General features: G+C 46.6%; 3 protein-coding genes across 3 annotated transcripts; 1 reads left to right on the top strand and 2 right to left on the bottom strand.

The window, feature by feature from the left end:
• The first annotated feature begins 4,389 nt into the window (after positions 1–4,389).
• GIPC3 (GIPC PDZ domain containing family member 3) lies at positions 4,390–18,693 on the top strand. The gene is made up of 6 exons (XM_054981382.1): positions 4,390–4,632; positions 6,963–7,148; positions 11,096–11,276; positions 13,387–13,499; positions 14,454–14,535; positions 18,542–18,693. The coding sequence occupies exons 1-6, from the start codon at positions 4,390–4,392 to the stop codon at positions 18,691–18,693; spliced, it is 957 nt and encodes a 318-aa protein (XP_054837357.1).
• A 1,788-nt stretch (positions 18,694–20,481) lies between these two features.
• On the bottom strand, positions 20,482–54,353 carry TBXA2R (thromboxane A2 receptor). The gene is made up of 3 exons (XM_054981192.1): positions 54,276–54,353; positions 28,799–29,774; positions 20,482–20,962 (listed from the first exon to the last, which is right to left on the bottom strand). The coding sequence occupies exons 2-3, from the start codon at positions 29,630–29,632 to the stop codon at positions 20,702–20,704; spliced, it is 1,095 nt and encodes a 364-aa protein (XP_054837167.1). The 5' UTR covers positions 29,633–29,774; positions 54,276–54,353; the 3' UTR covers positions 20,482–20,701.
• A 16,209-nt stretch (positions 54,354–70,562) lies between these two features.
• CACTIN (cactin, spliceosome C complex subunit) lies at positions 70,563–92,959 on the bottom strand. The gene is made up of 10 exons (XM_054981613.1): positions 92,816–92,959; positions 89,840–90,323; positions 89,011–89,106; positions 87,969–88,114; positions 86,671–86,833; positions 83,755–83,869; positions 75,963–76,155; positions 74,089–74,223; positions 73,147–73,418; positions 70,563–71,622 (listed from the first exon to the last, which is right to left on the bottom strand). Exons 1-10 carry the CDS (start codon positions 92,929–92,931, stop codon positions 71,132–71,134), a joined length of 2,211 nt encoding a protein of 736 aa, XP_054837588.1. The 5' UTR covers positions 92,932–92,959; the 3' UTR covers positions 70,563–71,131.
• Positions 92,960–141,929: the final 48,970 nt, after the last annotated feature.

Genomic DNA, 141,929 nt, shown 5'->3' with positions numbered 1-141,929 from the left:
TATTCCATCTGCACAACAACCCCGTGAGGTAGGCTCAACGGTGAGAGAAATCTTTATGGCTGAGTGGAGATTTGAAACTGGTTCCTGCATCCTGAAGCAACCACTACACCGCACTGGCTCTCATGCCAGGGTTACCAACTTTGAGTTGGGAAATTCATGGAAATTTGAGAGGTGGGACCTGGGGAGGGTGGAGTTGGAGGAGGGGAGGGATACCATTGAGACGACCCTCCAAAGCAGCCATTTTCTCCAGGGAATCTGACCTCTGTTGTCTGGAAATCAGTTGACATTCCAGGAGCTATACTAGCCCCACCTGGAGGTTGGCAACTCTTTTTAGCATAATTTATTCTGAGTTTTGATACTTATGGGAAAGGGCAGAAAGTTCTAGCCCTACTCCATGAGAGCCAGTTTGGTGTAGTGATTACAAGCAGCGGGATTCTAATCTGGAAAATGGGGTTTGATTCCCCACTCCTCCACTTGTAGCCAGCTGGGTGACCTTGGGTCAGTCACAGCTCTTTCAGAGCTCTCTCAGCCCCACCCACCTCACAGGGGGATTGTTGTTGTGGGGATAATGTGGAACCAGCATAAAAGGAATCATAAGCAGCCTGTGTGTAAAGTGCCCCCCCCCTTCCTTCCAGCTTCTTTCATGGCTACAATAGAAAGTTTTCTATTTTGCCACATAGTGGAGCAGTTAAAAACATTCCAAGGTTGACTTTCTCTCCAGAAGTGATAAGTGATGAACAAGCACCCTCTTCTCTCTTGAAAGATACGTGTTTGGCACTGTGTAGATCATGGTGTTGGAAAAGGGGTTGGTGTTAAACCAAATAAGGCAAAAGATGCAATTTAGCAATATGATAGGCTACACAATGCTTACAGAAATCTCACAAGAATAATTGTGTGAAGTGAACAAAACCAATCAATGGGTATACAGGTGGTCAAGTGTATGTGAAAACCAATAATTAACCACTGTAAAGTGATGCTCTTAGTCAGGGCTCATTTCGAGGGGGAACATGCAGGAACGCAATTCCGGCAGTTCCCCAAGGAGGTCACATATCAGGTGGCCCCACCCACCAGATCAGAGGCTGGATCAGGCCTCTGACGGGTGGTGGATCACTCTCCCACTCAGCAGCGGCCCGATCCTGATCATTTTGGGCCCCTTTTCGGCCATTTTCAGCCCCTTTTTTGCCATTTTGGGCCCAATTTGGCCCTGAATGGCCAAGACTGGGTCCAAAACAGCCAGAATAGGTGATACCAGGGGGTGTAGCATATGCAAATCAGTTTCGCCAATGACCCACTTCCAGTGATGGCAAGGGGCGTGGCATATGCTAATGAGTTATGCTGAGCTCCTCTAGCTCTTTTTCTATGAAATGACCACTGCTCTTAGTGATGTAAGCAAAAGGTATAAAAGATCAGGTATTTCTTTGTCATACTAGAACACATGGAGGCCTGCTTTGAGGTCGTATTTTCTATATTGCAATATATAAATCAACATTTCCAGCCCTTGTTTGTCTCATTCCTTTGTTTCAAATTGGGTTGGGGCAAAGGTGCACAGTTCTGTGTAATAGATGACAATAATACTTTGTAAACCACTCTGAGTGGGCATTAAGTTGTCCTGAAGGGCGGTATATAAATTGAAGATGATGATGATGATGATGATGGTGATGATGATGATGATGATGATGATGATGATGATGATGATGATGATACATCTTTTCCCTCTGGCTTCTAAGATTTCATCTTGTACTGACCATGGACCTTGGAGCAAAAACACTCTCTCTCTCTCTCTTACTCTGAGATTTTGGGGGAGTTGCATTTGATCGGTGTCGAGGGATGACTGGGGAGAGAGAGCAAAGGGTGGTGGAGGGAGCAGAACATATGGATCCCATTTGAAATGTATCCACAGATCAAAGGCCTACTTTTTTAAAAAAGGCATACTCATAAACACGAAGGTAGGGAAAGGAAATGGTTGCTACTTGAAGAACCACTTATAAGATGCCGAAGGAAGGAGAGGCTGAAGAGGAACATTATTTCCAGAGGAATTAATTGATATTAATTATTTCCAACAATGTTAACATCACATATTACCAAACGGAAGCCAGTTCTCTCCCCAAACGATCAAAGCTCTCTACAGCCCATCTTCCTGTCCGTAACAAAGCAAATGCTTCTCTGCAGCCATTCTTGTCCATTTCCGTCCCACAAATGTTTTTCATTGCATTTCGGCAATTGCTTTCCCATGCCAGCCCATATCAAGCAGTCCATTAGGCTTCCATTTTATCACCAGTTTTTCCTGTTACTATTTTCAATCAGAGCCTTTGGAAGAAACTCTCACAAGGTTTTTTTAAAAAAAATTCTCTTTGCACAACCATTTGGAGAGATGCTTAAGGGACGCTTTGGGAGATGCACTCCCCCCCCCCCCGTGCACAGCTGCAAAGGCACATTGCTAAATATAACATCATGAGGTATAAGGGAGTTGATTTGGAACTGAGAAGATTTGGTCATAGACCTGGGCTGCATCCACAATTTTTGGACTAGTGTGTACCACTGCAATTATTTGTAGTCACTTGCAACTGGATTGTCTTGTCCACACTGGAAAATCCAGTTGCAATATCCAATGGAGCATGGATGTAGCCCTACAGTAGAAAAGGAGCTAAGCACCTCGTTCAATGCCTTTCACAACAGCTCTGCAAGGTACGCCAATAACATATCCATCACTGCAGATGGAGAACTTGCTATTGAATGAGTCTGGCTTTAGCTAAGTTACTTAGGATGCAAGCCTAGGTCACTTTCCCGGGAGTAAGTCCCATAACATGGGCATAACATGGTCTAAGACTGGCTTGCAGGATTGTTACCTCAGACCCAGCCCTCTTTCTGCCAATATGGAGATAATATTGGCCTACTTTGGAGGGCTGTTGTTGTAGTAAGATAATGTATGTGGAGTGTTTTGAACACTGAAAGCAGACTAGAACTCCTGGGAGCCTGACAGGCAGGCGGTGAATGGCTTAAATAAATCAATATATGCTAGATCAAGACGGGCAGCCGTGCTAGTCTGTCTGCAGCAGTAGAAAAGAGCAAGAGTCCAGTGGCACCTGTAAGACTGACAATATTTGTGATAGGCTGTGAGCTTTCGTGAGTCACAGCTAAGTATTGTTGTTATTAAATCTCAGCCCAGCCTTGAAATTGACTGATTCAAAATGCTTTTACTTAAGTTTAAAAAATAGATGGGTTCAGTGATCTTGGACCATTCACTGTCTATGAATCTTGTCTACCTTGCAGGGTTCTTATGCAGTTAACATGAGAATAGTGAGACAACCACCCACCCACCTCTATATGTATTTGAGAACACAGGTTGTGTGTGGGTCTCTCTTTGTGCCCATATTAACTTCAAAGCAACACTGTAAGGTAGATTGGGCTGCCAACTCTGGGTTGGGAAATTCCTGGAGAGTTAAGGGTGGAGCCTGAGGAGGGACCTCAGTGGAGTATAATGCCAAAGCAGCCAGGAGCAAAACAGTAAAGAGTCCAGTAGCACCTTTAGGACTAACCAGCTTTATTGCCGCATAAGCTTTCGAGAGCCACAGCTCTCTTCGTCAGATTCATCTGCATCTGATGAAGAGAGCTGTGGCTCTCAAAAGCTTATGTGACAATAAAGCTGGTTAGTCCTAAAGGTGCTACTGGACTCTTTACTGTTTTGCTACTACAGACTAACATGGCTAACTCCTCTGGATCTATTTTCTCCAGGGGAACTGATCTCTGTAGCCTGAAGATGTGCTGTAATTCCAGGAGGTCTCCAGGCCCAGTCCTCACCAGGAGGTTGGCAACTCTTTCTCCCTCTCCCCCCCCCCACTCTCAGAATACACACACATTTTAATATATATAAAATGGGATAACATCTTGAGCTCCTCGAGGAAGGTTGGATTAAAATATAATTGGTCAGCTACACTTGAACGTCTACAAATCTCTACATAAATAAACTGGGTTTCACTTCCCCCAGGTGTACCAGCAAAACATCTGCCTTCCCAGGAGACATGCTGACAGCATCTGGAAAAAACCCTGAGGCAGAATTCCTCGGCAAATGCACAGAGTTGTGGGTGCGCTAGCCCTGGTGGCCCTTTCTTTGCATCTCCCTGTAACTGCGACCCCTGCAGCCAGTTGGGAAGAGGGGTCCAGCTCACGTCTCTGAATTCTCCAGCGGAAGGTGGGGGAGATTGGATTTCTGGGCAGCCTGCCAGCCCTGGGCTCCCATTACAGTCCTGCCGTTCCACCTGGAGGCCACCAGCATCAATAATTTACCTAAGGCCGTCTCCCATTGTTTGAAAGCAAGGTGGCACGATGCTGCGCAGGTCTGGCCGGAGGGGCAGGAGCGGAGACGCAGCTGCACAGAAGGAGGGGACGCCCATGGAGAACGGTGTGCCCCAGGAGACTGGGGGCTCCCAGGCCTCTTTGGAAGGGGGCAGAATCCCACCGGCACAAGGCAGTGCTGTCACCACAAATGCCCCCCACCCACCCCGAGTGCGGCCTAGGCTCGTCTTCCATACCCAGCTGGCCCACGGCAGCCCCACAGCCAAGATCGAAGGCTTCACCAATGTCAAGGAGCTCTACGCCAAAATCGCAGAGGTCTTCAACATCTCCCCAACAGAGGTGAGGAAGACAGACCCTCTCTCAAACAGGGTTGCCACCCTCCAGGTGGGATCCGGAGACTTCCCAGCATTCCAAATGATCTCCAGACAACAGAGATCAGTTCCCCTGGAGGAAATGGCTTGTTTGGAGGGTAGACTCTGTAGCATTATACCCCACTGAGATCCCGCTCCTCTTCAAACCCCGCCATCCCCCAGGCTCCACCCCCAAATCTCCAGGAATTTCATAACCCAAGCTTGGCAACCGTACTCCTAAAACCCTTTGGAGGATGGCAGTCTCTCAGGCCCTCCATCCTGTTTTGGCAGCACTGGGACAAGAGGGTGTGGTGGTAGGTTCTGATATTCTCTTGACACCCTGCCAATAATATCCAAAAGACTAAGATTGGGTGGGTGTGTCTTGGTGAGTGCCACATCTTGTCTGGCCTCCCTACGGTTGGGAGGGACTCCAGTAGTGCCACGACCTGCCCAAGGAGCTGCTGACCAACTTTATTTATTTGAAACAATTCTATGCTGCCTTTCCACCGAATTTAGGGTCCTCAAGGCAGCAAACTTGGCAAGGTCAGAGGTCTGAAACTTTCAGAGTTTTGTTCATTGATTCATTCCCCCTTTTTGCCTGCCCTTTTCTCCAATGAGAAGGTGAGCATACACTGTACCTCTTCCTCAGACATTTTAGCCTCAGAACAACCTGCCAAGTTAGATAGGCTGAAAGGTGGCCTCGAAGTCACCTACCCTCTGAATACAGAATTGGGTCCCAAATCTCCCAACTTCTAGCCACGGGACCAGCTGAGATTTCCTGTGGGATCCAAGCCTACCTACAAGCGCAGTAACCATTTGTGACATTTGCATCGTACTGTCATACAATTTCTGGGAGAAAATTGTGTTACGAGTATTTTAAATGAATCTTGCAAAACGAATTTACGAAGTGAGCCCCAGACATGGAAACCGCTATCACAATTGGGGCTTGAATGGGTATTATCAAACTTCCAGAGGAATTAAAAAAATTCGCTCTGGAACTTTCCTTTAGTTGAAGAATGACAGCGGCAGAGATTCCTGTGAGGCTGAGGGCCCAGCTACCAGTGAGGAATGACACTTGAACGGCAAGTGAACAGAGTCGCGTGTATTCCTCCCTGTTCACTTGCGCTCCACTTGCACTCCACTCGATCACTATGTGATCGAGTGGAGTGCAAGTGGAGCGCAAGTGAACAGGGAGGAATACACGCGAGTCTGTTCACTTGCCGTTCAAGTGTCATTCCTCACTTGTAGCTGGGCCCTCAAACACTCCCTGATAAAGGGAGTTTTGACTCCTGAAAGCTCCTACCCTGGTCTTTAAGGTGCTACTGGACTCGAATCTTGCTTTTTTATTGCAGACCAACAGGGCCACCCACCTGAAACTCCCTCCTCGATTTCTGAATATTGCCATTTTGTTAGATGTCATATTGGTGTCCATTTACTCTTTTGACTAGAGAAGAAAAAAAGCTGGGCATTGTGAAGAGATTATGGCATAGATCAGGGTGGAAGGATGAACAGATAAAAAGATGAACAGACATGAGAGCCAGCTTGGTGTAGTGGTTAAGAGCGCAGGACTCTAATCTGGAGAACTGGGTTTGATTCCCCACTCCTCCACTTGAAGCCAGTCACAGCTTCTAGCTCTCTCAGCCCCACCCACCTCACAGGGTGTTTTGTTGTGGGGATACACACTTTGTAAACCACTCTGAGTGGGTGTTAAGTCATCCTGAAATCGAATGTTGTTGGTGGTGTTATAAAATGGGAGCCCTTACTGAATGAAGAGATACGGGGACAGGATTGGTATCTGATTGCAGGATCTACTCTCCAAGCGAATGTCTCTTTTAAGTTTGTTGTTGGTTGTTGTTTTAGATTAGAAAGGTAGCAGTAGACAAAGGAAGGTCTACCGCCCGATAAGAAGAGATTAATGTTATGTTCTTTACAGAAGTGGGCTAAGTTGGCAGCAACTGGGATTTGAACGCACTCCCTCCCAGAAAGCCTGGAGTCTTAATCCCGTGCCTTTTCCCAGTCAACCACCCTATCACATTCCTTATGGATTATCTTGGGGTGTGTTGTGAGGTCATTATGGTGAAGTAAAGCTGTTCTCAGAGGCTGTCTTTTGAGAAAGATTTCACCCAGAGCATGGAAAATGAGTTGTGGGGCTGATGAGTAAGCACTGGCTCAGATTAATCTCTCTCCCCACATCGATGCTTCTGGAAGACTGTGGGCTAGACTTCCCACAGTTGACCTTTGACTCTGCATGCTGGATGAGACAGACTTCCCCCCTAACTTTGTGCCCTGTATTAATGACATGGTCGCTCTCCCTCCCAGATCCTTTTCTGCACCCTCAACACTCACAAGGTGGACATGCTGAAATTACTAGGTGGCCAGATTGGTTTGGAGGACTTCATTTTTGCTCACGTCCGTGGGGAAACCAAGGAGGTGGAGGTGACTAAGACAGAAGACGCTTTGGGGTTGACCATCACTGACAATGGGGCTGGATATGCTTTCATCAAGGTGAGGAGGGGGGCACAGGCTGTGTCTGTGAAGGGAAGGGCTGCAGTATGTCCTTGCCCAAGCACACAATGAGCTTGTGGAACTCACTGCCACAAGAGGCCGTGATGGCTGTTAGACTGACTTGTAGTAGGTCCAGGAAGTACTTCATTTCCCAAATGTGCAATAAGCTTGTGGCACTCACTGCCACGAGATGCAGTGGCAGCTTGACTATATTCAGGAAGAAAACGTCAGTCAAGAGATAATAGTTAAGATGGGAACTTCCAAGTTCAGAAGCTGAATATCAGATGTTGGGGACAAAAGACTCACAGACTCACAGTGTTGGAAGGGGCCATACAGACCTTCTAGTCCAACCCCCTGGCCAATGCAGGATGAACCTAAAGCATCCCTGACAAATATTCATCCAGCCCCGTCTTGGAAACTGCCAGTGAAGGGGAGCTCACCACCTCCCTAGGCAGCTGAGTCCACCTTTGAATTACCTTGACCGTGAAAAGGTTTTTCCTAATATCCAGCCAGTACCTTTCTCAAGTAATTTAAGCCCGTCGCTTCGAGTCCTATGCTCTGCTGCCAACTGGAACAGCTCCTTGCCCTCCTCTAAATGACAGCCTTTCAAATATTTAAAGAGAGCAATCATGTCCCCCTTCAATTTCCCCTTCTCCAAACTAAACATTCCCAAGGCCCTCAGCCTTTCCTCATAGGGCTCAGTCTCCAGACCCCTGATCATTCCTGTCACTCCCTTTTGCACCCTCTCAATTTTGTCTACATCCTTTTTGTATTGAGGCCTCCTGAACTGCACACTGTACTCCAGGTGCGGCCTGTCCAAGGCAGTATAGGGAGGGACTATGACCTCCTGCGATTTCGATGCAATGGCCCTTTTGATACAACCCAATACCGAGTTTGCCTTTTTTGCCACCACATCACACTGACTGCTCATATTTAGTTTACAGTCCACTCTTACTCCAAGATCTCTTTCACATACACTACTACCCAGAATTGTATCCCCCATCCTGTATTTTTGCTTCACATTTTTGTGGCCAAATATAATACTGTGCACATCTATGTTGAATTGCATTCTGTTCACAACCGCCTACTTCTCCAGAGTATTTAGGTCTTGTTGAATTTTAACTCTTTATCTTCTTGGGTGTTTGCCACTCCTCCCAATTTGGTATCATCAGCAAATTTAATGAGTAACCCGTTTACTCCCTTCATTCAGATCATTGATAAAAATATTGAAAAGTACCAGGCCCAAAACTGAGCCCTGTGGCACCCGACTGGACACCTCCCTCCAATCTGATGGAACGCCATTGACCACCACTCTTTTGGTGCGGTCCTCTAACCAGTTCCCTATCCACCCAACTGTCCTACAGTCCAGTCCGCAGTCTTCCAGTTTCCCCATTAGACTGTCATGTTGAACCTTATCAAAAGCTTTACTGAAATCCAGGTAAATCACGTCGACAGAGTTCCCACGATCCAGTAAGCTCATCACTTGATCAAAGGAAACCAGGTTGATCTGACAAGATCTGTTGGGGACAAAACCATGTTGACTTCCCCGGATCACTAAGCGGTCCTGCAGATGCTTACAGATCAATCCCTTTAAAATCTGCTCTAATATCTTCCCAGCAACAGAAGTCAGAATTACTGGGCTGTAGTTTCCCGGGTCATCCTTCTTCTCTTTCTTAAAGATTCGGATAACATTAGCTCTTCTCCAATCTTGTGGCACATCCCCAGTCCTCCAGGAGGCCTTGAAGATGATGGACAGAGGTTCTGCAAGTTCTCTAGAAAGTTCTTTGAGCACTCTTGAGTGCACCCCATCCGGCCCAGGTGATTTGTATTCATCCAGTGCAGCCAGGTGCTTCTCTACAATCTCTCTGTCAATGTCAACTAGCCCCCCAGGTGTCCTATCATGTCTACTACCATCTCTAGATGGGCTCGAGTTCTTCAGGGAGAAAACAGAGGCAAAAAAGGCATTAAGTCTGTCTGCTTTTTCTCTGTCCTCCATCAGAGTTTCTCCTTCCACACCTAACAGCGGTCCAATTGCCTCTTTTACCTTGTGTTTGCTTCTCACATATATGTAGAAGTTTTTCTTATTGTAGCGAGCCCCCTGGCCAGACCCAGCTCATATTGAGCTTTGGCCTCTCTGATGGCTGATCTGCAGTGCCTAGTAACCCTCATATACTCCTCTTTAGAGGTCTGTCCTTCTCTTCATTTTCTGAACATTTCCTTTTTCTCCCTTAGCTTATTCTGGAGCTCTCTGTACATCCACATTGGTTTCTTGGAGCCCTTACCATGTTTCCGTCTTGCTGGAATAGTGAGGGCTTGAGCTTGCAAAAGCTCGTGTTTGAGAAGAGCCCACCCTTCACTCGCTCCTTTCCCCTCCAGCACACTTTCCCATGGAATGACTCTCATCAAGCCTCTGAGTTCACTTAAGTTGGCCCTACGAAAATCTAACCTACGAGTCTGGCTACGAACTTCCTTGGCCTCCCACAGCAACTGGAATTCAAGGAGGACATGGTCACTTCCCCCTAAGGTCCCCACCACCTTCACCCCATCTATCAATTCTTCCCTGTTGGTTAATATTAAGTCTACTATGGCCAAGCCCCTTGTAGCTTCCTCCACCATTTGAAAAAGAAAGTTATCGGCCAGGCAGGTCAGGAAGTTGTGTGAGTCTTGTTGCTTTGCTGAGCTTGTCTCTCAGCACACATCGGGGAAGTTGAAGTCACCTATAATTACAAGGTTCTGATGTCTGGATACTCTACCAATCAGTTTAAGGAGGGCAGCATCCATTTCTTCTCGCTGGTTAGGTGGTCTGTAGCAGACTCCAACAATAATACCCTTCCTCCCCTTATTTCTACCCATATACTTTCCACTGGGCTGTCAACCACATTCCCCAGAACTTGCTGACAATCAAGCCCTCTCTCCTCACATACAATGCCACTCCACCTCCTCTTCTACCCTTCTGGTTTTTCCTGAACAACTCGTACCCATCCACTAGCACATTCCAGTCATGAGAATCATCCCACCAAGTCTCAGTAATTCCTACTATATTGTAGCCCTCTGTTTGCAAGAGAAGCTCAAGCTCTTCCTTCTTATTACCCATACTTCGGGCATTGGTATATAGGCACTTGTAGCCTTGTGCCTTTGTTTGACCTGTCCTACCCAGGTGGGCCCCTGCTGTTATCACTTCGTCATTGAAATCCCCATGTTGATTGTCCCCTTCCCCTTGCGGCATCAGTTTAAAGCTCTCCTGATGAAGCTCTACAGGTTCTTTCCAAATATTTTCTTCCCTGACCTTGAGAGGTGAAGCCCATCAGGTGCTAGAAGGCCTTCTCTAAGGAAACTTATCCTGTGGTCCCAGAACCTAAAGCACTCTTGCTGGACCCACCACCAAGACTAATGGATGTCTGTCACCTCCATACTCCAGAGATATCTGGCTGGCTGTCCTTAGAAGCAGGATACTGGGCTAGGTGGCTCTTTCATCTCATCTAGTAGATTAATAATAATACTTAGTATTTGCATAGATGAGCACTTCACAGATATGATCTTGTTGCAGTCCATACAACAGCCCTTTAAGGCAGGCCAATGCAAGTATCCTCTCATTGCTTATAGGGGGGCAGGGTTTGGATTTAAGAGAGAATGTCATGCCAAAGGTGAGATATTCCTGACCTTTGAGTTTCTGCCACCTGAGTAAAGATGGCTGACGTGACCCCTTGACCCCGTGGTCAACACCTGTCCACCATTACTACATTTGAACTCGGAACAGAACAATTAGGGGGTTCAGAAAGGGGACAGAAACTGACGCCATAAGATTTCTTGGCACTTCCCACAGCACTTGGGGGGGGGGGGCTCAATTTCACAGGGAACAGAAGGCTTACAGGACATGTCATGACCGAAGGACAGTTTCCCCTTCTGTGTTCCTGACTCCCCCACCCTGACATATTCCATCCTTGCAGCGTATCAAGGAAGGCAGCATCATCAACCGGATCCCGACCGTCTGCGTTGGGGACAGTATAGAGGCCATCAACGACCAAACCATCGTGGGATGCCGCCATTATGAAGTTGCCAAGATGCTCCGTGAGATGCCCAAGGCCCAGCCTTTCACTATGCGCCTCGTGCAGCCCAAACGCGCCTTTGGTGAGTGGCGAGGGAGGGGAAGGAAGGGGGACTTCCTTAGGCATCCATCCCAAAGGACTGTCCATATCTGAGGGCTGACAGATATCTGGAGATGGTGGACTACAAGCCTGTGCCCTTTAGAGAGAGATGCAGGCTGTCCGGGGTGGAAGGGAGCTCTCCATTTGTGACTGTGCTGCTCTCACCCACAGCCACGCATCTCCTTCTTCTGATTTCCAGCTCAAAGGAATTATGCTTTGACCCAATATTGCTAGTCAATCCGGGGAAAAGGAGTGGAAATGTAACATAGATAAGTGCCAGGTTCTCTACCTGAGCCACAAAAATGCAAAGCATGCATACTGAATGAGGGATTCATTTCTGGGCAGCAGAGTGTGTGAACAAGATCTTGGGATATGTGTGGATGGGAAGCTAAATATGAGCAGCCAGTATGATGCAGCAGCAAAAAAGGCAGACACAATCTTGGGGTGGATCAACAAAGGCACAACATCCAAATCACAGGATGTCATTGTCCCACTATATACCACGTTGGTCAGGCCCCACCTGGATTATTGTGAGCAATTCTGGAGGCCTCACTTCAAAAAGGAGGTGGACAAATTGGAACGGGTGCAGAGGAGAGCAACCAGGATGATCAGGGGCCTGGAGACCCAAGCCCTACGAGGAAACGCTTAGGGACCTGGGAATGTTCAGTTTGGAGAAGAGGAGGTTGAGGGGAAACGTGATTCCTCTCTCTAAGTATTTAAAAGGCTGTCACTTAGAGGAGGGAAGGGAGTTCTTTCTCTTGGCAACAGAGGATAGGACTCAATACAATGGGTTTAAACTACAGGAGGGAAGGCACTGGCTGGACATTAGGGAAAACTTCTTCACGTTAAGAGTAGTTCAGCAGTGGAACTGGCTGCCTAGGGATGCGGTGGGTTCCCCCTCATTGGCAGTCTTCGAGGAACAGCTGGATGAATACTTGTAAGGAATTTCTTAGGCTGTTCCTACATGAGGCAGGGGGTTGGACTGGATGGTTGGACCCCTTCCAACTCTATGATTCTATGACATCCCCATAAATCCAGTTTGAATCATTACATCCAAGTTCAGACCCATTGTACTTTTTGTTTACAACTAACATAGCTAAGGATTTCAAACCAGAGCATCAGACTGGGGTCCCCCTGCCCCCTGGCCTTTCACAGATTAACAAGCCAGCTTCTTTGGAAATACTGAGTCCTGTCAGTTCCCTTGAGGTCTTCAGGCAGTGTCTCACAGATGTAGCAATGGTACATTTGGCAGTAATCAAATAAACAGCAGGATTCATGGATCAGTCACTCCAAAAAACATCATTCTGTAATTCCCGAAGTGTGTACATAGACAAGCTAGCACATGCCACAAGAACACTACCGGGAAAGAGACATTCATTAAATAAAGATTCCGGCAAAGGGTGGTGCCTGCTGCATCTCTGCATGAGTCGCTGCTGGCCTAAGTCTTCCAATCAGCCTCTCTAGGAGACTAGATAATTCTGCCGTGTCTCTGCATTGAATCTGAGTAGAACTTTCGGCCATTTTTTGCAGTAAGCACATGATGGAATTACTCATTCCCGGGGAAGCCTGATGCATCTCTGCACGAGTCCCTGGCATAGCTCATCTCTTTTCAATCAGTCTCTACTGGGGAATGGGGAGTTCTGACCAATCAGGATGGAATTGTTAACTATTCTTACAGATATGCAGAGGAATTGGCCATTTTCTAAGAACGCTGCCCAGTGCATCCCTGTGTGACTTACTGCCAGGGCTTTTTTTCTGGGAAAAGAGGTGGTGGAACTCAGTGGGTTGCCCTCAGAGAAAATGGTCACATGGCTGGTGGCCCCGCCCCCTGATCTCCAGACAGAGGGGAGTTTTGAGTGCCCTCCGCGCTGCTCGGCCATTTTCAAGTGGTTCCGGAACCCCGTTCCACGGCATTCCTGCTGAAAATAAGCCCTGCTTACTGCCATGGGCTTGCCTCCTTACAAATAGGAGGCACACTCAGAACTGGTGTCCTAATTCATTCAACAAGAAAATCCTGATAATATTGCCTGTGTCCTTGGTGTACTCCAAACCTGATGCCCCTCTATTGTGTGCCTGCCCCCCGCCCCCCGCAGACATGATCAGCCAGCGGACGCGGAGCAGCAAGAACCCCAGTGAGGGAAAAGTGGCAAGCGGTCGGGAGACACTACGGCTAAGGGCAAAGGGTACTGCCACCGTGGAAGAAGCGGTGAGTCTGGCTTGGATGAGGTGGGGAGAAGGCAGTATCACACTCATAGGATTTATACAACACTTTTGGCGTTCAAAAGCACTTGGCGTACATGATTGCAGTAATTCTTACAAACAGCCTTGTAAGGTAGGCCAGGATGTTGAGCAAACTTGGACTGCAGGGCGGGGGGGGGGGGCGGTTAGAGGCAGCAAAAAATGCCTCGCCTTATGTAAGGATACTACTGAATTACATTGCCCCCCTGTTTCAACTCAGTTTTCAGTTCTGCTTCTCCACAATTTGAACCCACCATTTCTTTTGTTCCATTTTTCTGTTTCCTTGCAACAACCTTTTCCCCATTGAATGGGAGTGACTTTTATGGTTGTGGCTTATAAAGGCCATATCAAAATGGCACCAAACAAATGAACTGTGAACGGAATGAATAAAATGAAAACTGGTTCAGTGAAAATGAAATGGAAAAGGGGCAGAGTTGTGCTTCCCACAGGGGTCACCTAGTGAAACAGTAGGGCTGCCAACCTCCAGGTGGTGCTTGGACAGCTCCTGGAATTATAACTGATCAACAAATGACAGGGACCAGTTCCCCTGGAGAAAATGCCTGCTTTGGAGGGTGGACTCTATGGCATTATACCCCATAGAGCTCCCTCCCGTCACCAAATCTGACCCTCCCCAGGCTCCACCCGAGATCTCCAGGAATTTGCCAGCCTGGAGTTGGCAACCCTCCGAACCAGGCTCCTTAGAGGTGGGGAACTGACCCAAAATCACTCAGTGAGCTTCATAGCCAACCTGTGATTTGAACACAGATCTCTCCAGTCTGACACACTCTCATCTATACTACCTTGCTGTGGCTCCATCCAGGACTGTATTTATTTTTTAAATGATGCGTTGGCAGCTCTGTAAAGAGACGTGGGGAATCACAGTGTTGAAACCATGGCTGATCTCTTCCCCTCCCTTTTGCAGCCAAGTGAGTTTGAGGAGGAAGCAGCTCGAAAAGTGGACGACCTGCTGGAAAGCTACATGGGGATTCGGGATGTGGAGCTGGGTGAGTAAAGAACTGACGACTGACCCCTCTCCCTGCCCTCAATTGCCCCTTCGTGTCAGGAGTGGCTGAAGATCCCACTGGTCCAAATACTACAGAGCCAGCTCTAGTCCGTCGGATTGTTGCACCAACTAGGTGATCATGAAAGAATAGATCCTATGAGCATTTGGATGTCTATAATATTGTTATGAGCCTGTGAAGAAGTGGTGGACGAAACGGGGTTTTATAAGCTGGCAAAGCCCGTAGGCTCAGTTCTGTAGTATTTGGACCAGTGGGACCTTCTTGGAAGGCCCGTGGATTAATTATTTTTGTATGTATTACTGTATTTATTGTTGTATTTATTGGAAGAATTATTTATTAATAACACTTGGAGCACTTTGCACTTTCATAATATATAATTATAAAAATTAATAATTTAATAATATTGTTTAAATAATTTTAGATTGTTTGTGCTTGTTAATAGATCAGTTGATTCCCTCCAGAAAGGTTTATTCCCTTGTTGCTCTGTAACCTCCAGGTGTTGCCTGAATTTCTAACCAATCTCCAGACCATGTCGATCAGTTCCCCTGGAAACAAAGGCTGCTTTGGAGGGTGAACTCTATGGCATTATACGCCACGAGGTTCCTCCCCACTAGTGTTGCCAATCTCCAGGTGGGGCCTGGAGATCTCCTGGAATTACAACTGACCTGAAGACAGAGATCAATTGCCCAGGAGAAATGGCTGCTTTGTAGGGGGGACTGTATGGCAGTACAGCCTGACGAATTCCCTCTCCTCCCTAAAACCTGCCCTCTGCAGGCTCCACCCCCAAAACTCCAGGAATTGTTAGCAACCCTACCTGCAGCAGAAGGGGAGGAGACACAGAAGTTTTATTCTGCTGACAGAAGAGCCCTAGCAGAAAACTTGGGCCGTTTCCACACGGCTCCCCGCTGCTCGTAACAACCCGGAACATCGCAAAAAAACCATGGAAGATCGCGTTTTCTCGCACGAGATTTGCGCCACGTCATGTGACATCGTGCAAATCTTGTGCTAGAAAACGCGATCTTCCACGTTTTTTCCACGATATTCCGGGTTGTTACGAGCAGCGGGGAGCCGTGTGGAAACGGCCTTGGTCTGGATCCTACTTTGTGTTTCTGACTGGAATTTAAAGCCACCTCAGAAGAGCATTTCTGATCAGGGAAATGATGAAGGCTGGAAAAGATCACCCTGACCATATTGAGAGCCATGTGGTGTGGTTAGAGTGCTGGACTAAGATCTGGGGAACCCAGGTTCAAATCTCCACTCTGCCATGAAAGCTTTTTGGGTGCCCCTGGGCCCGTTACACACTCTCAGACTAACCTATATCACAGAGTTGTGGGATTAAAATGGAGACAAGGAGAATGATGTAAGCCACCTTGGGTTCCCATTGGGAGAAAGGGGGGGTAGAAACAGACAACCAAATAAAATTGCTCCCCCTCCCACTTTTAAGAGTCAGACCTGGGTTCTCAGCACGGATGTTCAGAGGCACATATATAGACACACAAATATATTTGGATCGTCATACCTAAAGCAGCATACAACATGGTTCGTTCCACCTGCATTTTATCCTCACAACAACAACCCTGCGAGGTCAAGTGAGAGCAACAAGTCCAAAGTCAGCCACTGATCTTCATGGCCAGTGGGGATTCTCCCAGATCTTACTCCAGTCTTCCAACCACTATACCATGCTGAAACATGAAGCTTACAACAAGATGGAATATACTAGAGCAGGCCCATGTGTGTGAGTCCCCAGGTGTGTGGCCTCTTCCCGGAAGTCCTTGGCCACATGAATCTGCTGAATATGTAGCTTGGTTCTACCTTTTATTGCCCTGTGTGCAAATTTAACACTTGCAACTCGGACAGGATGAAGACAGATTTGTAGAGGAAAACCTGTGGAAAAACAGAGGTCCATCAGTAGCTAATAGCTATAGGCAGGGCTTTTTTTCAGGGGGAACGTGGGGGAACGGAGTTCCGGAACCTCTTGAAAATGGTCACATGGCTGGTGGCCCCGCCCCCTGATCTCCAGACAGAGGGGAGTTGAGATTGCCCTCCGCGCCGCTTGGCGGTGCGGAGGGCAATCTCAACTCCCCTCTATCTGGAGATCAGGGGGCGGGGCCACCAGCCATGTGACCATTTTCTCCCAAGGGCAACCCACTGAGTTCCACCACCTCTTTCCCCAGAAAAAAAGCCCTGGCTATAGGGAACCTCCATGTACTGAGGTAGTATACCTCTAGTTACCGTTTTTTGGGGTCACAAACAACAGTTTAACTCTGCTAGCCTTGTTCTGCAAGCTTCCTGGAGCCAGCTAGCCAGCCACTCTCAGAAACAGGGTACTGAGTATGATCCCACAGTGCAATTCTTTCACTTCTACAAACTAAATTAAGCAGAAACTTTTTAGAAGTTCCTTTAGAGTGTCGACTGTATAGTCTTAAGAGTGCCAAGAGGGCCAGAATCTCTCTCCTTCTGCTGATGCATCCGGAGCAAAAGAGTTAACACTTTTATTTATTTTTTAAGAAATAAACCTTCTGCAGCAGACCTTTCTTAATGCTTTTTTTGGTTGACTCTTTGGGAGTATTTTCATCATCACTCAACACACACACACACACACACAGAAATTGAGCATTCAAAATTGTTTGCATATAGTATTTTGAATTGTGACCGCTACTCTATAGGGCAACCAGTACTTGGTTGGGGGCCTTGGCTAGGCCCCATTAGGCAGTTTACAGCAAAGCAAAGATCTGTCTTTGAGTGCCTAGTTTCCTGGGGGTAAAGTGTAGATGACTGGGGAAGACAATGGCAAACTACCCCATAAAAAGTCTGCCAAGAAAACATCGTGATGTGACATCCCCCCATGAGTCAGTAATGACTTGGTGCTTGCACAGGAGACTACCTTTACCTTTTCCTACACTAGAACAGAGATAAATATTGTTCAAATTTTGTGTGTCCTTTAAAGAAAATTTTTATAAGCCTTACATATATTCAATAGGATTATGCAATTAAATGTTCATTTTGTCCAATATTTTAAAAAGCACAATCCGTTTTAGAAATGTTGAAAATTGTTTTGGGGAAGTGGGTTAGTGACGTCATTGGTATCCAGCCAATTGGCCCTATGCACAGCCAGCTTTTGCTGCAGTAATATAGATCCTTGAGTTCAGCTGGGGAGGGAAGATCATTCATTGCTGAATGAACAATCCAAGAGAAGGAATTTGGAGGATGGAAAGCTGCTATAGCGCAGTGGTTAAGTGGTTCGGCTGCAAATCAGCACTTTATTGGTTCAAATCCCACTACTGCCGTGAGCTCAGTAGGTGGCCTTGGGTAAGCCTCTCAGCCTCAGCTCCTCAGCTGTATTGTGGAGATAGTATTAACACTAACTTGTTCACTGCTCTGGATGGGGCACTAATCTGTCTAGAAGAGTGCTATATAAGTGCAGTTATTATTATTACTATTAAACAGGAGGGAGAGGAGCCTATTGCATACTGTTGGGAATTAGCAAGTGTTTACGTTCAGTCATGAAAGAGTTAAACTGTTGTTTGTGTTACTTATAAAACTTATTTGCGTGTACTCACTTAGCTGTCCAGTAAGATTTCCCACCGTGGGAATGGGAGTCTCTGTGCTTAATGAACTAGGATTAGGATTCTCTATTGGGCAACCAGTTTATTGTGTGCGTGGGGGGGGGGGGATGCAATTAAGTAGAAAAATATACAGAAGTCGATTGCTCTTTGTTCAGTCTAATTTCTCTAAGATGTAACAGTCTGTCTTCAGTCTAAGTTAGTCCCTCTAGCTAGCAAGATGTAGTCAGTCAGCCATTTCTTGTTTTATTCCGAATGTAACTTTTTAAAATCCTTTTATGTAATGTAGTAAAGTATTTTATAGAGCTAAACATTGGGAGTGAGTTCTCATTATGTCCAATGTGCAAATCTGCTACTCTGCTACAAACTGAATACATCTTAAACATACATATGCTATATGCTAATAGTGGTCCCTCTTTCCACAGCATCGACCATGGTAGAGATGGCCAAGGAGCGCCAGAGCCCTGAAGACTTTGCCCGGGGTCTTGATTCACTGCTGGGTGAATTTGCATTTCCAGATGAATTTGTGGCAGAGGTCTGGACAGCTATCTGCGAAGCCAGGGGGTGCTCCAAGTAGCGGGTGTGAGGTGGGATTGTGGAGGGTAGGCCTTCTTCATCACCCCATCCATCTTCCTCCTTTCCTCTGCTTGGCCCTGGCATGCCCCAGGTCTCTCACCCAATCCCTGTTTTCCTGGTCTCCAAGTTCTGTTTCAAGGTTGCATTCAGAAGTTCAAACTAGAATTTTAGGATTTGGCTAGATTTCAAAACATGGGTGAAATTTCATTACACCTGTAGCCATCCTGTCATTTCCAACCATCCTGGCATCAGATGCTGGGGTCCTGTGAACAAAGCCTTGAGGAGTCTGGCCTTGAGTGTGAACAGATCAGGACCTGGGACAGCTCCCAGGGAAGGCAGATGTTGCCCCCACCATGACTTGGGCTCAGTTGAACACTGACACAGCCAAGCAACCAAGTGTATGCCCAGCCTCTGCCTTTTGGCATAGACCTAGCAGGAAGTTGACAAGGCGGAGCTTACAGCTGCATAATCCAACACACTAGGGGGGGGGAGTGCTAACATATGTGCAAATTAGGAGTGACTGCAATTTTGTCTCCTGCAGCTCAAGCCTGGCTTCTTATGTTCCTCCCCTACCCCTTTTCAGCATATTTGATGGATCTACCGGCCAGCAAATCAAACGGTGATCCAGTGGTTTATCCTGCCCCACCCTGCATACTGTAGGCAGGCTCTAACCTTTTTTTTTTCTTTTTAAAGCGCTGCATGTATTCAGTATATTTATTAGATTAAATTTACATTCGACTACTTTTTTAAAGGCGGAATCCATTTGAGAAATATTGAAGAAGTGCTTTGGGGATTGGGTGGGTTTGTGATGGCCTTGGTATCCGGTTAGCCAATGCTGAGAGCATAGAACTGTGGGAACAAAGTGAGGCATGCACAGTTCTGTAATACCTTCATTGCTGAAGTGGTGCACACCTGAATGCACCATGAGCGGCTACAGAAGATGCTTTGTTTGCTACAGGCAGACCTGAGTGGATAGCAGAGAAATGAGGCCGGTTCTGGTTCGACCAATAGAGATTCTGAATCTCCTGCATCAGTACAGGGTCAGGCATTGATGTCTTGTTTTTGGATAACCTGCAGAATACACCACCTTCCCTCTGGCATGTGAGATCCCTGAAGCACCATTACCTATCAGTGTCCACAGAGATGTCCCTCGGTTTGCCAGAGATGTCCAGGATCGGGGATGTGGTGGGCTAGCTTAATTTCCCCATTGTATACCCCTTCTTCTACCCTACCTCCACCCCCAAAAAGACAGCAATTGCAGGCACAAAATACCATAGGATTTATTACTGCAGTGTTCATGCATGCTGCCGCCATACATCTCAACATGCTCCAACCATCTTGTAGTTTCTCTTCTCGTTCATAGTCCGGGCAACCCCTTCCCCACCAGTCAATCAACTTTGGTTACTAGCTTAAAGCGTCAGTCCAGTTGCAGGATACAGTCTCCAAACTAGCTGGTTTACCTTGATGTCTACTCAAGAGCCGAGAGAATTTCTGCTTCTTCCACACACACCTTGTTGTCATTGGTAGAAGGCAGGAACAGCAGTACATTCTGGGATGGGTCCTTTAGGCTAGGTTTGGTAAGATGCCCATTCTAAAAGCCTACATCAAGGGCTACTGGTGCAGCCATAGATCCAGAGGAGTTAGCCGTGTTAGTCTGTAGTAGCAAAATCAAAAAGAGTCCAGTAGCACCTTTAAGACTAACCAATTTTATTGTAGCATAAGCTTATGCTACAATAAAATTGGTTAGTCTTAAAGGTGCTACTGGACTCTTTTTGATTTTGGTGCAGCCAACGAGGCTTAATTTCAGGCCTAGGGGAGACAAGACTGGGGGTTGGCATGGCGGGGGAGGAGGGCTGGGGACATGCTCCCAGCGTAATTCAAGAACATTCACCCTGTAGCAATGGCCCAATTAAAGCAATAGGACGAGGACTGGAGGAAGGGAGTTCCTATAGCCAGTGGATCTTGCCTTCATTTTGGAGGGAACTGAAGAATTTGGACGCCCTCCCTTCTTACTGGAGTACAGATTCCTGGGTAAATTTCCGCCGCAAGGAGGAGCTGATGACGGGGTACAGAGACACGATGGAGGGGCGGGTCTTGATGCTGGGGTAGATGCGCTGCAGCACTGCCCGGCGGAAGAGGATGTAGACCCAGGGATCAAGGATCTGGTTCCAGGTGGCCACCCGCAAGTAGATGAGCAGCAGCTTTTCCGTCGCTTCGGGGATCTGATTGGCCGATGAGAAGTCCTGAAGGGCTGTCTGTACAATGAAGATCTGTAGGGGTGGGGGGAGGGAGGCATATAGAAGGCATTGATTCAAATATTTTGGAACAATGCTATAGTGGTTTCAAAACTTCTGATAACGAACTAATTTTCCCCCTGAATTAAAAATTGGAAACGTGCTGCATTCTTACAACAACAAAAGGTTAAACCCTCTGTCAAAGCAGACCTCTCATTCTCTGCTGGACATGTCTCTTAATTACGGCAGTGACTCACACAGAGATGCCTCCTGACGGCAGGCAAGGGTGGTGCATCAGAAGTAATGGAATAAGCTAATCAGCTCAGTGCTGACATGGGGCAGTATTAATTGCACGGCCAATTGAAAGGAGGCAATGTAAGAACAGTAAAACATGCAGATATGCAGCAAGCAACCACTTCTGTAAGTCGATACTTAAAAAAAATCTTTACATATCATGGCAGAGCAGCCCTTCTCTCAGGGCATAGTTTGCAAATGGTTACACTGACAGTCATTTTGTAACATATCTTGCCAGTTAAACTAGATAAGTGACAGGTTCTCCAACTGGGTAACAAAAGCATGCATACGAAATGAGGGATACACTTCTGGATAGCAGGGTGTGTAAACAAGATCTTGGGATACGTGTGGATGGGAAGCTAAATATGAGCAGTCAGTGTGATGCAGCAGCAAAAAAGGCAAATGCAATCAACAAAGGCACAACGTCCAAATCCCAGGATGTCATTGTCCCACTATAAACCACATTCGTCAGGCTCCTCCTGGAGTATTGTGTGCAGTTCTGGAGGTCTCACTTCAAAAAGGATATGGACAAATTGGAATGGGTGCAGAGGAGAGTATGAGCTGGGTCTGGCCAGGGGGGCTCGCTACAAAAAGAAACACTTTTACAGATATGTGAGAAGCAAACACAAAGTAAAAGACCACTGTTGGGTGTGGAAGGAGAAACAGGACAGAGAAAAAACAGACAGGCTTAATGACTTTTTTGCCTCTGTTTTCTCCCTAAAGAACTCGAGCCCATCTAGAGATGGTAGTAGACACGACAGGACACCTGAGAGGCTAGTTGACATTGAGAGAGAGGATGCGGAGAGGCACCTGGCTGCATTAGATGAATACAAATCCCCTGGACCAGAGGGTGTGCACTCAAGTGTGCTCAAAGAACTTTCTAGAGAACTTGCAGAGCCTCTGTCCATCATCTTCAAGGCCTCCTGGAAGACTGGGGATGTGCCACAAGATTGGAGAAGAGCAAATGTTATCCCAATCTTTAAGAAAGGGAGGAACGATGACCAGGAAAACTACAGGCCAGTCAGTCTGACTTCTGTTGCTGGGAAGATATTAGAACAGATTTTAAAGGGATCAATCAGTAAGCATCTGAAGGACCGCTCAGTGATCCGGGGAAGTCAGCATGGTTTTGTCTCTAACATCTTGCGAGACCAACCTGGTTTCCTTCTATGATCAACTGGCGAGCTTACTGGATCATGGGAACTCTGTCGACGTGATTTACCTGGTTTTCAGTAAAGCTTCTGATAAGGTTCCCCATGACATTCTAATGGGGAAACTGGAAGACAGCGGACTGGACTATAGGACAGTTCGGGGGATAGGGAACTGGTTAGAGGACCACATCCAAAGAGTGGTGGTCAATGGCATTTCATCAGATTGGAGGGAGGTGTCCAGTGGGGTGCCACGGGGCTCAGTTTTGAGCCCGGTACTTTTCAATATATTTATCAATGATCTGGATGAAGGGGGTAAACATGCTACTCATTAAATTTGCTGATGATACCAAATTGGGAGGAGTGGCAAACACCCAAGAAGATGGAGTTAAAATTCACCAAGACTTGAATACTCTGGAGAAGTGGGCAGTTGTGAACAGGATGCAATCTGGGCCACAAAAATGTGAAGCACAAATCCAGGATGGGGGATACACTTCTGGGTAATAGTGTATGCGAAAGAGATCTTGGGGTAAGAGTGGACTGTAAACTAAAAATGAGCAGTCAGTGTGATGTGGTGGCAAAAAAGGCAAACTCAGTCTTGGGTTGTATCAAAAGGGCCATTGCATCGAAATCGTAGGCTGCACCTGGAGTATTGTGTGCAGTTCTGGAGGCCCCACTTCAAAAAGGATGTGGACAAAATCGAGAGGGTGCAGAAGAGAGCGACGAGGATGATCAGGGGTCTGGAGACTGAGCCCTACGAGGAAAGGCTGAGGGCCTTGGGAATGTTTAGTTTGGAGAAGAGGAGATTGAGGGCGGACACGACTGCTCTCTTTAAATATTTGAAAGGCTGTCATTTAGAGGAGGGCAATGAGCTGTTCCAGTTGGCAGCAGAGGGTAGGACCAGAAGCAACGGGCTTAAATTACAAGCACAAAGGTACCGGCTGGATATTAGGAAAAACTTTTTCACAGTCAGAGTAGTTCAAAAGTGGAATCAGCTGCCTAGGGACGTGGTGAGCTCCCCCTCACTGGCAGTTTTCAAGGAGAGGCTGGATGAATATATGTTAGGGTTGCTTTAGGCTCATCCTGCATTGGGCAGGGGGTTAGACTTGAAGGTTTGTACGGCCCCTTCCAGCTCTGTGAGTCTGTGAGAGCAACCAGGATAATCAGGGGCCTGGAGACTGAGCCCTACGAGGAAAGACTGATGGACCTGGGAATGTTCAGTTTGGAGAAGAGGAGGTTGAGGGGAGACATGATTGCTCTCTTTAAGTATTTAAAAGGCGGTTACTTAGGAGAAGGAAGGGAGCTGTTCCCCCTGGCAACAGAGGATCGGACTCAAAACAATAGGTCTAAACTATAGGATGGAAGGTACTGGCTGGACATTAGGAAAAAATTCTTCATATTAAGAGTGATTCAGTAGTGAAATCAACTGCCTGGGGATGTGGTGGGTTCCCCCTCATTGCCAATCTTCAAGGAGCGGCTGGACAAATACTTGTCAGGGATGCTTTAGGCTGTTCCTGCATTGGGCAGGGGGTGGGACTAGATGGTCTCTAAGGCCTCTTGCAACCCTATGATTCTCTGAGCTACTGCAGAGGATTCACTGCCAGCTCATCAACTGATGATTGAACTTAGACCATTTCTCCACACCAAAGACTTCGATCTCAAGGAGAATCTCAACTGAAGTTCATGCAAGGTAACTTTCTACAGGTGGGGATTTAATTTAGCTACGAAAAGCTCCCAATAAGGGGGCAGGGTGGTGGTGGGACAACTTAGAAAAGGATCCTGGTATGGAGAAGTGGAGGGGGTACTATTTGGCCCCCTTAGGCTGCCTCAAGCCTCAGAGGTAGCGGTAAAAGTAGGGGTAAAAGACACACAGTCTCCTGGGCCTCTCCCAGCACCACACTCATAACAACAACAACATACAATTTATATACCACCCTTCAGGACAACTTAATGTCCACTCAGAGCGGTTTACAAAGAGTGTTATTATTATCCCCACAACAAAACACCCTGTGAGGTGGGTAGGGCTGAGAGAGCTCTGAGAGAGCTGTGACTGACCCAAGGTCACCCAGCTGGCTTCAAGTGGAGGAGTGGGGGATCAAACCCGGATCTCCAGACTAGAGTCCCACACTCTTAACCATTACACCAAGCTGGCTCTCCAGACTTCCAATCTACTCCTTCCTTCCAAGTACTGTTTACAGCTAAATGACACATTGGGGAGGGGGGAGGGACATTGTGCATCATCTGGTCATAATAAAAGGGACACCTTTTGTAAGAAGCAAACACAGTCTGTAAGACTGATCCGCCCTCCCCCAGTTAACCAGCTGAAATGTCATTAATTTGCCGGCTGAGACGATTCATGCTTGCAGACATAATACTGCTGTGAGGAGTTGCTTTTTCTCAGATCAATGCGACTCTGAATAGGTACTGAACCACCTTCCCAAGATTTTGAACTTGCTAAATACTGGAAGGTTTCAAAATTCCAGCCCTAACAGTGACTGCATTTTAAAAAACAAAGAGCTTTTTGTTTTCTGTGGAGAATTGCATAAGTTTGCAAATGGCCAGACGTTTATATAATCCAGGATATGGAGAGAACAAAAAGGATCAACATGACGGGCTCCTTTTAATGCAAACAGGAGACAGGGTTGCCAGCTCTGGGTTGGGATATTCCTGGAGATTTGAGGGTGGAACCTGGGGCTTTGGGGAGTGGAGAGACCTCAGCGGGGGATAACGCCAACCTCCAAAGCAGCCATTTTCTCCAGAGGAGCTGATCCCTGTAGTCTAGAGATCAGTTGTAATTCTGGGTGATCTCCAGGCCACACATAGAGGTTGGTAGCCCTAGCAGAGCAATCTCACAAATGTCTGTTTGCAGGACGTTGCCTTCTCTTTCTCTGACTACATGGTGGCTGTTTGCTATTTCTGTTTGACCGGTTGCTGGATATTGTTGGAAACAAACAAAGTAAATTGTATTTTTAAAGAGAAAAAAGAAGCATAGGAGATAGAAGGAAAAGGGGTAAGAAAGAGAAGAAATTAGTTATAGTTTTGTCCTTTCTTAGTTAGCTATCTAAGCTGGCGGCCAATGCTGCCTCCTGTGGCAGGGAGTTCCAAAAGTCAGCCTGATGTTTTGGGCACAAAAGAGGATTTCCTTGTGTCAGTCTTAACAGATCAGCTGCCAGCTTGCTTCTTTTAATCACCATGTATTAGGGATAATTTCCAGTTTCTCATCTTCCACTTTTTCTACCTCCAAATATCTATCTTGATTCTGTTTCTTCCTTGTACAAATAGAACCTGGAGCGCTTGATTTTTGCACCATTTTCTGTTTCCTTGCATCAGATTTTTCATGTTGAATGAATTCATTTGTAGATCATTTACACATATAATATATGTGCATTCATTATGCATAAGCATCTCAAAAATGTGTATTTGCAATGCAAAATAATCTACAAAACTAACCACAAAAAGCAGGGGACTAAAATAGTTGACAAAAATATAAACAAAGAAACAAAGTCAGGACCGTTCAGCTGTATGAGGCCCAAAGTCCACTGAATCTGGCTGTCCTGGGCATTGAAAGAGATGACCCACCCCTGTCCACAGCTACGTACTCCTGAGACAGATTGCCTCTGACAAATGGAGTGCTGCTTCTCAGCTATGCCAGCCGCCAGCCGCCGAGTGAGTCACCTATGAATTTATTTAATTATTTAATTAAATTATTTAATTCTGGATTTAAAACCCCACTCTAAGCTTCCAACCATTGTTACCTTTTGTGGCCGTGAGTTCCGCAAGTCAACCAAGTGTTTTGTGCAGGAAGGACAACCACCTTTGGCCAGTCCCGAATCAGTTTTGTGGGGAAAGCCCTCTAGAGTTACAAGAGCGGGTGACAAATTTCTCTCCTTCTGCGCTGGTGGTCATAGCTTTATAAACCTCTAACAGGCCCCTGCCTAATCTTAAAATAAAAATTCAGGAGCCAGGTGAAGAGGAGACCTATGCCTGCCCTTTCTCTGCAACCGTTCCAACCCTGGGCTGGGATTTCAACAAGGGCAATTTATCTGCTGGCCTGCCAACCCCTCACTGGCATTTCCAATAGGTTCCTCTTGTTTTTTATGAATGTTTCCGCAAATTGACGATCCATCCATTTGTTGTTCCCTTAATGAAAGCCAGACAGTGAAGGGGAACATCCTGCCTGGGGAACATCCAGATTATTTCCTCATAATGCTCCCAAGCACCACAAACCCAGATGAGAGCTGAACAAAACCACACGGCAAGAACCACAATCCACCATGCTCCAGGAGGACTGTGGTAGTTTGTGTTGGAAGAGGAGGATTCAGCACTGTCCCTTTCCTCAGGTTTCAGAGGGGGACAAACCAAAGAGTTAGAGAGAGAGAGAGGTCAGGGCACTCTGTTTACTGTGTACTGCTCTGATTGTCCTTTGATATGTAGATTGCTGTTCTCAGGATTTCCTCCTCCTGACTTCCTCCCTCTCACTTCTTCGCTTCCTGGCATTGATCCAGGCAACACCTCTCTCCTTCTCCTCCCTCCATCTTGGCAGCATGGATGCAGGCCTTGTCCTGGCATCCATGTCCATCCTTAGACTAGATAGGTAGTTAGGATCTGTCTCTCCTCCTTTCCTATCAGAGTATGGAGTTCCTACAATAAAGAACTCTCATTTCTTTTCTAAATACAAAGCAAGTGTATGCTTTTATTTTCTCTCCTGCACACACAACCAGCCAGCAGCTCACAACCACCTAAAATCATGCTTCCTATGCCAAACGATAGACTCTGCTAACAGCCCAAAAATGGAATCCTTTAATTAGGTTTCTGGGGCCTACATAATGATTTATTTATCAGTTTGTAGAGGTCATTGGTTGTTTGAGCTATACAGATGGGGTTTGAGGCATGGAAGTTCCCTGCACACAGAAGCTAGCTTATCAAGGAGAAGGTGAGGCTAAACCCTTTCTCCCTGACATATCCATTTTCTGCATATATCATGACCGGGGGGGGGGCATAATTTGGTCACATGAGGAACAGTTCAAAGCAGTCCAACTTAGATACTACCTCTGTGGCAGCCAGGCCCTTGAAATGGCAGAGCTGTGGATGTATATCAGGTGACTGAATGCCAACAACAGGGCACCACAGCCTGCTGCTAGACAAAATTTAACTGAGCCGCCTGGAAAGAAAATAGGAACAAGAAATTTACATGTGGCAGGTGGGAACAAAGGGATTCTTCCAGTGCCCCACCATTTTCTAATATGGAAAATTGAGGGGGGGGGCGTGTTTTCAGAAATATTTTCTCTTTCTGGATGATCAGCCTGGGATATGAGGCATTTTCACAATGCTTTCTGAGACTCCTTGATAGAGGAGACTTTCAGCGGTCCCAGAAACAAGCTGGGTGACACCGCAATAAGGAAGACGGGAGCAGCGGCCATCTGGGTGCAGCGAAGATGTCCCTAAGCCCGTCCCCTGCCCCAGATACTGCAGTCACAGGGGTGGGGTGGGGGAAATAGGTTTAGCTCTCCCTTCGCTGCCAGAGCCATCCCTTCAACCCCATTTTTTGGGCTGTTTCCTATAGAAGCGAATAGTTACAATTCACTTCTATGGGAAAAAAGCAGCCCCACCCTTGAGAGTAACAGAGCAGCCAGGGCAAATCCTGTGCTCTGTTCATCATGCTGGGGGGGGGGGGCAGATAAAATTATCCAATAACAGGGATGCTGCCATGGGACAGTATACTGTTTTTATTTAACCATGTCACTTAATCCCCGCATTTCTCCCTCAAAGTGGTTTACATCGTTCTCCTCTCCTCCATTTTATCCTCATGACAACCCTGTGAGGTAGGTTAGGCTCAGTTGATGTGACTGGCCCCAGATCACCCAGCAAGCTTCCATGGCCAGGTGGGGATTTGAACCTGGGATCCCAGTCTGACACTCTAACCACTACACCACAATGGTTCCCAAGTATGTACTGTAAGCCTTTCTTCCCTGAAACACTCCCATCATATCAGTAGGAGTTTTAATAATACCATCTTTGACATTATGTTGGACCCTCATCAACAGGCCAGTCCATGACTGCTGTATATGGATAATGTTTGCTTGTTTCTTTGTTCCCTGTTTTTCTCCCCAAAATGGCTTAACATTGTTCTCCTCTCCTCCATTTTATCCTTACAACAACCCTGTGAGGTAGGTTAGGCTGAGCGTATGTGACTGGCCCACGATCACCCAGTAAGCTTCTGTGACGGAGCAAGGAATTGAACCTGGGTCTTCCAGATCCAAGCCTGACCCAAGCTGTAAAATTACAAGAAGATAATCTGTGGCGAGCTTTAAATATTTGCAAGTCTGCTCTCAGTGCTAAATAATATTGACAACAGCGTTTCCGACTACCTCTGTGGAAAGAAAGGAAGGAAATGGGGTCAAGAAAGAAAAGGGAATGGGGGATACATCCTTACCAGCAGGGGGAGCCAGCAGGCACTGGCGATGACCATGATGCCCAGCAACTGGATCATCATTTCCACCTCACTGTCCCTCCGACGCTGCACCGACTCGGAGTCATGGTAGACTCGGCAAAGGGTCACCACGCTGAACGTGTTGAGGAAGAAAGAGAGACCCACACAGAAGATGCCCAGCAGGGCGAAGATGAGGCTGAAGGCCACGTTCTTGGCATCGTGGAGCAAAGTGAGGAAGCACCAGGAGTTGGGGTATTGTAGACTGTAGTCCCCCAGGCCCAAGATGGGCAGCAGGCCTAGGAAAAACCCCAAGGCCCAGACTAAGCTTACCAAGATCCAGGCCCGGCGTTTCGACATATTGATGGAGCGGGAGAAGGGCCGGTAGATCCCAAGAAAGCGTTCCCCGGCCATGGTGGCGCCCAGCAGCAGCGGGCATTGCCCAAAGAAGACCATGGCGAGGCCCATGAAATTGCAGAGGTGGCACCCGGGGTCCACAACCCTCCAGTCAAACTGGATGAAGTGGTACGGGACCACGATGCAGACGGTCACTAGCAGGCCCATGAAGTCCGTCACCACCAGGCCGCAGAGGAAGACCAGGAAGGAGGACCGAGAACGGCTGTGCATCTTCCGCGAGGAGTTGACCAGCACGCAGAAGGCAAAGAGGTTGGAGCAGAGGCCGATGAGGCCGAAGATGGTGGAGAACCACGGCGAGGTGATGTGACCCCGGATCTCATTGCTGATGTTGTTTCTGCGGAAGCAGGAGCCGAGCTGGCTGGCGCCGCTGAAGTTCCCAAGCTCCATCTTGGGGAACCACAGAGTGCTACCCCCCTCACACATACTGCCACGCTCCAAGCAGCAATGTGGTGCAGGGGTGGGTGGGGCCTCCTGAGGGCACAATGCAGCCCCACTGGAGCCTCACACCATTCATCTTGTTACGGAACGGGATCCGGTCCAGGCTGCTGTACAAACTCTTCAGAGACTGGGAGAGAAAGAGAGAGATTGACAGAAGATAATTAGGTCACAGGAGATAATTAGCTCACTGTTGTACGATTACAGACACACACACACACCCCTATCAAAATTGTGTGCTGTCGAAAGCAGAAATTCTGCAACACGAACAGCTGGATTCTGACGGAGCCTCTCAGCACATTATGTTTTCCTTGTATCCTCCCCAAGTCCTGGAGATCAGACGCATGCCAGGAGTTCTTCTGTGCTCAGAACTCAATTCCCAAGCTAGGGTTGCCAGCTCTGGGTTGGGAAACTGCTGGAGATTTGGGGGGTGGAGCCTGGGGAGGGCAGGATTTGGGGAGGGGAGGGACCTCAGCAGAGCATAATGCCATAGAGTCCACCCTCCAAAGCAGCCATTTTCTCAAGGGGAACTGATCGCTGTTGTCTGGAGGTCAATTGTACCTGCCAACCACCTGGAGGTTGGCAACCATATTTGGATCAGAACCATAGGTCACAGGGAGAGGGCACTCAAGACTTCCTCCCATGCCATTTCCTAACCTGAAGCTATTTGCCCTGCTAGGAGACCTTAATGTACCCCATCGGTATACAAAATTTCCACACTGGAACAAAGAGCACCCCCGCAGGCTCTTTCAGGTCAAGAAAATGGCGCAGAGAGGAAAGGCTTAAGTTCCTTCTTCCTGTGCACTATGGTCCTGGTAGGGTTGCCAGCTCCAAGTTGGGAAATTCCTGGAGATCTGGGGAGTGAAACCTGGAGAAAGTGGGTTTTGGGGAGGGAAAGGACCTTGGCATGGTATAATTCCATAGAGTCCACCCCCCAAAGTAGCCATTTTCGGGTGAACTGTTCTCTGTGGCCTGGAGACCAGTTGTAATTCAGGGAGATCTCCAGCCACTACCTGGAGACTGGCAACCCTATGTCCTGGCCAGGGCTTTTTTTCTGTGAAAAGAGGTGGTGGAACTCAGTGGGTTGCCTTCGGAGAAAATGGTCACATGGCTGGTGGCCCCGCCCCCTGACCTCCAGACAGAGGGGAGTTGAGATTGCCCTCCGCAGCACGGAGGGCAATCTCAACTCCCCTCTGTCTGGAGATCAGGGGGCGGGGCCACCAGCCATGTGACCATTTTCAAGAGGTTCCAGAACTCCGTTCCACCACGTTCCAGCTGAAAAAAATCCCTGGTCCTGGTATGAATCGAGCCCCCGGTACTGGGGAATAGAGTCCCAAGCACATCTGTTAGTGAGTTGAGGAGCATGTAAGAAAAACAGTGTGCAGTTTAAAAAGTGTAAAAATTATGGACATATTTATTGAGACCACACCTCAGTTGCTTCTCCTTCTGCTCAAAGCAGTTTATGAAGAAGTTATTCACAAACAATTAGAAATAATTATATTGATTAAAAATTGGCAGATGGATTTTAAAATTGGGAGGGCTAATACAGGGGTGAATACCTCTTATTTATGCGTGCTGTGTTCACTACCACTGCACACCCCTATTCAATATTGGCTACTACATTTTACAATGAGGGGGCACATGGGGGGAGGCATGCGTGTTAAGAAAGATCACCCCAACGAGCAACCAATCCTTTTGTGCGGCAATTGCTGCCAACACAAATCCCTGAGAAACAGCAGCACTCAACCAGCGGCTTAGGGTTGCCAGCCTCCAGGTGAGCACTGGAGACTCCTCAGAATTACAACTGATCTCTAAGACTACAGAATTCAGATTACCTTGGAGAAAATGGCTGCGTTGGAGGGTGGGTTCTACGGCATTATACCCCAACTAGCAACAAAGCTCATTGTGGCAAAAAATACAATGGGCTATAGAAAGGGCAGGGGGGCCAGGATTCCCATTGCTGCCTCCCTGCGCTCCAATCCCGGCCGAGGCAGAGCCACCAGGCCAGGCATTACTCTTTCCCTGGTGCTCCGATTGGGGCAGGGGGAGGGCAGGGTGGACAGGCCGGGCATTGCCCCATCCTCAGCACCCTGATCTAGTCAGGGGGAGGGCAGGGCAGCCAGGCTGGGCATTGCCCCCTCCACGGTGTGAACTGATTGCAGCGGGGAAGGACTGGGAGGCACACTCGCCCGTCCTGCCACCTGGACTCCTCAATCTAGGTGCAGATGCTTGGCAGGCAGGCAGGCCCTTCCCTCTGCTGGCCTATTGCAGCAGCAAATGGCCGGGAAGTGAGCCCTCCTTCCTGCAGGAGCGCAGACTGCGCCTGCGGCACACAAAAGGTGAATCATCACCAAAACGGCTCACCTTTTATGTTTAAGGATGAGGTCCTTCCCCAACCCCTGCCTTTTCCAGGCTCCATCCCCAAATCTTCAGGAATTTCCCAACCCAAAGTTGGCAACTCTACAGAGTGGCTCAGTTACATCTGCTCCGCTATGGAGACCGTCATCTCATGAGCAACTGTTGGCTGGGGGCCCTACCAGGCAACACAGTAGGGTTGTCAAATTCCACGTGTGGCCTGGATTTCCTACGGAATTACAATGCATCTCCAGACTACAGAATGCTCAGATTTCCCTGAAGCAGGGCTTTTTTTCAGGGGGAACGCGGGGGAACGGAGTTCCGGAATCTCTTGAAAATGGTCACATGGCTGGTGGCCCCGCCCCCTGATCTCCAGACAGAGGGGAGTTGAGATTGCCCTCCTTGCCATGCGGCGCGGAGGGCAATCTCAACTCCCCTCTGTCTGGAGATCAGGGGGCGGGGCCACCAGCCATGTGACCATTTTCTCTGAGGGCAACCCACTGAGTTCCACCACCTCTTTCCCCAGAAAAAAAGCCCTGCCCTGAAGAAAAAGGTTGCTTTGTAGGGGGACTATATGGCATTATGTTCTGGTGGGGTCTCTCCCCTCCCCAAATACCACCCTTCCCAGACTCCACCCCCAAACCTCCAGTAATTTCCCAACCTCAGCTGGCCGCCCTATGACTCAGAGATTCACAACTCCTTCCCCAGCTTTCCAGCTGAGTGGTGGGGGCAGCGGGGGGGGGGGGTGTTCCTTAGAATTCAACAGATTCACAACAGTGTAAGTTCATAGTGCAAACAAGGCCTCAGTTGCTCTGGGGGGAACGGGCAAGGATTGTGGAGCTGAGCAAATGCTGAGATCACAGTCTTTGCTTCTGGCATCAGTTCAGCAGCCAGGGCAAAGCCATTTGAGGGAAGTTATGCCTGAACGAAACTCATCTCTTCTCTGCAGATTGTTTAAATAAATTTGTTTTTGGCTTCTCGGCTATCAAGTGGGCCTTAACTCATCCCAGACGAGATCTTATTTCTGTTATTTGTGCTGTCCCTTCTCTGGGCCATCATTAGTGCACGAGAGCCCAAAGCCCTTGTTTTTCTGGCTCAGGCAAAACTCAAGAACCTTTCCCAGGAAAACAGAACGGCCATTGTTGCCTGAGGGCTGAATGCAGACCCCCCCCCTCCTTCCTGACACGCTGTGGTCTGCAACACGGGGTGTGTGGAATTCTGAATCAGATAAATAGAAATCAGTTTCCTTTATTCGGCAACTCTACACTTAGGTTACTGTGACCTTTCAAATGTCTTTCCCTTCATGCGATGTGTGAGTGTCCATCCAGCTGTAATCACAACCCAGCTCTGATTTTTCAGCAGCGAAGAGGTAAACGTGCTCTGCCTAGATGTTCAGAGACTCGTGTCTGTCTGAAAAGTCCTAGAGAATGTTCAAAGATCCAGAGGAGTTAGCCGTGTTAGTCTGTGAGCAGAACCACAAGTGACAAAAGGCACAGATTGGACACTTGTCAGCTTCCCTCAAGTTTTGATGGGAAATGTAGGCAGCTTGGCGGAATGTTGGACAAGTGACAGTTGAAAAGGCCATTGGACAGCAGTCAGAGAGCGAAGCTGCGAGACCAGGATGCCTACATTTCCCATCAAAACTTGAGGGAAGCAGACAAGTGTCCAATCTGTGCCTTTTGTCACTTGTGGTTCTGCTCTAAAGTAGCAAAATCAAAAAGAGTCCAGTAGCACCTTTAAGACTAACCAATTTTATTGCAGCATAAGCTTTCGAGAATCAAGTTCTCTTCATCAGGTGCTACTGGACTCTTTTTGATTTTGCTAGAGAATGTTGATACGGCTCCTGATCTGGTAATCTGGGGGAGGGGCAAAGGGGACACAGTGCTAAGTGAAATTTCACATCTGGAGTTCCAGACACAGAACTTCCATGCTGAGTTTTGATCATAGTGGGAGAGACCAGAATCCTAACAAAATACAATCTTGGCAAATCACACAAACCATTGATTTCAAAAGGCATTCCCCAAATCCTCCACCTCCCTGGAACTTCAGTAGAAACATGGGATTCCAGGAAGCAAGTCCATCTTTGATTAACAAAGTCAGTGAAGTGTGTGGCGTCTGAGCAGGGAAGGATGTAGTTCAAACCTTCAAATCTGGGGGAAATTCATTCTCATTGTCACAAACATCCCTCTGGTCTGATCACTTTCTGCTGCTGACCTCCTCAAGTCGCACTCACAAAATCTGAGCATCCTGCCATGCACCAATTCCCAAGGCCCTTTTTCTGAAGGCCTGCCTTTTTCTCTCTAACCCCGAAGTCCCCATGTGGGAGGAAGAGGAAAGAATAGTTCCGTGACATCTGCTTGACAGATCAAACACACATCTGCTTCTGTTTACCCCAAGCCATAAATCAGTTCTGTAAGAGGGGAAGACTCCCCGGTCCTTCCCATAACTGATGCAAGATGATGGAGCCCAATGACGATCCGGAGCCATGATGACAGGCAAGGTTGGGCTGAGCTATCACACTGGGATTAAGAAACAGTAGTGAAGTCCTATGGGATGCATTTGAAACTGCAACTTGAAAGCAGTCTGCTATTGATGCCTGCCAGTAGCTGTGAATAGACTGGATGGAATAACTTCCAAAAAAGCCTGCTGGATCCAACCAAGGGCCCATCTAGTTGAGCCTCCTATTTCTCAGCATCCTGGAATCAAAGGTAGACTGCATCTGAACAAGGAGGCTCCACTTAGATGCCATAAGTAAACAGCCATTGATAGACCTGCCCTCCAGAAATACCCGCAAGTGTCTTGCTGGGTTAAACCTAGGCTCCATCTAATCTAATGTTCTTACCTGCCACAGCCACTCAGATGATTTATTTATTTACTTACTTAATCGATACCCCACCTTTCTTCCTAATAAGGACCCACGTGGCTTACACCATTCTCCTGTCTTCCATTCTATCCTTAAAACAACATGGTAAGGTAGGTTAGGCTGAGAGAGAGAGTGACTGGCCCAAGGTCAACCAGCAAGCTTTTTGGCAGTCTTAGAAGACCAGAAACAATGCATAGAAAATCCCAAAGCCCATCTCCATTGCACAAGCAAACAAGTACCTCCACCACCACCTCTCTAGTGAGAGGGGTGGCTCAGTGGCAGAGCATTTGCTTGGTATACAGAAGGTTCCAAGTTCAATCCCAGAGGCAAGGCAATAGTTTTGCGTTACAGAATGGCAGCCCCCATATAGCAGCAAGACTGTCTCATGCTACAGACTAAGCGCAACATAGACTACAACAGGAATTTACATCATGTCCTAGAGTCTTTTCTAGCAACATCCAACCTGAAGAAGAGTTCTGAAGAATTTGAAAGCTTGCACACTGTTACATGTCGAGTGGTTGATCTAATAAAATATATAGTGTGGATTGTATTCTGTTTCTTTGGATTTTTCCTTTGGACAGGCCTGGCTGGCAAGAAAGAGAAGCAAACAGATGGATCAGAGTAGCTGAGGTGGAGAAAACACAGCAGAACCCTCCATGGGTGATCTGGGGCTGGTCATTCTCTCTGTTGGCCTAACCTGCCTCGGTTGTTGTGAGGCAAAAAGGTTGGGGGGGGGGGGATGTATACACCACTCGGAGCAATTTGGAGGCATGGAGAGATAAAAATGTACCAGACAGATGTGGGAGTGCCGCTTATTTACTTATTAGCCATTTTGCTACAAAATATCCCCAAAGAGCACTTGTAATGATTAACACCCCCCCATTAAAACTGCTTAAAATACAGTAAAATTAAAAAGTATTGTTAATTAGGTTTCAACTGAACGATGAAAAGCCTCAAACACATGCTTTGAAACACAGCAAAACAAGCTGAGGGGGAAAGGCAGCTTTAGCAAAGTTGGCCTAACACTTTAAAAACAAAAATTACAGAGCCTAATTTTTTGTATAAAAGGAAAATGCTAGGGGCAAACAGCCTAATGTTCAACTTGTACCTAAAATTTCAAAAACTAGGTGCAACGGGAATAGCTGCAAAGAGTGTTAGGGTTGCCAGATTCCAGGAGGGCCCTGGAGATGTCCTGGAATTACGACTGATCTCCAGAGTAAAGACATCAGTTTCTTGCCTCCATTTTAATCCCACAACAAGCCTGTGAGGTAGGTTAGGCTGAGAGTGTGTGACTGGCCCAGGCCACCCAAAAAGCTTTCATGGCAGAGCGGGGAGTGGAACATGGGTCTCCCAGATCCTAGTCTGACACTCTAACCACTACCCCACATGGCTCTCATTATGGATCAGCCTTCATCATTTACTTGATCAGAAATGCTCCTCTAAGGCTGCTTTAAACTCCAGTCAGAAACAGGGTAGGATCCAGACCAAGTTTTCCGCTAGGGAAAGGCTCTTCTGTTGGCAGAACAAAACTTTCCAGCCTCCTCCCCTCCTGCTGCAGCTGGGGTTGCCAAGTTCAGGTTGGACAATTCTTGGAGTTTTGGGGGTAGAGCCTGGAGAGGGCAGGGCTTTGGGAGAAGAGGGACTTCAGCGGGGTATAATGCCATAGACTCCACCCTCTAAAGCAGCCATTTCACTTGGGCAATTGATACCTGTCTTCAAGTCACCTGGAGGTTTGCAATCCTAGCAGGGAGGAACCTGTCAGGCCTGGCTAGAGGACTCTCTCAGACTCTCCACTTCATCAGACACAGCTCTGTATGAGTTAAAGGTCTTTATTAGAGACCTACGCTAGTAGAGCGCTGTACAGAGTAATTGCCTGGAATGCCACAGCAAAGTCTTCCCAGAAAAGTTATATCCCCAGTCTCCTCCTCCTCCTCATTCAAATGACAGTCAGTTAAAGCTGGCACGTAGCTTCGAAGCGGGAAAACCCAGGGAGAGGTGCAGAGCCGCGTTCCTCAAGGTCGGGTGGTTCCCAGACACTCACTCCCAGCTGCACTGATAACACCGTTCAGCAGAGACAGCAACAAAGCCCAGCAAAGACGCAGTGAAGCAAGAAAGCAACTACACTACTACCCACCCCTCCCAATAGTTAGACTTCCACAGATATAGCGCAAGCAGGTATGGCAGGGAGGCTGGCTTGCTAGCCTGTCTGACAGAACTTCAGCGGGGTATAATGTCATAAAGTCCACCCTCCAAAGCAGCCATTTTCTCCAGAGGAACTGATCTCTGTAGTCTGGAAATTAGCTGTATTTCCAGATCTCCAGGCTCCAACTTAGGGCTGCCAGGTCCCCCAAACTCCCCCACCGGTGGGAAATCTGGGGCCCAGCTCCTATCTTGCACGATGACGTTACTTCCAGGAAGTGATGTCATTGCATGGGTCACAGGCTGCCCTGGAAACACTCCCACGCTTCCCAGGAGGCTGAATTGGGCCACTGCGGAGCACAGGAGTGCGCTGCGCCGCCCAGGGGCGCATCCAGGCAAGTGCTTCCCCCCCCCTGCGCTAGTCAGATAAGCAGAGGTAGGGGGTGGAGGGTGGGAGCGGGGGATCCCCTGCCCCTGGTGGAGGACTGGCATCCCATTCCCTACCCCAACTGGATGTTGGCAACACTACCCACCACCCCAGTCTTGCAACGGCTGATCCCTGTTCTCATCTCTGAGAACGGGCCAAGCCAAATGCAGCTGCTGAAACTTGAGTGCCAGCCAGTACAGATCTTCAAGGAAAAGCCACAAAACCTTTTGCTAAAACTTTTTTAAAAACCAGCAAGACATGAAACCACAGCTCTAGGGAGAAGCTGAAAATGGAGCCTAATGGCATGCAGAAACCTCCGAAAGGCACTCCAGTTGTGGAGGGAGCTCACCTCATTAAGGATTTCAATTAAGCCTGAGATCAAAGCCAAGTAGGGCCCAGTGGGTTTGTAACTCTGCGGGGTGGGGAACAGTTTGCAGAGGAGGAAGGAGCTGATCCTCCACTCTGCCTCTGTGATCCAAGTTGCTCCATCCCCATTCTAACACACACACCCCACGCAATCTGTGCCACAATGTATCCCACGGGTTACCCCAAAACAAAGGAGGTATACTGTAGTGTTTCAAACCCCTCCATTTGAATTTGAGGGTTTTTCTCAAAGAGAATGGGAGAAACATCCACATCCAGGGTACTGGGGTCAAAATGACCCCAGCATTGATGCATCCGTTAATTTTTTTTAAAAAAATTATTTTATTTTAAAAGAAAAATAGACAGTGAGGAGTAATACAGTAACAATAAGAATAATAAGCCATGCACACATTAACATAAGAATAATAACAAAAGAATAATAAACAATGCATAAAATAATATAAACAAAATAAGCAACAGTTACATGACACATGACTACAAGCTATTTCTTCTCTCCATCTCATTTCTTGCATGTACTCAGCATTTTATATTCAACATTTTGAAATTTTAACTTTACGGTTGATCTACTTCAACAATAGATCAAGATGGGTTAATCCGTGTTAGTCTATCTGTAGCAGTATAAAAGAGCAAGAGTTCAGCAGCACCTATAAGACTAACATAATTTGTGGTAGGGTAGGAGCTTTCGTGAGCCACAGCTCACTTCGTCTTTTGGTATCTAAAGAAGTGAGCTTTGGCTCACAAAAGTTCATACCCTACCACAAATTTTGTTAGTCGTATAGGTGTTACTGGACTCTTGCTCTTTTATACTACTTCAACAATTACCATTCTTAGTTTTTCTTAATTTTCTGCTACCTGTTCAAAAAAGGGTTTTCTATTTTTTCTGAAATTCTAAGATTGGTCTGTTATACCAAAAAAAAGTTATAAGTGGTGCTAATTTTATCATTTTTAATTTCTCCATTCAGGAAGTTTTGCACTGAAAGCCAAAAAAATCACAAGTCCAATAATGCCCAGAAATTTGGGGTCACCATAGACTCCAGATACCATCCCTGTATAGTTGTCACCCTGTACTAAATAATAACACCATTTTCTATTTTATTTTAAAATTAACTAGCATCATCATTAAGTGTGGCACTTTTAAAGAAACCACTGTGCCTTACTAGAGTCTTGTTGACCCCTAGTATCTGATTAGTAATGTGTCTTTTGCAAGCTTTGTCCAGTTGGAGAGTATCAAGTTTTACTGCAGTGTCGGATGATGACACAAGCCTCACAGCAGATAACAAAAGAGATTTTAAAAAGGGAGCCAAATGCCCCATGAATCACTGGAGAGAAATGGCCCTCCATCAATACAGCACCAGTCAACACCGTGGCTCAGATCCCGGGATGCTTCATCCCACAAATCTCAAAATAGGACATTGCCTTTTTTGCTCCCCAAATGTCACATCTGGTCTGCAGCTGGGAACAGCAATGAATTCCAGGGTGGGGTGGGGGTGGAATTCCATCAACCAGCAGGCTTTTGTACCACGGTGCTAGATCCTAATCTGGAAATGCCGGAAACATTTACCATCTCAATGGTGAACAGCTTTTGAATCGTGCCAGTAGAAACGCTTTGTTAAAAACCAGGCACTAGTGTAGGGTTAGAGTATCTGAGAGAGACCTGGACTAGGATCTGAGAGAGACCTGGGTTAAAATTGCTCTGAAACTCACCGAGTGACCTTGAGCCAGTCACTCTCAGCCTGCTCTACCTCAAAGGGTTGTCGTGAGGATAAAATGACAGAGGAGAAAACTGCAAACACTGTTTTGAGCTTTGATGAAGGGCGGGGTAAAAATACACTAGACAGGGGATGCCTTCTGCTCAAACGCATTCCCAGGGTTACGTAAGGGGAAGGTTGCTGCTATAGAGGAAGAAACAATGCACTCGGCACATGTTCCGTGATACTCTCCCCCTTTGCAGATTCCAGGGTGATGCACTGGTAATAAATAGGGTTTCTACCTCCACACACACCTGCCGTCTCTTTCATAAGCTCCTTCCTTGGGGATAAGATTGTTCTACCCCAAAACCTCAGTCTTTCTGCAAAACCATTTCATTGGTAATTTTTCTACCAAGGAGAGTCGAGAGAGGACCTTCTACAGCGTACATTCTAAAATGATGCACTTAGAAGCACACAGGCGGTAGGCTCCGTTCTGATTACTGCAAATAGGGATGTGTGCTTTGGGTTCCAGTTTGAGTTTTTAACCCAAATTGGGCCCTATTTGGAAAGATTTGGGATTCCTGAATCGGCCCTAACGTTGCTGAGACAATTTGGGAATCCCGAAGCAAAAATTTCTGAAGCGATTTGTATCGCTTCAGGAAGCTTTGAGAAAAGCATCAGCGCACTTTTCTAGCTGTTTGCATTTGCCTCCTCTGTCTCCCTCCTCCCTTTTGCCACTTGCAAGTGGCAAGAAAAGTTCTGCTTTGAGCTTCGGTGTGCGAATCTTTACAGAGCATACCAAAGCAGTTTAAAAACCCAAATTGTTTTCCTGCTTCGGGTAAACCCAAAGCAGGAAACCCAGATCTTTTTTGGGTGCACACTCCTAACTGCAAATGGTGACGATTGTAAATCAACAAAGCAGATTTCTGTTGGACAACTAACTGGGATTGTTTGTGCAGCAAACAGCAGAGACCACATCCCTGCCTTTGGGGCCTGTGCTAGCATGCTGGGGAGAAAAGCTCCCTGGGATCTGAGAAGACGTCATGTCTGTGTCCTTTCCTTCAGGGCCGACAGATGCCCCTGTGTTAGGTGGAGTTGCCAGCTGGCCAAAGAGGGGGAAAAAATCAGTTGAATGCTCTTGTGTATTTAAATACAAAAATCAGGGCTAACACTTTTTGTTTTCGCTTTGGCTGAGCATAACCAATGCCTGCAAAGAGTCTCTCTACATAAGAAATCTTACCCAGGGACACTTAAGCGTAGGGAGACACAATGTTAGCCTGGAAGCATAGTTTTAAACGACAGAGCTGGTGGAGATTGCTCCTCAGAGGGTTTGTTAATTTCATCTTTGCCTCCAGGAAGGGGAGGTGAAATTGAGGGAGCATTCGGGATGAAATTAACAAACCCTTTGAGGAGCAATCTCCGCCAGCTCTGTCTTTTAAAACTACACTTCCCAGCTAATATTGTGGTTCCCTACACTTGAGCGTCCCCATGTAAGATGCCTTGTGTAGAGAGACTAAGCCGTTGTTAAGGAATATGAAAAGAGCCCTCACCGATCAGACCAAGGACCACCTCGTCCAGCATTTTCCTTCCAACAGCAGCCAATCAGATGTCCCTGGACAGGCCACAAGCAGATCAAAGAGCCCCCCCCCCCACCGCACCAGCACTGATATTCAGAGGTATACTACTTCTCGCCACAGAAATTTTAATTAGCCATCTTGGTTCATACCAATTGATGGACTTCTCTCTGAAGTTGTCAAATCCCTTAAAATCCTGTGGCAGTGAGTTCCCCAAGTTAATTGCATGACAAAGGACTTCTTTTCACCTACCCTGAACCGACTGCCCATCAACTTCTTCAAGTGTCCCTCAAGTTCTAGTACTGAGAAGATGAAAAAGCTCTCTCTCTCTCTCTCTCTCTCTCTCTCTCACTCCCTCACTCACTCACTCTCAATTCTCTACAAAATTGTAAAGAGAGATACTTCCCCGATCCAAACCAAGAATCACATGCATGCCAACTGTATGACCCAATATGACCAGCCCCCTTCCCAAATTTGTCTCCCACTTCCACTGCCCTGCAGCTGCAAATGGCTTGCCCAGTCTTCTATCTGGGGAAGAGCAGCAGTTCCTCTTCTCTTTCAGTGGGGCTGCCCACTCCTGCTGCTGCCCAGAGAAGGGGGGCAAGCTGCGTGCCCATCTGTGTGCCCAAAGAAGAGACAGTTCAGTGAGGGAGCAAGTCCCGCCTGCCATAGAGACTGGCCAGGCTGGCACTCCCCTGGACTTACTGCAGACTGCAGAGAACTCTTCCCCTGGAAGAAACGGCCGCTTCAGAGGGCAGGCTCTACGGCATCGTGCCCCGCTGAACTCCCTCCCCAAACTCCAGCTCCCTAGACACCACTTCCAAATCTCCAGGGATTTCCCAAACCAGTGTTGGCAACAATACAGGCTAGAAAGAGGGGGCAATAGTGGGCCTAAGAAGTGCCCAGTGATGCCAGCCTCTGCTGCCAGTCTGGCTGCTCCTTCTATGCAGTGCTGAGCAGCCCTAAATGAAACATTTGGATTGCTGACTGTAGCGTGTGGAGGATGAGATCCGACGTCTGTGATGTCCCAGTCCAGATTCAAAGCCAGATTCAAAGTCAGAGAGATCTCTGCTGCCTCCTTGGCCTTTGCCCCCATGCACAGGAAAGAAAATTCCTCAAGTTGAGTCCTGCATTATTGAACTGCCCCAATAAATAATACATCTAACAGGGCAAATTTTGGAGGTGTTTTTGGAACCAGCGCAAAAAACACTGATGATTTCCCATCTCATCCTGTCCACAATCAGGGACAGTCAACCCCCACTCGCCCAACCCATTAGCCCGAGATCCCTTATCCCTTCTGAATGCAAGGAATTTGATGTTTTGCTTTGTGATGCCAACAGGCGCCACAGCCTGGGAACACAGACGTATCACTGACCTTGTAATGGGGCTGACCTCTCCCACCCTGGCCTGTTCACGTCCACAACTTTCCTGAAACTCTATTTCACATCCTTGTTTACACTTGGAGAGACAGATCCTCTTCCGCTCTCATTTAATTATTAAAACTAGATGGTTCAAAGTGGTTAAAACCAGAACTGTATGTATTGTAAGATTTTGGAAGCATTCCACTCAAGATGACTGAGAGAGAGAGAGAGAGAGAACACCAATGAATATTATTGGGCTGAATCCTGCAGATCAATTCCCCCCAGCAATGGTACTTTCCTAGGGTTGCCAACTGTGGGTTGTGAAATTCCTGGAGATTTGGGGGTGGAGCCTGGATGAGGTGTGGTTTGGGGAAGACAGGGTCCTCAGGGATTATATAATGCCATAGAGTCCACCCTCCAAAGTATCCATTTTCTCCAGGGGGACTGATCTCTGTCATCCGGAGATCAGTTGTAATTCCGGGAGATCTCCAGGCCCCATGTGGAGGCTTGCAACCGTAAACTTTCCTCTGGCACAAAAAACTTTCCCTTGAAGTTCTGTTAGGGGACATTTCCTTGTACCAGGGAAAGCCCCATTGCTGGTGGAATGGATCCACAGAATCCAACCCGACATTGATTTTGTGTCTGCAGAGCAATTTCAGTGTTCAAACCTTTCATAGTCATTATCATGGTAACGATATTATGTTGTGGTGACCTAAAGGGGAGCATCTTCTTTTGGATACAGAGAAAGGGAGCCCCCCTCCGTAGCTTGGGGAATGAGAAGAAGAACAAATTAGCACCCTTTGTTCTCCAAGAGGAAGGAAGGAAGGAATTCATTTAGTGTCAAAAAATAAAAAGGAATGAATGAAATTTGGAATAAGTAAAGTTCAAGATAGGAGATCAAATAATAACAACAACAACAACAACAACAACAACATTCGATTTATATACCGCCCTTCAGGACAACTTAATGCCCTCTCAGAGCGGTTTACAAAGTGTTATTATTACCTCACAACAATCACCCTGTGAGGTGGGTGGGGCTGAGAGAGCTCCAGAGAGCCGTGACTGGCCCAAGGTCACCCAGCTGGCTTCACGCGGAGGAGTGGGGAATCAAACCCAGCTCTCTAGATTAGAGTCCCGTGCTCTTAACCACTACACCAGACTGGCTCTCAAAGGAGCTCAAGTAAACCCAAAGGTTAAGAAAAATAAAATGGCTAAACATGGAGTGATGGGTCCACATTCCTTCTGCAAGGCCAGGTACAGAACTCTGTTAGTCTCTTGCCATGAAAACCCCACCAGGGGTCTCCATAAGTCAATTATGACTTGAGGGCATTCTCTATCACCACCATATAGAAACATAGAGCTGGAAGGGAACCAAGGGCCATCTAGTCCAACCCCCTGAGCAATGCAGGAAATTCACATTTGGTTCCAGGAGAAGCCGGGGGTGGGGGGAGCATCCTAATCTTGGGTCCAGTGGCTTTTCCAGGGCCATTGTTGAGGAACTCTGACCATTCACAGGTTGCTTAGGCTAGCTGGCCAGAGTATTGTGGTCTCTAAACCAGCCAGACTTCTGGAGGGATTGCTGCCATTCTCCTTGAATTGCCTACCTCTGAAGCATCTTCCTGCCAGAGAAGTATTCAACCACACACCCTTTTGCTTTACAAACCAGGCAACCCCTTCTTGGTTCAGTTGCCAATTTTAGAGCTTGAAAAGGTCAAGTGGATCATTTGGCAACTGTTTGCAATTTTTTTGTAACAGGCTCCACATGGCCCTCCCCCAGAGACTGTAAACCAATCACAGCTCTTGCTGTCATGACCGATGGGCAAGCACCAAGGTGGAGAAGTCACCTACGGGCCACCCAAGGCCCTGCCTAGCCAGGCCAATTTGTGACACAAGGCTGACTGCTGGAATTCTCACCAAGGGTTGCTGATCCAACAAAGCCCTTTCTCAGACCCAGGATCCCTGACTGGTTATGCCTCAGTTGTGAAGGATTCTGCTCTAGGTTTGCAAATTTAAAGCCTGTTGGTGGGCCACCGAGATGCTATTTTTTTTTAAAGTTGACCATCAATCCAACTTGTACAAGAGCTCTTCAATAATTTTTTCAAGCCATTCCAAATTCAGCATTCATGGGCCGATTCCAGACGACTAACCTGAAGGCGCTGCATGCCGCCATGTTCCGGATCGTGACGGGGAAAATGCGAAATATCGCGTTTTCTTGCGCGAGTTTGGTGCGACATCGCGCCAAACTTGCGCGAGAAAACGCGATATTTTGCGTTTTCCCCGTCGCGATCCGGAACATGGCGGCATGCAGCGCCTTCAGGTTAGTCGTCTGGAATCGGCCCTGGAGTCCAAATCTCCATGGATATGGGTGACCTTGGGCCTGTCTCTCACACTTAGCTTAACCTCCCTCACAGGATGGCTGTGAGAATAAAATAGAAGGACGGAGATCTATGTACGCTGCCTTTGGAGGTCATGATAAAAACGATGTTTGGACAGTTTTCTCCCAGGACGCAGAGAGCTTTGGAATAAACATAGACTCCAAACTCATTGCCAGCCTTGGCTTTTGTGCCCTGCTTGGGTGACTTTTGGCTGGCCACGGGGGGGAAACAGCATGTGGCCAAGAGCTCCTTAGGGTTGTAGCTAACCCTCTTAAGCTTCCAAATGATTACTGCAGTCCCTGAACCACTTATTCCCACCACTTTAATTGCAGATCTGCTTCTGCACACTCCAACCCCAGGACAAGGTTGGAAGCTTTATTGCCTTCCCCGGGGCATAACTTTTGGCAATGCCATCCTTTGAAAGAATGCGGAATATCTGGGGAGTTTGGCAAGAGCGCCAAAGATGATAATGAGTCTGAAAGCCAAGCCATATGAGGGAAAGTTGATGGGAGCAGACAGAGGAATACAATGTTGGACGTTAGATGGCTTCCTTCCCAGTCCACATACCCAGGCTTGATAGCAGTCTGATTTTATTTTACTGCCCAAATGAGCATCCTGATGGACAGGATCTACTCCCAGGGAAGCCATCCAGAAACTTTACTGACGCTAAGTGGTTCTGGGTAGCGCCTGGATGGGAGACCTGCTGCAAGTCCTCTTCCATGCGGTACCTTGAATTCCAAGATGGAAAAGTTGGAATAGAAGCCGAACAACAAAACTGCTTGGCCATCTGCTTTTCTGATAGCAACCCCCTCACCCTCAAACATGGCACCTGGTTACCTGCCTGGATGGAGAGACACTGGCCGTTTCCACACTACTCACCTTCATCTGGAACGCTGCGGAACATAGCGAAAAAACTCACAGAAGATAGCGTCTTCTCATGTGAGTTTTGCACGACATCGCGCAAAACTTGCATGAGAAGACACTACCTTCCGCAATTTTTTTTGCAACGTTCCGCAGCGTTCCGGATGAAGGTGAGTAGTGTGGAAACGGCCACTGTACAAGAGCCAGTTTGGTGTAGTGGTTAAGAGCAGCAGGACTCTAATCTGCAGAACTGGGTTTGATTCCCCACTCCTCCACTTGTAGCCAGCTGGGTGACTTTGGGGTCAGTCACAGCTTCTAGAAGCTCCGATTGTCATTGTGGGGATAATAGTGACATACTTTGTAAACTGCTTTGAGTGGATGTTAAGTTGTCCTGAAGGACGGTATATAAATTGAATGTTGCTGTTGTTGTTGTTATTGGGAGAGAGGGTTGGAAGTTGAGGACGGCCCATTTACCTCAGATGCCCTTAAAATTGCCACCTGAGCTTCAGCCACCCTCGTGAAAAGGTAGAATTTTCTGCCCATATCAAGGAGGGTGGTGCAGGAAATGACCACAAGATGCTGTCCGGCTCTTTCCTGAGGGCTAGCCCAGTTAGTCCATTGCAGCAAAAATTTTAAAAGGAGTCGTGGCAACTTAAAGAATAGCTGGTTATAATTCAAAGGTTTGTGGATTGTCAGAGATGTGACACGTCTCTAGGATACGGGACTAGAGGAAGTAAAAATGAGGAATGGTGATGTCAAAAGAATGAAGTGCCAGAGGTAAGCTAATTTAACACCTGTCGTATGAAATAGATCCAGAGGAGTTAGCCATGTTAGTCTGTAGTTGCAAAATAGTTAAGAGTCCTGTAGCACTTTTAAAACTAACCAACTTTATTGTAGCATAAGCTTTCGAGAACCGCAGCCCTCTTTGTCAGTTGCATCTGGACTCTTTACTGTGCTACTGGACTCTTTACTGTCATATGAAAGTAACCCATAGTTGCAGTTGAGCCCTAATTAGACAATGTCAAGTTCTTTGATAAATTCTCATTCAGCAAATTTGTGCTAAAATGATCACCTTTTAAGGTTGCTGTGAACAATTCCAGTTTACAATTTATTTTCTCTAATATGGGTATCTCTGACGGACGTGGGCACACTTTATGAGTCTAACAAAGTCCATTCTCATTTGTGAAAGCTGACGTCATAATAAATTTATTAAAGTTGCCACAATTTTGGGAAGGGGGATCATACTACGGGGCCAAATTCCATGTTTGCTGGTTGAGATTGACTGCCTGAAAAACAGCAGTCCAACGGTGGATATTTTCAGCTGTGTCACATGAAAGACACATCTGATCTCAAAGTTTCATTTCCTTTCAGTTCTAGAAAAGTCAAAATTTTTGTCAGCCTGGCTTTTATGGCAAGCCCTTTGACGTGATTAGCAGCCACATCATTCTTGATGACGAAGAGGAAATTGGGAGAAGAACAGAACAGAAGATGGGGTAGAGAGAAGGCATCCAAGCCAAGGGTTACTGAGTCATCCAGAAATACACACATTTGGAAAAAATACATGACCTTCTGTGAAGCCAGCAAAACTCTACAACATATGCCGGAGTAAGTACAGCTGAGAGAACCCTCCCGCCGCCATCCAGAAATGGCTCCATTGCAACAGTGTTTTTCTTGCCTCATATCAAGCAACTCTCCCTCAGTCTTGTTCCCAAACTTCTGGTAGCGAAGGAGAGTTTTACTCTGACCAAAACGGGAGGTATAGTTCACTCTTTGCTGCCTAAAGAGTTTCATCTTAGAACCAAAATAGATAAGAGGCTGTGAATGGCTTTCACCCGCTGTGCAGGGTTTATTCTAAGCTGCCCTCTTCAAGCTCTGCCCTCAAATCTCCAGGAATTTCCCAATCTGGAGTTGGTAACCCTAATTTCACCTGGGGGTAGTATTTGTGAATTTCCTGCATTGTGCAGGGGGTTGGACTAGATGACCCTAGAGATCCCTTCCATCTCTATGATACTATGATTCTATGTTAAGGAGAATAAAGGGCTGGAAAAGGAAAGCATAAAGATGTGGCAGGAGAATTGGGGGCCACCTGGCTGGGGATTTGCTAGAGGAGACAGCCAGATTGGCTCCCTGGGGCTTAATTCTGCTGAAAGGCTGGGTAAGAAGAAGGCACTTCAAGGGCTAAGCTGAACTGGAAGCTGCTGAGAACAGTTTTGGGAGGTCTGGCTGACTGCAGAGCATGGCACCAGCAGTAAACTCTACCACGCTGGGCAGAGTTTCCTTGCCAGCAATGACCAGAACAAGGGGCCAAGCTGGACGTGACGAGTTACACTTGAATGGCAAGTGAACAGACTCACATGTATTCCTCCCTGTTCACTTGCGCTCCACTTTGCACTCCACTCGATCATGATCACTTGCACTCCACTCGATCACAATCAAGTGGAGTGCAAGTGAACCGGGAGGAATACACGTGAGTCTGTTCATTTGCCATTCAAGTGTAACGTCACTTCTAGCTTGGCCCTAGGTCTCTGCCTGGAGGGATGTTTAGATTAGAGGAACCACCACATCAGCATAGAACTCATTTCCCATTTCCAGAAATAGCAAAACGGTTTTCAGTGCTTAGCAAGGAGCCCTCCCCCACAGCTGCAAAAGAATATGCGACTATATACCAGAATGGAACGACTGAGGCACATTTATGACAATTCTACCACAACAAAAGTGTTAAAGTACCCCAGTGGTCAACTTTGACACCTCTGGAAACTGCACTGCCTTCTTCTATAGGAAAATCGCTATCCAAGGAGAATAGAAAACTGGCTGATGTAACCATCAGCTCCTTCTGCACGTGTATGCAGATGCAGAGAAACTGTCTCAGAGTGCAGCCGCATTTCATGCAAGATTTGTTGCAAGTAGCACCTCCCCCCACCCCTTTCACAGCCCAGAATTGATATGTGGGACAAAGAGAGACTTTCAACGGCAACTCTATAGGCCTACAAAGAAATTTCCACAATCCATTGCAGAGAAAGACAATCTGACTCTCTCAAGAGAAAAGACATTTTGACACACTCAGGCAGAGGTAAGAGCAGGCACAATCTAATAATCTTTTCTGAATTTGTTTGATAGCACTACGTAGTGGTTGTATATTGATCAAGATGGGTAGCTGTGTTCGTCTGTCTGTAGCAGTAGAAAAGAGCAAGAGTCCAGTAGCACCTATAAGGCTAACAGAATTAGTGGCAGAGTATGAGCGTTCATGAGTCACAGCTCACTTCTTCAGATACTAAGAAGTGAGCTGTCACGAAAGCTCCTACCCTACCACAAATTTTGTTAGTCTTATAGGTGCTACTGGACTTTTATTCTTTTCTACTGTTTAGACCTGTTCAGTATGAATCCGTAGATGCCTCTGACTAGTTAATTAGTTCCAGGATGTACTATTAGTATAAGGCAATGAATATTGAAAAGAAACAGTATTCATAATCATTTTCTGTTTCTCTTATCCATTTCTTTTTAATAAACTGTGTCACTCTCAACTACATGCTGATTTTATACTACACAATTTTTGTGATGCTGCACAAAATGAGCCTAACTGTGCATTAGAATAAAGCATGTCCCCCTGGTGTGTTTTTTCAAAAGGAATGCCAGCAGAAACAATAGGTTGTAGTGTTTAGAGCACAAGACTGGGAGACCCAGATTCAAATCTCCACTCTGCCATGAAGATATGTGGGTGACATTAAGCCAGTCAACATCTCTCTCAGGGCCAAGCTACAAGTGACGAATGACGCTTGAATGGCAAGTGAACAGACTCGCGTGTATTCCTCCCTGTTCACTTGCACTCCACTCGATCACGTAGTGGAGTGCAAATGAACAGGGAGGAACAGGGAGGAACAAGTGAACAGGGAGGAATACACGTGAGTCTGTTCACTTGCCATTCAAGTGTCATTCGTCACTTGTAGCTTGGCCCTCAGCTTGAGGGAACCCTGTACACAGCCGCCTGGAGCCTCAGAAGGGTGGAATAAAAATGCCTGTGGGCGCGCTGCGTTGCCCAGGGGGGCACGCCAGGGACCGCGCCCCCCACCAGCCAAGTAAGTGGTCGCAGGGGAAAGGGGGGGAGCAGGGGGAATGGCATCCCTATATAGACATGCTGCAAAATGGAACCCTACCTGGCTGCCAAGATGCTTGGACCTCAGATCTAGTTCTGTACACAAGTGTTACTGAACAAAGTACACCCTCCATGTACATGTGCAAATATGTTTAGACTCTTCAGACATAATGTCCACATGTACTAGGAGCCAACTGACCTCACATATTGGGAGCGCATGGTCCCTACAATGCACCAATACATGCAGTGGGTGGGCTCCCAGTTCATGTGGAGTTTACATCTGAAAAGAGCTTTCATGATGAGCAACCTATGTGTGTTCACTTCACAAATAAAACTAGAGACAAGTACCTGGATAAATGCAGTGTTTCGATTGCACCTTCACCTGTAGAATGGAACATGAATATTAAAAAAATCACATGTACAGGTATTGTACATGGATTCATTGTAGCTTGTGTACAGGTCTAGTGTCTTTCCTAGTCAGACTGTAAAATTGTGAAAATTATCTACTGAAGAGCCTGCTGACCATATCTCTGTCTGAACCACTGTTTGAATGCGCCTCCTAACTGAAAGCATGGAAGTGCACAGCAGACACACAATATGCAATATCCTCTGACAGCAGGCAATTCAACTGTACGTTAAGAGTGATTGAATTCTCATGCTGAAACTAGAAGATGCCTGGAGGATCAAACATCCAAAAAACAGAGATTTTACATTTTTTTCTGATATACATCACACATCCTCCAGTTTGCAGGATCTGATCAAGTCTGTTAATGATAGGATCTTTTGGAGGTCTTTCATTCATAGAGTCGCCATAGGTTGGAGGTGACTTGACAGCACATAACACACACACAAATCACATGGGCCGTTTTCACACTGCATACCAGGCACAAAACATCATGCCGAGCTCCCGGAACAACAGCGTCTTCCTGGTGCAATTGTGCCAGGAAGACGCTGTCGTTCCGGGAGCTCGGCGTGATGTTCCATGGCCGGTAAGCAGTGTGAAAATGGCCATGTACTAAAGAACAAACGTGTTGGATGTCAAAAAGTTTAACAATGAATCAAGATAAAGCAGAGATTCAACTGAAGACATTGGCAGATCAAAACTCTATAGAGGTAGTTTGGCAATGGAACAGAAAACCAAGAGAAAGGAAGATTAGGCAGTGCTCTTTTATTACAAGATGATGGAAGAAGTTTTAAATAATACAGAAGGAATGCCTGCAGTTACAATTTGGGAAGCAAGTAAAGCTTTTGTTAGAGGAACTCTATTAGCACCTGCTGCCAAGAAGAAAAGACAAAAAAAAAGAACATACCAAGATATTAGATATTAGTAGGAAAAAATCCAGAGATTGGAGCAAGAGCATTCACAATTCTAATAAAAATATATCAGTAGAAAAAAGTCTTAAAAAGCAATTAGATATGGTAGAAATAGAAGAGGTACAGAATTTTTTTAAAAAACAAAAAAACAAAAGCATTTATTTTAAACAACAAACTTGGCAGATATTTGGTGTACTGTCTCAGGAATGTGAAAGAAAGAAGAGTTATAACATATATAAAGACAGGAAATCAAATTACATATGCAGAAAAGGATATACAAGAACCATTTATTAATGTTTTCTCAGTACTATATAAAAAGAAGTCTGCTTCAGAAAGTGGAATAAGGGAATATTTAAAAGACATCCCAATCACAAAGTTTATGCCAGAACAAAGAAAAAATTTAAATCAAACAATAACAAAGAAAATTCCCAGGCAATAAGAAATATGAAAAAGGACAAAGCGTCAGGCCTGGGTGGGCTGAGAGTAATGTATTATAAAAGTTTTGAAGAAGACTTAATGATACCTTTACAAAAAGTTATGAATTAGATATTCCCTATGGAAGCTAAGAATACGCTATTAGGAATGTTCCCTAATAAATTACCAGAAGCCTTGGAAGAGATATTTGAACATATGGTGACAGCGGCTAGAATCATTAACGCAGCAAAATGGAAATCAGACATTTGTCCAAGCTTAGAAAAATGGGGAAACAAACTTGCTGAATATACAGTAAAGGTGAAATTAACCACTTATTTGAGAAACAGATCAATCACGAGTTTTGAGGAGAGATGGAATGTATATTATGCAAGCAGGAGACATATTTAGGCAATGTAAAAGTAGAACGAAAATAAGTCTTAAATGAAAATCTTGAATGTAAAAAGAAGTAGTTTTTGAGCAGAAACATCTTATTTTCTTATTATGAGATATATATTTTCCTTACATATTTTGGTATTTTATCTATTTGTTAAAAGCTATAGGGACTATGTAGAAGTGGAGAATTATGTAAAAATGGGTATATAGCAATGATGAAACTAAAAATGTAGTTACAAAACAGATTAGTTATGAAATTTGTAACCTAACATGTTATGTGCCCTAACATAAGTAAATATCATTATATCTTATAGATAGTGTCCTAAAATGGTTGTTGTGGGTTTTCCGGGTTTTAGTGTCCTAAAAATTTTAAGGAAGGGGATGTCGGGGAGAAATATTTTGTATTTTATATATTTTGTTACATATAATTATATCTGATCTACATAATTATGTTATACAATCATTTTTTTCTGTATCCCCACTTACTATTATTCTTTTTTTAAAATGAAAAATATTAATAATAATTAAAAAGATTGAATTATCAAAATACACCAGATACAGAGATGCAACATTCAGTTTAGGCTGACTGGAAAGAAAAGAGGCATGAGCAGTGATTCATTCAGGGACACGATGTCAGCCCTCTGTAAATGGGCTCACAGGAACCTAGGCTTATTCTGCTGAATTTTTAAAGTGTTTTTAACACCATAAATCAGTGATATTTGTTTTGTTAGGACATGTTTTGACAATAACATTTTGATTAATGATCCCTTCTTGGTTCTTGACGTGCTTTGTTTATTTGCAAGACATACAATCCATGCTGAATTCTGCCTGTCTCTATCAACATCCAAATCCTGGGAATCAAGCAATATTTGTTTTTTTTAAAACCCTCTACAGCCATAAAGCATCTGTGCCAGAAGTACAAGCAACTCACAAAACATTCAGGCAATTAGCTAAGGATTTCAAGTGGGCAGGACTGACTGGTGTAGATATATTGTAAAGAAATGTTTATAGCCAGGCTAAGAGTTTGCCGAAAGGAGATTCCAAATATGTAGAGGTTGGAAAGCTGTACAGACAGAGAAAGATTACAATTAAAAATAGATAGCAGGAGGGGGGGGGACGGAGGATTTCTTCTGATGCTAATGACATGAGACACAAAATATCCTACGGCTGTTTGTCAGGGAACAGCCCCTAGAAGACATGGTGGCTGTGGAGATGGGCAGTCTCCTAATTTTTAAAAAGTTCTCTCTGTTCTGCAAACCTTGTTTCTCTTGGTTTCAAGAAACACACTCTGTGTATGCTCAGAGGCGGAACCCATAAGGGAAGCTGACACAACTTTGCATATTTGAAAAGAAGTTCTGGGAATCTGCCCTGGTGACCCCCCAACTCAGCTTGAGTACTGCCTAAATGCTTCTTGCCCAAACTAAAACATCACAAAGTTTTTCATGGTCTCCAAATCCAGAATAGACTTTCACTGGCCTGTGTGCATGGATTTCTGTGGGCACCATCCTGTGTCCTCCTGGGCTGGAATTCTAGCAAAAGGCACACTGAGTCTGAACAACAGTGGAGAAAACCAGCTGCAGAGTAGGTGCTTTTGCCCTGCATCCTTGCTGGTTAGGCTGTGATGAGAGAAATGCACTCTGCACGCACTCAGAGGCACTTTATTCCCAAGATTCCTCCTCAAGCCCTGGCTGTCACTGACACTCTCTCAGAGGCTACATGGTTATACTGCTTGAAAAGAAATAAAGTGAGAGGTTCCCTTCAAAATGTTTGCAGAAAACTGTTGGGTGGAAGTTTGGGGAGATCTTCTTCATGCAATGGGGTGGTCAGGTTCTGGATTCTTGCCCCCCCACACACCCACCTGTTACTAAATGTGTAAAATGGAACACAAAAGCAAGGCTCCGTTTTGATCACACACTCTGCTCATGGCCTGGAGCACTCTCTTCATTCAAGAAAGGGACACAGTGAAAAACGTAATACAACCCTGGTCCTTAGCGCTCAGATTGTACTAAAGCCTTGCCTTTGAGCTCATAGTGGGTGATGTCAGGCAGTATAACAGCATTTTAATAAATACATTAATAAAAGGAAGCATTTAAAATAATCGATTTTGCTGCCAAGGACTGAACTGAGCCAAAGTTCATCAAAGCTGCGCCCCAGAATCTATTCTGAACATCTGGGAGAACTTTGGAAGTGGAGAGTGCACCTCTGAACACGTGCAAAGCCATTCTCATTCTGTCACTACTTCCCAGGCTCTGCGAAAGCTGGAACTAGGATAAAAATCTTGTTTAGAAGGTGCCTCTTGCGCACTGAAATCTCTCATCTTCAGTCATCAAACACGATTATGGTAAAAATTATAAATTTAAAAAGAAAAATGAACTATTGTGCCAGTCACAAACCTTGGGGTGCTTCTGAGCTCCAGAAATTATTCTCAGCGGAGAAATGGTGAGAATCGGCCGTCTGTCTGCCTCTCTCCCCCTCGTTTGGCCACATGTGGAGCGTTCAAGCAGAGATGAGAGTAGACGGAGGGGAGGGGCCGAGGAAACGAGGGAGGCTCAGTTTGCAGAGGCTGCCTCATCTCCGTCCCCCCACCCACCCACAAACACACATACACTGTGGTGCACTGGATTGTCCTCAAGGGGGAGAGACCCAAAGTGACTGGTGACATTTGGAAGAAGTTCAGGAAAATTCAGGGGAGGAGGGTCAACAGATGCACCACAAAATTTAGACTGCCACACAGAGCTCCAGATATGACTCAGTCATCATGACAGACAGGGCTTTTTTTCTGGGGAAAGAGGCGGTGGAACTCAGTGGGTTGCCCTCAGAGAAAATGGTCACATGGCTGGTGGCCCCGCCCCCTGATCTCCAGACAGAAGGGAGTTGAGATTGCCCTCGGAGGGCAATCTCAACTCCCCTCTGTCTGGAGATCAGGGGCGGGGCCACCAGCCATGTGACCATTTTCAAGAGGTTCCGGAACTCCGTTCCCCCGCGTTCCCCCTGAAAAAAAGCCCTGATGACAGAGCATTGAAGGGAAAGAGGGAGCCGTCCGCCAGCAGCTGAGCCCCTGGAATATGCAAGGGCCTTTCTCTGTTCTGTGACAGAGGCTGTTCCTTTATTCCAAGGCAGAGGAAAGCCCCTTTCTCTGCACAAGGGCCACTGGGCCATTGAACAGTTTTCTGACCTCGGACCAGGTACCGGATTTGGGGCCCCCTCCAAAAGACACCACCCACACCCCAGGTAGGGCCAGGGTTTTTTTTTCTGGGAAAAGAGGTGGCGGAACTCTCAAGAGGGAAATGAGGAAGAAACACACGGGATTCTTTGAAATCATATTATTTTCAAGCACTATTGCCGAGTATTTTCAAGAGGTGCTGGAACTCCGTTCCCCTGCGCTCCTCCTGAAAAAAAGCCCTGGGTAGGGCCATGATGCAGATAGAGAGGGCCAGATTATAAACAGCTCTGTTGCTTCCTGCAGGGGTGGGGGATGAGAGCAGTCCTTCCTTCACTCACCTGCCTGCTCCCTCTGCTTGGCAGCTGTGGCTCTTTGGAGCAGCCATCACTTGTCACTTGGGCAAGTGAGGGAAGGGCAGCATGAAGCAGTCCCTCTCACTAGGTGTCAGAGAAGGAGGAGAGGGAAATTGAGAGACAGCACTTCGGCCTCTGGTGCCAGCATGCATGCCAAGGGAAGGACGCCCAAGCCATGTCTCACTGTTTCCACCTGTACAGCAATGCTGCTGACCCAATGCCAGTGCTGCAGCCTCGGTACAGCTGCAGCACTGGCAGCTGTGTGTTGCACTGGATTCTGGAAAGAATCCAGCCTCTGCAGGGCTCTGCAGGGCTGCTGCAGAGAGCACTAGACAGGCCTGTTGGAAGTTGCTGCCTCCCTGTGTGAACGCTTGGAGAATGCGAGCACACACCCTAGACTCCCATACTTGTGGAGAAGGTCTGTAGAGGCCCAGTCTTGATAAGCTTTGGAGGAACATCAGAACTTCCTGGGACACACCATGAAAACCCCGGATCCAGCCAAGCAGCACCATCAGCAGCTCTCCGAAGACTCAGGCAAAGCCTCTCTCCATCAGCCACACCAGCTGAGGTCAGAAATGGTCGCACCGAGAAATGGAACCCCCGCAGAGTTCCGCCCCATGATCCACTGCCAAGTGTGGCTTGAATGCTGGACAGAATCCAGCGAGGGCGACCTGCTGAGACGTTGCCAATGGAACCTGAAGGGAGCGGGCATTGCCAGGTTCCCTTGCCAGGTCCCTCCCAGTAGGGGGGGGCAGCACTCCCCCGCTCCCACCCTCTGCCCCCCACTCACCTGGGAGGCCTGTTTCCCCACCTTTCTCCCCCACTGGCCAGGTGAGTGGGGGGACAGAAGGCGGGAATAAGGGATCCCCCCTCCCACACCGTGGAACCTGGGATCCCTACCCCACCCCGGCTGGGGAGCAGGGAGGGCTCAGGACGGGCCGTGCAGGCCACAGGCACTCAATTGTAACAACAGAGTCCTTGGATTAGACCAAAAGGTCTATGCCATCCAAAATTAACAGTGAAGCCCAGAAGAAGGCAGCAGCTCTGCTCTCTTGTCTCTCTCACTAACATGTGGTGATCACAGGTAGACTGCCCCTGTAGGTGTAAGTTCTGTTTGCTCATCCTGGATACCAGCCATTGATAGCCTCTTCCACAATAAGAAGTTCAGAAGAGCCTTGCTGGATCAAACCAAAATTCTGTGTTGTCAACTCACAGCCTGTTTCTGACAGGGCAGCCAGGCACCCCAAAGAAAGCTGACAGACGGGGCCTGACATTGATGGTCACTGATGGCCCAATCATTTGCTCCCAGCATCTGGTATTCAGAGGCAGAGGAGACCCAGCCAGAGACTCTTTGTCAGGCTATGGATGACAGGATACAGCAGACAGATCTCTGGCCAATTTGCAGTAAGACACCAGTACTTAGTCCAATGGCTTTTATTCAGAAATCAGATCATTTCCATATTCAGGTCCATAGGTCTACTTAGAAGTAAGACAAGAGTCTAAGCAGCTCGAATAGAGATTGACAGGAATGACAACATGTGAGAGACACTTCTCTTTTCTAGTCCACTTTTCCTCCCCTTCCCAATTATAAACAAGCTTTTGCTGCTCTTTCTTTGTGAGAACATTTTACATATTTGTGATATCATGATCCGTTACTAGGAAGAAAGACATATCATAGTCTGAGAGGAAGTACAAGGTCATAAACACTGGAGTCTAACAGAAAACCACCTGTGAAAGCCTGAGAAACAGTTAGAACACTAGCAAGAAGGAAATTGAGTTACACCAAGATCATGTTTACAAATACTGGACGAAGCATCAGGCACTAAGCATTAGAATCAAAATTGGCATGGATGGATGGGTACAGACATACTTGACACTCTTCTCCTTCCTGATCTTGTCTAATCTCCTTGTAAATAGAAGGCATCTACAGGTAGCCTCTCCTTATTTGTTTGTTTGTTTGTTTATGTCGGTTTATAGTCCGCCTTTCTCACTGAGACTCCAGGCGGATTACACCGTATGAGATTAGTACAATCAGTATCAAGTACATTTCAATACAGTATCAAGGACATTTCCATAAACAATACCATAGGGTAAATAGATACAAGTTTAAAAGACATAGTATTAGCAAGAATCCAATACAGAGTAGTAAAAATACTGAAGCAGAACATAATCAATTCTAGGACTAACATTAGACAACATGGAGCACTGGTGGTACATAGGAGCACATGTTTAAAGCAGCAGCAATATAGTGATGAAGTCTATGGTCCCTAACTCCTTAGCGAAGCACCTGAGACCCCATCCCTATGATACAACCAGGGCTTTTTTTCAGGGGGAACGTGGGGGAACGGAGTTCCGGCACCTCTTGAAAATACTCGGCAATAGTGCTTGAAAATAATATGATTTCAAAGAATCCTGTGTGTTTCTTCCTCATTTCCCTCTTGAGAGTTCTGCCACCTCTTTTCCCAGAAAAAAAACCCTGGATACAGCCCTCTCATTTGAGTAAAAAGCCTTTTTGAATAGTTCGGTTTTGCATGGTTTACGAAAAGCCAGGAGAGTGGGGGCTCTTCTGACTTCCTCAGGCAGGTCATCCCACAGGATAGGGGCCACCACAGAGAAAGCCCATGTACGGGCTGCTGCTGACTTCACCTGTGTGCAGCCTGGCACCTGCAGGAGACCCTGTTCAGATGAGCAAAGCTGCCGTGGAGGAACATAGGGAGGGAGGCAGTCCCGTAGGTATGCCGGACCAAAGCCGTGAAGAACTTTGTAATAACTAATACCTTGAACTGAGCACAGTAACTGATGGGTAGCCAATGGAGCAACTGTAGGATGGGAGTTATGTTCATGCTTCTGCTCGCTCCTGATAACAGTCAAGCTGCCGCATTTTGCTGCCTCCTACTTAACTTAGATGGGAGACCTATCTATGTACTGTATAGAGCATTACAGTAGTCAAGCCTTGATGTTACCATAGCATGGATCCAAGTGGCCAGGTCAGCTGTGTCAAGATATGAAACCATCTTCCAGGCTAGAGAGAGGTTGTAGAAAGCATTTTTTGCTGCTGCCTCAACTTGTTTTTCTAGTAATAACGCTGGATCCAGTATAACCCCTAGGCTCTTAACTGAGTCTGCAAGGGTCAGACGAATTCCATCGAAAGTGGGGAGTACAATGTCCTTCAAGATCTCTGCCTTCCCAACAAGCATCACTTCCGTCTTGTCTGGGTTCAATTTCAATTTGTTGTTTTTCAACCATTTCACCACGGCTGTCAGGCAGCGATCTAAGATTTCTACTGCATCCTGCGGGGACCTGGATAGCGAGATGTAGAGTTGGGTGTCATCTGCATATTGATGACACCCAACTCCATAGCTGCAAATGAGTTCTCCTAAAGGCTTTGCATAGAGGTTGAATAACATGGGAGATAAGATTGCGCCCTGCGGCACCCCACAAGATAGTTCTCGTTCTGGAGATAGCTGATCTCCAATGGCAACCCTTTGAGTCCGCTCCAAGAGAAACTATATCTTTGCAATATTGAATGCGATCCTGGAATGCTTTCCCAGGAAACTACAGCTTTAATTTTTTTTTTAAAAAAATTATTTTATTAGTGCAAAACAAAAACCAAAAAATAAATAAAAATAAAAAAGCAAACAAAAAAAACAAAAAAAGTGCTGGCTACAAAGACATTATTGGCAAATCTATACAAAAGTATCTATAACATGTTTCCAAATATCTAAAAATAAGTTCATACACAACTGGCACCTATAAGTGATGTGTTCAAATGTTGATACATTTACAAGGGCCTCAGTTCAGTGAATGGCAGGAAGTGGGCTTTTGTAGTAGAAGCCTTTTAGCAATTGCAAGAGCTTGGAGAGTCCATTTCCGCTGACCATCAGGTAGATTCCAAGAGACAAGCAAATAGTTTAACAATGAATTATCATCCTCAAAAATAAATCAGGTTTCTAATACAAATTTAATATTAATGACTTCCTCCCAAAAGGGCTGAGTGACTGAACATGTCCAAAGCATATTCTTTAAGGGATGCATCTTTTGAATTACACAGCCAACAGTTAGACATTGTGCTTAAACCTTTAGTAAAAAGGCAATGTGCTGTCCTATGTACCCTAAATATAGTGTTTTGCTGAATAAGTCGCAACTTAAGATCCATAGCAGCAACAGGCTTGAAGCCTTATCCTGTTGCTTTAGCAAAACTGGAGACTCCACCTCATAATGATATATGAATGATAATGATAATGAAATAATAATTATTTCATTTATCTGTAAGCAGGGCTTTTTTTCTGGGAAAAGAGGTGGTGGAACTCAGTGGGTTGCCCTTGAGAAAATGGTCACATGGCTGGTGGCCCCGCCCCCTGATCTCCAGATAGAGGGGAGCGGCGTGGAGGGCAATCTAAACATTTTCAAGAGGTTCCGGAACTCCGTTCCACCGTATTCCAACTGAAAAAAGCCCTGTCTGTAAGACTCAGTGACTATTATCATAGTTATTAACTGACCTCAAATATTTATATACAAATATTGTAGGTTTCATTTTCTGTAGATTCATTAAGAATTTCCAAAAGTGGGGGAGATTCATGCCTGATTTGTCCCCCTGCAGTGTGTGGGAGGCTCCCAGGGCAGCAAGTGACCTGCGCGATGATGTAACTTCCCAGTAGTGACGTCAGCGTGCAAGTTGGGAGCGCATGTGCAGAGGGACAACAAACAGTAGGTGCTGGGCCTCCAACCTCCTGCCCAGGGGCAGGGGGGTAGGGGGACCTGGCAACCCTAATTCTGAGAGAGCTCCAGGCCCCACTTAGCCCCTACGTCGGGTTCAAGGGTTGCCAGCTTCTGGTTGGGGAATTCCTGGAGATTTTGGGGGTGGAGCTGAGGACAGAGGGGTTGGGGGAGGGGAGAGACCTCAGCAAGGTATAATGCCATACAGTCCTCTCTCCAAAGCAGCTCCTTTTTTCCAGGGAAACTGATCTTGGGGGCCTAGAGATCAGTTATAATTCAGGGAGATCTCTGGCTGTTTTCACACTGCTTACTGGCCATGGAACATCGCACCAAGCTCCCGGAATGACAGCGTCTTCCTGGCGCGATGTCATCCCGGGAGATTGGTGAGATGTTCCATGGCCGGTAAGCAGTGTGAAAACGAGTCTGAGATATACAATATTATGCTGTAAATTAAATTCAGCTTTTGTTGTTGTTGAGAAGGAGCAGCTATTGTTTTCCTCAGCTGAGAAATTATACAACACTGAGCTTTTCTGTGTTGTGAAAAGAGCCCGCCTTGCTGGCCTGGTTCCTCCTGCACGAGGTTTAGGGCACGATGGCTGGGTAGATCTATGAAACTGTGAAAATGGTGGAGTTTTTTGTGGCCTACCCCCCCCCCCCCGGCAACTTTTGCAGGGAAATCTGGTGAAAATTTGGCACAATGCTCCTTACAACCACAAACAGTTTTCTCAGCACCATTCTTCTGTCCACAGAAGGCCTCACTGTTAGGAGCACGAGCACGAATTCCTTCCTGGCCCCAGCCAGGCTGGCGGGCCAGGATTTGGGCAGCCTTCCTCCCCAATGCCTGACATCCATTTTTCTTCATCCCGGCTTGGCGAGGCCCTGAGGCTGCGTGCCACCTGTCAGGGCTGAGTTTCTGCAGAGCTGAATGAAGATGGTAATTATCAACATGTGCTAGAAACAGGACAGCGAAGGCCCTTTGATCTCTGGGAGGCTTTGATCCATCCTGACAGTGAAGTTATGTGCCACATTTGTGAGGAAGAAGGATGATCAGCCAGAGGCATGCTGGCTAGTACTCTAAAAAAGGGGATCACGCACACATTTTTCTGATTTAAACTGGAAATGTGCTTCCGTCCCTAAGAGGATGACTTTTAAAGAGTGTAAGAGGATTAATTGTCTACCCAGAACAGCGCACCCCTTTCTCTCTTGAGACTCTGTATGAGTCACTGATCCAAACAGAAGCTGACAAGCCCACAGCAGAGACACAGGCAGAGAGAGAACAGGCAGCCTCCTCTGAGAGCAGTTAAAGAAGTGGAGCCAGATTTCGTAAATCATGTAGGCATAGAGCAGGCAACTTCACTTGAAAGTGGGCCATTCTGTTGTTCCCGTGCATTGGGGTTACTGAATGACTGACCACATCCAATGGAAAGGCTGATTAAGAGAAAGCAACCCAAAGCAGTGACTGATGCAGATACACAACAGGCACCCTCCTACATATTTGCATTAGGAGTGGATGATCCAGTCACATATGATACAGAGGCAGACTGGAATTGTCTTGTCCCAGCAAATGGGAGCCCAGAATAGTAAATCACAAAGATGCAGCAGCTACTTCTCCTGTGGGTGGATACCTGGTGAATTAATTTTTAGAAATAATTTTTCACATGCCACTAACCTAGGGCTGCTCTCCCAGAATTACAACTGATCTACAAACTACAGAGATCAATCACCCTGAAGAAAAATGGCTGCTTTGGAGGGTGGACTCTATGACATGATACCAGACCAAGTCTCTCTACACAAGACTTCTGACACATGTTCTTCATGTGTCAAGAGATGCAATGTTATCTGGGAAGTGTAGTTTTAAATGACAGAGCCAGCAGAGACCACTCTGAGTGGATGGATTCTCTCACCGCCCTCCACCAGCCCTGGTGTCTTCTCTTCCGGAGCCTTTGCCCTGCTGAGGCTCAGTTAATTCAAAACTTTAAGCAGTGAGAGAGGCAGGGCAAAGGCTCCAGAAGGGGAGATCGTCCAGCATGCCAGAGGTGGTGGAGGGCTGTGACAGAATCCGTGCCCTCCAGAGAGATTTTTGTCTTTTAAAACTTTTTAAAGCTTTGTCTTTTAAAACTACACTTCCTGGCTAACATTGCCTCTCCTGGACTCACAGAGGTCCTTCCCTCCCCAAACTCCACCCTCTCCAGGATCCACCCCCAAATCTCCAGGAATTTTCCAATCAAGAGTTGGCAAGTCTACTTGGTATCTTTATTGTCCTCCCCCTAAAGCAATCTCACATGACGCGTCTCTGTTCCAAAACTCTCTATAGCTTAGGATAAAACAAAGAAGCCCTCCCTGTTTTTCAGCCATACTCCTTTAGCTCCACCTCTCCTTCTGGCCACACCCCTTCTTGTAAAGGGACAGATATGAAAGCCTTAAAGTACCTCTGAGCATGTCAAAAGCACAGGGCTGGTCCAAGGGTTTTCAGCATCCTAGGTGTACTATAGTTTCAGGTGGGTAGCCTTGCTGGTCTGCAGTAGAACAGCAGGATTTGAGTCCAATTAAAGATCAACAAGATTTTCTGGATATAAGCTTTTGAGAGTAAAAAGTGCCACTGGACTCAAATCCCGCTGTCCTAGATGATCTATCCATCCATCCATCCATCCATCCAGGGGTCATTTCATAGAAAAAGAGCTGAAGGAACTCATTAGCATAACTCATTAGCATACCCCAGGCCCCTTGCCATCACTGGAAGTGTGTCATTAGCATAATTGATTTAATCGGGCCTGAAATGGCCAGGATTCAGCTGCTGCCAGACAGGGGAGTGTTCTCCCACCTGGCAGTGACCCAATCAGGGCCGTTTTGGCCCCAATCCAGGCCGAAAAGGGCCCAAAATTGCCATTTTGGGAACGTGTTGGCCTGAATTGGGACCAAAATGGCCCAGATCGGATCGGTGCCAGGCAGGGGAGGGGTCCTCCACCAGGCCCCAACCCAATCCTGGCGGTTTTGGCCCTGATCCTGGCTGAAAACGGCCCCAAATGGCCAAAAACGGACTTTGGGGGCCCGTTTTGGCCCTGGTCTGGGCTGTTTCGGCACCAATCCAGGTCGAAATCCCACTTGAGCCCAGATTCGGGCCGAAATGGCTGGGACTGGGTCGGTGCTGGGGAGCACTGACCTGATCTGGGCCGTTTCGGCCGAATCAAGGCCAAAACGGCCCAAAATGGCTGAAAGTCAGGTGGGCAGGGCCACCTGACGTGACCTGTTGGGGGAACTGCTGGAACGGCATTCTGGAGTGTTCTCCCTCAAAATGAGCCATCTCTATCTGTCCGTCCGTCCATCTGCTTCAGTTTCTATTTCGCCCTCCCCACACTAGCAGGCCCTGCACAGGGCAGCGGTGGAACCTCTTGGGGCACCAAGGCTTTTGCCTGAGTTCTGACCCATGAGACACTGGCCTCTAAGGTGACACTCAAGTTCTCTCTGTGGTGCTTGCCCTGGGATAGCTCATTCACATGTACAGCTATTACAGTGTTTGCAACCTCCAGACGGTGGCTGGGGAATCTCCTGGGATGACAACTGATCTCCAGGCCGCTTTGGAGGGCGGACTCTATGGCATTATACCCCACTGAGGCTCCTCCTCAACCCCCCCCCCTCTCCAGACTCCACCCCTGAAACCTCCAGGATATTCCCAATCTGAAGCAAGCCACTAGGCCCCCGAGAGCTAACAATCCCTTTACCACGTCTCTAACCAAACCAGCTCTTTGCTGGAAGCCTTCAGCTCTCGAACCCCACTTGAGTCTGAAAATGGGAGAAGGGATCTACGGCAGATGAAGCTTTGGCTTGAAAGGGACGATTCCCGGCAGCATCGCGCTGTGCGGCCCTCCAGATCAGGCCCTGGCTCCCAACCAGAGAGCCAGCTGCTCCTTGAGGGGAGAATGATGGCTCATGGAAAAGTCCCAGCGCAACGTGGAGCTGAAATCTGCCTAGTGCTCACCAGAACACTGCAAGGGGGTGGGAGGCTGTGTCTCAGGAACGGATGGGTGGCCGCTGGCAGGGGACTGGCAAAGAGACGGAGCAGGAAGGCTTGTTGGCAAGGTCCAGCCCCACCCCTGCACCAACTCATGATGCCTCTTTGGGCTATAGGAATTGCATTTGCAGAACCGGATCAAAAGGTCCATCGGCCCAGTATCCTTTTTCCACAAGGCTGGAAATGCTTTGCCTCCTTTTGTGTCCGAAGTGCCCGATTCATCAGAGATAAAACAGAACTGCCGTATACTGAAGCGGTCTAAGCTTTCCAGCCCTGCAGTAGCTGACAATAGACACAACCAACGAGCTGACTTTCCAGATCAGAACAAAGGGCCAGTATCAAGTGGTCAAAAGCTTCTGGCAGACCACAAACCAGGCATGATGCCTGCCCGTTTTATCCCATGGAAAGATAGATTGCTTCTGAACATGGAGGCTCCATTTCTCTCTTGGTCCCAAAAGCTGTTGACATGCCAGTGTTCCATGAATCGGTCCAATCCACGTGGGCATCTTCAGAATTCCAACCAAGGGCCTGGGAAATTGTCAGCAGCAAAAGACTCCTAGAATATTCAAATAGCTAAGAAATCATGGAACGGGAGGGGGCATTTTACGCAAGCTCTTTTCTTTTGACCACTTCAGTTTAGGGATGGTGATAGCACCAGCCTACCTTGCAGGGTTGTTGCAGTAATTAATTTAAGTTCTTTTTCACAAATTATGGAAGAGGGTCAAAAAAGACAGGACCCCGAAGCCTCTCCCCGCTAAACTTCCCCACCCACCTGAGATTTCACAGTTTGAAGTTTACCTTCACAGCCTGAAGGACTGGAAACTTGCTTATCCCTTTTTTTTAAAAAAAAGTGTAAATAGAACTTTGTGCAAGATGCTGAATTCTGCACCCATCACCAAAGGCTCTGAGTGTATGGTGCAACCAGAGAATAGCCTCACATGCCCAGAGACACTCCTTTTACTGCAAACCTGCTTCAGCCCTTCCAAAGCAGAGCTGAAGCCCGGTGAAAACTGAGCTTTGCATGGCACTGTCAAGCTCTCCTTCCTGCTTACCCCAAAGGAAAAGCCGAGCCTGTCTATCTTCCGGAAGCAGAACACCAGCACTGCTAACACTTTTGTTCCGTGGGAAAGCATCCCGTACTGTCAGAACATCCTCCAGAGGAAAACCACAGCTGCCCGTCTCTGGGCATCTGCTCTGCCATTTCCCAGTAACCAGGGGAATCTCCAGCCCTTCTGCTGTAGTCAACCAAGTTTCTGAGAACCAGACTTCTGTGTAATGTCGGCCTCCTCCAAACCGGCTTGCTGACTTCAGAGTTACAGGTTTGGTTAAGGCGGCTACAAGCTTTCACAGCCATGCTGGTTTGAGGAGAAATTTCCAGTTTCCGTGTTGCTTCTCCCTTTCAAGAATCAAGCCCACACGCACGTCTTGGTTTCTGTGCCATTTCCCCATGCCCTTGCTGTTAAATTAACACAGCATTAAATATTATTTTAGACCGGCGCTATTCAAATAATGCAAAAATGCTGGGGTGGAAAGCAAATCTGGTAAATTTAAAAAAAAATGGCTCAGACAAAAAGGCATCCACAACAAAAAAGAAAATATATTTGCACATCAACATTAGGCAGAAAAGACACCCACCTGTATGATGTCAGGCCAAAATTCCAGTTAGTTAATGCTTCTGCAAACATTACAGGTAGCCCTTGTGGGGACACAGAAAAATCCCCCAAAGAAATTGTAATGTAACAACCTTCTATTAGGACCAAACAAAATACCCCCAAACTTTCCATCAGGTCAAATGTTTGGTATAAAAATACGACGTGGTGAGGACAGAGAGGATGTGTGTTCTTTCAGGGCACGACAGGAAAGCCCCAAGACTGCAACTGTAAGAACAAAGTTCAGGATGCAGATTTGACGGTCTCAGGTGCAAAACTGGTTTCAGGGGCACAGTTTGGAAAAAAATGGCATTTGCCGGGCCCTTTTTTGATGACAGTACCCACCAGTACTGAGTATTGGCACTTTGGGGGTGGGGGGTCTCCCAAGTCCTGATCTTCATGTGCTGGCCTGCCCCACTCAGGCAGAGGAAGAGACAGCAGACCCTCAGGAATGGGCAGGCCGGGGGGCGGGGGCGGAATCAGCACAGCACCTTTTTAATACAAAAAATGCACTGGTCATGTGCAAATATAAGTAGCAGCAGTGAATCAGATCAGCACTGAATCACACGCACACACACAAGGGGCCTTTGTCACACAAGAGTACAATGTCCCCCCAGGGCAGCCGGTTCACCCTGCATGAGAAGAAACCGGCAGAGACTGAAAGTAGTCCAATCGACCACTTTGGACAGAAGGTGGAGCACCCCTTTTCGTAGTGCTCCCAAGGATCAAGATGCCATGCAAAGAGAAAACTAGCACAGCAAACAAGAAGGAAGAGAGCAGAACTGGTCTCATTGCCATGCTAGTATTCTCTTTGCAGGGAAGCTCTGCTACGGAAGAGTCAAAGCTGGAATCCAGCCCCTGAAGTCTGAAGCATTCTCCTGCATGCATGAACCTGGTGTCAGGCACCTACCAAGGAGGAAGGAGGAGGGTTACCACACTGCAGGTGCCACTCTGTGATCAGATGTGGGTGTAGGAGAATCAAGAGGAGAGGCACAAACCTGGAGCAGGCAGCCGGAAGGGGAATGTTTACTTGACTTCTGATGAATGATAAACTGGTCCTTTGCAGCAAGCTCCCTGGATCATGTCTTAAGGAAACAGCAATCACACAGCATCCCCATGAAGTGCCGAGCTAAAAGGCTGCTAAGTTAATTATGCACTCATCCAGGCCCTGAAACCTATGCGTTTCCTACCCATGGGAGCAACTTTGCCAGCTAGATGGCACATCTGAGAGAGGGGGAAAGGGCTAGACTTACGGGAACTCATTTGGATCAGTTGGCACCTCCTCGGTCCCATTCCCCCCACTGGGAACAGCTGGGAAACCCAGTTCCAGAAAACCCATTATCAAATTTTGCATGGTGCCATTTCTTAATAAATCAATACATCTTTCATGGCTGCTTTTGCATTATCGCATCACTTTCCAGCCTCACACAAAAGAGATGATGGACTTGTTCATTTTAGCCAGGGTGGGGTGGGCCTGATTCTTTGGTACACAGGTCACCAGTAGAGAATTCAGCTGCTGGAGAATGTCAACTTTCATTTTTTTTTAAAAAAAAGTAAGCTGCTGGTTGTCGTCACTGTGATGAACAGCTTGAAGTCTAGCAGGAGAGTTGAATACCTGGTGCTGGAGTCTTGTAAGAGCAGGGCTTTTTTTCAGCTGTAACGTGGTGGAAGGACTATCTAAACTCCCCTCTGTCTAGATATCAGGGGCGGGGCCACTGGCTATGTGACTATTTTCACTGACGGCGATTTAAACTTTTAAAAACTCCCCCCTTGCTCCAGCTGACCCAAAGTGACGTCATTATGAGGTCCTGGGAGTGTGCACACACTTTGCACACACGCATGTGTGTGCACAAAGTTGGCCCCTGTGCTGCCAACCCACTGAGTTCCACCACCTCTTTTCCCAGAAAAAAAGCCCCGTGTAAGAGGGATGGCAGACATGTTATTTGGTCCTGAAAAACAATCCTTCCCCAAGGCCCAGTCCGTACTGGGCCTCGACCAGGCAGCTTTCTAAGGCCAAATTACTCACCTGTAATTCTAACCCTGGAACTACAACTTCCAGCCATGGGAAAAAACCCTCACTATCCTTCCCCCCAGCTTGTGACTGGGGTGGAGGGAGGGAGAATTAGGCAAAAATAACAAATGCAGAATGAACTATGCTTCATTTGCTGGACGCATTCAGGGCACAGAATTCCACCCCTCTGGGCACAGAAGCTTCGAAATGGCTTTTGAACAGCAGCAGGACAAAAAAGGTGTTTAGAAACTCAGGGCCAAGCTCGAAGTGGCGAGTTACACTTGAATGGCAAGTGAACAGACTCACATGTATTCCTCCCTGTTCACTTGCACTCCACTCAATCAAGTGGAGTGCAAGTGAACAGGGAGGAATACGTGCGAGTCTGTTCACTTGCCATTCAAGCGTAACTCGCCACTTCGAGCTTGGCCCTCAGTCAGCCTTTTACTTGTCCACAAGCAATGGATGGTCAAATCTGCACCACTCCTTTCCCACCAAACCTTTGCTCCAGATGCAGATAGCACTCAAAGTAGGATCTTATGTATACATCTGCAGTTGCATGGGTGGGGGTGAGGGAATAGAGTGGGCAGAATTCTGGAGACAGAATGCTTTTCATAGAAATGGAAGTGTGAGCTAGGCTCTTACTACTGCAAGCTGAAGAAGAGAGTAGTAGTAAAAGGACAACAGCCTTAATGGATCAGGCCAAAGGGTCCATCGAGTCCAGAACCCCCACTTCCAGAGGCAGCCAGCGGGATAGCCTGGGAAGCACACAAATGGAACCTTTTCCCTGTTGATCTTGAGTGTCAGGTATATTTCCTTTGCACATGGAGGTTCTACCTAACCAGGTGAACTTCAGCTGCTTCTCATAAAAGCTCTGCTGTATCAAATCTAAGGTCTAGCTAGTGTAGCTTCCTGTATCTTGCAGTGGCTTCCAGAAAACCTACAAACATGGGCAGAGTGGCTGTGGATTGCCCTTGCTGTTGCCTCTCAGAAACTGGATACTGCCTCTGAACATGGAGGATCCATTTAATCGTGGCTAATATCTACTGACAGACCAGCAACCATGAATTTGTTTAATCCTTTTTTAAAGCTTCTGCTCAAGACATTCTGTGGCAGTGAGTTCTGCAAATTAACCACGCATTATATGAAGGATTCCCTCCTGCCTGCCACCACCTTTAGTGGTGGTGGAGGAAAGTGCCATCAAGTCATAGCTGTCTTATGGCATCCCCTGCTGGGGTTTTCAAGGAAAGAGACTAACAGAGGTGGTTTGCTGTTGCCTTCCTCTGCATAGTGACCCTGGACTTCCTTGGAGGTCTCCCATCCAGTTACTATCCAAGGCCAACCCTGCTTAGCTTCTGAGATCTGATGAGATTGGGCTCGTCTGGGTATCCATGTCAGGGCCCACTTCTTTGAGAACTCCAAATTTTAGTATTTGGGAGGGGGGGGGAAGAGAGAGAGAAACCTCTCTCCTTGCCGGGCTGGACAGTTCTCATCCAGCAGGAGAGATAAGAATGTCATTTTACTTGAAGACAGAAAACAGACCTGATAATAAAGGATGGGATAGCCAGTTTAGGATCCATCCTGCGTGGAGGAAGAAAAATCCACAAAAATCTCCAACCTACTCTGGAGCACGGCTGGTACAAGCAATAGTATTGCTGTCATCTGCAAAAATCATTGTTTGCCTCCAAGTCGACATCTTGCTATTCAGGAAAGGAAGGGGGGTTATGTAAAATCACAAGGATTTTCCAAATAATCCATGACTCAAACAGGGGATTTTATATTTACTGAAGAAACTTTTAACCTGCTCTGCTGCACAAGTACCCCACCCCTGCCAAAGCAACTTACAAAATACCAAGTCAGGATTTTATATTAAAAAGCAATTAAAAATTTAACATTGTACACATGGAAACAGGTTAGGGAATCTTCTGGCGTACCAGGAAAGAGCCTCAAATGCTTCCGACCCATGCACTTTATTTACAGAGCGCAAAAGCAATGGTAGAATGGACACCTTTCCTCCAAACGCACCCCTGTGGTTTGCAAATAAGGTGAATCACCCAAGATCACGTTGTGGCAAGATTCTGGGGCAGAAGGCAATTTCCAGACTCACCCATTTCATGCTGAAATGCCTCAGATGTCTGAACCACTGTTTGGGTTTGTCTGACCCTGCTTTGGCACTGAAACACACAATCTGTATGCCCTACAAAGGCCAGCTAATAGTTTTCCAAGGCTCTATCAAGGTTTCATTACTCCAGGTTACGGGACAGAGAAAAATTAGGTGTAGTCAGATGCATGAAAATTCTTAGAACTCTGATTTGTTAGCAAAATCAGAGTGGAGATGGCTCTACCTGCTTGCCTGGCCTTCGTAGGTACATTGCCTCAGTACATGGAGGTTCCATTATTAGCCACCATAGCAAAAATCTGTTAGTAGACCTTCCAAATCTTTGCATTTTTTAAAGACTAAATTCTAGCTAAGCTACAAACTGCAGGAGTGAAATCCACAAAATTGTGTGTTATAGTCAGGTCAGTGTTGTGGGTTTGCTTGTATGTTGTTTTTTGAAGGAAAAAAACACTCAAATAGAATTTTACTTGCTTTCATTTCTGGGGCATCTTTGCAGCTATCAGACCAAGATTTTGCTATTAGGGAATCTTTTGCTAGCCAACACTCAACAACACCCTGCATTTAATATTAGGAAATTATGGAAAGATGTAATTTAATAAACAATGGAGGTATAGGTGATAAAGCTAAAAAAAGTCTTGTTAAAATAGTAAAACAAAACAGCAATAATTGCAAACATTTTATTTATTTATTGCTTCTTTTTTGTTTTGCATTTGCTTCGGGGGTGTTCCTTGTTCGTTATGTTTTCTTAAAATATGGCTATGCGTATCTGTTGTATAATTGAGTAGTACAATTATTTTAAAAACCCCAAGATTTTGCTAACACCAGTGTTCTCCAACAGAGAAACCAAACTGGTTATTTCAACCGGATAGCTTTGTACGAAAGTCACCTGACCAATGCAGCCTCAGGAAAAGTTACCAACTGTTAAAAAAATCAAGATCTAGTGCCACCAAGAGGGAGGATGAAAGAAGAACAGACCCAAAGGAGGAGAAGCAAGGTGATGGAAAAGCAACATCTAGTGCCCGAAGAAAGAATGGCATCTCCACTGAGGCTGAATGGCTGATGTAGTCAGAGCGCTTACAGGTGAACTGGCTTTCCAGTCCCCTTCTGCATCACACGTATCTTTGGTGGCCCTGATTTTGGTCCCAATTTCACACTTCTCTCCACTGATATAGGCCCTGCTTTGCAAACTTGGCATTGCCTGTACAGGAAACCCACACCTGTCCTGACCCCCTTCACCGTCGATATCGGTAGCGCTTGAAGTGAAACCACAGCTGGAAGATGCCATTGGCAAACTGGCAGCGGAAGCCGTGGCGGTGGGAATATTCCCACTCTCGGTTGACGATCTTGAAGGCGATGTCCTCATAGGGCGGGCCGGCGTGGAAGCGCAGGGTGGCAAAGTCCTTGTTGTCGGGACAGGCCTCCAGGAAATACTCGGGAGTGGAGCGCTTGTTAATCAGGTCAGGGTAGAAGATGTTGAACTTGTAGCCCTGCACAATCTTGGGTGGGGGGTTGTCGAAGTCATAGTGGGTCTGGTTGTATTTGTTCCACTCGAAGCCCGTGTGAACGCGGTTGAAGAAGCGGGGCTTGCGGGGCCGGTACTTGTCAGCCCACAGGTAGGCCTTCCCCGTTAAGGGCATCTCTACACTGAATTGTGCCTCGTCCGCCCCCATCCCTTCTTTGGCACGACGGAAGAAGATGTCTTCTGCGCTCTCACTGGCATCACCTGGGGGGGGGGAGAGAATGACTAGATCAGAGGTACCTCCTTATACGTCACTGGCTATGGAGGGCAGCTTCTTTAATATCCTGGTTGCCATTTATTTGGTAAAACTCAATGTCTAGCCCATGCTGATGACAGAGAGAGGGATGCAAGAAACAGAGCCAGCGGAGTAGATCTTCTTCCCTTCCCCCAACAACTTCAGTGTGACGTATGTGGCTCTCCCTTCCTCATTTCAGCCTTGCGAGGCAGGTTTGGCTGGGATGGAGCAAGGGGTCTGAAGTCACCCAAGCGGGCTTCATGGCAGGACGGGGATTTAAACCTGAGTTGCCCTGACCCTAGTTCAACACTCTGTGATTGCATTGCACTGCTCTAAAATATATATTATTGATTTCATTCCTAAACTGCCTTTCTGAAGCAGTTTTCAGCAGGCAGCGTTTGCACCCTTATTTGGCTTGGCAATTGCAGTTCTCTGCAGTGCCCATGTGGCATTCCCTTCTTCCTGACGGGCAAACACAGGGTAAGCCAGATACCAGGGCTACCCTTAGATCTCTGCCCGGTGATCTTGAGGCACAAAAAAGAAAGACTGGGGTGGAATTTTGCCTGTTTGTAGTAAAGTGACTGACAAGCAGGTTTGGTGCCAGACTGGGACACATTCTGACAACTAATGGGGAATTTGGGGCGGGGGGTGGGGGGGTTGGAAGGAAAGAACAGATTCACGTCTCCTCTGTCTATCCGACTCCCTTTTTAGCCACAGGTTACGAAATTGCTTCCCTGAAACCCACACCTGGTACAATTGTGCCAAGAATCCTGGAGGTGCTTTGCTACCTTCTGGGCACGGAGTAGGGATCACTGGGGGTGTAGGGAGGGGAGGTAGTAGTGAATTTCCTGCATTGTGCAGGGGGTTGGACTAGATGACCCTAAAGGTCCCTTCCAACCCTATGATTCTAAGAACAGTAGGCCCCCTCGATTTGGGGAGATTGTGGGGCTCCATCTGCTGTTTGTCCTGAAAGGGTCCCCACTATGGATAGAGCCCGTTGCAACCACAATTCCCCACCCACCTCCACCAATTTCCTACCACAGACTGTTCAAGTTCAGAAAGGAGATCTAGATATTCCTCAAGATTATGGGGAAGGAACTATGATGCCAACAATGTCTAACAGAGGCAATTTATTCACAGCAGAGAGTCTGACACCCCCCAAGGCTGTAACAGAAGGCCATGTTCTGGGTCTGCCAGGACAGAGGCTGACAACATTGGATATGCTTGCCAGCCATTATTTTGTAATACAGTGGGGGCAGGCTAGCATTTTGGAAAGGCTGAATTTAAGGAGACAGGAGACATAACTACTTTCATGTAATTGAATGGGTCGCACAATCTGCTCCCAGCCTGCTTACTGCCACTGCCGAATCTGAGACTGTGAACTCCTCGGGGCAGGGACCTGCCCTTCAGTCCCTGGTCTGCAGAGTACTGTGCTACAAGACTATATGACCAGAGCCCTCCTCCAAGCCCAGGCCCAGCTCTGCAGCACCTACCTGTGACTTGCAGCTGCTGACGGGATAACAGCAGGCGCTGGAGGTCCTCGTCAGCCTCCACCACGTGGGCGTCGAAGGGCAGCTCGTGGGAGGTCAGTAGCCGGGGGCTGTACTTGCCAGCATCATAGTCATCCAAACTTTGCTGAATGAGGTCTTCCTCCATCAGGACGGCCTCTCCTTCTCCCTCCGCTTTGGCCTCTGCCTCTGCCTCGCCCCCAGTCTCGGCAGAAGAGGGGCCAGCTTGCACAGGAGCACTCTCTTCTGCCTCCAGCCTGCAAGGAAATGGGGAACGGGGTGTGTGTTGTGCCCCTGTAGGACCTCTGAAAATAATTCTGTAAAAGCCTGCTGTGGCCTCCCATAACCTCACCTGCTGACACGAGAACTTCAGGGTTGTTGGTTGCATTTTATTCATGTTTGGATCCCACGGTGGTAGATACTGTTCTCCCTTCTCAAATTTACCCTCACAACAACCCTGCTAGGTAGGTCAGGCCCAGAGAGACAGCAACAGGCTGGAGTTCTGGGGCCAACTGGGGGATTTGAACCCATGCCTCCTCAGAACTAGTCTGCCTCTCTAACCCCAACACACTGCTGTCTCTCCTATCCTCTCTTCCCATTTGTTGCAATCTCCCTGTCCCCTCCTCAAAACCTAAACTGCAAGCTCCTAGGGGTAGGAATCTGTCTTTTGCTGGCACTTCTTTGTAATCTTAATGTGCATTGGTGGCACTTTTTAAATTAGCATCACATTTTCCTACACCATCACATTTCTTAGCCCACCCTTCCTTGAAGGAGCTCAGGACAACAGGCACGTCCATTCCTCCGCAACGACCTTGCAAAGCAGACCTGGCCAAGACAGCATTACAGATAACCAAATGAACCTCGTGGCCAATTTGGGTCTACTTTCCCGGAGCCCAACACTCTAAGCAGTCCCCCCACACACTCTACCTGCTGCTACTGCTGGCGCCCGGAGAGGCTGGCTCCTTCTTCATGATGGGAAAAAGTGGCTCGCTTTCCACCCCTTGCTCCTGCTTGAGCTTGTACAGTTTCTGGCGCAAGACGTCCTGATGCCGCTCCCTCAGCCTGCGGTCCAAGGGAAAGAAAGGAGACAGCCTTCGTGTGAGAGCCGGGTCTTGCCAAGGTGGGGCAGGGAGTAGCCGCCAGGGCTGTGCTCTGGCAGCCAGGCTCTTCGTTGGGGATCAGGTCTCACCGCATGACCTGCTCTAGCCAGTCACTACTAACCTCATCATTGCCTTGCTGATGGGGCCCAGGCTCAAAAGCCCACCACTTTTTGCCCCTCCCAATTAAACTGCTTTCCATTTACGGGGTAACAATGACCCCATCTCAGAGGAGCAAGTCTCTGTTCAAGGCAAATCCTCTTCACAGGAAGGGGGCAAGCACCCAGTAGACAGCGCCTTTACAAAATGGCCAAGATTTCCTAAGGGTCAAAGTGCTGGGGCAGAAGAAGGCACACAAGATGGAAAAGGTAGCGAGACACAGCAGTGATGGGATGTCGTGAACTCCTCGCTCCAAAGAATGGCAAGTTGGCCAGATAAACAGCAGGTAGCCTGGTGCACAGAGAGCCAGTTTCACAGCTTTCTTAATGATAGCACCACTTTGAAAGAGGCATTGCAGAAGGTCTGTGAGCTTCCATAGCATGTAGGAGCACAGGACTGGCTTACCAAGCTCATCAAAATTCAAGAAGATCCTGGGATGTAGGGCAATTGTTTTGGCTCAGCCTGCCTGCAGGACCCTCCTCCAATCTGCACCCCCCTATAGACCTCTTGGGCCGGGCCCCTAGATGTAAGTTTGCTTTCACCCAATGTCTCATCTTTTACTGGCTCATGCACAGCTAAATATCTCTCATTGGGGGGAAAAACCACTACACTTTATTTTATGCGAGAACGATGACTCATGCAGAGAAGCCACACACACCCTCTTGAGGGCCAGGTATTTCTGCTGCTTCTTTGTATTAGAAGTGATCCAACAGTTCCAATGCAGAAACTTGGCCAAACTGCTTGCACTCCAGCACAGGATGTCAGGGCACAGCAGTAAATTCATGCAGAGACACAGCAGGCAGTCTCTTTCACAGGCTCACAGGAGCATTTGAGATTCTTTGCAGCACAAAGCTGGAAAAGCTGTCACTCTAGGTTTCATCCTCACCACAGCCCAGAATGAGAGCACTCCATGGAGGAGGCTCTCTGCTGAAACTCTGTGTGGCTTTACTGTTCTGTGTTCAGGAAGTCTCACTGCTAGGATTCCTCGCAGCTCACAATCAGGGAATCGCCACTCCAGGTACAGTACCTGCCCAGCCCAGAGCATCCCACTGAGGAGGCTGCCTGCTTCATCTGTGCATGATTTTACTGCTCATAACAACAACAACAACATTTGATTTATATACAACCCTTCAGGACAACTTAATGCCCACTCAGAGCGGTTTACAAAGTATGTCATTTTTATCCCCACAACAAAACACCCTGTGGGTGGCTGAGAGAGCTCCTAGAAGCTGTGACTGACCCAAGGTCACCCAGCTGGCTTCAAGTGGAAGAGTGGGGAATCAAACCTGGCTCTCCAGATTAGAGTCCCGCGCTCTGAACCACTACCCCAAACTGGCTCTCAGATACTGGCTCAGTATCCAAGAATGCTGGGTTTGGGAGTTTGGGAATTAATGTTCTAGTTTTGGGTCCGACAGCAGCATCCTGATAGTGTGATCTCTTGAATGGGAAGTAGACAACATCAATCTCCTGCACAAAACAAGCATGCTCAAATTCCGGAAAGGTCTTTGAGTACTCAAAGAACCTCCACTGGCCTAGTCCACTCACCTGGCCCGAGCCATATAGGCTTTAAGTTGTTGCAGAAGACTCTCCCAGTAGCCAATATCAAGATTGGGGCCCCCAGCGTGTATCTTGCCCTCGATCCCTTGGTAAATCACTTGCAACTGGTTGTATGTCTTCCCCTTGAAAACCGACTGCACATCCAAACTGACCGAAGCGTTCACCCCTTCTCGGCGCTCACCTAAGGAGCACAGATGAAGAGGTAGATGAGGCCTGGAAGTGGAAAACAACAGCCTTGCCTTGCAAGTTGGTCTTGAACTAGCAACCGCAGGGCCAGAGCATAAGTCTACGAACAAACCAGGCCTGAAGCATGAGCTCTGATCTCCTGCCTTCAGGCGCAAAAAGTAAGAAGGGGTCACAATATCAGCCACTGAGACTGGCAGGCGGAATGAAGCTACTGGATTGGCCAAGTCTGCAAAGGTGAGGGACAGAGTGGAAGCTCAGCAGCAGGGTATTTTGCTTTGCTTCCAGAAGGTGTTTGGTTCACACCCCAGCATGCCCAGTGAAAGGATTTCAGGAAGTGGGTTTGGAGAAAGACCAATCTCTATCCGAGACTCTGGAAAGGCAATACTGAGCTCCACAGACCAATGCCCTGACTTGCCATGAGGACTGTAATGATTTTAAGGTGTGTGTGTGTGTTTAAATGCTTGGTGTGGTATAGATGAAGAGTGAGGGTGAAAGAGAGGGATGAGGGAGGGAGATGATTGGCTGATGACTGAGAGGGTGGGCGGAGTGAAGACAGTTTTGGACTGAAAGTGGAGAGAAAAGATCCAGTTAGGGCAAGAGAGGCAAGCTGTGTGCAGCCTGAGCATGTTTAAGCAATTCTGAGAGAAATATGACCTGTGTGGAAACCTGAACTGTGTGTTTGTGAAAGAACATTCAGTCAGGGAAAAGCAGGCAAACTGTGTGTGCGCCTGAGAAAAGGGCTTGCTTGTAACTGAGAGAGAAATTAATATCAAAAGCAGGCAAACTGTGTGTGAAGCCTGAGAGAAGATCTGTGTGACTGGGTTTAAGTAAAGTAACTTTAAGAATTGAGAACTACTCTTTTGAAACCATCAAATTTTAGTATGAAACTGATACGCTTCTTATAAAAATGAAAGTTTACTTTGTTTTTGTTATATCCCAGAGTATCTGTCATTCCTATATCCCATTCCTATCCTCAGGGCCACATAGTACCACAAAGGAGCCTGATGCTTGGGCACGTTACTAAAGGGAAATTTTAAATAAAATATCTTGGAATATAATATTACTGGTGGCAGCAATCTACCCAGAGGGTGTAAGAGAAAGATTAAAGGCAAAATCTACCCAAGAGAAAGAAAGGGTTGTAAGAAGTGGAGGGTTAGTGAAGGGATCTCATCCCGAGGAGGAGAAAATATTTTATGTATGTTATCAAACATCCTGAGGAGGAGAAAATATTTTATGTGGGATATCAAACATCCCAAGGAGGAGAAAATATTTTGTGGGATATAATATCCTGGGAGGAAGGAACATTCTGAGAGAAAGGCATCCTGAAGGGACAGAAAGCCAAAGAGACAAGAGTGTTCAGTTAAATTCTATGAGGAAAATAGAACTGTTATAAAAAGACCCAGAAGAACTAGTAGGATTTATAAGAGAGAACAATCTGGTGAAGTTTAGTAAAATTGTAAAAGGAAATACAATTAAAAGATAGAAAAATGGCAGAGTTTCTGGGGATGAAAAAGGAGGCTCTGATTCAGAAGTGCAAAGAGTTAAATTTACATCATGAGGGGAAAAGTATGAGAACTGAGAGTTATACTGATACAAAGTAGTGTGGAGTTAAGTAGAACTGCAGAGGAGAGAAACCCTGAGGGAATGTATAAGTCCAGAATATTTATGAGTTTCTGAGGGAAAAGCTGAAAGTTGAAGCAGAACTTAGAACTCGAGAAATAGAACTTAGAACTCAAGAGATGGAAAGACAAACCAGTTTGGAAGCAGAAAGATTACAATTAGAAAGAGAGAGACTAAAGAATAGGGACAAAAAGGAGGGAAACTCTGAAACCAGAGCTGATTTACCTCAAGTTACCCCAAAAGATTTTATGGTGAATGTGTTAGGAGAAGGTCCACAAATTTTCCTGTCCACTTTTGAAAGATCTGCTCAGAATTGGGGAATACCAGAGACACAATATATGAAGTATTTACCCAGCTTAATTAGAGGGGAATTGGCTGAGATCTACAACACATTTCCCTCAGATAAACCTGTTGTTTATGCCGAATACAAAGAGGCAGTATATGATAGATTTAGGTTAGGTGCTGATTACTTCAGAAAGGAGTTTAGAAGCCTAGTACCTCAGAAAGAGAAGCCATTTAAGTCTTTTAGTGCCAAACTGACAGACTATTTTGATAAGTGAATTTCATCTGCCAAAGCTAACTCTAAAGGGAATAAGGGATGTAATAAATTTGGATCAGTTTTTATTTCAACTTCCTTCAGAGATCAGACTTCTGGTTAAAGATAAGCTTCTAGAGAATATCAACCAAGCATCAGAATGGGCAGATATATTAACACTTAATAGAGGAGGTTGGGATTGCCGTGAAAAGAAAGATTATTCTTATAAACCAGAGTTTAAATCAAGAAAAGGACAAGAGGGAGAAAGGAAAGGAACATATGAGAGAGCTGCGATTACAAAAAGTCAGGATAAAAATATAGAAAGAAACCAAGATGGATTCTGGAAAGAGAGATTTTTTGTATGTGGTCTGAAAGGGCATTTAGCTTACAAATGTCTAAAGAACCAACCCAAACAAACAACACTTGAGCATGTATGGAGGGTCACTAGAACTAACTCAGAGAATGATAGTGAACAGGCAAGAGACTCCAGCAGTTCGACAAACCCAAATGAAAGATCCAGTAAAAATACTCCCTTACCCATAAATATTGAAGAAAAAGGTTATTTGTGTGGGGTAAAGACAGATACGGTTGCTCAGGATACTGAACTGAGAGAGGTGGTAAAAACAAATGGGAGAGATGCTTTAGCCATTCTAGACACAGGAGCATCAGTAACACTGGTCAGGGAAGATTTGGTTGGCAATGAAAACCTGATTCCAGATAAGCAAATATCCTTGCAAGGTGTGTGGGGAAATTAACTGGAGAGGAAAAGAAGAATATTTTGCTGTAGCAGTTATTAAAGAACAGAAAATACCAGTAATATTGGGAAGAGATGTAATGGGAGCAAAGGCAAGAATTCAAATATGCACTGACTCCAATGATTTTCTACAAGTTGAAACCAGGGGAGCAGAAGATAAGCCCCTAGGTAGACACAATTGATACATTGCAGGAGAGAAAAAGAGAGACACAAACTCCTGTCAGTAGTATTACTGCTGAAATGTCCCAAGAAAAAGGAGGAGGCATAAATAAAAAACTCTGAGGAGTTTAATAGAGAAATTATGACAGATCCTGAGTTAAAGGACATAAGGTAGAAGACCAGGCAGAATGAGATTAATGCAGAAACAGACATTTGTGTGTGGGAAAATGAGCTAATTTACAGAATTTGGAAACCAAAGGGGACCAAGTCAAATTAGAAGCCTGAAAAACAGCTGGTTATTCCGAAAATATACAGACAATCCTTAATTGAATTGGCACATGTCATTCCATACGCAGGTCATTTAGGAATTAGCGAAACTAAGAAGAGGTTACTGAAAGAATATTACTGGCCTATAATTTCACAAGATGTGACAGAGTACTGCCAAAGCTGTGAGATTTGCCAAAAGGTGGGGAAACAAGGCATAAAGCAAAAGCTCCTCTCAATCCCTTACCCATAATTGGAGAAGCCTTTTATAGAGTGGGAATTGACATAGTGGGACCACTTCCCAAACCCACCAGAAAGGGGCACAGATATATTCTAACCTTGATAGACTTTGCAACTAAATACCCAGAAGCAGAGGCACTATCTTCTGTGGATGTGAAATCAGTTGTAGAAGCACTTTTAAAGATTTTTCTGAGATTAGGATTCTCTGCAGAAATACTATCTGATCAAGGTACAGTCTTTCTGTCTCAAGTTATGCAAGCCATATGGGAATGCTGTGGCATAAAGCATTTGAAAACCACTGCATTTCATCCTCAGACCAATGGTCTTGTGGAGAAGTTCAATGGCAGTTTAAAAAGCATGATTATGGCATATGTGCAGGATCACCCAAATGACTGGGATGACAAGCTTCCCTAGTTTCTCTTTGCATGTAAGCAGGTACCTCAAGAATCCACAGGATTCTCCCCATCTGATGTACAGGTGTTATCCTCGAGGACCCCTTAGTCTAGTAAAGGAGGAATGGGAAGGAAAGATATCAGAAAGAAAAACATCTGTAGTGGATTATGTATTAAATCTCAGGAGGGAAATGGAAGACAAGATGAGGCAGGTATAGAGTAATATGGCAAGTGCACAGGCAAAGCAGAAACTCTGGTATGACGGGAATGCCAGGCAAAGAGCTTTTGAAGTGGGAGAGCAAGTGATGGTATTTTTATCTGTAAAAACCAGTAAGTTAAAAGCAGCCTGGGAAGGACCATTTATAGTAAGGGATAGGCGAGATCTGCTCACATATGCTATCTCTAGGAATAAAAATGGCCAGAGGTGGAAGATTATACATGTAAATATGCTGAAGCCTTATTACTCCAGGGAGGATGGCACATTACAGATAGTCAGACAGGTGGAGGTGGAGGAAGTCACCCTTATGGACTTGTTAGAAGAGACCAGGGGGGACAATACCCTTCCATAGCTGGTGTGGGACTATCAGATAGAACCTAACAATAAAAGATAAAATCTATAAACTCCTAGAGAAATTTCAGAGTCTGTTCTCTTCTAAACCTGGCAGGACACACTGAGCTGAGCATCACATAGACACAGGAGATCACCCGCCTATCAGAATGCCACCTTATAAGGCAAATGGGGAAGTGCTGAACAACATACGAAGGGAGGTGAAAGAGATGCTAGCGCTAGGAATTATACAGCCTTCTGTTAGTCCATGGGCATCACCAGTGGTACTAGTGCCGAAGACAGATCAAACTATCCGCTTCTGTATAGATTATAGGAAGTGGAATGCAATCACCAAATCAGATGCTTATCCAATGCCTAGAGTGGATACATTATTGGAAACCTTAGGAGCAGCTAAGATTATATCCACCATAGATCTGTGTAAAGGGTTTTGGCAATTAGGAATGGAGAAGGGGTCCCAATGCAAAACAGCCTTCATAACCCGGTGGTTTATACGAGCTTAACGTTTTGTCTTTTGGTCTGAAGAATTCTCCAGCCTCATTCCAAAGAGTAATTAATTCACTGTTATATGGAATTAATGAGTTTGTAGTCGCTTATATTGATGATACTGCTATTTTTAGCCAGACCCTGGAGGAACATTTACAACATTTGGAAGTAATAGAATAAAGGAGACAGGGCTTACCATCAAGGTCAACAAATGCCAGTTTGGGTTGCCAGAAGTTACTTATTTGGATCACAGAGTAGGGAACGGAAAAATATCATCATTGTGGGACAGAGTGGAAGCGATCCAGAAATTAGATATTCCCCAGGAAAAAAAAACAAGTAAGAAGGTTTTTTGGAATGGTGAACTATTATAGATGGTTTATTCCTAATTTCGGGGAACTATCAATACCCTTACATGAGCTGACCAAGAAACAGAACCCAGATAAATAACAACAACAACATTTGATTTATATACCGCCCTTCAGGACAACTTAATGCCCACTCAGAGCGGTTTACAAACTATGTCACTATTACCCCCACAACAAAACACCCTGTGAGGTGGGTGGGGCTGAGAGAGCTCCAGAGAGCCGTGACTCGCCCAAGGTCACCCAGCTGGCTTCAAGCGGAGGGGTGGGGAATCAAACCCGGCTCTCCAGATTAGAGTCCCGCGCTCTTAACCACTGCACCAAACTGGTTTGGAATGAAAAATGCCAGGAAGCATTTACCTCTCTAAAACAAGTGCTCACGTCAAAGCCTATTTTAAGAGCATCGAACTACAAGGAAAGGTTTTACATCGCCACAGATGCTTCATAATTAGCATTAGGTGCAGTGTTACTATAAGAAGATGATGATATAAAACATCCAGTGGCTTATCTAAGCAGGAAATTAACAGACAGAGAGAAGAACTACTCTTCAGTGCAGAAAGAATGTCTAGGAACACTGAGGGCTTTAAACAAGTTGAGAAGTTACATATGAGGACAAGAATTCACTCTATTAATGGACCATCATTCTTTGACGTGGCTTCAGTCAATGAAAAATACCAATACACAATTACAAAGGTAGTCTTAGTACATTCAGAAATTTAATATTAATATCCAGTACATTAAAGGCAAAGATAGCATATTAGCCGATGCCATATCCAGATGTGAAACCAGGCTGGAACAGAATATTGATAGAGAAACAACCAGAAGAAGCAAACAACGACCTAATAGAGCAGGCCAAAGCTGAGATGTCTTCAGCCCAGCAGTGGAACATCCCAGAGAGGAAGATGACACCCCAGCAGAGAAGGAATGCAAAAGACACTAAAGACTTTTAAGATAAACCCACAGAAGAGTCAGAAATGGACTTAACAGGAACTGCAGACAATAAAACATTCCCTAAGTCAGAGGAAGCTGCACACAACTCTTCTGAAAAGATGTGTTCTGCTTAAGGACAAGGGGGGGGGCATTTGTAATGATTTTAAGATGTGCGTGTGTCTTTCAATGCTTGTGTGGTATAGCTGAAGAGTGGGGGTGAAAGAGAGGGGTGAGGGAGGGAGATGATTGGCTGATGACTGAGAGGGTGGGCGGAGTGAAGGCAGTTTTGGACTGAGAGTGGAGGGAAAAAAGATTCAGTCAGGGCAAGAGAGGCAGGCTGTGCGCAGCCTGAGCATGTTTAAGCATTTCTGAGAGAAATATTTAGTCAGGAGAAAGCAGACAAGCTGGGTGCAGCCTGAGCTTGTTTATGTTGTCTGAGAGAAATATGACCTGTGTAGTAGCCTGAACTGTGTTTGTGAAAGAACATTCAGTCAGGAGAAAGTCTTACTTGTAATTGAGAGAGAAATCAATATCAAAAGCAGGCAAGCTGTGTGTGAAGCCTGAGAGAAGATCTGTGTGACTGGGTTTATGTAAAGTAACTTTAAGAATTGAGAACTACTCTTTTGAAACCATCAAGTTTTAGAAATAATATGAAACCGATACACTTCTCATAAAAATAAAAGTTTACTTTTTTTTTTTATATCCCAGAGTATCTGTCATTCCTATATCCCATTCCTATCCTTAGGGCCACATAGTACCATGAAAAAGCCTGATGCTTGGGCATGTTACTGAAGGGGAAATTTAAATAAAATATCTTGGAATATAATATTCCTGGTGGCAGCAATCTACCCAGAGGGTGTAAGAGAAAGATTAAAGGCAAAATCTACCCTAGAGAAAGAAAGGGTCGTAACAAGGACACTTCATACGTTTGGATGGGAAGGAGTAATTGTGCAGGGCCACAATCCATTCCAGACGTCTTAAGTGTAGTTAAGGCATCAGTCACGTTACATCTGCACCAGACCCAACAACTATGCAGAATCACGCAGTCCACAGCATCTCTGTCCCTGAATGCTAGAAACCCAGCCATTCTTCCTTTTGATGTTCCAGAGGGTGCCAATTGTGCACTCTGCACCCTAACATCACCACTGTACAGACTAGACTCGCATTTTTTCAAAAAAGCCGAAAGCTGAAATTCTTAGAAGAGAGAATGCTGTGACAAGGGGGGTCCAAATACAGCAGCGCTAAATAATACACAGGCAGCCCGATTCCTCTTAGCTTGCAACTTACCTGGCCCTTTCCCCGAAGCCTCCAGTTTCCGGAGCTTGGCTATCTCGTCTTCAGTAATGACGGTCATGTCCCGCCAGAAGTCCACGTTCTTCCCTTGTTCTAGCTCCATGTAAACCTGAGAACAGGGAATGACAAGGTCACAGGGCAAACATTTGGTGTTAACACAACCCTGAATTGCACTTCAGAAAGAACCAAGTTTTACAACCATGAGTCCACCATAAGTTTTCCGTACAAGACTTGTGCCCCATCTTTTGCCAAAACTTCCTGACAGCTTTCACCCTTACAAGCAGGTTTTTTAACCACACCATGAACTAACCCCCCACCCACCCACCCACAAGCCACTGAAAACAAATGGTCAAAACCCAATCAAATTAACAAGCAACATTTTTAAAAAAATCATTTACAAAACTTTTAAGCCAAAATACAAAGGACGAGCAGGTAGCATGATTCTAAACAAACATGGGATCATGGCTGAATCAGGTACAAAGGGCAGTACTGTGTAATGGTTAGAGGGTAGACAAAGACCAGAGAAACTTGGGTCCAATTCTCCATTCATCCATGTAGCTCACTAGGTGACTTGGACCCGAAGCTTTCTCACAGGCTAAGCTATTTCACCGGGTTGTTGCGAGGATTAAAATGAAGGAGGTAGAGAACCACGTAGTCAATTCCAAGCTGCCTGGAGGGACAATGAGAAAAACTGTGATGGATTAGCTGGGAGACTGACAGCTACAATCCAAATGCTTTCTGGAATAGAAATGTTATTTTTGAGGGAGCTAAGCTAAGGTGGGGAATGCTTTCTCTGTGGAACCCTCCCCCCCCCTTATGGAATGGCCTGCCTGAGGAGGTCAAGAAAGTTCTAGTCCTTGGCTTTGTGCAAACTATGCAAAACTGAATTATTTAAGAGGGATTCTACTCAGATTATAGGGCTGAGTTGCGTTGGTAGGGCAGGGACTATACACTTTGCTATTGAGTACTTTCTGCTGACTGTAGATATGCCTCTACTGGTGAGTTTCCGCATTGCTAAAGATGTCATGTTGATTAGTTATGCTTTCGTTTTCACAAAGATTTCATCTCTGTACTCAGCTTTAAGCTTGTTTTCAAATTTTCTGCTTCTACACCCTACTGCACCTGCTCAGTGATTGTCCTAAGTGTTGATCATACTGTATTTTGCTTAGTGAATGTCTTAGCTGTTGACTATATTGTATTTCACTTGAACTGTGTAATCTACCGTGGGTCACCGTGAGAAAGGCAGGCTATAAATAATCACATACATAAATATAATGCCCAGAGAAGCACAGCAACCCAACACACTTCAGCTGGTGGAGATGCATGCAACACAGCATTAAAATTGAACAGGCAGTGGCAGAGCAGCTGCAGAAATACTTGGATAAGATGCCTCTGATGTTTTTCAATCTGGTTTCAAAATCAAAAAGAGTCCAGTAGCACCTTTAAGACTAACCAATTTTACTGGTTAGTCTTAAAGGTGCTACTGGACTCTTTTTGATTTTGCTACTACAGACTAACACGGCTAACTCCTCTGAATCTGGTTTCAGGCTCAGATGAGGGACAGAGATGGCTTTAGTGGCACTCGTGGACGATCTCTGTCTCCAGGTGGACAAGGGGAATGCATCTCTATAGTTGTTAGACCTGACTACATATTGATCTGACTTTGCTGATCCATGCTTCAGCAGCCTCAAGGCTAGACTACCGTAATGCACTCTACATGGAGATACCCTTGAAGACAATCCAGAGACTGCAGCGAAGGCAAAATGTGCTAGCTTGTTTTTTATCTGGGGCTGGTCAACGGACCTTTGCCTCTCCCATCTTGAGGTCTTTTCACTTCCTTGTGATTAGTTTCCAGATCCAATTCAAAGCCCTTCATAACTAGGAGCCAACATACTCAATGGATTGTCTCTTTTGGCATGTTTCCCTGCTGAAGCTTCATTCTTCCCAGTGAGGTCTACTGTTAGTACCTTCCCTGGCCAAAGCATCTCTGACAAGTCTGGGCTCCAGCTTTGACAACAGCAACCCCATGTCTCTGCAACAACCTCCCAGAAGAGGTCAGGGAAGTACCTACCCTTCTGGCTTTTCAGCGAGGCCATAAAAACAGAGCTGTTATGCGGAGCTTTTGGAGAAGGCTGAGCCTGGGAGAAATATTCTGCTGCTTGAGGCGTAATCTGTTTTTAGACTGGTGTTTCATATTTTTGTATCTGTTGCTTTAACATCTGCTTTATCAAACTGTGTTTATACTAAGATGCTTAGGTGAAAGCTGGGCATATAAATATTTCAAATAAGTAAACAAGATTTTCAAAACTCTGGGTTGGTTCACATCAGAGAATCTTGCTTTATTTATTCCATTCTGCAGATCCAGAGCCAGTTTGGTGTCGTGGTTAAGAGTGCGGGACTCTAATCTGGAGAACCGGGTTTGATTCCCCACTCCTCCGCTTGAAGTCAGATCGGTGACCTTAGGCTAGTCACAGCTCTCTGGAGCTCTCTCAGTCCCACCCACCCCACAGGGTGTTTGTTGTGGGGATAATAACAACATACTTTGTAAACCACTCTGAGTGGGCATTAAGTTGTCCTGAAGGATGTTATACAAATCAAATGATATTATTATTATCCTAAGGATTGGTATGCAGGGAAAACTCAAAAGACTTCAGGCAAGAGAGCAAGGTAGAGAGCCCTAAAACCACGAGAACAAACTGTGACCAGACCACAATCTGCAGACCAGAACTTCCATGTTCAGGGTTAGTATGTCAAATGCTAGTGATAAACCACAGGATATGCGCCTTGCTTCCGGACTACATGAAGAGGTTTGGCTGATTGTTCTTGGGCAAGATTATGCTGGAACCTTTGGGTCTGATCCAGTGGGGTACTTCAGTGGCAGAGGAAAAAGAACACCTTCTTCCTGCTTACCTGGATGTCCTCCAACAGGTCTTCCATGTCGGAGACAGTAAGACCATTCAGGAAGGTATACGGTTCGTGCATTTCTACAGCCAGGTCATCATCCTCAGCACTGATGTATTTAGCTAGGAGGTCAATGGGCTTGGCTCGGCCATCCCGGATCCGGATTTTGGAGCTGCCAGAAAAAAACAAGATGGGAGTCAAAGGGGCCCTCTGTGTCTGTGTCCAGCACCAGCACTAGCCTTCTAGACCCCCCTGGCGCTCCCCACTCCAACCACTGAGGTACTCAACCAGTGGCAGAAGAGCCTGCAGCAACAACAACCAAGCTGGCATGAAGGCAGAGAAGGCCACAGTAGCAAGCAGTCAAGCATAACTATTGGCACAGAAGCCGAAGGAACAGGTGGTGTCCGCTGGGTCCTAGACACCGCCATGTTAAAAGCCCAGAGGCAGCCAGGAGCCCCAGAGCAGAGGAAGACTGCCACAGCCAGTAGCAGCCAGGGGGCCGCTCCGAGGCAGGAGAGATACTCTGGAGCAAGACAAGGAAGGAAAGGACAATAGGCAGGAAAGAGGAGCTGCTGCATGCAGAGAGGCAGGGGCCCTGCAGGGATTAGGAATTAAGCCCCAACAGGTGCGGCTGCCTAAGGCGGCTAGAGTAGCTACCCAATTGCTGGCGCAGGACTGGGAGGGTGGAAGCTGGAATTGGTGAAGGGATAAATTGGCAGTCATCTAACAAGTCAGGGAGGAGTGGATAGTGTCTGACCAAGAGTGCCCAGGGGTCAGAGCTAGTCCAAGAGTGGAGGAACTCGAGTGCTGCTAACCCCGCCCCCCCCCCCCACACTCTTTCTGAGGCTTGTGACATCCCGACCAGCCAGCAGGGGTTACCACAGCCACGGCTTACCAGGCTGATAGGGGTTTGGACAAGGGGGATCCCCACAGTCTGCAAGGATTCTCCATCCTAACTTGGCAAGGCTGGAGGTCAAACACCCTCAGCCTGAGGGATTGACAGCCATGCCCAAGGAAGCCTCATGTGCAGGCACAGACACCTGGGGTGAGTAGAGATTGCCTCTAGACAATCAGGCCAAGAACATTTTGCAAACAGCTAAGAAGCATCTGTTTTCAAGGCTGCTGATGGAAACTAACCTGGATACCTGTGTGAAGCACAGATAGCAACAATAACATTGTGGACTAGTAACTTGTTTTGAACTTTTTTCCACGCTGCACCTTCAAGCATCTGCCCTTCAAGTCCCTAAGCTAGGACACCTTCTGCCATAGCTGGGTGAAGTGACCGTCTGGCTCCACCTCTGGCTTACCGTAGCTTGGCTTGCTGCAAGTGAAAGTTGTCCTCTTGCTCCTCCCATGTTTTGAAGTGCTCCGCCTCCTTCTCCCGCTGCAGCATCTCCAGTTCCTGCTCCCGCATTGCTTTCTCCCGTTCACGTTCCAAGCGCAGTTGCTTCACCTGACGGGGCGGGGGGTGGGGGGAATACAGAATGGCTTTAAGCCCCCAGATGTGTTACTGATTCTGTGTAGTATAGTGATTAACAGCGTCAGACCTGGGTTCCAATCCATGTTGTGTTGGGGAACCTTGGGCCAGTCTTCTGTCATGCCCTAACTCACCTCCCAGGGTTATTCTGGGGCAAAATGGAAGCAGGAGAACCATGCGTGCAAAACTGAGCTCCCTGGAGTGTGTAACTTTGAAATGCTGTTTACATTTAATAGCATGGAGAATACACAGCCCAGGATGGAAGTGCTGAATTTTGAAGGGAATTGTAGATTTCTGAACTTGACTTTCTGCAAACCCAAACATGCCTGGAATGCTGGCCTTGGAAACCATCCTACCTAACCTTAGAGTAGGGGTCTTCAACATGGTGCCCGGGGATGCCATAGTGGCCGCTGACATAGTTCCAGATGCCCATCAAATGATTTTAGAAAGTGGGGAGGGCTAGGTGGGGCATTAGAAGGCACCCTATTACACAGAGCTTCTGCCTGAAGAGTTGCTATCAGAATTATATATTTTTGCTTCCTGGTATTTTTGTGATTGGCCCTGCCAACTGGAGCAGCCATTTTGTAGTTGTGCCCACCACCCTGTGTGAGAATTCCAAAGTGGTCTGCAGGCTCAAAAAGGTTGGAGACCGACCCCCCCCCCCTGCCCCAGATGGCAGGCACTAGCCACGGTTATTTGGGTGTGAGGAAAAGGCAACCTGCACATGCCCAAAGACACTCCCCATCTGCATCCCAAGGTGTTGTCATGGGATTGAAAGCAGCTCCGAGGCTGAATCAATGCCCTGGCAGGCTTCTGCTATATTGCATCATACAGGGGACAGCAGACCTCCTCCTCCTCTTCCCAACATTCACCTTCTGCAACTCCAGGCGGTTTTCCTCTTGAATCCGTTTGTTCCTGTCCTTCAACTCCTTCTCCTCCAGGTGGCTGATCCCCTTCTTTTCCAGAGCCTGGAAGCAACGGAAAAATTACGCTGGGGCCAAGAGTCGGGCAATCCCCCTGGAGGGGCTTCTTTAAGCCTTGCATCATGTACAACATTTGGCCTGCTTTGACAAGCAGCAGAGCAGAGAAAAGGCTTTCTCAACACCTTCAAGCTGATCCCTTTGAACTGGATATGTTGGTTTTAATAGCTTTTAAGATTTGATTTTATTGCATGTGTTTCTAATTAATTGACTGTACTAATCTCACACTATGTAATCAGTCTTGAGTCTCAGTGAGAAAGGCAGGCTATAAATGACATAAATAAATAAAATCTGTTAGCTGCCTTGGTGGCCCTGATAAGGGCAGAAACGGGGTATATAAGTAAATATAGATATACTTATAACCAAGACTGAATCAGTAACCTTCAACATGAGTCCCACTAGAGAGTTATGGATCCTGCCCCATAAGGAACTGCCTTCTGCTGAGTCAGAGCTTCAGTTCATACAGCTTGGTACCCCCCTCCTCTGACCAGAAGCAGCTTTCTAAGGCATGGGGCAGAGAAAGATCTTTCCTCCAATTCAGTACTTGTCACTGCAGATCTTTAACCAGAGATGCTGACCCTGGCCCAGTCTGCGTATAAAAGTGGACTTTTGCCATCTAGCAGAGCACTGCTACATAGTCTTGCTCTTGAAAAATATAAACCTCTAAAGTGAGATATCACTCAAGAGGCCCTCAGACCAACAACTCTTCTTTGAGTCTCACCTTGCTCCAGATGAAAGCTCCCAACAAATTGTTGTCTCCAAAAGGGTTGTCTGTATTGGTGTAGCCCATATACTCTTCCCCCCAGCCCATCTTCTCTCGCTTCTTCCTCTCCTTGGCCTCCTTCTTGGCTAAGCGCCTGGCCCTCTTCTCTTCGGGAGTCTCCAAGGCCTTCATCAGCTCCCTCTGCTTCCTATTCTCTTCCTTCAGACTCAGCTGCTCCTGGAGGCTAAGCTGCTGGCCCAGGTCTTCCCGGGAGCTCTGTGAGCGCGAGGGAGAGGCCGACGACACGGAAGACACCGAAGACCTGGAACTGGAACGCTTCCTGCTTCGCAGGCCCCTCCTCTCGCTGTTGTGGTCCCAAGGTCCCAAAGAAGACTCTGAACTTGGGGAGCGATCCCGGGGAGAACGTTTCTTGTGCTTCTTGCGGTGGTGGTCTCCACTTTTTTCTTTCTTCTTTTGCCATTTTTTACTCTCCTCTGCTGGGCTGAAAAGGGGGGGGGGCGTTGTTAAATTCCCACAGTTCAGCTCAAGAAAGTTACAAGAATGTTTTGAAAATTACAGTTGCATTTGAAATGGCAATTAAAATCAGCACCACACCAAAAATACAATGAAAGTCAAATCTATAAAGCAAAAGAGTATCAAGGCCTTCAGGACTTCTGGTGGCAATGAGTTCAAGGCATAACCAACTTCCGGAACATCCTGCCACAGGATGTAATGATGGTCACTAGTTCAGGAGGCTTTATTTACTTCGTTTATTTACTAACTGATTGATTTATAATCCACTCTCCCACAAGCAGGTTCAGAGCTGATGACAATGTAATAAATATATGTAATAAAAACATACAATAAAAACACTAATATCATCATATAAATACTATATAAAACATATTAGAGCAGCACACAATTTGGCTTTTCCCCCCAGTAAAGACTGAAAGCAGTTTACATCGTTTTCCTCCACTTTATTCTCACAACAGCCTTGTGAGGTAGATTAGGCTCCCACCCTCAAGCTTCCGTGGCAGAGTGGGGGTTCAAACCTGGGTGTCCCAGATCCTAGTCCAACACTCTAACCACTAGAAAATACTGTCTTTTAAAGGAGATAACACAAAACTGTATAGAAGATCCTCCCATGGCTATTAACTATGATAGTTGAATGGAACCACTGAATATCAGCTGGTGAAGGTCAATATCTGAGCTTGATAACCAATGCATCAAAAGTACTCTGTATAGGCTCAGCTCTAATGGCACTCATGCTTGTGTTATGTGTATTATGTGCTGTCAAGTTCACTTCCGAATTATGATGACCCTATGAATTAACAACTTCCAAAACTTTGTCTTGCTGACAGCCTTGCTCAAGTCTTGCAAGCTGAAAGCCATGGCTTCCTTTATTGACTCAAGCTATCTCATCTTTCTCAGTGCCTTCTGCCTTTCCCAGCATTGCTCTTTTCTAGCGAGTCTTATCTTCTCTTGCTATTGTAGCATAGGGATTAAGTGGCTGGGTTGTGAGTTAGCACTCTGCTGGTTTGACTCTCACAAGCGCCATGAGCTCAGTAAGTGGCCTTGGGGAAGCCACTCTTCTCTGCCCTAGCTCCCCAGCTGTATTGTAGGAATAATAATAATAATAATACTGACTTTGTTCATTGCTCTGAGTGGGGCACTCATCAGTCCAGAAGGGTGGTAGGTACACTGTTATTATTATTGTGCCCAAAGTACAATAAACTCAGTGTTGTTATTTTAGCTTCTATAGAGAGTTAGGACTTGTTTTGATCTAGAATCTGCTTCTTTAACTTTTTGGCAGTCCATTGTGTTGGTAAAACCCTTCTGTGCCCCCACGTTTCAAATGAATCAATTTTCATCCTGTCAGCTTTCTTAATTGACCAACATTCAGATCCATACATAGTAAGAGCAAATACCATAATATGAAATAATCTTCGCCTCTTGCAACACTTCCTTATGCCTAGATCAAGATGGGTAGTTGTGTTAGTCTGTCTGTAGCAGTAAAAAACAAACAGTCCAGTAGCACCTATAACACTAACAAAATTGGGGGTAGGGTATGAACTTTTGTGAGTCGTAGCTCACTTCTTCAGTGGGTATCTTTCCTTATGCCTAGAGATCTTTTCTGTTCCTTCATACCTGCTCTTCCAAACCTGAATCTTCTTCTGATTTAGTTTTGCAACTCTGGGATGGGAAATTCCTGGAGATTTGGGAGTGGAGTCTGGGGAAGGAAGGGAGCTCAGTGGGCATGTGATGCCATAGAATTCACCCTCTAAAGCAGCCCCTTTCGCTAAGGCAAATGGCCTCTTAAGTCTGGAGATCAGCTGTAATTACAGGAGACTTCCAGGCCCCATCTGGAGGCTGGCAACTTGGTTTTGATTTCTTGGTAGCAGCTTCCTTTTTGGCTGATGACAGAGCCAAGAAACAGAAAATCTTTAACTGTTTCAATTTTTATTGAAACTACAAATGCTTCTAAAAAATAATCCCATCTTGGAAAACAGGTGTGGGGGCTCAGCATAGGGCCAGCCTTCAGGTGATGGCTGGAGATCTCCCGGAATTACAACTGATCTCCAGGCCACAAACATCAATTCCTCTGGAGAAAATGGCTGCTTTGAAAGGTGAATGCTATGGCAATATATTCTGTTGAGCCCCCTTCCCTCCCCAAAGCCCACTCTCTCCAGGCTCCACCCCCCCAAATCTCCTGGAATTTCCCAACCTGGAGCTGGCAACCCTAGGTTCAGGCCTCTTCTCCTCCAGCCACAGAAAATGCATGATGGACTATGAAAAGCTGGAACACGCCCCCCCCCTTTAAAAAAAACTCCGTGGAAAACATATTCTTAAATTTATTCCATTCTCCCCAAACAGCCTCACTTATACCTAAACAATACGGGGAAAACTAGGGGGGAAATCCTGTAGACTCTCTTCCCCAGGACGTCTCTATGATCCCTCCTCTCTATGGTCCCCAAATAAAAACTCCCCCCACACCTGTCTTCTCGCTCTCTCCTTCTCCTCCGCCGCCTTTCACTCTCCTCGGAGCCGGACCGCCTTCTCCTCCTCCGCTGTTCCCGCTCCCTCGACCGAGATCTGGACCTGGACCCCATGGCCGCTCTAGGCCTGCCCCTTCCCGTCGCTTCCTGTCCCCCCCCCCGCCAGAGGGGGCCTTTCTTCCTAGCGTCGCCCTATGTAATGGCGACAGTCGCGCCTGATCGAAGGAACGCTTCCGGCAACATTTGCTCACCGAATCACGGCACGCTCTTTTGCCCCACCCCCATGGGATATTTAGACTTGAGGGGGGATTATTATTTATTTAAATATTTATTTTCTAGGCAGCTTGTTAGACGACTATATGAGGGCTTATCCCATTAAGGGAGAAAACTAGGTTACGTAAGTCAGTGGGGCGGCCTAGTTGTTAAAGAGACATAAACTAAAGCGGGGTTTGGGGTGACTGGCTGCGGCAGTCGTGTGTGTAGATGATTTGGCCAATCAAGAATAAAAAAAAGCTGAGAAGGGACATGATACAGATTTATAGAATTATGCACGGATGGTGGGACTAAAATCTCTATTCACATAGATCACCATGTACTTAGGGCTGTCAACCTTCAGGTGGGACCTGGAGATCCCCAAAACTACAACTGAGATCAGTTCCCCTGGAGAAAGTGGCTGCTTTGGAGGGTGTATTCTATGTCATTATATACCACTGAGGTCCCTCCTCTCCCGAAAACCCACCGTCACCAGGCTCTGCCCACCCCCACCCCTCCCAATCTCCAGAAAATTTTGAACCCAGTCAGAGTCTCCTACCCCAGTCCAGCATCAAATCAGAGCTCAACTCCATGCCCTCAGGTGACATCCTTAAAATTCACACATGTACTCAGCTGTGTGTGTGTGTGGGGGGGGAAGCCTTAGATTCAAGGCATGGGTCTTGCTAATGTTTACACGCAATCCTTGAAAATTCATTGTTAGTCCAACAAAGACATCCGTGTCCACAGGCTGCACTTTAAAAGTCGTGCACCTGCTGGTTCATGGTACAAAGACAAATGTGGGGCAGAGAGGGGTCCTCAAGGAATCTTCACAATTTTTACGACTTAGCACCTGAATAACGTTCTTTTGTAGCCATGCTTTCAAAAGCCCAGATCTATGATTCAGTAGCGCTGCCATAGCACAAGAATATGGTTCCAAAGCATGCATCCTTATGGCTGCTCAGGATTTTTACATGGATTCCCACAAAATATGCTGCAAGATTACTTATCAATCCATGTTCATGGATTGCACAATACAGAACCTGGATCCAGTGTTTTGAGTGAACACCAAAGTGCTCTTACTAGATCAGTTCCCCTGGGGAAAATGGCAATTTCAGAGAGTGGACTCTATCCGAGTGGCACTGGTGACCAAACTCCAGGCAGTTTCTGCTTCTGATTGGAACAGGATTGCCAGCCTCCAGGTGATGACTGGAGATCTCCCAGAATTACAATGGATCTCCAGGTGACAGATATCTGTTCCCCTAGAGAAAATGGCTGCTTTGGAGGGTACACTCTATGGGATTATACCCCACTGAGCCCCCTCCCCAAACCCCACCCTCCCCAAGCTTCACTCCTCAAATCTCAAGGAATTTCCCAACACAGACAACCCTAGATTGGAGGAGGCAGGCCCAGGAAATGGGTCTGTGTGGAACATCATTTCCAGTGCTTCTGGCATCTCGCTAGGGCTGATACTTTTAAAATTGGCCCTGGGATGATGCAGCAAATGATGGCATCATGATGTAATTGACATAATTGGTTGGGGCTGTAAGCATGTGTAAGGGTCAGCACCCCCACTCTCATGCCCTGCTAGTTGCCAGGGGAGACCCGACAACGCTAATTCTAGGGCATCACATCTCTGATAAAGTACCTCCCTACCCCAAATGCCACCTTCCCCAGGCACCACCCCCAAATCTCCAGGAATTTCCCATGCTGGAATAGGCAATCTTCCTGCCTGGATCATCATGCCCTCCCATCGTCAGGGGTCAGAAGGCAGAGGGAGAAAGTATTCCATTTGGAAAGCCCTCTTTCTTCAGCTTTGTGGGTTGCGGGGAAACGTTTAGAGAGAGAGATTCTGCACCAGTGAACAAATCCAGAAACCCACTGTGACCTTGGTTTTCCAGCCCAGGTCACCTGTCAAATGATGGCTCAGCTTAGTGAGTTAGTATCAAAGACTTTATTGTCTATGGCTAAAGGCCATTACAATCCAAACACTTAAAAAAATCTGACATAAATAAGTGAATCATATATACAAGTATCAACAATCATAAAATACAAATATCAACAGGATAATTAATCATAATATACAAATATCAACAGGAAATACTGATCAAATAAAGGCTTTACTTTCTCTGGATACAACTCTAGCCTGAATTTTTTTCACTGCAAAAGCAAAAAGTGACCCTCTATAAGAAACAAATGGATTAGTGTCTGCAGGGCTTTTTTTTTTCCTGGGAAAAGAGATTGCCAGCACAGGTTGCCAGCACAGGGGGCAACTCTTAGCGGGAGGTGGTGCCCCTGGTACCACATGTGCGCATGCTCCCAGGATCACACAATCATGTCATTTTGAGTCAGCTTGTACATTGTTTTTGTTTGTTTGTTTGGTTTAAAAAAATAAATTTAAAATTAAAAAATTTTGAGTCAGCTGGAACAAGGGGGATGTTTTTAAATCGCACTCGGCGAAAATCGTCACATGGCTGGTGGCCCAACCCCCTGATCTCCAGCCAGAGAAGAGTTTAGATTGCTCAGTGGCACTGAGGGCAATCTAAACTCCCCTCTGTCTGGAGATCAGGGGGTGGGGCCACCAGCCATGTGACCATTTTCAAGAGGTCTGAAAAAAAGCCCTAAGTGTCTATGAGGGGGGAAAGCAGCTTCTCTGAATCTGAAGAAAAATTTAAACGCATTAAAAGCTCTGCAAGGAATTTAGCCCTTGGCTCTGGGTAAAGAGAACAAGATAATAAGTAGTATGGTAGGTCTTCTAGTATCAAAGGGTGCAACTGCTTAGGACATCAGTTGTTATCCCCGCCCCCTCCCACCCCAAAGACAGGAGAATCAAGACTACAATTTATTAAATAATATATAGTATTATATTAAAAAATTAGGGTGAGGGGAGAAGTTCAGAGTGACTTGAGACCAGATGAATCTCCAGGAAATCCATAAGAATGATTTTCCCTCTCTACAGGTTGGGAGGCCTGTATCTTTCAATTCGAACCCATGGCAGCCCTGATCCATGTGTTTTGGCCATGGGAGTAATATGCCACCCCAAATATTCCCACACATCAGAAAGCAATGGACAGTGTCTCTTCACCCTGTGTGGTGGAAGGGGGTTGCGGTGGGTTTGGGGAGCTGTTAGTGGGGTTTTATTTGGCTATCTGATGTGTATCTTTTATCCCTCCCTTCATATTCCCCCATAACAGAAAACCATGGAGAGCGGTGGGTCAGTCTGTTTGGTGGTAGTGGGTCGTGCAATTTGGTGGAGGTGTTAGTTAGGTTTTAGCCGTCTATGTGACGTGTATTTTTTAATTGGATATTTGCTTGTAGCCATGGCAAGCATTATCCATGTGTTTTGGCCATGGGATTAATATGCCACCCCACACATTCCCCCACAACAGAAAGCCATGGAGAATGGCTGATCACCCTGGTTGGTGGTAGGGGTATGTGTAGTTTGGGGGTGTTGTTAGTTGGGTTTTATTCATCTATCTGATGTGTGTCATTTAATTGGAAGTGTGGTTGTGGCCATGGCAGCCCTGTTCCATGTGTTTCGGCCATGGGGGTGATATGCCACCCCACATATTCCCCCACAACAGAAAGCCATGGAGAGTGGCTGGTCAACCTGTTTGGTGGTAGGGGTTTGTGCAGTTTGGGGGTGGTTTTATTTGGGTTTTATTCAGTTATCTTAGGTGTGTCTTTTAATTGGAAGTGTGGTTGTGGCAATGGCAGGTCTGTTCCATGTGTTTCAGCCATGGGAGGAATATCCCACCCTTCATATTCCCCTACGACAGAAAGCTATGGAGAGTGGCTGGTTACTGTGTTTGGTGGCATTGGGTCTTGCGGGTTTGGGAGAGGTGTTAGTTAGATTAGTTAGTATATGTGACGTGTATTTTTTAATTGGATATTTGCTTGTAGCCATGGCAAGCATTATCCATGTGTTTTGGCCATGGGAGTACTATGCCACCACACACATTCCCCCACAACAGAAAGCCATGGAGAATGGCTGATCACCCTGTTTGATGGTAGGGGTTTGTTTAGTTTGGGGGTGTTGTTAGTTGGGTTTTATTCATCTATCTGATGTGTGTCATTTATTTGGAAGTGTGCTTGTGGCCATGGCCGCTCTGTTCCATATGTTTCCGCTACGGGAGCAACATGCCACTGCTGATATTCCTCCATAACAAAAAGCCATGGAGAGTGGCTGGTCAACCTGTTTGGTGGTAGGGGTATGTGTAGATTGTGGGTGTCGTTAGTTGGGTTTTATTCATCTATCCGATGTGTGTCATTTAATTGGAAGTGTGATTGTGGCCATGGCATCTCTGTTCCATGTGTTTCGGCCATGGGAGTAATATGCCACCCCACACATTCCCCCACAACAGAAAGCCATGGAGAGTGGTTGGTCAACCTGTTCAGTTGAACGAGTCTCTGCAATTTTTGGGGTGTTATTTCCATTTTATTCGTCTATCTAAAATGTATCTTTTAATTGGAAGGGAGTTTTTGGCCACGGCGGCCCTGTTCCATGTGTTTCAGCCGTTGGAGGAATATCTCACCCTTCATATTCCCCCACGACAGAAACCTATGGAGAGTGGCTAGTTACTGTGTTTGGTGGCATTGGGTCTTGCGGGTTTGGGAGAGGTTTTAGTTAGATTTTAGCCGTCTATGTGACGTGTATTTTTTAATTGGATATTTGCTTGTGGCCATGGCAAGCATTATCCATGTGTTTTGGACATGGGAGTAATATGCCACCCCACACATTCCCCCACTACAGAAAGCCATGGAGAGTGGCTGATCACCCTGTTTGGTGGTCGGGGTATGTGTAGTTTGGGGGTGTCGTTAGTTGGGTTTTATTCATCTATCCGATTTGTGTCATTTAATTGGAAGTGTGATTGTGGCCATGGCAGCCCTGTTCCATGTGTTTCGGCCATGGGAGTAATATGCCACCCCACACATTCCCCCACAACAGAAAGCCATGGAGAGTGGTTGGTCAACCTGTTCAGTTGAACGAGTCTCTGCAATTTTTGGGGTGTTATTTCCATTTTATTCGTCTATCTAAAATGTATCTTTTAATTGGAAGGGAGTTTTTGGCCACGGCGGCCCTGTTCCATGTGTTTCAGCCGTTGGAGGAATATCCCACCCTTCATATTCCCCCACGACAGAAAGCTATGGAGAGTGGCTGGATACTGTGTTTGGTGGCATTGGGTCTTGCGGGTTTGGGAGAGGTGTTAGTTAGATTTTAGCCGTCTATGTGACGTGTATTTTTTAGTTGGATATTTGCTTGTGGCCATGGCAAGCATTATCCATGTGTTTCGGCCTTGGGAGTAATACGCCACCCCACATATTCCCCCACAACAGAAAGCCATGGAGAATGGCTGATCACCCTGGTTGGTGGTAGGGGTTTGTGTAGTTTGGGGGTGTTGTTAGTTGGGTTTTATTCATCTATCTGATGTGTGTCATTTAATTGGAAGTGTGATTGTGGCCATGGCAGCCCTGTTCCATGTGTTTCGGCCATGGGGGTGATATGCCGCCCCAGATATTCCCCCACAACAGAAAGCCATGGAGAGTGGCTGGTCAACCTGTTTGGTGGTAGGGGTTTGTGCAGTTTGGGGGTGGTTTTATTTGGGTTTTATTCAGTTATCATAGGTGTGTCTTTTAATTGGATGTGTGGTTGTGGCCATGGCAGGTCTGTTCCATGTCTTTCGGCCATGGGAGTAATATGCCGCCCCAGATATTCCCCCACAATAGAAAGCCATGGAGAGTGGCTGGTCAACCTGTTCAGTGGAACGAGTTGCTGCAATTTTTGGGGTGTTATTTGCCTTTTATTCGTCTATATAAAATGTATCTTTTAATTGGAAGGGTGTTTTTGGCCACGGCGGCCCTGTTCCATGTGTTTCAGCCGTCGGAGGAATATCCCACCCTTCATATTACCCTACGACAGAAAGCTATGGAGAGTGGCTGGATACTGTGTTTGGTGGCATTGGGTCTTGCGGGTTTGGGAGAGGTTTTAGTTAGACTAGTTACTCTATGTGACGTGTATTTTTTAATTGGATATTTGCTTGTAGCCATGGCAAGCATTATCCATGTGTTTTGGCCATGGGAGTAATATGCCACCCCACACATTCCCCCACAACAGAAAGCCATGGAGAATGGCTGATCACCCTTGTTGGTGGTAGGGCTATGTGTAGTTTGGGGGTGTCGTTAGTTGGGTTTTATTCATCTATCTGATGTGTGTCATTTATTTGGAAGTGTGCTTGTGGCCATGTCCGCTCTGTTCCATATGTTTCGGCTACGGGAGTAATATGCCACCCCAGATATTCCCCCATAACAGAAAGCCATGGAGAGTTGCTGGTCAACCTGTTTGGTGGTAGGGCGTTCTGTGGTTTGGGGGACCTGTTAATTGCGTTTTATTCATTTATCTGATGTGTGTCTTTTAACTGGATGTGTGATTGCGTGCACGGCAGCCCTGATCCATGGATTTCGGCTGTGGGAGGAATATCCCACCCTTCATATCCCTCCCTTCATATTCCCCCATAACAGAAAACCATGGAGAGCGGGGGGTCAGTCTGTTTGGTGGTAGTGGGTCGTGCAATTTGGTGGAGGTGTTAGTTAGGTTTTAGCCGTCTATGTGACGTGTATTTTTTAATTGGATATTTGCTTGTGGCCATGGCAAGCATTATTCATGTGTTTCGGCCTTGGGAGTAATACGCCACCCCACATATTCCCCCACAACAGAAAGCCATGGAGAATGGCTGATCACCCTGGTTGGTGGTAGGGGTTTGTGTAGTTTGGGGGTGTTGTTAGTTGGGTTTTATTCATCTATCTGATGTGTGTCATTTAATTGGAAGTGTGATTGTGGCCATGGCAGCCCTGTTCCATGTGTTTCGGCCATGGGGGTGATATGCCGCCCCAGATATTCCCCCACAACAGAAAGCCATGGAGAGTGGCTGGTCAACCTGTTTGGTGGTAGGGGTTTGTGCAGTTTGGGGGTGGTTTTATTTGGGTTTTATTCAGTTATCATAGGTGTGTCATTTAATTGGATGTGTGGTTGTGGCCATGGCAGGTCTGTTCCATGTCTTTCGGCCATGGGAGTAATATGCCGCCCCAGATATTCCCCCACAATAGAAAGCCATGGAGAGTGGCTGGTCAACCTGTTCAGTGGAACGAGTTGCTGCAATTTTGGGGGTGTTATTTGCCTTTTATTCGTCTATCTAAAATGTATCTTTTAATTGGAAGGGTGTTTTTGGCCACGGCGGCCCTGTTCCATGTGTTTCAGCCGTCGGAGGAATATCCCACCCTTCATATTCCCCTACGACAGAAAGCTATGGAGAGTGGCTGGTTACTGTGTTTGGTGGCATTGGGTCTTGAGGGTTTGGGAGAGGTTTTAGTTAGACTAGTTAGTCTATGTGACGTGTATTTATTAATTGGATATTTGCTTGTAGCCATGGCAAGCATTATCCATGTGTTTTGGCCATGGGATTAATATGCCACCCCACACATTCCCCCACAACAGAAAGCCATGGAGAATGGCTGATCACCCTGGTTGGTGTTAGGGGTATGTGTAGTTTGGGGGTGTTGTTAGTTGGGTTTTATTCATCTATCTGATGTGTGTCATTTATTTGGAAGTGTGCTTGTGGCCATGTCCGCTCTTTTCCATATGTTTCGGCTACGGGAGTAATATGCCACCCCAGATATTCCCCCATAACAGAAAGCCATGGAGAGTGGCTGGTCAACCTGTTTGGTGGTAGGGCATTCTGTGGTTTGGGGGACCTGTTAATTGTGTTTTATTCATTTATCTGATGTGTGTCTTTTAACTGGATGTGTGATTGCGTGCACGGCAGCCCTGATCCATGGATTTCGGCTGTCGGAGGAATATCCCACCCTTCATATCCCTCCCTACATATTCCCCTATAACAGAAAACCATGGAGAGCAGTTGGTCAGTCTGTTTGGTGGTAGTGGGTCGTGCAATTTGGTGGAGGTGTTAGTTAGGTTTTCGCCGTCTATGTGACGTGTATTTTTTAATTGGCTATTTGCTTGTGGCCATGGCAAGCATTATCCATGTGTTTCAGCCATGGGAGTAATATGCCACCCCACACATTCCCCCACAACAGAAAGCCATGGAGAATGGCTGATCACCCTGGTTGGTGGTAGGGGTTTGTGTAGTTTGGGGGTGTTGTTAGTTGGGTTTTATTCATCTATCTGATGTGTGTCATTTAATTGGAAGTGTGGTTGTGGCCATGGCCGCCCTGTTCCATGTGTTTCGGCCATGGGGGTGATATGCCACCCCACATATTCCCCCACAACAGAAAGCCATGGAGAGTGGCTGGTCAACCTGTTTGGTGGTAGGGGTTTGTGCAGTTTGGGGGTGGTTTTATTTGGGTTTTATTCAGTTATCTTAGGTGTGTCTTTTAATTGGAAGTGTGGTTGTGGCCATGGCAGGTCTGTTCCATGTCTTTCGGCCATGGGGGTAATATGCCGCCCCAGATATTCCCCCACAACAGAAAGCCATGGAGAGTGGCTGGTCAACCTGTTCAGTGGAACGAGTTGCTGCAATTTTGGGGGTGTTATTTGCCTTTTATTCGTCTATCTAAAATGTATCTTTTAATTGGAAGGGTGTTTTTGGCCACGGCGGCCCTGTTCCATGTGTTTCAGCCGTCGGAGGAATATCCCACCCTTCATATTCCCCTACGACAGAAAGCTATGGAGAGTGGCTGGATACTGTGTTTGGTGGCATTGGGTCTTGCGGGTTTGGGAAAGGTTTTAGTTAGATTAGTTACTCTATGTGACGTGTATTTTTTAATTGGATATTTGCTTGTAGCCATGGCAAGCATTATCCATGTGTTTTGGCCATGGGAGTAATATGCCACCCCACACATTCCCCCACAACAGAAAGCCATGGAGAATGGCTGATCACCCTGGTTGGTGGTAGGGGTATGTGTAGTTTGGGGGTGTTGTTAGTTGGTTTTTATTCATCTATCTGATGTGTGTCATTTATTTGGAAGTGTGCTTGTGGTCATGTCCACTCTGTTCCATATGTTTCGGCTACGGGAGTAATATGCCACCCCAGATATTCCCCCATAACAGAAAGCCATGGAGAGTGGCTGGTCAACCTGTTTGGTGGTAGGGCGTTCTGTGGTTTGGGGGACCTGTTAATTGCGTTTTATTCATTTATCTAATGTGTGTCTTTTAACTGGATGTGTGATTGCGTGCACGGCAGCCCTGATCCATGGATATCGGCTGTGGGAGGAATATCCCACCCTTCATATCCCTCCCTTCATATTCCCCCATAACAGAAAACCATGGAGAGCGGTGGGTCAGTCTGTTTGGTGGTAGTGGGTCGTGCAATTTGGTGGAGGTGTTAGTTAGGTTTTCGCCGCCTATGTGACGTGTATTTTTTAATTGGCTATTTGCTTGTGGCCATGGCAAGCATTATCCATGTGTTTCAGCCATGGGAGTAATATGCCACCCCACATATTCCCCCACAACAGAAAGCCATGGAGAATGGCTGATCACCCAGGTTGGTGGTAGGGGTATGTGTAGTTTGGGGGTGGTTTTATTTGGGTTTTATTCAGTTATCTTAGGTGTGTCATTTAATTGGAAGTGTGATTGTGGCCATGGCAGCCCTGTTCCATGTGTTTCGGCCATGGGGGTGATATGCCACCCCACATATTCCCCCACAACAGAAAGCCATGGAGAGTGGCTGGTCAACCTGTTTGGTGGTAGGGGTTTGTGCAGTTTGGGGGTGGTTTTATTTGGGTTTTATTCAGTTATCATAGGTGTGTCTTTTAATTGGATGTGTGGTTGTGGCCATGGCAGGTCTGTTCCATGTCTTTCGGCCATGGGAGTAATATGCCGCCCCAGATATTCCCCCACAATAGAAAGCCATGGAGAGTGGCTGGTCAACCTGTTCAGTGGAACGAGTTGCTGCAATTTTCGGGGTGTTATTTGCCTTTTATTCGTCTATCTAAAATGTATCTTTTAATTGGAAGGGTGTTTTTGGCCACGGCGGCCCTGTTCCATGTGTTTCAGCCGTCGGAGGAATATCCCACCCTTCATATTCCCCTACGACAGAAAGCTATGGAGAGTGGCTGGTTACTGTGTTTGGTGGCATTGGGTCTTGTGGGTTTGGGAGAGGTTTTAGTTAGACTAGTTAGTCTATGTGACGTGTATTTTTTAATTGGATATTTGCTTGTAGCCATGGCAAGCATTATCCATGTGTTTTGGCCATGGGATTAATATGCCACCCCACACATTCCCCCACAACAGAAAGCCATGGAGAATGGCTGATCATCCTGGTTGGTGTTAGGGGTATGTGTAGTTTGGGGGTGTTGTTAGTTGGGTTTTATTCATCTATCTGATGTGTGTCATTTATTTGGAAGTGTGCTTGTGGCCATGTCCGCTCTGTTCCATATGTTTCGGCTACGGGAGTAATATGCCACCCCAGATATTCCCCCATAACAGAAAGCCATGGAGAGTGGCTGGTCAACCTGTTTGGTGGTAGGGCATTCTGTGGTTTGGGGGACCTGTTAATTGCGTTTTATTCATTTATCTGATGTGTGTCTTTTAACTGGATGTGTGATTGCGTGCACGGCAGCCCTGATCCATGGATTTCGGCTGTCGGAGGAATATCCCACCCTTCATATCCCTCCCTACATATTCCCCTATAACAGAAAACCATGGAGAGCAGTTGGTCAGTCTGTTTGGTGGTAGTGGGTCGTGCAATTTGGTGGAGGTGTTAGTTAGGTTTTCGCCGTCTATGTGACGTGTATTTTTTAATTGGCTATTTGCTTGTGGCCATGGCAAGCATTATCCATGTGTTTCAGCCATGGGAGTAATATGCCACCCCACACATTCCCCCACAACAGAAAGCCATGGAGAATGGCTGATCACCCTGGTTGGTGGTAGGGGTTTGTGTAGTTTGGGGGTGTTGTTAGTTGGGTTTTATTCATCTATCTGATGTGTGTCATTTAATTGGAAGTGTGGTTGTGGCCATGGCAGCCCTGTTCCATGTGTTTCGGCCATGGGGGTGATATGCCACCCCACATATTCCCCCACAACAGAAAGCCATGGAGAGTGGCTGGTCAACCTGTTTGGTGGTAGGGGTTTGTGCAGTTTGGGGGTGGTTTTATTTGGGTTTTATTCAGTTATCTTAGGTGTGTCTTTTAATTGGAAGTGTGGTTGTGGCCATGGCAGGTCTGTTCCATGTCTTTCGGCCATGGGGGTAATATGCCGCCCCAGATATTCCCCCACAACAGAAAGCCATGGAGAGTGGCTGGTCAACCTGTTCAGTGGAACGAGTTGCTGCAATTTTGGGGGTGTTATTTGCCTTTTATTCGTCTATCTAAAATGTATCTTTTAATTGGAAGGGTGTTTTTGGCCACGGCGGCCCTGTTCCATGTGTTTCAGCCGTCGGAGGAATATCCCACCCTTCATATTCCCCTACGACAGAAAGCTATGGAGAGTGGCTGGATACTGTGTTTGGTGGCATTGGGTCTTGCGGGTTTGGGAAAGGTTTTAGTTAGATTAGTTAGTCTATGTGACGTGTATTTTTTAATTGGATATTTGCTTGTAGCCATGGCAAGCATTATCCATGTGTTTTGGCCATGGGAGTAATATGCCACCCCACACATTCCCCCACAACAGAAAGCCATGGAGAATGGCTGATCACCCTGGTTGGTGGTAGGGGTATGTGTAGTTTGGGGGTGTTGTTAGTTGGGTTTTATTCATCTATCTGATGTGTGTCATTTATTTGGAAGTGTGCTTGTGGTCATGTCCACTCTGTTCCATATGTTTCGGCTACGGGAGTAATATGCCACCCCAGATATTCCCCCATAACAGAAAGCCATGGAGAGTGGCTGGTCAACCTGTTTGGTGGTAGGGCGTTCTGTGGTTTGGGGGACCTGTTAATTGCGTTTTATTCATTTATCTAATGTGTGTCTTTTAACTGGATGTGTGATTGCGTGCACGGCAGCCCTGATCCATGGATATCGGCTGTGGGAGGAATATCCCACCCTTCATATCCCTCCCTTCATATTCCCCCATAACAGAAAACCATGGAGAGCGGTGGGTCAGTCTGTTTGGTGGTAGTGGGTCGTGCAATTTGGTGGAGGTGTTAGTTAGGTTTTAGCCGTCTATGTGACGTGTATTTTTTAATTGGCTATTTGCTTGTGGCCATGGCAAGCATTATCCATGTGTTTCAGCCATGGGAGTAATATGCCACCCCACATATTCCCCCACAACAGAAAGCCATGGAGAATGGCTGATCACCCTGGTTGGTGGTAGGGGTATGTGTAGTTTGGGGGTGTTGTTAGTTGGGTTTTATTCATCTATCTGATGTGTGTCATTTAATTGGAAGTGTGATTGTGGCCATGGCAGCCCTGTTCCATGTGTTTCGGCCATGGGGGTGATATGCCGCCCCAGATATTCCCCCACAACAGAAAGCCATGGAGAGTGGCTGGTCAACCTGTTTGGTGGTAGGGGTTTGTGCAGTTTGGGGGTGGTTTTATTTGGGTTTTATTCAGTTATCATAGGTGTGTCATTTAATTGGATGTGTGGTTGTGGCCATGGCAGGTCTGTTCCATGTCTTTCGGCCATGGGAGTAATATGCCGCCCCAGATATTCCCCCACAACAGAAAGCCATGGAGAGTGGCTGGTCAACCTGTTCAGTGGAACGAGTTGCTGCAATTTTGGGGGTGTTATTTGCCTTTTATTCGTCTATATAAAATGTATCTTTTAATTGGAAGGGTGTTTTTGGCCACGGCGGCCCTGTTCCATGTGTTTCAGCTGTCGGAGCAATATCCCACCCTTCATATTCCCCTACGACAGAAAGCTATGGAGAGTGGCTGGTTACTGTGTTTGGTGGCATTGGGTCTTCCTGGTTTGGGAGAGGTTTTAGTTAGACTAGTTAGTCTATGTGACGTGTATTTTTTAATTGGATATTTGCTTGTAGCCATGGCAAGCATTATCCATGTGTTTTGGCCATGGGAGTAATATGCCACCCCACACATTCCCCCACAACAGAAAGCCATGGAGAATGGCTGATCACCCTGGTTGGTGGTAGGGGTATGTGTAGTTTGGGGGTGTCGTTAGTTGGGTTTTATTCATCTATCTGATGTGTGTCATTTATTTGGAAGTGTGCTTGTGGCCATGTCCGCTCTGTTCCATATGTTTCGGCTACGGGAGTAATATGCCACCCCAGATATTCCCCCATAACAGAAAGCCATGGAGAGTGGCTGGTCAACCTGTTTGGTGGTAGGGCGTTCTGTGGTTTGGGGGACCTGTTAATTGCGTTTTATTCATTTATCTGATGTGTGTCTTTTAACTGGATGTGTGATTGCGTGTACGGCAGCCCTGATCCATGGATTTCGGCTGTGGGAGGAATATCCCACCCTTCATATCCCTCCCTTCATATTCCCCCATAACAGAAAACCATGGAGAGCGGTGGGTCAGTCTGTTTGGTGGTAGTGGGTCGTGCAATTTGGTGGAGGTGTTAGTTAGGTTTTAGCTGTCTGTGTGACGTGTATTTTTTAATTGGATATTTTCTTGTGGCCATGGCAAGCATTATCCATGTGTTTCAGCCATGGGAGTAATATGCCACCCCAGATATTCCCCCACAACAGAAAGCCATGGAGAATGGCTGATCACCCTGGTTGGTGGTAGGGGTATGTGTAGTTTGGGGGTGTTGTTAGTTGGGTTTTATTCATCTATCTGATGTGTGTCATTTATTTGGAAGTGTGCTTGTGGCCATGTCCGCTCTGTTCCATATGTTTCGGCTACGGGAGTAATATGCCACCCCACATATTCCCCCATAACAGAAAGCCATGGAGAGTGGCTGGTCAACCTGTTTGGTGGTAGGGGTTTGTGCAGTTTGGGGGTGGTTTTATTTGGGTTTTATTCAGTTATCTTAGGTGTGTCTTTTAATTGGAAGTGTGGTTGTGGCCATGGCAGGTCTGTTCCATGTCTTTCGGCCATGGGAGTAATATGCCGCCCCAGATATTCCCCCACAACAGAAAGCCATGGAGAGTGGCTGGTCAACCTGTTCAGTGGAACGAGTTGCTGCAATTTTTGGGGTGTTATTTGCCTTTTATTCGTCTATCTAAAATGTATCTTTTAATTGGAAGGGTGTTTTTGGCCACGGCGGAACTTTTCCATGTGTTTCAGCCGTCGGAGGAATATCCCACCCTTCATATTCCCCTACGACAGAAAGCTATGGAGAGTGGCTGGTTACTGTGTTTGGTGGCATTGGGTCTTGCGGGTTTGGGAGAGGTTTTAGTTAGACTAGTTAGTCTATGTGACGTGTATTTTTTAATTGGATATTTGCTTGTAGCCATGGCAAGCATTATCCATGTGTTTTGGCCATGGGAGTAATATGCCACCCCACACATTCCCCCACAACAGAAAGCCATGGAGAATGGCTGATCACCCTGGTTGGTGGTAGGGGTATGTGTAGTTTGGGGGTGTTGTTAGTTGGGTTTTATTCATCTATCTGATGTGTGTCATTTATTTGGAAGTGTGCTTGTGGCCATGTCCGCTCTGTTCCATATGTTTCGGCTACGGGAGTAATATGCCACCCCAGATATTCCCCCATAACAGAAAGCCATGGAGAGTGGCTGGTCAACCTGTTTGGTGGTAGGGGTTTGTGCAGTTTGGGGGTGGTTTTATTTGGGTTTTATTCAGTTATCTGATGTGTGTCTTTTAACTGGATGTGTGATTGCGTGCACGGCAGCCCTGATCCATGGATTTCGGCTGTGGGAGGAATATCCCACCCTTCATATCCCTCCCTTCATATTCCCCCATAACAGAAAACCATGGAGAGCGGTGGGTCAGTCTGTTTGGTGGTAGTGGGTCGTGCAATTTGGTGGAGGTGTTAGTTAGGTTTTAGCCGTCTATGTGACGTGTATTTTTTAATTGGATATTTTCTTGTGGCCATGGCAAGCATTATCCATGTGTTTTGGCCATGGGAGTAATATGCCACCCCACATATTCCCCCACAACAGAAAGCCATGGAGAATGGCTGATCACCCTGGTTGGTGGTAGGGGTATGTGTAGTTTGGGGGTGTTGTTAGTTGGGTTTTATTCATCTATCTGATGTGTTTCATTTAATTGGAAGTGTGGTTGTGGCCATGGCAGGTCTGTTCCATGTCTTTCGGCCATGGGAGTAATATGCCACCCCACACATTCCCCCACAACAGAAAGCCATGGAGAGTGGCTGGTCAACCTGTTCAGTTGAACGAGTCTCTGCAATTTTTGGGGTGTTATTTCCATTTTATTCGTTTATCTAAAATGTATCTTTTAATTGGAAGGGAGTTTTTGGCCACGGCGGCCCTGTTCCATGTGTTTCAGCCGTTGGAGGAATATCCCACCCTTCATATTCCCCCACGACAGAAAGCTATGGAGAGTGGCTAGTTACTGTGTTTGGTGGCATTGGGTCTTGCGGGTTTGGGAGAGGTGTTAGTTAGATTTTAGCCGTCTATGTGACGTGTATTTTTTAATTGGATATCTGCTTGTGGCCATGGCAAGCATTATCTATGTGTTTCGGCCTTGGGAGTAATACGCCACCCCACATATTCCCCCACAACAGAAAGCCATGGAGAATGGCTGATCACCCTGGTTGGTGGTAGGGGTTTGTGTAGTTTGGGGGTGTTGTTAGTTGGGTTTTATTCATCTATCTGATGTGTGTCATTTAATTGGAAGTGTGATTGTGGCCATGGCAGCCCTGTTCCATGTGTTTCGGCCATGGGGGTGATATGCCGCCCCAGATATTCCCCCACAACAGAAAGCCATGGAGAGTGGCTGGTCAACCTATTTGGTGGTAGGGGTTTGTGCAGTTTGGGGGTGGTTTTATTTGGGTTTTATTCAGTTATCTTAGGTGTGTCTTTTAATTGGATGTGTGGTTGTGGCCATGGCAGGTCTGTTCCATGTCTTTCGGCCATGGGGGTAATATGCCGCCCCAGATCTTTCCCCACAACAGAAAGCCATGGAGAGTGGCTGGTCAACCTGTTCAGTGGAACGAGTTGCTGCAATTTTGGGGGTGTTATTTGCCTTTTATTCGTCTATCTAAAATGTATCTTTTAATTGGAAGGGTGTTTTTGGCCACGGCGGCCCTGTTCCATGTGTTTCAGCCGTCGGAGGAATATCCCACCCTTCATATTCCCCTACGACAGAAAGCTATGGAGAGTGGCTGGATACTGTGTTCGGTGGCATTGGGTCTTGCGGGTTTGGGAGAGGTTTTAGTTAGACTAGTTACTCTATGTGACGTGTATTTTTTAATTGGATATTTGCTTGTAGCCATGGCAAGCATTATCCATGTGTTTTGGCCATGGGAGTAATATGCCACCCCACACATTCCCCCACAACAGAAAGCCATGGAGAATGGCTGATCACCCTTGTTGGTGGTAGGGCTATGTGTAGTTTGGGGGTGTCGTTAGTTGGGTTTTATTCATCTATCTGATGTGTGTCATTTATTTGGAAGTGTGCTTGTGGCCATGTCCGCTCTGTTCCATATGTTTCGGCTACGGGAGTAATATGCCACCCCAGATATTCCCCCATAACAGAAAGCCATGGAGAGTGGCTGGTCAACCTGTTTGGTGGTAGGGCGTTCTGTGGTTTGGGGGACCTGTTAATTGCGTTTTATTCATTTATCTGATGTGTGTCTTTTAACTGGATGTGTGATTGCGTGCACGGCAGCCCTGATCCATGGATTTCGGCTGTGGGAGGAATATCCCACCCTTCATATCCCTCCCTTCATATTCCCCCATAACAGAAAACCATGGAGAGCGGGGGGTCAGTCTGTTTGGTGGTAGTGGGTCGTGCAATTTGGTGGATGTGTTAGTTAGGTTTTCGCCGTCTATGTGACGTGTATTTTTTAATTGGATATTTGCTTGTGGCCATGGCAAGCATTATCCATGTGTTTCAGCCATGGGAGTAATATGCCACCCCACATATTCCCCCACAACAGAAAGCCATGGAGAATGGCTGATCACCCTGGTTGGTGGTAGGGGTATGTGAAGTTTGGGGGTGGTTTTATTTGGGTTTTATTCAGTTATCTTAGGTGTGTCTTTTAATTGGAAGTGTGGTTGTGGCCATGGCAGGTCTGTTCCATGTCTTTCGGCCATGGGAGTAATATGCCGCCCCAGATATTCCCCCACAACAGAAAGCCATGGAGAGTGGCTGGTCAACCTGTTCAGTGGAACGAGTTGCTGCAATTTTTGGGGTGTTATTTGCCTTTTATTCGTCTATCTAAAATGTATCTTTTAATTGGAAGGGTGTTTTTGGCCACGGCGGCCCTGTTCCATGTGTTTCAGCCATCGGAGGAATATCCCACCCTTCATATTCCCCTACGACAGAAAGCTATGGAGAGTGGCTGGTTACTGTGTTTGGTGGCATTGGGTCTTGCGGGTTTGGGAGAGGTTTTAGTTAGACTAGTTAGTCTATGTGACGTGTATTTTTTAATTGGATATTTGCTTGTAGCCATGGCAAGCATTATCCATGTGTTTTGGCCATGGGAGTAATATGCCACCCCACACATTCCCCCACAACAGAAAGCCATGGAGAATGGCTGATCACCCTGGTTGGTGGTAGGGGTATGTGTAGTTTGGGGGTGTTGTTAGTTGGGTTTTATTCATCTATCTGATGTGTGTCATTTATTTGGAAGTGTGCTTGTGGCCATGTCCGCTCTGTTCCATATGTTTCGGCTACGGGAGTAATATGCCACCCCAGATATTCCCCCATAACAGAAAGCCATGGAGAGTGGCTGGTCAACCTGTTTGGTGGTAGGGGTTTGTGCAGTTTGGGGGTGGTTTTATTTGGGTTTTATTCAGTTATCTGATGTGTGTCTTTTAACTGGATGTGTGATTGCGTGCACGGCAGCCCTGATCCATGGATTTCGGCTGTGGGAGGAATATCCCACCCTTCATATCCCTCCCTTCATATTCCCCCATAACAGAAAACCATGGAGAGCGGTGGGTCAGTCTGTTTGGTGGTAGTGGGTCGTGCAATTTGGTGGAGGTGTTAGTTAGGTTTTAGCCGTCTATGTGACGTGTATTTTTTAATTGGATATTTTCTTGTGGCCATGGCAAGCATTATCCATGTGTTTTGGCCATGGGAGTAATATGCCACCCCACATATTCCCCCACAACAGAAAGCCATGGAGAATGGCTGATCACCCTGGTTGGTGGTAGGGGTATGTGTAGTTTGGGGGTGTTGTTAGTTGGGTTTTATTCATCTATCTGATGTGTTTCATTTAATTGGAAGTGTGGTTGTGGCCATGGCAGGTCTGTTCCATGTCTTTCGGCCATGGGAGTAATATGCCACCCCACACATTCCCCCACAACAGAAAGCCATGGAGAGTGGCTGGTCAACCTGTTCAGTTGAACGAGTCTCTGCAATTTTTGGGGTGTTATTTCCATTTTATTCGTTTATCTAAAATGTATCTTTTAATTGGAAGGGAGTTTTTGGCCACGGCGGCCCTGTTCCATGTGTTTCAGCCGTTGGAGGAATATCCCACCCTTCATATTCCCCCACGACAGAAAGCTATGGAGAGTGGCTAGTTACTGTGTTTGGTGGCATTGGGTCTTGCGGGTTTGGGAGAGGTGTTAGTTAGATTTTAGCCGTCTATGTGACGTGTATTTTTTAATTGGATATCTGCTTGTGGCCATGGCAAGCATTATCTATGTGTTTCGGCCTTGGGAGTAATACGCCACCCCACATATTCCCCCACAACAGAAAGCCATGGAGAATGGCTGATCACCCTGGTTGGTGGTAGGGGTTTGTGTAGTTTGGGGGTGTTGTTAGTTGGGTTTTATTCATCTATCTGATGTGTGTCATTTAATTGGAAGTGTGATTGTGGCCATGGCAGCCCTGTTCCATGTGTTTCGGCCATGGGGGTGATATGCCGCCCCAGATATTCCCCCACAACAGAAAGCCATGGAGAGTGGCTGGTCAACCTATTTGGTGGTAGGGGTTTGTGCAGTTTGGGGGTGGTTTTATTTGGGTTTTATTCAGTTATCTTAGGTGTGTCTTTTAATTGGATGTGTGGTTGTGGCCATGGCAGGTCTGTTCCATGTCTTTCGGCCATGGGGGTAATATGCCGCCCCAGATCTTTCCCCACAACAGAAAGCCATGGAGAGTGGCTGGTCAACCTGTTCAGTGGAACGAGTTGCTGCAATTTTGGGGGTGTTATTTGCCTTTTATTCGTCTATCTAAAATGTATCTTTTAATTGGAAGGGTGTTTTTGGCCACGGCGGCCCTGTTCCATGTGTTTCAGCCGTCGGAGGAATATCCCACCCTTCATATTCCCCTACGACAGAAAGCTATGGAGAGTGGCTGGATACTGTGTTCGGTGGCATTGGGTCTTGCGGGTTTGGGAGAGGTTTTAGTTAGACTAGTTACTCTATGTGACGTGTATTTTTTAATTGGATATTTGCTTGTAGCCATGGCAAGCATTATCCATGTGTTTTGGCCATGGGAGTAATATGCCACCCCACACATTCCCCCACAACAGAAAGCCATGGAGAATGGCTGATCACCCTTGTTGGTGGTAGGGCTATGTGTAGTTTGGGGGTGTCGTTAGTTGGGTTTTATTCATCTATCTGATGTGTGTCATTTATTTGGAAGTGTGCTTGTGGCCATGTCCGCTCTGTTCCATATGTTTCGGCTACGGGAGTAATATGCCACCCCAGATATTCCCCCATAACAGAAAGCCATGGAGAGTGGCTGGTCAACCTGTTTGGTGGTAGGGCGTTCTGTGGTTTGGGGGACCTGTTAATTGCGTTTTATTCATTTATCTGATGTGTGTCTTTTAACTGGATGTGTGATTGCGTGCACGGCAGCCCTGATCCATGGATTTCGGCTGTGGGAGGAATATCCCACCCTTCATATCCCTCCCTTCATATTCCCCCATAACAGAAAACCATGGAGAGCGGGGGGTCAGTCTGTTTGGTGGTAGTGGGTCGTGCAATTTGGTGGAGGTGTTAGTTAGGTTTTCGCCGTCTATGTGACGTGTATTTTTTAATTGGATATTTGCTTGTGGCCATGGCAAGCATTATCCATGTGTTTCAGCCATGGGAGTAATATGCCACCCCACATATTCCCCCACAACAGAAAGCCATGGAGAATGGCTGATCACCCTGGTTGGTGGTAGGGGTATGTGAAGTTTGGGGGTGGTTTTATTTGGGTTTTATTCAGTTATCTTAGGTGTGTCTTTTAATTGGAAGTGTGGTTGTGGCCATGGCAGGTCTGTTCCATGTCTTTCGGCCATGGGAGTAATATGCCGCCCCAGATATTCCCCCACAACAGAAAGCCATGGAGAGTGGCTGGTCAACCTGTTCAGTGGAACGAGTTGCTGCAATTTTTGGGGTGTTATTTGCCTTTTATTCGTCTATCTAAAATGTATCTTTTAATTGGAAGGGTGTTTTTGGCCACGGCGGCCCTGTTCCATGTGTTTCAGCCATCGGAGGAATATCCCACCCTTCATATTCCCCTACGACAGAAAGCTATGGAGAGTGGCTGGTTACTGTGTTTGGTGGCATTGGGTCTTGCGGGTTTGGGAGAGGTTTTAGTTAGATTAGTTAGTCTATGTGACGTGTATTTTTTAATTGGATATTTGCTTGTAGCCATGGCAAGCATTATCCATGTGTTTCAGCCATGGGAGTAATATGCCACCCCACATATTCCCCCACAACAGAAAGCCATGGAGAGTGGCTGGTCAACCTGTTTGGTGGTAGGGGTTTGTGCAGTTTGGGGGTGGTTTTATTTGGGTTTTATTCAGTTATCTTAGGTGTGTCTTTTAATTGGAAGTGTGGTTGTGGCCATGGCAGGTCTGTTCCATGCCTTTCGGCCATGGGAGTAATATGCCGCCCCAGATATTCCCCCACAACAGAAAGCCATGGAGAGTGGCTGGTCAACCTGTTTGGTGGTAGGGGTTTGTGCAGTTTGGGGGTGGTTTTATTTTGGTTTTATTCAGTTATCTTAGGTGTGTCTTTTAATTGGATGTGTGGTTGTGGCCATGGCAGGTCTGTTCCATGTCTTTCGGCCATGGGAGTAATATGCCGCCCCAGATATTCCCCCACAACAGAAAGCCATGGAGAGTGGCTGGTCAACCTGTTCAGTGGAACGAGTTGCTGCAATTTTGGGGGTGTTATTTGCCTTTTATTCGTCTATCTAAAATGTATCTTTTAATTGGAAGGGTGTTTTTGGCCACGGCGGCCGTGTTCCATGTGTTTCAGCCGTCGGAGGAATATCCCACCCTTCATATTCCCCTACGACAGAAAGGTATGGAGAGTGGCTGGTTACTGTGTTTGGTGGCATTGGGTCTTGAGGGTTTGGGAGAGGTTTTAGTTAGACTAGTTAGTCTATGTGACGTGTATTTTTTAATTGGATATTTGCTTGTAGCCATGGCAAGCATTATCCATGTGTTTTGGCCATGGGATTAATATGCCACCCCACACATTCCCCCACAACAGAAAGCCATGGAGAATGGCTGATCACCCTGGTTGGTGGTAGGGGTATGTGTAGTTTGGGGGTGTTGTTAGTTGGGTTTTATTCATCTATCTGATGTGTGTCATTTATTTGGAAGTGTGCTTGTGGCCATGTCCGCTCTGTTCCATATGTTTCGGCTACGGGAGTAATATGCCACCCCAGATATTCCCCCATAACAGAAAGCCATGGAGAGTGGCTGGTCAACCTGTTTGGTGGTAGGGCATTCTGTGGTTTGGGGGACCTGTTAATTGCGTTTTATTCATTTATCTGATGTGTGTCTTTTAACTGGATGTGTGATTGCGTGCACGGCAGCCCTGATCCATGGATATCGGCTGTGGGAGGAATATCCCACCCTTCATATCCCTCCCTTCATATTCCCCCATAACAGAAAACCATGGAGAGCGGTGGGTCAGTCTGTTTGGTGGTAGTGGGTCGTGCAATTTGGTGGATGTGTTAGTTAGGTTTTCGCCGTCTATGTGACGTGTATTTTTTAATTGGCTATTTGCTTGTGGCCATGGCAAGCATTATCCATGTGTTTCAGCCATGGGAGTAATATGCCACCCCACATATTCCCCCACAACAGAAAGCCATGGAGAATGGCTGATCACCCAGGTTGGTGGTAGGGGTATGTGTAGTTTGGGGGTGGTTTTATTTGGGTTTTATTCAGTTATCTTAGGTGTGTCATTTAATTGGAAGTGTGATTGTGGCCATGGCAGCCCTGTTCCATGTGTTTCGGCCATGGGGGTGATATGCCACCCCATATATTCCCCCACAACAGAAAGCCATGGAGAGTGGCTGGTCAACCTGTTTGGTGGTAGGGGTTTGTGCAGTTTGGGGGTGGTTTTATTTGGGTTTTATTCAGTTATCTTAGGTGTGTCTTTTAATTGGAAGTGTGGTTGTGGCCATGGCAGGTCTGTTCCATGTGTTTCAGCCGTCGGAGGAATATCCCACCCTTCATATTCCCCTACGACAGAAAGCTATGGAGAGTGGCTGGTTACTGTGTTTGGTGGCATTGGGTCTTGTGGGTTTGGGAGAGGTTTTAGTTAGATTAGTTAGTCTATGTGACGTGTATTTTTTAATTGGATATTTGCTTGTAGCCATGGCAAGCATTATCCATGTGTTTCAGCCATGGGAGTAATATGCCACCCCACATATTCCCCCACAACAGAAAGCCATGGAGAGTGGCTGGTCAACCTGTTTGGTGGTAGGGGTTTGTGCAGTTTGGGGGTGGTTTTATTTGGGTTTTATTTAGTTATCTTAGGTGTGTCTTTTAATTGGATGTGTGGTTGTGGCCATGGCAGGTCTGTTCCATGTCTTTCGGCCATGGGAGTAATATGCCGCCCCAGATATTCCCCCACAACAGAAAGCCATGGAGAGTGGCTGGTCAACCTGTTCAGTGGAACGAGTTGCTGCAATTTTTGGAGTGTTATTTGCCTTTTATTCGTCTATCTAAAATGTATCTTTTAATTGGAAGGGTGTTTTTGGCCACGGCGGCCCTGTTCCATGTGTTTCAGCCGTCGGAGGAATATCCCACCCTTCATATTCCCCTACGACAGAAAGCTATGGAGAGTGGCTGGATACTGTGTTTGGTGGCATTGGGTCTTGCGGGTTTGGGAGAGGTTTTAGTTAGACTAGTTACTCTATGTGACGTGTATTTTTTAATTGGATATTTGCTTGTAGCCATGGCAAGCATTATCCATGTGTTTTGGCCATGGGAGTAATATGCCACCCCACACATTCCCCCACAACAGAAAGCCATGGAGAATGGCTGATCACCCTGGTTGGTGGTAGGGGTATGTGTAGTTTTGGGGTGTTGTTATTTGGGTTTTATTCATCTATCTGATGTGTGTCGTTTATTTGGAAGTGTGCTTGTGGTCATGTCCACTCTGTTCCATATGTTTCGGCTACGGGAGTAATATGCCACCCCAGATATTCCCCCATAACAGAAAGCCATGGAGAGTGGCTGGTCAACCTGTTTGGTGGTAGGGCGTTCTGTGGTTTGGGGGACCTGTTAATTGCGTTTTATTCATTTATCTAATGTGTGTCTTTTAACTGGATGTGTGATTGCGTGCACAGCAGCCCTGATCCATGGATATCGGCTGTGGGAGGAATATCCCACCCTTCATATCCCTCCCTTCATATTCCCCCATAACAGAAAACCATGGAGAGCGGTGGGTCAGTCTGTTTGGTGGTAGTCGGTCGTGCAATTTGGTGGAGGTGTTAGTTAGGTTTTCGCCGTGTATGTGACGTGTATTTTTTAATTGGCTATTTGCTTGTGGCCATGGCAAGCATTATCCATGTGTTTCAGCCATGGGAGTAATATGCCACCCCACATATTCCCCCACAACAGAAAGGCATGGAGAATGGCTGATCACCCAGGTTGGTGGTAGGGGTATGTGCAGTTTGGGGGTGGTTTTATTTGGGTTTTATTCAGTTATCTTAGGTGTGTCTTTTAATTGGAAGTGTGGTTGTGGCCATGGCAGGTCTGTTCCATGTGTTTCAGCCGTCGGAGGAATATCCCACCCTTCATATTCCCCTACGACAGAAAGCTATGGAGAGTGGCTGGTTACTGTGTTTGGTGGCATTGGGTCTTGCGGGTTTGGGAGAGGTTTTAGTTAGATTAGTTAGTCTATGTGACGTGTATTTTTTAATTGGATATTTGCTTGTAGCCATGGCAAGCATTATCCATGTGTTTCAGCCATGGGAGTAATATGCCACCCCACATATTCCCCCACAACAGAAAGCCATGGAGAGTGGCTGGTCAACCTGTTTGGTGGTAGGGGTTTGTGCAGTTTGGGGGTGGTTTTATTTGGGTTTTATTCAGTTATCTTAGGTGTGTCTTTTAATTGGAAGTGTGGTTGTGGCCATGGCAGGTCTGTTCCATGCCTTTCGGCCATGGGAGTAATATGCCGCCCCAGATATTCCCCCACAACAGAAAGCCATGGAGAGTGGCTGGTCAACCTGTTCAGTGGAACGAGTTGCTGCAATTTTGGGGGTGTTATTTGCCTTTTATTCGTCTATCTAAAATGTATCTTTTAATTGGAAGGGTGTTTTTGGCCACGGCGGCCCTGTTCCATGTGTTTCAGCCGTCGGAGGAATATCCCACCCTTCATATTCCCCTACGACAGAAAGGTATGGAGAGTGGCTGGTTACTGTGTTTGGTGGCATTGGGTCTTGTGGGTTTGGGAGAGGTTTTAGTTAGACTAGTTAGTCTATGTGACGTGTATTTTTTAATTGGATATTTGCTTGTAGCCATGGCAAGCATTATCCATGTGTTTTGGCCATGGGATTAATATGCCACCCCACACATTCCCCCACAACAGAAAGCCATGGAGAATGGCTGATCACCCTGGTTGGTGTTAGGGGTATGTGTAGTTTGGGGGTGTTGTTAGTTGGGTTTTATTCATCTATCTGATGTGTGTCATTTATTTGGAAGTGTGCTTGTGGCCATGTCCGCTCTGTTCCATATGTTTCGGCTACGGGAGTAATATGCCACCCCAGATATTCCCCCATAACAGAAAGCCATGGAGAGTGGCTGGTCAACCTGTTTGGTGGTAGGGCGTTCTGTGGTTTGGGGGACCTGTTAATTGCGTTTTATTCATTTATCTGATGTGTGTCTTTTAACTGGATGTGTGATTGCGTGCACGGCAGCCCTGATCCATGGATTTCGGCTGTGGGAGGAATATCCCACCCTTCATATCCCTCCCTTCATATTCCCCCATAACAGAAAACCATGGAGAGCGGTCGGTCAGTCTGTTTGGTGGTAGTGGGTCGTGCAATTTGGTGGAGGTGTTAGTTAGGTTTTAGCTGTCTGTGTGACGTGTATTTTTTAATTGGATATTTTCTTGTGGCCATGGCAAGCATTATCCATGTGTTTCAGCCATGGGAGTAATATGCCACCCCACATATTCCTCCACAACAGAAAGCCATGGAGAATGGCTGATCACCCTGGTTGGTGGTAGGGGTATGTGTAGTTTGGGGGTGTTGTTAGTTGGGTTTTATTCATCTATCTGATGTGTGTCATTTATTTGGAAGTGTGCTTGTGGCCATGTCCGCTCTGTTCCATATGTTTCGGCTACGGGAGTAATATGCCACCCCAGATATTCCCCCATAACAGAAAGCCATGGAGAGTGGCTGGTCAACCTGTTTGGTGGTAGGGGTTTGTGCAGTTTGGGGGTGGTTTTATTTGGGTTTTATTCAGTTATCTTAGGTGTGTCTTTTAATTGGAAGTGTGGTTGTGGCCATGGCAGGTCTGTTCCATGTCTTTCGGCCATGGGAGTAATATGCCGCCCCAGATATTCCCCCACAACAGAAAGCCATGGAGAGTGGCTGGTCAACCTGTTCAGTGGAACGAGTTGCTGCAATTTTGGGGGTGTTATTTGCCTTTTATTCGTCTATCTAAAATGTATCTTTTTGGAGTCGGTTTCGTTTTCTCAGCCATGCCGGACGCTCCTCTCGGCTGGTCCGGGAGGAAACGACCGGGCACCCTGACCGGGCGGCTGATCTGCAAGGATTAGCCCCCAGGACTCCCAGGGAGGGAGCCAGGGTCCGGGACGCGGCGGGAAGAACTCCCCGAAATCAATGCGGGGAGGGAATTGCCCGTTTGTCCCTATGGAGGCCGGCAGATGTGCGCGGCGCCTCGAGTGCCGCCGGGCAACGAGAAACGGCAAGTAAAAGAAACAGGCGGAAGCCTGTAAACAAGCGAATCCCTTCTGTTCTACAAGCGTTTGTGAAGGAGAGGTTGATCTGAAGAAGACTCGCTCTTCCCCTTCGTGGAGTTCCAGAATTTTGTTGGCGCCCCCCCCCCCCCAAAATGGCAGCAAAGAAGCAAAGTCCCGCTCTCGGTAAGTCAATCTCGGCCACCTTGCAGAAAGGGGAGTCGCTCGAAGAATTGGTGCGCAGGGCGGTGGTGGAAGCCATAAAACCCTTTGTTGACAAGCTGAACGAAACTGATCAAAGGGTGGGCTTAATTGAAAGCGAGGTGAAAACCATTAAGGCAGCAGCGGGGGGGGGCAGAAAAGTCTGCTCTGGAAAGTGCGTCACTTGTGAAGGCTACAAAAAAGGAGCTGAAGTTGGTGGAGAACCAACTGATCGGGCTACAAGTGGAACGAACGCAGACAATTTTGCGTCTCCAAAACGTGAAAGAGGAGGAAAATGAGGATCTGTGGGATTTGGTCTCGGAACTACTGGCGACACCCGCGAGGACGACTAAAGAAGAGGTTAAAAGCGCCATTTTGGAGGTCCGTCGGGCTTCTTCAAAATATGCAACAAAGCGACAGTTGCCTCGTGAGATCATTATTGACTTTTCAACTAAAAAGATTCGGGACACCATCCTATATAACTCATACAATGCGGATTTGGACTTTATGGGTTTGAAAGTCAAGATTTTGAAGGACGTTCCATTTCTAGTCCGGAAACGGCGTTTTAAATATAAAAAGTTTGCAGCCCTTCTGAGGGACCATGGAATAAAGTATAAATGGTTATTCCCGGAAGGAATATGGTTCAGATATAAAGATCAGGCCTATAAGATATTATCAGAAGATCAACTAAAGGATTTTGAGAATAAAAACCCAGAACTCTGCTGCACCAAGAACGAAGAAAAGGAGGAGCCGGAGGGGGGGGGGAGGAGGAGAGCATTGCAACAGCAGTTGCACAGAGAGAATTGCGTCCGGGACCCAGAAGGGGGAGGAAAGTTTAATCAGAATTTGAAATGTTTATTCTCTGTATGATTAACCACTCCATCATTATTCTATGGAGCTATTTTTGTATTATGACAGTATGAAGGGAAACATTGAAGTGTAGTGTTTAGTGTTTGTAGTTCATTCCCCCCCCTTTTTCTTTTTCCACTCCCCTTTGTCCCTTCCCTCTTCCCTTTCCTTGTGATAGTCTGGTGTAGTGTTTTGTAGTTATGAAAAATATAAAAAAAAAAATAAAAATAAAAAAAAATAAAAAAATAAAATGTATCTTTTAATTGGAAGGGTGTTTTTGGCCACGGCGGAACTTTTCCATGTGTTTCAGCCGTCGGAGGAATATCCCACCCTTCATATTCCCCTACGACAGAAAGCTATGGAGAGTGGCTGGTTACTGTGTTTGGTGGCATTGGGTCTTGCGGGTTTGGGAGAGGTTTTAGTTAGACTAGTTAGTCTATGTGACGTGTATTTTTTAATTGGATATTTGCTTGTAGCCATGGCAAGCATTATCCATGTGTTTTGGCCATGGGAGTAATATGCCACCCCACACATTCCCCCACAACAGAAAGCCATGGAGAATGGCTGATCACCCTGGTTGGTGGTAGGGGTATGTGTAGTTTGGGGGTGTTGTTAGTTGGGTTTTATTCATCTATCTGATGTGTGTCATTTATTTGGAAGTGTGCTTGTGGCCATGTCCGCTCTGTTCCATATGTTTCGGCTACGGGAGTAATATGCCACCCAGATATTCCCCCATAACAGAAAGCCATGGAGAGTGGCTGGTCAACCTGTTTGGTGGTAGGGGTTTGTGCAGTTTGGGGGTGGTTTTATTTGGGTTTTATTCAGTTATCTGATGTGTGACTTTTAACTGGATGTGTGATTGCGTGCACGGCAGCCCTGATCCATGGATTTCGGCTGTGGGAGGAATATCCCACCCTTCATATCCCTCCCTTCATATTCCCCCATAACAGAAAACCATGGAGAGCGGTGGGTCAGTCTGTTTGGTGGTAGTGGGTCGTGCAATTTGGTGGAGGTGTTAGTTAGGTTTTAGCCGTCTATGTGACGTGTATTTTTTAATTGGATATTTTCTTGTGGCCATGGCAAGCATTATCCATGTGTTTCAGCCATGGGAGTAATATTCCACCCCACATATTCCCCCACAACAGAAAGCCATGGAGAATGGCTGATCACCCTGGTTGGTGGTAGGGGTATGTGTAGTTTGGGGGTGTTGTTAGTTGGGTTTTATTCATCTATCTGATGTGTTTCATTTAATTGGAAGTGTGGTTGTGGCCATGGCAGGTCTGTTCCATGTCTTTCGGCCATGGGAGTAATATGCCACCCCACACATTCCCCCACAACAGAAAGCCATGAAGAGTGGTTGGTCAACCTGTTCAGTTGAACGAGTCTCTGCAATTTTTGGGGTGTTATTTCCATTTTATTCGTCTATCTAAAATGTATCTTTTAATTGGAAGGGAGTTTTTGGCCACGGCGGCCCTGTTCCATGTGTTTCAGCCGTTGGAGGAATATCCCATCCTTCATATTCCCCCACGACAGAAAGCTATGGAGAGTGGCTAGTTACTGTGTTTGGTGGCATTGGGTCTTGCGGGTTTGGGAGAGGTGTTAGTTAGATTTTAGCCGTCTATGTGACGTGTATTTTTTAATTGGATATTTGCTTGTGGCCATGGCAAGCATTATCCATGTGTTTCGGCCTTGGGAGTAATACGCCACCCCACATATTCCCCCACAACAGAAAGCCATGGAGAATGGCTGATCACCCTGGTTGGTGGTAGGGGTTTGTGTAGTTTGGGGGTGTTGTTAGTTGGGTTTTATTCATCTATCTGATGTGTGTCATTTAATTGGAAGTGTGATTGTGGCCATGGCAGCCCTGTTCCATGTGTTTCGGCCATGGGGGTGATATGCCGCCCCAGATATTCCCCCACAACAGAAAGCCATGGAGAGTGGCTGGTCAACCTGTTTGGTGGTAGGGGTTTGTGCAGTTTGGGGGTGTTGTTAGTTGGGTTTTATTCAGTTATCTTAGGTGTGTCTTTTAATTGGATGTGTGGTTGTGGCCATGGCAGGTCTGTTCCATGTCTTTCGGCCATGGGGGTAATATGCCGCCCCAGATCTTTCCCCACAACAGAAAGCCATGGAGAGTGGCTGGTCAACCTGTTCAGTGGAACGAGTTGCTGCAATTTTGGGGGTGTTATTTGCCTTTTATTCGTCTATCTAAAATGTATCTTTTAATTGGAAGGGTGTTTTTGGCCACGGCGGCCCTGTTCCATGTGTTTCAGCCGTTGGAGGAATATCCCACCCTTCATATTCCCCTACGACAGAAAGCTATGGAGAGTGGCTGGATACTGTGTTCGGTGGCATTGGGTCTTGCGGGTTTGGGAGAGGTTTTAGTTAGACTAGTTACTCTATGTGACGTGTATTTTTTAATTGGATATTTGCTTGTAGCCATGGCAAGCATTATCCATGTGTTTTGGCCATGGGAGTAATATGCCACCCCACACATTCCCCCACAACAGAAAGCCATGGAGAATGGCTGATCACCCTTGTTGGTGGTAGGGCTATGTGTAGTTTGGGGGTGTCGTTAGTTGGGTTTTATTCATCTATCTGATGTGTGTCATTTATTTGGAAGTGTGCTTGTGGCCATGTCCGCTCTGTTCCATATGTTTCGGCTACGGGAGTAATATGCCACCCCAGATATTCCCCCATAACAGAAAGCCATGGAGAGTGGCTGGTCAACCTGTTTGGTGGTAGGGCGTTCTGTGGTTTGGGGGACCTGTTAATTGCGTTTTATTCATTTATCTGATGTGTGTCTTTTAACTGGATGTGTGATTGCGTGCACGGCAGCCCTGATCCATGGATTTCGGCTGTGGGAGGAATATCCCACCCTTCATATCCCTCCCTTCATATTCCCCCATAACAGAAAACCATGGAGAGCGGGGGGTCAGTCTGTTTGGTGGTAGTGGGTCGTGCAATTTGGTGGAGGTGTTAGTTAGGTTTTCGCCGCCTATGTGACGTGTATTTTTTAATTGGATATTTGCTTGTGGCCATGGCAAGCATTATCCATGTGTTTCAGCCATGGGAGTAATATGCCACCCCACATATTCCCCCACAACAGAAAGCCATGGAGAATGACTGATCACCCTGGTTGGTGGTAGGGGTATGTGTAGTTTGGGGGTGGTTTTATTTGGGTTTTATTCAGTTATCTTAGGTGTGTCTTTTAATTGGAAGTGTGGTTGTGGCCATGGCAGGTCTGTTCCATGTCTTTCGGCCATGGGAGTAATATGCCGCCCCAGATATTCCCCCACAACAGAAAGCCATGGAGAGTGGCTGGTCAACCTGTTCAGTGGAACGAGTTGCTGCAATTTTTGGGGTGTTATTTGCCTTTTATTCGTCTATCTAAAATGTATCTTTTAATTGGAAGGGTGTTTTTGGCCACGGCGGCCCTGTTCCATGTGTTTCAGCCGTCGGAGGAATATCCCACCCTTCATATTCCCCTACGACAGAAAGCTATGGAGAGTGGCTGGTTACTGTGTTTGGCGGCATTGGGTCTTGTGGGTTTGGGAGAGGTTTTAGTTAGACTAGTTAGTCTATGTGACGTGTATTTTTTAATTGGATATTTGCTTGTAGCCATGGCAAGCATTATCCATGTGTTTTGGCCATGGGATTAATATGCCACCCCACACATTCCCCCACAACAGAAAGCCATGGAGAATGGCTGATCACCCTGGTTGGTGTTAGGGGTATGTGTAGTTTGGGGGTGTCGTTAGTTGGGTTTTATTCATCTATCTGATGTGTGTCATTTATTTGGAAGTGTGCTTGTGGCCATGTCCGCTCTGTTCCATATGTTTCGGCTACGGGAGTAATATGCCACCCCAGATATTCCCCCATAACAGAAAGCCATGGAGAGTGGCTGGTCAACCTGTTTGGTGGTAGGGCGTTCTGTGGTTTGGGGGACCTGTTAATTGCGTTTTATTCATTTATCTGATGTGTGTCTTTTAACTGGATGTGTGATTGCGTGCACGGCAGCCCTGATCCATGGATTTCGGCTGTCGGAGGAATATCCCACCCTTCATATCCCTCCCTACATATTCCCCTATAACAGAAAACCATGGAGAGCAGTTGGTCAGTCTGTTTGGTGGTAGTGGGTCGTGCAATTTGGTGGAGGTGTTAGTTAGGTTTTCGCCGTCTATGTGATGTGTATTTTTTAATTGGATATTTGCTTGTGGCCATGGCAAGCATTATCCATGTGTTTCAGCCATGGGAGTAATATGCCACCCCACACATTCCCCCACAACAGAAAGCCATGGAGAATGGCTGATCACCCTGGTTGGTGGTAGGGGTTTGTGTAGTTTGGGGGTGTTGTTAGTTGGGTTTTATTCATCTATCTGATGTGTGTCATTTAATTGGAAGTGTGGTTGTGGCCATGGCAGCCCTGTTCCATGTGTTTCGGCCATGGGGGTGATATGCCACCCCACATATTCCCCCACAACAGAAAGCCATGGAGAGTGGCTGGTCAACCTGTTTGGTGGTAGGGGTTTGTGCAGTTTGGGGGTGGTTTTATTTGGGTTTTATTCAGTTATCTTAGGTGTGTCTTTTAATTGGAAGTGTGGTTGTGGCCATGGCAGGTCTGTTCCATGTCTTTCGGCCATGGGAGTAATATGCCGCCCCAGATATTCCCCCACAACAGAAAGCCATGGAGAGTGGCTGGTCAACCTGTTCAGTGGAACGAGTTGCTGCAATTTTGGGGGTGTTATTTGCCTTTTATTCGTCTATCTAAAATGTATCTTTTAATTGGAAGGGTGTTTTTGGCCACGGCGGCCCTGTTCCATGTGTTTCAGCCGTCGGAGGAATATCCCACCCTTCATATTCCCCTACGACAGAAAGCTATGGAGAGTGGCTGGATACTGTGTTTGGTGGCATTGGGTCTTGCGGGTTTGGGAGAGGTTTTAGTTAGACTAGTTACTCTATGTGACGTGTATTTTTTAATTGGATATTTGCTTGTAGCCATGGCAAGCATTATCCATGTGTTTTGGCCATGGGAGTAATATGCCACCCCACACATTCCCCCACAACAGAAAGCCATGGAGAATGGCTGATCACCCTGGTTGGTGTTAGGGGTATGTGTAGTTTGGGGGTGTCGTTAGTTGGGTTTTATTCATCTATCTGATGTGTGTCATTTATTTGGAAGTGTGCTTGTGGCCATGTCCGCTCTGTTCCATATGTTTCGGCTACGGGAGTAATATGCCACCCCAGATATTCCCCCATAACAGAAAGCCATGGAGAGTGGCTGGTCAACCTGTTTGGTGGTAGGGCGTTCTGTGGTTTGGGGGACCTGTTAATTGCGTTTTATTCATTTATCTGATGTGTGTCTTTTAACTGGATGTGTGATTGCGTGCACGGCAGCCCTGATCCATGGATTTCGGCTGTCGGAGGAATATCCCACCCTTCATATCCCTCCCTACATATTCCCCTATAACAGAAAACCATGGAGAGCAGTTGGTCAGTCTGTTTGGTGGTAGTGGGTCGTGCAATTTGGTGGAGGTGTTAGTTAGGTTTTCGCCGTCTATGTGACGTGTATTTTTTAATTGGATATTTGCTTGTGGCCATGGCAAGCATTATCCATGTGTTTCAGCCATGGGTGTAATATGCCACCCCACACATTCCCCCACAACAGAAAGCCATGGAGAATGGCTGATCACCCTGGTTGGTGGTAGGGGTTTGTGTAGTTTGGGGGTGTTGTTAGTTGGGTTTTATTCATCTATCTGATGTGTGTCATTTAATTGGAAGTGTGGTTGTGGCCATGGCAGCCCTGTTCCATGTGTTTCGGCCATGGGGGTGATATGCCACCCCACATATTCCCCCACAACAGAAAGCCATGGAGAGTGGCTGGTCAACCTGTTTGGTGGTAGGGGTTTGTGCAGTTTGGGGGTGGTTTTATTTGGGTATTATTCAGTTATCTTAGGTGTGTCTTTTAATTGGAAGTGTGGTTGTGGCCATGGCAGGTCTGTTCCATGTCTTTCGGCCATGGGAGTAATATGCCGCCCCAGATATTCCCCCACAACAGAAAGCCATGGAGAGTGGCTGGTCAACCTGTTCAGTGGAACGAGTTGCTGCAATTTTGGGGGTGTTATTTGCCTTTTATTCGTCTATCTAAAATGTATCTTTTAATTGGAAGGGTGTTTTTGGCCACGGCGGCCCTGTTCCATGTGTTTCAGCCGTCGGAGGAATATCCCACCCTTCATATTCCCCTACGACAGAAAGCTATGGAGAGTGGCTGGATACTGTGTTTCGTGGCATTGGGTCTTGCGGGTTTGGGAGAGGTTTTAGTTAGACTAGTTACTCTATGTGACGTGTATTTTTTAATTGGATATTTGCTTGTAGCCATGGCAAGCATTATCCATGTGTTTTGGCCATGGGAGTAATATGCCACCCCACACATTCCCCCACAACAGAAAGCCATGGAGAATGGCTGATCACCCTGGTTGGTGGTAGGGGTATGTGTAGTTTGGGGGTGTTGTTAGTTGGGTTTTATTCATCTATCTGATGTGTGTCACTTATTTGGAAGTGTGCTTGTGGCCATGTCCGCTCTGTTCCATATGTTTCGGCTACGGGAGTAATATGCCACCCCAGATATTCCCCCATAACAGAAAGCCATGGAGAGTGGCTGGTCAACCTGTTTGGTGGTAGGGCGTTCTGTGGTTTGGGGGACCTGTTAATTGCGTTTTATTCATTTATCTGATGTGTGTCTTTTAACTGGATGTGTGATTGCGTGTACGGCAGCCCTGATCCATGGATTTCGGCTGTCGGAGGAATATCCCACCCTTCATATCCCTCCCTACATATTCCCCTATAACAGAAAACCATGGAGAGCAGTGGGTCAGTCTGTTTGGTGGTAGTGGGTCGTGCAATTTGGTGGAGGTGTTAGTTAGGTTTTCGCCGTCTATGTGACGTGTATTTTTTAATTGGATATTTGCTTGTAGCCATGGCAAGCATTATCCATGTGTTTCAGCCATGGGAGTAATATGCCACCCCACACATTCCCCCACAACAGAAAGCCATGGAGAATGGCTGATCACCCTGGTTGGTGGTAGGGGTTTGTGTAGTTTGGGGGTGTTGTTAGTTGGGTTTTATTCATCTATCTGATGTGTGTCATTTAATTGGAAGTGTGGTTGTGGCCATGGCAGCCCTGTTCCATGTGTTTCGGCCATGGGGGTGATATGCCACCCCACATATTCCCCCACAACAGAAAGCCATGGAGAGTGGCTGGTCAACCTGTTTGGTGGTAGGGGTTTGTGCAGTTTGGGGGTGGTTTTATTTGGGTTTTATTCAGTTATCTTAGGTGTGTCTTTTAATTGGATGTGTGGTTGTGGCCATGGCAGGTCTGTTCCATGTCTTTCGGCTATGGGGGTAATATGCCGCCCCAGATATTCCCCCACAACAGAAAGCCATGGAGAGTGGCTGGTCAACCTGTTCAGTGGAACGAGTTGCTGCAATTTTTGGGGTGTTATTTGCCTTTTATTCGTCTATATAAAATGTATCTTTTAATTGGAAGGGTGTTTTTGGCCACGGCGGCCCTGTTCCATGTGTTTCAGCCGTCGGAGGAATATCCCACCCTTCATATTCCCCTACGACAGAAAGCTATGGAGAGTGGCTGGATACTGTGTTTGGTGGCATTGGGTCTTGCGGGTTTGGGAGAGGTTTTAGTTAGACTAGTTACTCTATGTGACGTGTATTTTTTAATTGGATATTTGCTTGTAGCCATGGCAAGCATTATCCATGTGTTTTGGCCATGGGAGTAATATGCCACCCCACACATTCCCCCACAACAGAAAGCCATGGAGAATGGCTGATCACCCTGGTTGGTGGTAGGGGTATGTGTAGTTTTGGGGTGTTGTTATTTGGGTTTTATTCATCTATCTGATGTGTGTCGTTTATTTGGAAGTGTGCTTGTGGTCATGTCCACTCTGTTCCATATGTTTCGGCTACGGGAGTAATATGCCACCCCAGATATTCCCCCATAACAGAAAGCCATGGAGAGTGGCTGGTCAACCTGTTTGGTGGTAGGGCGTTCTGTGGTTTGGGGGACCTGTTAATTGCGTTTTATTCATTTATCTAATGTGTGTCTTTTAACTGGATGTGTGATTGCGTGCACGGCAGCCCTGATCCATGGATATCGGCTGTGGGAGGAATATCCCACCCTTCATATCCCTCCCTTCATATTCCCCCATAACAGAAAACCATGGAGAGCGGTGGGTCAGTCTGTTTGGTGGTAGTGGGTCGTGCAATTTGGTGGAGGTGTTAGTTAGGTTTTCGCCGTCTCTGTGACGTGTATTTTTTAATTGGCTATTTGCTTGTGGCCATGGCAAGCATTATCCATGTATTTCAGCCATGGGAGTAATATGCCACCCCACATATTCCCCCACAACAGAAAGGCATGGAGAATGGCTGATCACCCAGGTTGGTGGTAGGGGTATGTGCAGTTTGGGGGTGGTTTTATTTGGGTTTTATTCAGTTATCTTAGGTGTGTCTTTTAATTGGAAGTGTGGTTGTGGCCATGGCAGGTCTGTTCCATGCGTTTCAGCCGTCAGAGGAATATCCCACCCTTCATATTCCCCTACGACAGAAAGCTATGGAGAGTGGCTGGTTACTGTGTTTGGTGGCATTGGGTCTTGCGGGTTTGGGAGAGGTTTTAGTTAGACTAGTTAGTCTATGTGACGTGTATTTTTTAATTGGATATTTGCTTGTAGCCATGGCAAGCATTATCCATGTGTTTTGGCCATGGGATTAATATGCCACCCCACACATTCCCCCACAACAGAAAGCCATGGAGAATGGCTGATCACCCTGGTTGGTGGTAGGGGTATGTGTAGTTTGGGGGTGTTGTTAGTTGGGTTTTATTCATCTATCTGATGTGTGTCATTTATTTGGAAGTGTGCTTGTGGCCATGTCCGCTCTGTTCCATATGTTTCGGCTACGGGAGTAATATGCCACCCAGATATTCCCCCATAACAGAAAGCCATGGAGAGTGGCTGGTCAACCTGTTTGGTGGTAGGGGTATGTGTAGTTTGGGGGTGGTTTTATTTGGGTTTTATTCAGTTATCTTAGGTGTGTCTTTTAATTGGAAGTGTGGTTGTGGCCATGGCAGGTCTGTTCCATGCCTTTCGGCCATGGGAGTAATATGCCGCCCCAGATATTCCCCCACAACAGAAAGCCATGGAGAGTGGCTGGTCAACCTGTTCAGTGGAACGAGTTGCTGCAATTTTGGGGGTGTTATTTGCCTTTTATTCGTCTATCTAAAATGTATCTTTTAATTGGAAGGGTGTTTTTGGCCACGGCGGCCCTGTTCCATGTGTTTCAGCCGTCGGAGCAATATCCCACCCTTCAAATTCCCCTACGACAGAAAGCTATGGAGAGTGGCTGGTTACTGTGTTTGGTGGCATTGGGTCTTGTGGGTTTGGGAGAGGTTTTAGTTAGATTAGTTAGTCTATGTGACGTGTATTTTTTAATTGGATATTTGCTTGTAGCCATGGCAAGCATTATCCATGTGTTTTGGCCATGGGAGTAATATGCCACCCCACACATTCCCCCACAACAGAAAGCCATGGAGAATGGCTGATCACCCTGGTTGGTGGTAGGGGTATGTGTAGTTTGGGGGTGTTGTTAGTTGGGTTTTATTCATCTATCTGATGTGTGTCATTTAATTGGAAGTGTGGTTGTGGCCATGGCAGCCCTGTTCCATGTGTTTCGGCCATGGGGGTGATATGCCACCCTCATATTCCCCCACAACAGAAAGCCATGGAGAGTGGCTGGTCAACCTGTTTGGTGGTAGGGGTTTGTGCAGTTTGGGGGTGGTTTTATTTGGGTTTTATTCAGTTATCTTAGGTGTGTCTTTTTTTTTTTTTTTAATAATTTTTTTAATTTTTCATAGCTACAAAACACTACACCAGACTATCACAAGGAAAGGGGAGAGGGAAGGGACAAAGGGAGGTGGAAAAAGAAAAGGGGGGGGAATGAACTACAAACACTAAACACTACACTTCAATGTTTCCCTTCATACTGTCATAATACAAAAATAGCTCCATAGAATAATGATGGAGTGGTTAATCATACAGAGAATAAACATTTCAAATTCTGATTAAACTTTCCTCCCCCTTCTAGGTCCCGGACGCAATTCTCTCTGTGCAACTGCTGTTGCGATGCTCTCCTCCTCCTCCCCCCCCTCCGGCTCCTCCTTTTCTTCGTTCTTGGTGCAGCAGAGTTCTGGGTTTTTATTCTCAAAATCCTTTAGTTGATCTTCTGATAATATCTTATAGGCCTGATCTTTATATCTGAACCATATTCCTTCCGGGAATAACCATTTGTACTTTATTCCATGGTCCCTCAGAAGAGCTGCAAACTTTTTATATTTAAAACGCCGTTTCCGGACTAGAAATGGAACGTCCTTCAAAATCTTGACTTTCAAACCCATAAAGTCCAAATCCGCATTGTATGAGTTATATAGGATGGTGTCCCGAATCTTTTTAGATGAAAAGTCAATAATGATCTCACGAGGCAACTGTCGCTTTGTTGCATATTTTGAAGAAGCCCGACGGACCTCCAAAATGGCGCTTTTAACCTCTTCTTTAGTCGTCCTCGCGGGTGTCGCCAGTAGTTCCGAGACCAAATCCCACAGATCCTCATTTTCCTCCTCTTTCACGTTTTGGAGACGCAAAATTGTCTGCGTTCGTTCCACCTGTAGCCCGATCAGCTGGTTCTCCACCAACTTCAACTCCTTTTTTGTAGCCTTCACAAGTGACGCACTTTCCAGAGCAGACTTTTCTGCCCCCCCCCGCTGCTGCCTTAATGGTTTTCACCTCGCTTTCAATTAAGCCCACCCTTTGATCAGTTTCGTTCAGCTTGTCAACAAAGGGTTTTATAGCTTCCACCACCGCCCTGCGCACCAACTCTTCGAGCGACTCCCCCTTCTGCAAGGTAGCCGAGATTGACTTACCGAGAGCGGGACTTTGCTTCCTTGCTGCCATTTTGGGGGGGGGGGGCGCCAACAAAATTCTGGAACTCAACGAAGGGGAAGAGCGAGTCTTCTTCAGATCAACCTCTCCTTCACAAACGCTTGTAAAACAGAAGGGATTCACTTGTTTACAGGCTTCCGCCTGTTTCTTTTACTTGCCGTTTCTCGTTGCCCGGCGGCACTCGAGGCGCCGCGCACATCTGCCGGCCTCCATAGGGACAAACGGGCAATTCCCCCCCCGCATTGATTTCGGGGAGTTCTTCCCGCCGCGTCCCGGACCCTGGCTCCCTCCCTGGGAGTCCTGGGGGCTAATCCTTGCGGATCAACCGCCCGGTCAGGGTGCCCGGTCGTTTCCTCCCGGACCAGCCGAGAGGAGCGTCCGGCATGGCTGAGAAAACGAAACCGAATCCATCTTAGGTGTGTCTTTTAATTGGAAGTGTTGTTGTGGCCATGGCAGGTCTGTTCCATGCCTTTCGGCCATGGGAGTAATATGCCGCCCCAGATATTCCCCCAAAACAGAAAGCCATGGAGAGTGGCTGGTCAACCTATTTGGTGGTAGGGGTTTGTGCAGTTTGGGGGTGGTTTTATTTGGGTTTTATTCAGTTATCTTAGGTGTGTCTTTTAATTGGATGTGTGGTTGTGGCCATGGCAGGTCTGTTCCATGTCTTTCGGCCATGGGAGTAATATGCCGCCCCAGATATTCCCCCACAACAGAAAGCCATGGAGAGTGGCTGGTCAACCTGTTCAGTGGAACGAGTTGCTGCAATTTTTGGGGTGTTATTTGCCTTTTATTCGTCTATATAAAATGTATCTTTTAATTGGAAGGGTGTTTTTGGCCACGGCGGCCCTGTTCCATGTGTTTCAGCTGTCGGAGCAATATCCCACCCTTCATATTCCCCTACGACAGAAAGCTATGGAGAGTGGCTGGTTACTGTGTTTGGTGGCATTGGGTCTTCCTGGTTTGGGAGAGGTTTTAGTTAGACTAGTTAGTCTATGTGACGTGTATTTTTTAATTGGATATTTGCTTGTAGCCATGGCAAGCATTATCCATGTGTTTTGGCCATGGGAGTAATATGCCACCCCACACATTCCCCCACAACAGAAAGCCATGGAGAATGGCTGATCACCCTGGTTGGTGGTAGGGGTATGTGTAGTTTGGGGGTGTTGTTAGTTGGGTTTTATTCATCTATCTGATGTGTGTCATTTATTTGGAAGTGTGCTTGTGGCCATGTCCGCTCTGTTCCATATGTTTCGGCTACGGGAGTAATATGCCACCCCAGATATTCCCCCATAACAGAAAGCCATGGAGAGTGGCTGGTCAACCTGTTTGGTGGTAGGGCGTTCTGTGGTTTGGGGGACCTGTTAATTGCGTTTTATTCATTTATCTGATGTGTGTCTTTTAACTGGATGTGTGATTGCGTGCACGGCAGCCCTGATCCATGGATTTCGGCTGTGGGAGGAATATCCCACCCTTCATATCCCTCCCTTCATATTCCCCCATAACAGAAAACCATGGAGAGCGGTGGGTCAGTCTGTTTGGTGGTAGTGGGTCGTGCAATTTGGTGGAGGTGTTAGTTAGGTTTTAGCCGTCTATGTGACGTGTATTTTTTAATTGGATATTTGCTTGTGGCCATGGCAAGCATTATCCATGTGTTTCAGCCATGGGAGTAATATGCCACCCCACATATTCCCCCACAACAGAAAGCCATGGAGAATGGCTGATCACCCTGGTTGGTGGTAGGGGTATGTGTAGTTTGGGGGTGTTGTTAGTTGGGTTTTATTCATCTATCTGATGTGTTTCATTTAATTGGAAGTGTGGTTGTGGCCATGGCAGGTCTGTTCCATGTCTTTCGGCCATGGGAGTAATATGCCACCCCACACATTCCCCCACAACAGAAAGCCATGGAGAGTGGTTGGTCAACCTGTTCAGTTGAACGAGTCTCTGCAATTTTTGGGGTGCTATTTCCATTTTATTCGTCTATCTAAAATGTATCTTTTAATTGGAAGGGAGTTTTTGGCCACGGCGGCCCTGTTCCATGTGTTTCAGCCGTTGGAGGAATATCCCACCCTTCATATTCCCCCACGACAGAAAGCTATGGAGAGTGGCTAGTTACTGTGTTTGGTGGCATTGGGTCTTGCGGGTTTGGGAGAGGTGTTAGTTAGATTTTAGCCGTCTATGTGACGTGTATTTTTTAATTGGATATTTGCTTGTGGCCATGGCAAGCATTATCCATGTGTTTCGGCCTTGTGAGTAATACGACACCCCACATATTCCCCCACAACAGAAAGCCATGGAGAATGGCTGATCACCCTGGTTGGTGGTAGGGGTTTGTGTAGTTTGGGGGTGTTGTTAGTTGGGTTTTATTCATCTATCTGATGTGTGTCATTTAATTGGAAGTGTGATTGTGGCCATGGCAGCCCTGTTCCATGTGTTTCGGCCATGGGGGTGATATGCCGCCCCAGATATTCCCCCACAACAGAAAGCCATGGAGAGTGGCTGGTCAACCTGTTTGGTGGTAGGGGTTTGTGCAGTTTGGGGGTGGTTTTATTTGGGTTTTATTCAGTTATCTTAGGTGTGTCTTTTAATTGGAAGTGTGGTTGTGGCCATGGCAGGTCTGTTCCATGTCTTTCGGCCATGGGAGTAATATGCCGCCCCAGATCTTTCCCCACAACAGAAAGCCATGGAGAGTGGCTGGTCAACCTGTTCAGTGGAACGAGTTGCTGCAATTTTGGGGGTGTTATTTGCCTTTTATTCGTCTATCTAAAATGTATCTTTTAATTGGAAGGGTGTTTTTGGCCACGGCGGCCCTGTTCCATGTGTTTCAGCCGTCGGAGGAATATCCCACCCTTCATATTCCCCTACGACAGAAAGCTATGGAGAGTGGCTGGTTACTGTGTTTGGTGGCATTGGGTCTTGTGGGTTTGGGAGAGGTTTTAGTTAGATTAGTTAGTCTATGTGACGTGTATTTTTTAATTGGATATTTGCTTGTAGCCATGGCAAGCATTATCCATGTGTTTCAGCCATGGGAGTAATATGCCACCCCACATATTCCCCCACAACAGAAAGGCATGGAGAATGGCTGATCACCCAGGTTGATGGTAGGGGTATGTGCAGTTTGGGGGTGGTTTTATTTGGGTTTTATTCAGTTATCTTAGGTGTGTCTTTTAATTGGAAGTGTGGTTGTGGCCATGGCAGGTCTGTTCCATGCCTTTCGGCCATGGGAGTAATATGCCGCCCCAGATATTCCCCCACAACAGAAAGCCATGGAGAGTGGCTGGTCAACCTGTTCAGTGGAACGAGTTGCTGCAATTTTGGGGGTGTTATTTGCCTTTTATTCGTCTATCTAAAATGTATCTTTTAATTGGAAGGGTGTTTTTGGCCACGGCGGCCCTGTTCCATGTGTTTCAGCCGTCGGAGGAATATCCCACCCTTCATATTCCCCTACGACAGAAAGGTATGGAGAGTGGCTGGTTACTGTGTTTGGTGGCATTGGGTCTTGTGGGTTTGGTAGAGGTTTTAGTTAGACTAGTTAGTCTATGTGACGTGTATTTTTTAATTGGATATTTGCTTGTAGCCATGGCAAGCATTATCCATGTGTTTTGGCCATGGGATTAATATGCCACCCCACACATTCCCCCACAACAGAAAGCCATGGAGAATGGCTGATCACCCTGGTTGGTGGTAGGGGTATGTGTAGTTTGGGGGTGTTGTTAGTTGGGTTTTATTCATCTATCTGATGTGTGTCATTTATTTGGAAGTGTGCTTGTGGCCATGTCCGCTCTGTTCCATATGTTTCGGCTACGGGAGTAATATGCCACCCCAGATATTCCCCCATAACAGAAAGCCATGGAGAGTGGCTGGTCAACCTGTTTGGTGGTAGGGCATTCTGTGGTTTGGGGGACCTGTTAATTGCGTTTTATTCATTTATCTGATGTGTGTCTTTTAACTGGATGTGTGATTGCGTGCACGGCAGCCCTGATCCATGGATATCGGCTGTGGGAGGAATATCCCACCCTTCATATCCCTCCCTTCATATTCCCCCATAACAGAAAACCATGGAGAGCGGTGGGTCAGTCTGTTTGGTGGTAGTGGGTCGTGCAATTTGGTGGAGGTGTTAGTTAGGTTTTCGCCGTCTATGTGACGTGTATTTTTTAATTGGCTATTTGCTTGTGGCCATGGCAAGCATTATCCATGTGTTTCAGCCATGGGAGTAATATGCCACCCCACATATTCCCCCACAACAGAAAGCCATGGAGAATGGCTGATCACCCAGGTTGGTGGTAGGGGTATGTGTAGTTTGGGGGTGGTTTTATTTGGGTTTTATTCAGTTATCTTAGGTGTGTCATTTAATTGGAAGTGTGATTGTGGCCATGACAGCCATGTTCCATGTGTTTCGGCCATGGGGGTGATATGCCACCCCACATATTCCCCCACAACAGAAAGCCATGGAGAGTGGCTGGTCAACCTGTTTGGTGGTAGGGGTTTGTGCAGTTTGGGGGTGGTTTTATTTGGGTTTTATTCAGTTATCTTAGGTGTGTCTTTTAATTGGAAGTGTGGTTGTGGCCATGGCAGGTCTGTTCCATGTGTTTCAGCCGTCGGAGGAATATCCCACCCTTCATATTCCCCTACGACAGAAAGCTATGGAGAGTGGCTGGTTACTGTGTTTGGTGGCATTGGGTCTTGTGGGTTTGGGAGAGGTTTTAGTTAGATTAGTTAGTCTATGTGACGTGTATTTTTTAATTGGATATTTGCTTGTAGCCATGGCAAGCATTATCCATGTGTTTCAGCCATGGGAGTAATATGCCACCCCACATATTCCCCCACAACAGAAAGCCATGGAGAGTGGCTGGTCAACCTGTTTGGTGGTAGGGGTTTGTGCAGTTTGGGGGTGGTTTTATTTGGGTTTTATTTAGTTATCTTAGGTGTGTCTTTTAATTGGATGTGTGGTTGTGGCCATGGCAGGTCTGTTCCATGCCTTTCGGCCATGGGAGTAATATGCCGCCCCAGATATTCCCCCACAACAGAAAGCCATGGAGAGTGGCTGGTCAACCTGTTCAGTGGAACGAGTTGCTGCAATTTTTGGGGTGTTATTTGCCTTTTATTCGTCTATCTAAAATGTATCTTTTAATTGGAAGGGTGTTTTTGGCCTCGGCGGCCCTGTTCCATGTGTTTCAGCCGTCGGAGGAATATCCCACCCTTCATATTCCCCTACGACAGAAAGCTATGGAGAGTGGCTGGTTACTGTGTTTGGTGGCATTGGGTCTTGTGGGTTTGGGAGAGGTTTTAGTTAGACTAGTTAGTCTATGTGACGTGTATTTTTTAATTGGATATTTGCTTGTAGCCATGGCAAGCATTATCCATGTGTTTTGGCCATGGGATTAATATGCCACCCCACACATTCCCCCACAACAGAAAGCCATGGAGAATGGCTGATCACCCTGGTTGGTGGTAGGGGTATGTGTAGTTTGGGGGTGTTGTTAGTTGGGTTTTATTCATCTATCTGATGTGTGTCATTTATTTGGAAGTGTGCTTGTGGCCATGTCCGCTCTGTTCCATATGTTTCGGCTACGGGAGTAATATGCCACCCCAGATATTCCCCCATAACAGAAAGCCATGGAGAGTGGCTGGTCAACCTGTTTGGTGGTAGGGCATTCTGTGGTTTGGGGGACCTGTTAATTGCGTTTTATTCATTTATCTGATGTGTGTCTTTTAACTGGATGTGTGATTGCGTGCACGGCAGCCCTGATCCATGCATTTCGGCTGTCGGAGGAATATCCCACCCTTCATATCCCTCCCTACATATTCCCCTATAACAGAAAACCATGGAGAGCAGTTGGTCAGTCTGTTTGGTGGTAGTGGGTCGTGCAATTTGGTGGAGGTGTTAGTTAGGTTTTCGCCGTCTATGTGACGTGTATTTTTTAATTGGATATTTGCTTGTGGCCATGGCAAGCATTATCCATGTGTTTCAGCCATGGGAGTAATATGCCACCCCACACATTCCCCCACAACAGAAAGCCATGGAGAATGGCTGATCACCCTGGTTGGTGGTAGGGGTTTGTGTTGTTTGGGGGTGTTGTTAGTTGGGTTTTATTCATCTATCTGATGTGTGTCATTTAATTGGAAGTGTGGTTGTGGCCATGGCAGCCCTGTTCCATGTGTTTCGGCCATGGGGGTGATATGCCACCCCACATATTCCCCCACAACAGAAAGCCATGGAGAGTGGCTGGTCAACCTGTTTGGTGGTAGGGGTTTGTGCAGTTTGGGGGTGGTTTTATTTGGGTTTTATTCAGTTATCTTAGGTGTGTCTTTTAATTGGAAGTGTGGTTGTGGCCATGGCAGGTCTGTTCCATGTCTTTCGGCCATGGGGGTAATATGCCGTCCCAGATATTCCCCCACAACAGAAAGCCATGGAGAGTGGCTGGTCAACCTGTTCATTGGAACGAGTTGCTGCAATTTTTGGGGTGTTATTTGCCTTTTATTCGTCTATATAAAATGTATCTTTTAATTGGAAGGGTGTTTTTGGCCACGGCGGCCCTGTTCCATGTGTTTCAGCCGTCGGAGGAATATCCCACCCTTCATATTCCCCTACGACAGAAAGCTATGGAGAGTGGCTGGATACTGTGTTTGGTGGCATTGGGTCTTGCGGGTTTGGGAGAGGTTTTAGTTAGACTAGTTACTCTTTGTGACGTGTATTTTTTAATTGGATATTTGCTTGTAGCCATGGCAAGCATTATCCATGTGTTTTGGCCATGGGAGTAATATGCCACCCCACACATTCCCCCACAACAGAAAGCCATGGAGAATGGCTGATCACCCTTGTTGGTGGTAGGGCTATGTGTAGTTTGGGGGTGTCGTTAGTTGGGTTTTATTCATCTATCTGATGTGTGTCATTTATTTGGAAGTGTGCTTGTGGCCATGTCCGCTCTGTTCCATATGTTTCGGCTACGGGAGTAATATGCTACCCCAGATATTCCCCCATAACAGAAAGCCATGGAGAGTGGCTGGTCAACCTGTTTGGTGGTAGGGCGTTCTGTGGTTTGGGGGACCTGTTAATTGCGTTTTATTCATTTATCTGATGTGTGTCTTTTAACTGGATGTGTGGTTGCGTGCACGGCAGCCCTGATCCATGGATTTCGGCTGTGGGAGGAATATCCCACCCTTCATATCCCTCCCTTCATATTCCCCCATAACAGAAAACCATGGAGAGCGGTGGGTCAGTCTGTTTGGTGGTAGTGGGTCGTGCAATTTGGTGGAGGTGTTAGTTAGGTTTTCGCTGTCTATGTGACGTGTATTTTTTAATTGGATATTTGCTTGTGGCCATGGCAAGCATTATCCATGTGTTTCAGCCATGGGAGTAATATGCCACCCCACATATTCCCCCACAACAGAAAGCCATGGAGAATGGCTGATCACCCTGGTTGGTGGTAGGGGTATGTGTAGTTTGGGGGTGGTTTTATTTGGGTTTCATTCAGTTATCTTAGGTGTGTCTTTTAATTGGAAGTGTGGTTGTGGCCATGGCAGGTCTGTTCCATGCCTTTCGGCCATGGGAGTAATATGCCGCCCCAGATATTCCCCCACAACAGAAAGCCATGGAGAGTGGCTGGTCAACCTGTTCAGTGGAACGAGTTGCTGCAATTTTTGGGGTGTTATTTGCCTTTTATTCGTCTATCTAAAATGTATCTTTTAATTGGAAGGGTGTTTTTGGCCACGGCGGCCCTATTCCATGTGTTTCAGCCGTCGGAGGAACATCCCACCCTTCATATTCCCCTACGACAGAAAGCTATGGAGAGTGGCTGGTTACTGTGTTTGGTGGCATTGGGTCTTGCGGGTTTGGGAGAGGTTTTAGTTAGATTAGTTAGTGTATGTGACGTGTATTTTTTAATTGGATATTTGCTTGTAGCCATGGCAAGCATTATCCATGTGTTTTGGCCATGGGAGTAATATGCCACCCCACACATTCCCCCACAACAGAAAGCCATGGAGAATGGCTGATCACCCTGGTTGGTGGTAGGGGTATGTGTAGTTTGGGGGTGTTGTTAGTTGGGTTTTATTCATCTATCTGATGTGTGTCATTTATTTGGAAGTGTGCTTGTGGCCATGTCCGCTCTGTTCCATATGTTTCGGCTACGGGAGTAATATGCCACCCCACACATTCCCCCACAACAGAAAGCCATGGAGAATGGCTGATCACCCTGGTTGGTGGTAGGGGTTTGTGTAGTTTGGGGGTGTTGTTAGTTGGGTTTTATTCATCTATCTGATGTGTGTCATTTAATTGGAAGTGTGGTTGTGGCCATGGCAGCCCTGTTCCATGTGTTTCGGCCATGGGGGTGATATGCCACCCCACATATTCCCCCACAACAGAAAGCCATGGAGAGTGGCTGGTCAACCTGTTTGGTGGTAGGGGTTTGTGCAGTTTGGGGGTGGTTTTATTTGGGTTTTATTCAGTTATCTTAGGTGTGTCTTTTAATTGGATGTGTGGTTGTGGCCATGGCAGGTCTGTTCCATGTCTTTCGGCCATGGGGGTAATATGCCGCCCCAGATATTCCCCCACAACAGAAAGCCATGGAGAGTGGCTGGTCAACCTGTTCATTGGAACGAGTTGCTGCAATTTTTGGGGTGTTATTTGCCTTTTATTCGTCTATCTAAAATGTATCTTTTAATTGGAAGGGTGTTTTTGGCCACGGCGGCCCTGTTCCATGTGTTTCAGCCGTCGGAGGAATATCCCACCCTTCATATTCCCCTACGACAGAAAGCTATGGAGAGTGGCTGGATACTGTGTTTGGTGGCATTGGGTCTTGCGGGTTTGGGAGAGGTTTTAGTTAGACTAGTTACTCTATGTGACGTGTATTTTTTAATTGGATATTTGCTTGTAGCCATGGCAAGCATTATCCATGTGTTTTGGCCATGGGAGTAATATGCCACCCCACACATTCCCCCACAACAGAAAGCCATGGAGAATGGCTGATCACCCTGGTTGGTGGTAGGGGTATGTGTAGTTTTGGGGTGTTGTTATTTGGGTTTTATTCATCTATCTGATGTGTGTCGTTTATTTGGAAGTGTGCTTGTGGTCATGTCCACTCTGTTCCATATGTTTCGGCTACGGGAGTAATATGCCACCCCAGATATTCCCCCATAACAGAAAGCCATGGAGAGTGGCTGGTCAACCTGTTTGGTGGTAGGGCGTTCTGTGGTTTGGGGGACCTGTTAATTGCGTTTTATTCATTTATCTAATGTGTGTCTTTTAACTGGATGTGTGATTGCGTGCACGGCAGCCCTGATCCATGGATATCGGCTGTGGGAGGAATATCCCACCCTTCATATCCCTCCCTTCATATTCCCCCATAACAGAAAACCATGGAGAGCGGTGGGTCAGTCTGTTTGGTGGTAGTGGGTTGTGCAATTTGGTGGAGGTGTTAGTTAGGTTTTCGCCGTCTATGTGACGTGTATTTTTTAATTGGCTATTTGCTTGTGGCCATGGCAAGCATTATCCATGTGTTTCAGCCATGGGAGTAATATGCCACTCCACATATTCCCCCACAACAGAAAGGCATGGAGAATGGCTGATCACCCAGGTTGGTGGTAGGGGTGTGTGCAGTTTGGGGGTGGTTTTATTTGGGTTTTATTCAGTTATCTTAGGTGTGTCTTTTAATTGGAAGTGTGGTTGTGGCCATGGCAGGTCTGTTCCATGTGTTTCAGCCGTCGGAGGAATATCCCACCCTTCATATTCCCCTACGACAGAAAGCTATGGAGAGTGGCTGGTTACTGTGTTTGGTGGCATTGGGTCTTGCGGGTTTGGGAGAGGTTTTAGTTAGATTAGTTAGTCTATGTGACGTGTATTTTTTAATTGGATATTTGCTTGTAGCCATGGCAAGCATTATCCATGTGTTTCAGCCATGGGAGTAATATGCCACCCCACATATTCCCCCACAACAGAAAGCCATGGAGAGTGGCTGGTCAACCTGTTTGGTGGTAGGGGTTTGTGCAGTTTGGGGGTGGTTTTATTTGGGTTTTATTCAGTTATCTTAGGTGTGTCTTTTAATTGGAAGTGTGGTTGTGGCCATGGCAGGTCTGTTCCATGCCTTTCGGCCATGGGAGTAATATGCCGCCCCAGATATTCCCCCACAACAGAAAGCCATGGAGAGTGGCTGGTCAACCTGTTCAGTGGAACGAGTTGCTGCAATTTTGGGGGTGTTATTTGCCTTTTATTCGTCTATCTAAAATGTATCTTTTAATTGGAAGGGTGTTTTTGGCCACGGCGGCCCTGTTCCATGTGTTTCAGCCGTCGGAGGAATATCCCACCCTTCATATTCCCCTACGACAGAAAGGTATGGAGAGTGGCTGGTTACTGTGTTTGGTGGCATTGGGTCTTGTGGGTTTGGGAGAGGTTTTAGTTAGACTAGTTAGTCTATGTGACGTGTATTTTTTAATTGGATATTTGCTTGTAGCCATGGCAAGCATTATCCATGTGTTTTGGCCATGGGATTAATATGCCACCCCACACATTCCCCCACAACAGAAAGCCATGGAGAATGGCTGATCACCCTGGTTGGTGTTAGGGGTATGTGTAGTTTGGGGGTGTTGTTAGTTGGGTATTATTCATCTATCTGATGTGTGTCATTTATTTGGAAGTGTGCTTGTGGCCATGTCCGCTCTGTTCCATATGTTTCGGCTACGGGAGTAATATGCCACCCCAGATAT

The sequence above is a fragment of the Eublepharis macularius genome, chromosome 5 (genome assembly GCF_028583425.1).
Source record: "Eublepharis macularius isolate TG4126 chromosome 5, MPM_Emac_v1.0, whole genome shotgun sequence".
Lineage (NCBI taxonomy): Eukaryota > Metazoa > Chordata > Lepidosauria > Squamata > Eublepharidae > Eublepharis > Eublepharis macularius.
Note: the sequence above shows the minus strand (reverse complement) of the source record. Positions and strands in the feature narration are given on the sequence as shown.

Bases quoted from the DNA above. Each gene is read 5' to 3' on its own strand.
- GIPC3 (XM_054981382.1), top strand. From the start codon at position 4,390: ATGGAGAACGGTGTGCCCCAGGAGACTGGGGGCTCCCAGGCCTCTTTG. The intron at 11,277-13,386 runs GTGAGTGGCGAG...CGCCCCCCGCAG, and splicing joins GCAGCCCAAACGCGCCTTTG to ACATGATCAGCCAGCGGACG. The intron at 13,500-14,453 runs GTGAGTCTGGCT...TCCCTTTTGCAG, and splicing joins CTGCCACCGTGGAAGAAGCG to CCAAGTGAGTTTGAGGAGGA.
- TBXA2R (XM_054981192.1), bottom strand. From the start codon at position 29,632: ATGTGTGAGGGGGGTAGCACTCTGTGGTTCCCCAAGATGGAGCTTGGG. The intron at 20,963-28,798 runs GTAAGGATGTAT...CCACCCCTACAG, and splicing joins CCTGCTGGCTCCCCCTGCTG to ATCTTCATTGTACAGACAGC.
- CACTIN (XM_054981613.1), bottom strand. From the start codon at position 92,931: ATGGGGTCCAGGTCCAGATCTCGGTCGAGGGAGCGGGAACAGCGGAGG. The intron at 86,834-87,968 runs GTAAGCCAGAGG...TTTTTCTGGCAG, and splicing joins TTGCAGCAAGCCAAGCTACG to CTCCAAAATCCGGATCCGGG. The intron at 76,156-83,754 runs GTAAGTTGCAAG...TGTGCTCCTTAG, and splicing joins GGCTTCGGGGAAAGGGCCAG to GTGAGCGCCGAGAAGGGGTG.